Source organism: Anopheles arabiensis, chromosome 3 (genome assembly GCF_016920715.1).
Source record: "Anopheles arabiensis isolate DONGOLA chromosome 3, AaraD3, whole genome shotgun sequence".
Taxonomy (NCBI): Eukaryota; Metazoa; Arthropoda; class Insecta; order Diptera; family Culicidae; genus Anopheles; species Anopheles arabiensis.
Genome location: NC_053518.1, coordinates 85,969,324 through 86,113,502, shown reverse-complemented (window position 1 = coordinate 86,113,502; position 144,179 = coordinate 85,969,324). Strand labels below are relative to the sequence as shown.

The 144,179-nt window shown below is 42.1% G+C and overlaps 7 protein-coding genes across 18 annotated transcripts; 5 read left to right on the top strand and 2 right to left on the bottom strand.

The window, feature by feature from the left end:
- Window positions 1-27,971: 27,971 nt before the first annotated feature.
- Window positions 27,972-33,244, top strand: LOC120903742 (lipase 3-like). The gene is made up of 5 exons (XM_040313346.1): window positions 27,972-28,458; window positions 28,522-28,904; window positions 31,990-32,471; window positions 32,542-32,687; window positions 32,758-33,244. The coding sequence occupies exons 1-5, from the start codon at window positions 28,273-28,275 to the stop codon at window positions 32,908-32,910; spliced, it is 1,350 nt and encodes a 449-aa protein (XP_040169280.1). The 5' UTR covers window positions 27,972-28,272; the 3' UTR covers window positions 32,911-33,244.
- A 919-nt stretch (window positions 33,245-34,163) lies between these two features.
- Window positions 34,164-72,453, bottom strand: LOC120903739 (protein argonaute-2). Of its 9 annotated transcripts, none has more exons than XM_040313337.1 (15): window positions 72,247-72,453; window positions 71,087-71,119; window positions 70,557-70,920; window positions 57,618-57,767; window positions 47,545-47,619; window positions 45,084-45,693; window positions 44,911-45,005; window positions 44,622-44,844; window positions 42,265-42,510; window positions 42,005-42,170; window positions 41,332-41,671; window positions 41,088-41,254; window positions 40,486-41,004; window positions 40,235-40,404; window positions 34,164-39,434 (listed from the first exon to the last, which is right to left on the bottom strand). In XM_040313337.1, the coding sequence occupies exons 4-15, from the start codon at window positions 57,733-57,735 to the stop codon at window positions 39,296-39,298; spliced, it is 2,868 nt and encodes a 955-aa protein (XP_040169271.1). In that variant the 5' UTR covers window positions 57,736-57,767; window positions 70,557-70,920; window positions 71,087-71,119; window positions 72,247-72,453; the 3' UTR covers window positions 34,164-39,295. The 9 variants fall into 9 exon arrangements, with proteins under 9 accessions (XP_040169271.1, XP_040169272.1, XP_040169273.1 ...); XM_040313338.1 differs by having other exon boundaries at window positions 71,114-71,119; XM_040313339.1 differs by having other exon boundaries at window positions 70,557-70,803; window positions 71,114-71,119.
- On the top strand, window positions 56,898-58,363 carry LOC120903743. 2 transcript variants are annotated; one of them, XM_040313348.1, is made up of 3 exons: window positions 56,898-57,145; window positions 57,954-58,081; window positions 58,156-58,363. In XM_040313348.1, exons 1-3 carry the CDS (start codon window positions 57,000-57,002, stop codon window positions 58,332-58,334), a joined length of 453 nt encoding a protein of 150 aa, XP_040169282.1. In that variant the 5' UTR covers window positions 56,898-56,999; the 3' UTR covers window positions 58,335-58,363. The 2 variants fall into 2 exon arrangements, with proteins under 2 accessions (XP_040169282.1, XP_040169281.1); XM_040313347.1 differs by lacking the exon at window positions 56,898-57,145 and adding an exon at window positions 57,193-57,390.
- Window positions 58,343-58,708, top strand: LOC120903744. Its single transcript, XM_040313349.1, has one exon. The coding sequence runs from the start codon at window positions 58,370-58,372 to the stop codon at window positions 58,553-58,555; it is 186 nt and encodes a 61-aa protein (XP_040169283.1). The 5' UTR covers window positions 58,343-58,369; the 3' UTR covers window positions 58,556-58,708.
- Window positions 72,454-75,795: 3,342 nt separating the features above from the next.
- LOC120900150 (pantothenate kinase 3) lies at window positions 75,796-94,087 on the bottom strand. Of its 3 annotated transcripts, none has more exons than XM_040306776.1 (6): window positions 93,306-94,087; window positions 80,114-80,855; window positions 78,337-78,808; window positions 77,939-78,238; window positions 77,741-77,876; window positions 75,796-77,670 (listed from the first exon to the last, which is right to left on the bottom strand). In XM_040306776.1, the coding sequence occupies exons 2-6, from the start codon at window positions 80,775-80,777 to the stop codon at window positions 77,479-77,481; spliced, it is 1,764 nt and encodes a 587-aa protein (XP_040162710.1). In that variant the 5' UTR covers window positions 80,778-80,855; window positions 93,306-94,087; the 3' UTR covers window positions 75,796-77,478. The 3 variants fall into 3 exon arrangements, with proteins under 3 accessions (XP_040162710.1, XP_040162709.1, XP_040162712.1); XM_040306775.1 differs by lacking the exon at window positions 93,306-94,087 and adding an exon at window positions 89,469-90,016; XM_040306778.1 differs by lacking the exon at window positions 80,114-80,855.
- A 113-nt stretch (window positions 94,088-94,200) lies between these two features.
- LOC120900151 lies at window positions 94,201-95,709 on the top strand. The gene is made up of 4 exons (XM_040306779.1): window positions 94,201-94,640; window positions 94,714-94,837; window positions 94,913-95,486; window positions 95,550-95,709. Exons 1-4 carry the CDS (start codon window positions 94,535-94,537, stop codon window positions 95,658-95,660), a joined length of 915 nt encoding a protein of 304 aa, XP_040162713.1. The 5' UTR covers window positions 94,201-94,534; the 3' UTR covers window positions 95,661-95,709.
- A 101-nt stretch (window positions 95,710-95,810) lies between these two features.
- LOC120900152 (ribonuclease P protein subunit p29) lies at window positions 95,811-96,941 on the top strand. Its single transcript, XM_040306780.1, has 4 exons — window positions 95,811-95,936; window positions 96,004-96,316; window positions 96,400-96,545; window positions 96,621-96,941. Exons 1-4 carry the CDS (start codon window positions 95,930-95,932, stop codon window positions 96,755-96,757), a joined length of 603 nt encoding a protein of 200 aa, XP_040162714.1. The 5' UTR covers window positions 95,811-95,929; the 3' UTR covers window positions 96,758-96,941.
- Window positions 96,942-144,179: the final 47,238 nt, after the last annotated feature.

Below are 144,179 nucleotides of genomic sequence, written 5' to 3'. Positions count from 1 at the left end.
GCAGCCACCAACGGATGGGTTTCCGTCATCATTTGGTTGACATTTGGTGGTGGTGATTCGGTAAGCTAGGAGTCAGAGGGTTGAACCAACAGAAGACGCAAGCAAGGACGCAAGGGGGATGAATTTCTAATTCAAACAAATTGGTCCGTGCTTTGGGGCAACGTGCCGGTGTGTAGGATGACGGTGAAAATGAAGCGGTTTTGCTATCGCACAATCTTGAGTGCTTTCCTTCAACCGTTCGTGCGCACCGGTTACATTCCTTTCGGCTTCGTTTGATGTTGACACTGGGGCAACAATCTGAGCGCAGCCTCATTGTGCTTGAGATTTTCCATGGAAAGAGGCCAGGGAGGGACGACGAGGGAAGATAACTAAAAGAACATTTACCTCTCGGGGCTTGGGTTGGGATCGGCGGTGGTGGTGCAGATTTGCTTCTTTAATTGAATGCCTGTAAGCGGTGAAGGATGGCGTAATCGAAGAGAGCGAAACCCATCGAGTGTTGCGGATGATCAATCGTTCGGAATAAGCATTCTCTGGAACTCGTGTTACACAAAGCGATGCAATCAAACTGGTGTTGTTTAAATCAAATGTTCAAGCGGTTTTATGGCACTCAGTGTAATATAAAATTGATGGAAACTTGAAACTGAAGATTAGGATGCATTCTCACTGGCATTGGTTTTGCGCACACAAGAAATTCAAGGTTTGTTGTTTTGCAATCAGTGGGTTATGCCGATAAATGGAATATTCTTCCTGTTCTTTATACTGTAAAACAGCACTGCGGGTATTATTATAATTATTATGTAGACTTACTAGACATATTAGTGCCCTCGTGGTGTTGACACAACTGTTGTTACAAAAGGTAAACACCAACAGAGCTATTATAAGACGTAGTCAGCGAGATTTGAACATTCTTATAGAATTACGCTGCTGAATGGAAGATCCGAATGAATAAGAGCAATACAAAATCCTTGGTCGCCCTGAGCCACCTGAGGCATCCATTTGGTGAAGTCATTAGCTGGAGGATATCGATATCAAGCACCATCATTACCTACACACTAACAAGCTGTGGTAACTCGGATGATCTCGTTACTGATGAGGCTGTTATTTTGCAAAATTCAAACTGTTTGAGGAACAAATCTTCTGTATTTAAGCTTACTATCCTACTAGCAGCTACGTACAACATCCCTACGGCATCCAGTACAGCAATGCGGTACTGGCACGAGCATATCAATTTCTGAGAGCAATTTTTATTAGGCAAATTAAGCTTTTTTAACTATGCTTAGATACGTTAGGCCTGATAAAGCTATCCATAAATCATCAAACGAACAACAGCGTAAACAGCCTCTTGGCAACGTAAATCACTCTAAATTTTGCTAGCTGCATCAATAACGGAATTTTAAATATCCTTAAAATGAAGTTTAATTGTTTTTTATATTTGATATTTGTTTTGGAAATAAATAGAAATAAGGTTAACTAAAACCAATGATGTTTTTTATGCTTAAAGTCGAGCAAATCAAATACTTGCTACTAATGTCTTGCCTATTAATTTCAACATAAACTATTCAAACATGCCATATGAAACAGAAAGCTTCTTGGGTTGAAAAAGCTCATTGACAGGCGTCGTATAGCGCAGCAAAAATTTGTTGGAGGTCTCCTAACGGGAAACATCGACTGTCCATTCCTACTCCAACGACTGGACATCTATGCTCCAACGGCCTCTCTACGCCCGCGACCTCTGCTTGTGTTTTTTTTTTGTCCCAAAAAATGTCCCTCGACGTCGCACGAATTATGGCTTAGGAGACCCTATAATCTCTATGTGCTAGGCTTTTAACGAAGTCTACCAATTTTCAATTTCAAAATCTACCGATTTTGATGCGTCGTTTAAAGACAACATTTGCGCCAGGATATAGTCTATTTATGTTTGTAACCTAAGTTAAGTTTACACCTACGCAAATTCATCAGGACAATAACTATCCATTGAATAAAGATTTAATAATAATAACATACAAAATATTAAATGCAATAAGATTTAGTACATCATTATAGTTTACCTGTATTCACATTTAAAAAAAAAGCCATTTATTCTAAAAAATAGGTTTAATAGGTGTTATTAAAAGCACAAAAATAACATAATTGCGCTGTTCAATCCTGAGTAAAGTTCATTTCAAGCTAACCACCTAAGGCCAAAGCAAAAACAAAACAAAAAACACAGCCACCACAAATCAGTTAACCAGCCTCATAAATACTTTCCCCCTTTTTGCATATTTCAACCGCGACCATTAACCGCTTGCAACGCAATTTGAATATTTCTGCCTGCCGGACCCATTCCATCCCTCCTGCACAGTGCATTCATGCAAATGTGCAAACCCTTCGCCAGGACGGCATGCCGCCGTTTAATTATGCTGCAAAGTACCTGTTAACCGGACGAGGGGTAAAGAACAAAAAAAAACACCCATCCAATCTAACTGCCCCTGGGCTCTGTGGAGTCCATTCCAAGCCAGCACCAATTTTACCCCGTAAATTCCACCGTTAATAATCCTCCATTCCCGCGTGCAACACTTTATGGCTGGCGTTGGTGGAATTTGTCAGCCAAAACTGGCCTCACAATTTATGGCATCTAAAGGTTCTCATCCTTTAAAAAGCGTTGCACTTTTTTGTTGTCGTTCCCTCTCACCGCTTTTTATCCTTTCCGAACGGCCACAAATATGGGAATATTTCAACCATAATCTTGTTTTAAATTTAATGGCTTCAATGTAGAAGCTCTCACTTTCCGTGCGCACGAGCTAAAGGATTGAAAATTCCTCCCTTCACATTCAGGTTTGCACCTTGGTTCGCCTTTTTTTCCTGCTGCTATTCACTCCCTTTGACCATTACTTTCAATACGGCACAAGAATGCCGTCTGGTCAACCGAAGGCAAGCTCGTACACAACCAGCGCCCGGGACAGCAAAAAGGAAAGCTGGAATGTAGAGGAGAAAAAGAAGAAGAAGTAAATAACAACCTAAAAATAAATAACTAAAACGACCCATCACGGGTGATCATGGATGGAAAAAGATAGAAGCATTGCTTTCACTTCCCCGTCAGCCAAAGGCGTTGGATGTAAATTTGTGCAGCGAAGCTTCATAAACTTACTCGCTTCGGGGTTCTGGCGTTTTCTCCCTGTTTTGTTGTTGTTGTTGCTTTTCTTGTTTTGTTCCCGTTGGTGTTGCTTTGCTGGCAGCCTTTGTAAGTGTGAACTCGAAGCATCTCCAGTGACTGATCCGACAAATTCTCACCCGGGGAGTTCATTTTCAGCTGAGATTTTTCTCTACTCCATCTATCCTTTTTTTGTGCTGGTGTTGTGGCGTTGCACTATCTGGCTGACTTTGTGTCTTTTTTTTTTGCTTCGTGGAGCAGCGTTTGGGTTTATTACGAATAACTTCTTTTGATATGCATTTATTTTCGCTTTTGCTGTGCTCTTTTTTTCTGTACATTCTATTGAGGTAATATACTTCCTGAGCGAAGCAGTAAAGTTGTTTGGTTTTTGGTCGTTAAACAGAACACTTAATGATTATCTCCGCTTTAATGCTTGTCATTTTTAGAGCAACCTGGATATTGCTATGCTTCATGAGGTATTTCATATTTTTAAGACTTTTTATGCGTGACATAATGATTTTGGGCCTTTAAAACGGCACATAAAAACATAAAACAAACACAGAGAACACAGAGAACATGTAAAAAACAACGAAATGCTAGCTACAGTACAGTACTCGAAATTATAAAAGTAAGCAAATATATGAACTGATAATACATTATTTCGAAGTTGAACAAGGGAGACATCAGGGAACAAAACGAAATGAATGAAGCAAAGCAAATCATGGGCTAATTGAGAATATTTTTCTTCTAGACTATGTGGTTTATATGATTGACAGCTTTACCAGTTTGTAGTTGTCGTACAACAATTTCTAAATTCGTGAAAATGTAATACAGGAGACCCATGAGACACGACTGTATTTTGGATCGAAAGAAGTCCCCAAGCAAGTCCTAAGTCAAAAAAGTCATATGTGAAACACGTTTCATACATTGTTTATAAGCAGTTTTGAAGAGTTAAAATCAAGAATTTCGTGTTTTTCAATTAAATTTTCTTTAAGAATACATGATTTTAAGCTATAAAAATCGGTAACGCTTTATAAATTTGCAAATTTGGATGGATAGGAAATCTTCATAAATGTGTATTTAAAAGTTATTAGTGAGAAATTGAAATAAAATCTATCTGTTGTTTATCAACAGCGGCTCTAACCTGACAGATGCGTTGTGGCGAAGTGAGAGAGAGAGAGAGAGAGAGAGAGAGAGAGAGAGAGAGAGAGAGAGAGAGCTAGCGCAGGTGAAGTTAAAACGGGCGAAATAGCGAGAAGAGGAAAGGTTAATCACGAAAGAGCTTCGCGTACAACGGATGAACCTGTGCAAGTAAAGTGGAATGATCGCAATCGGGTTTGTGCGAGGTTTTCAAACAGGCACGAAGACGAAAATCGACCTTTGTTTATCTTTGCACCAAAAAGAAATAAGTTCAGTGATTTTTTAATACAAAGTACAAAGTTTGAACTACATTAAGACAACGGAAGTTTTGTTTGAGTGAGTGCGTATCTCAAGGGTCTCCTGTAACTCATCTTGTTTTGGTTTGAAAGTATCATTATTTTTTTTAATAAGAAATAAAAGATAAACACCACTTTAATGCATTACAACCTTGCCAACGATTTTCGATATGAAGCTTTTTAATGCAAATTCAATAAGAAAAATCAATTGCCCTTATCTTCCACAACCTCAATCGAACGAACACTCAAAAACGTTCTCATCCATCAAAAAACCATCAAAATTAAGCCGGAAGCGAGCTTTTATACTTTTTTCACAACAGCAAAAAAAAAAGCAGCAGCAGTAAAAAAAATCTGGCAATCCAAAGTCTGACCCCCACAAGACACAAAAACACTACACAATCGGTAGTGCCCGGGCATGACTTTTCGCTTCTGACCACTGGCCACGGAAATTGCACCGGGTGCGCCATCAGCCGAACAGCAAAACAATTTCCCTCCGACAACGGCACGCCGTACCCGGCAGCCTTGTTGCCGGTCGTTAGTCGTGCTTCAGTAGGATCGCCAGTTGCGCCACCACGAAGAGGATGATGCTCGATGATAGTGATTTTGTTGTTTCACTTCTTTTTTGTTGTTGTATGGTTTACTGGCCGTTTTTGTATCGCCATCATTTATCAAACTTTAATGAAAAGTCAGCGACAGGCAGTGGTTTTTTGGGGGGAGGGGCAAAGGCCGCGGAAGAGCGTGCACGATGCGGTCTAATTGTTTGGAGAGAAGGAGAGAGAAAAAAGGAAAACAATATTCCAGTCATGGTTAAATGAGTGTAGAAATTGTTTAGCTCCCTGTTTTCCTATATTAATAACATTTTTGTTTTAAATCGTTACGTTTTTGTAGCTCATCACTAAAGTGAGAGGAAAATGTTCCACATTCAATGGCATAATCAACGACTGACTCGAAAGCACACAACAATCAGTGTCACATCTTCATCAGCAGTACTTATTCGAGAAAAACAACCCACTCATAGCTAGCAAACCGTGGATACAAACACTTCCCCCTTTTTCAGTTTGCGATAAGCAACTTCAACCCGAAGCAGTCCCCGTCCATCACAGACTCCAGACTTCCTAGACCGGTGCGGAACTTATCGGATCGGGCCATAAAGTTGGTGACAGATAAGAGGTACCCACACACACACACTGGAGCCGCGAGCATCTCTTGAAGCTATCGAAAGTAACTATCGACGGTCGACGACGACGACGACGACAGCGACGGCCATCATGATGAGAGCGATGATAAACGCAAACAAAGCCGCCTTTCGTGCCGAAACAGAAAAGGCTGAAAAGGGAACCAACGAAACCGAATACCGAAAACCGATCGGCAACGCAAAACTGACAGCATACGAAAGGGAGCAGCCCTTTCCTGGTGGGGAATTTTACGCATGCGACAATCTACGCATGTGCCGTTGCTTCGGAATGTTTTTGGGGGGTAAATACGTTTCCCCTGCTTGGGTCATGGTGCCATCTGTTTTGGAATGGAAGGCAAAAACGAGGAAAAAGCTTTGCTTATCGATGTTTCGTGCTTGTTTACTTGACGCAAAGCTGGTGATACAGTGGCTTGAATATTTATAGTACAATTTTTGGATAATGCTGTACTGTAAAGGCACTCAAAAATGCCACCCTCTTGTTTTTTATCCTATTAGTATTAAAAATCTTACTTGTTTTCGAAATTCAACATTCATAATCATTTTTATCTTAAAGTATACCTGATTATCGATTTGAACGCCACTATGGAATAATTTATTTACACTTGTTTTCTATTCTCACAATTCAACTTTCAGATCGTTTTCAATGCAAAGAAATTAATACTTTATAACCGTTTCTTTTGCCCATTCTCTTTTTATCATTTCTTTTGATTTCCCTTGTTTCTATCTTTCTGTTCTTTTTCTGCTTGTGCAGTTTTTTTCTCTTGTTTTTTTCTCTTATTTCATTTCTTCTTTTCCTTCTCTTCTTCTAATTGTTAGTATCGTTTTTTACCGATATTACTATCATCATTATCTTTTATATTATTATAATCATTATCATTATTTCTATTATTATTATTATTATTATTATTATTATTATTATTATTATTATTATTATTATTATTATTATTATTATTATTATTATTATTATTATTATCACTATTATTATTATTATTATTATTATTATTATTATTATTATTATTTTTATTATTATTATTATTATTATTATTATTATTATTATTATTATTATCATTATTATTATTATTATTATTATTATTATTATTATTATTATTATTATTATTATTATTATTATTATTATTATTATTATTATTATTATTATTATTATTATTATTATTATTATTGTTATTATTATTATTATTATTATTATTATTATTACTATTATTATTATATTGATCAATCTAGGGCTGGACGTTGCGGTATTTTTCTTCACATAAATTTATTTTAACGACTAACTTAAACCTAGACGGATTGCGCGCGTCCGATCGCTGCCGTTGCCGTTCGTGGAAGAAAGTTCCCGCTGTTCGGGCGATCACCTTTCATCCGTTGCCCTCTCACGCACACCAACCAACGCGTTGATGGCCGCCAAATTATGGCACTCTAATTATGGCATTGCTTGTATTATTGCTGAACTCTCTTTCATGCAATCTCCTCCGCCGATCCTAACTCTTATGTATAAACAATATAATTATTCTTATTATTATTAATATTATTATTATTATTATTATTAATTATTAATTATTATTATTATTATTATTAAATAGTATCATCATTATTACTATTATTGTTTCTTAAATTCCTCTTATTTTTTTCCTTCTACAGCTTCTATCATATTTCTTTATCGTTATTTTAATTTTCATATTAATATCGTACTTATTATCATTATTGTTATAATAGTTACTATTCCAAAACCACTTATTTCATTCAAGGACAGCAGTTGTAGTAAGTCATTTGACTAAGTGATGATTATGAATGATGCGGACTGAGCATCAATCTATACAAAAATCGAACAAAACCTAATATGAAATTCAATCACTTTAGAATCCAGTTTAAAATAATAACTAATAAGAAAATACTAGGTATAGTAAATATTTGCGTTATATAAATCCATACAAATTTGAACAATTTTATTTATTCTTGATATTTATTTACGAGTCGAAAAACAAATTAAACAGAACAATACGACCTAAATTTCATCCCATATCAAATATCAATCGAACGTTTCATAGCAAATATTTAACGCCGGACCGGAACAAATCCCAACCGGCATGCAGGTTTTGTGTCCTGCTGCCATCAAGCTGGACGTATTTTGAAACAATACGTGATCAAATTACGCTTTTCCCCCACGCCCGGTGTAATTCATACGGGCACTTTCAACACATACCAATCGCACAGCATTCCGACGGACTCACACGGTGCGGGTGCGTTTAGAACTACGACAGCAAAATAAAAACAAAAAACGAAAAAAACGAGTCTTTTGATGGCAGCTTGCACAGCGTAGTGCGAGAGGTATGTTTGTGGTGTTGAATGAAGCTAATCAATAGCCAATTTGTTCGATCCCCATCTGGAGTTGGCTGTAGAAGTAGAGCACCTACCATGTGCTCAGTACGATCGAAGCGCCCGGTCGGTTTCAAAACATGACGGTTCATTTTTCTACCACCCAACCCCATTCACAACCTTTTAATTAATCATATTATTATCCTTCGTGTGTACTCACTCCTTCTCTGGGTGAAGTTTATTCATGCGCTTTCCAGTACGGATTTTTGGACGCACCGTCTGTTTAGCTGCGTAGTTAATTAGCAACCATTCAAGCACGACCCGCGTGTTATTCAGTTCGGTTGCTAAACTCTCTTGTTCTTAGAGGGGTGTGGGGTTACGGCACACGGATTACCCACACGAATCTTATCAAATGCAGAAAACAATCGAACCCAAACCGTTCATTGGCCGGCTTGAAGGCATGATAAGTTGAGGAAAGGTGCTCCAATCGAAGCGAAACGATTGATTAGAGCATTATCTGATGAAATGTAAATATCGAACAGATCTTTCAGCTGCTTTTTTGCCTACCTTTCCAGGCGTCTCCTTCCCGCTCGCGCAAAACTTTGGTGAGGTTCTATTTCCCCCAAAAATCCCCAAAATGAAATGATTACTTAGTCAACGAGCCCATTACGTTCAATCCCCAAACTGTTTACCTTGCACTTGAATCCGTTCCAAAACTGCAAATGGATCATTCTAACACCGTGCACGGTATCTCTTTTCTTCTTCTGTACCCCTACCCCGTCAAAATAAAAGAAGCATTCCATCGCTATCACAAACCTTCTCACGAGCTTCACCAGAAACTGTTCCATTCTCTTTCCTCAAATAACGTTTAAGTGCCCTCAGAGAAAAGCGAAAAAAGAAAAGACTAGATTTAAATTTCCATTTCAAAACGATTCTTCCGTTGAGAGGGGAATGATGCTTTACTACTGAGTAAAAACCCTTGTACCATGCAAATTTGTCCCGCCCCAAAAATCCTGACGACTGGCGCTTGGGAAAGACACATTTTAAACTCATTTTCATTATTTCATTGTGTTTAGTGCACAAAAAAATAGAGCAAAAACAGGATGTCCCGTAAGAACTTAGATTGTTATGCTGTCACGCACAGTTTTTGAAATAAAAATAGAACTAATGCAAAAAAAACTGCAAGGAAAACACACAAAAAATGCCTCCTGTAGCGAACGGGATCCGTCAACTCTTTAGTGCTTTTGTAATTATTTCATAGAGAAAACGAACGGGAAGCAAACAAAAAAGAAACAGAGGGTATAAAAAAAGAACCAAACAACGGAACCCGATACCCGATTGGGCCCCTCGAACTGACAGGCCGGCCCCATGCTCTCCGTTGGCGTTGTCATATTTTGTAACAAAATCTTGGACGAATATCTTTGCCTGGGGTTGTTTTACTTTTTCTTTGTTGCCTGTCGTCCTCTGTCTGCTCGCACGACCCAGCACGTGGAGGAGGTGTGTGTGTTTGCCCTTTTGCCTACCAGGGGCTGCATTGTAATGAAAAGGATGATCCAATTTCAATAACGAGAACCGTACGCACCGAAGTGTAACAAACGATTATGGACATTCAACATTCGGGCTGGCACCGTTGCCCAGTTGCCCCGGGAAGACTGTGGCAGCAAAACGGTGAACGAGAAGGAGCGTGGTAAACTTCAGCGTTTCGGAAACGAATCGAGAACAAAAGGCAACTCGTCGTCCTTTTGAGCTGAAGGCCAAATGGAAAAAAAGCGAGCATGAATGAATGAGACACCTAGAGAGCAAAAAAAAAAAGGCGAAGAGCGAAAACCGTCTGGCAGTCGGGTAAAGTGATTTTGCGAAAAGGGGACGCAACCCTTTTCCTCGGTACACTTGAGCCTTGTTTTACGTGTACTGATTTGTTTTGAGCTGGTTTTCCTCATTTTCTGTGGATTCATGGTTTGTTTTCGTTCTTTTCTTTCTTTTAGGGGGAGGGAGTAAGGGGGGTTAAGAAAAGTCAAAATGGATGAGAGGAAACGGTTTAGCATCGTGATGAGTATTAGGTGACGAGATAGACAGAGAATCGTGAGTATGCGAACCAAAAAGCCGATTCGAAGGGGCAATATTGTAATGCAGAACAGTAATTGTCAGGAAATGTTATAGTAACCTTTACCTTTATAGTACAGTTGTTTATTTTATCTTGATGTTACAGTTATTTATTTATTCATGTTGTCCTACGGACACAATGAGATCTGACCATTACAGTTAAAACAAATGAACAAATGTAGCCTAATCTGTCCTAATCGGGACCAAATGTATCATTTTTTAAGAACTATCAACACTCCCAAATAGCCAATATGAGCTAAGCAGTCAATATCGGCACGCTAAAGATCGCTGCTTGAATTTGCCTTTTGCAGTAGACAAACAGCATCAAAGTTCCAGATGGAACCCACTTCTAATAAGGTTCCTTATGTTTCATTGCACGGGATTATTTTTCTTTGTGTTTTATTTTCAAGCAAGGCGTTCTTCTTTGAAATAAACAACACAATTTGTTTCATTTTTGTGTATAGTTATTTGTCAACTGTCAACTTATTTGCAAAATTTACGGTAAAATCACTATTACTTCACATAACATCCCTTTCTCGAATGACTAATCTAGCTTGTTCACAAGCAACGAGACGATTGATGCCGCCAGTCTTGGACACTTTGCAATGGGCCACCTTGCACCGATGCCATGCTTTAAAGCAATGAAGTTCTACCAAGTTCGGTACACCTTCTTAACAAGCCTTCAAGTTTCATCATGAAGCATACACATCAGGCTAACCAGCTGCAAAGTTCCAAAGAGTGAGCTCCATAAAAAGCGCCATAGTTCCTTCCACAAAGTACCGTTTCATTTCTTATTCATTCACGAATTTTTCGTCAAACAGCCATAGCAGCTATAGAGATCGAGCTGGCTATTTGGGCTGTAATGAAAATCGAAGTAATAAAGTTTATCAAAAAATGTATACACCTTAACATTCGATTCATGGTCGGCGTGAATGTTCAGGATCAATAATGTTAAAATTTGGCAGATAGCATCGATTTCACCGGTTAGCAGGTTTTCTACAAATGCGCAGTGGGATACTTCTCGTTTATGTTCTAATGAGGATATTCCTAACAACAGTCATCAAGCTTGATGATCTGACATCTCACCGCCCCAAGGAAGATGCCGAAAGAGAAAATGACCTGAAACGCCTTTGCATCGATTTTTGGCAGAACTTGCTGGTCCAATTGTATTGATATCCAATCGGAAAATACTAATAAATTATGGGAACGAACCGAAAATCTATGGGATACGACCAAAAAATCATGAGAACTGACCAAAAAATCGTGGAAAACCCTGTATTTTCAACACAATTTGCAAGTCTGTACTACAATAACTGCAATTTCGCAGATTGATTAGGATTTCGTATAAGAGTTACGCTATGTTAGAATCAAGATCTTATTGTATATTCTTGTATGAAAAACATAAATAACAATCCAATCAGACGTCAACTGTTTAGTACACTTTTCATATGCATCATGGCATGCATTTCACGGAGTTTTTAGATGGCATTGGAACCATTGGCTTAGGCGATGGTTTTAATTTTTTATCAATTATCGTAATGTATTTTACCTTTTTTCTAATCAATGATGCTTAGGTTTTTCTTTTGAGTTCAGTTATTATGGAAATGCATTTGCATTTCAACGTCTTTCAATCATCAGTCCATCATAATCTACTATTATCTACACAACATACAAAGTAGCTTCCATAAAACCTTACAAAATCTGACACTCAGGCTACGGAACGATGTAACTTTTCTATTGCACTCTGTACCTTAAAAAACAACCCCAAATAAATCATCTTTTGAAGACTGCAAAATCATGTCCATCGACAAGCTCGTTCACGGGATGTTCGCGAACGGGAACAAACAAAAAATGGATTGAAATAGAAATTACGCTCCTCGTTAGCAGCGATCCTGCCAGCTCATCCCTTTCTTAACGAACTGAACCATCGCACTCATGCACTGTATCATGTACGATGCTTTTTTCCGTTTCTTCTAAAGCTCTTTTAGCTTAGCTTTTCTTTTCACAGCGAAAGCAATTCTCATACACGGTGAGTATGTTTAAGCATTTATACCATCATCCAGCAAGCAAACATCGCAAGGTGAAGCATACAGCAACGCAGAGAGAGAACGAGCCCGTCAAACATAAATTTCACTCATCGCAACGTCTTCACTACAATCTATCCTAGCCCGAAACCCCATTTTCTAAGTATTCTTCACCGATCTCTCGCTGGCGTGTGTTGAAGTGTTTCGAGGGAAACAAGAACATCTTCTTGTTCACTGCCTGCCATAGAAAGTACGCCTTCGAAAGAGGTTCTGAGTGGAAGCTACAGTTATTGAAGACGCACGAGATGGACGAAATCTTGGAGCCAGTTTTGCACTGCAAAACAGGAATGTAAACACAACGGTGCTCGCCTGCCCAGTCCCGGGCCAGTACGGGGATACAGTAAATAAATGTAAAGTGAAATAAATAATGCATGAATTGTTTATACTTCCCACAGCGGATATGCTTCACTCCCTAGGTCGACACACGAGTACGAGCAGAGCTTTGATAGGAGCACGAAAAAGAACACAAATCATAAATATACACATTTTCATCCTGCCAACTGCAAACACACACACACACACACACACACACACTCGAATGTTAGAACGCTTCTCCATCGAGGCGAATTTTAGCCCCAAAACTAGTTAAACATATTTTACAAGCTTAATAGCTTTGTGGCTGTTGAGAGAAAAGCAAAAAAATGGACCAGCTTTGAAGGTACCAGCAACCGCACAACGATCGCTATTTCATGCGCTCGCGTAACTATGACAGGCAAACCAGAATTTATTTCTTCATTACCAGCTAGTTATTTATTACATTTTCCAATATTCCCATCCTGTAGTACCTGCACCTTTGCGTAATCCTTCCGGCACAGGGGCGGCTAACGGCAAAACTGCAATTAAGGGGTAACGCAACCCCAGCTCGGTGCCATACTTCATCAGCATAGTTATTCTCTTTTTTTTTTTGTTGTTGTCTCCCTACCCACATCTCTCTGTCCCTTTCACTGCGTGCCATAAACAAACATCAACCCACTTGTCGGACGATAAATTTTCGTCGGTCGGTTGTTAATCCCATTTTTCGCACTGGTTTATGAACCGCCAAAGCACTGCTGCTGCAACGGCGCAAACACCACCATCGTTGGGGTGATGGTGGCTTTACAATTTTGATCCCGCTCAGCAAGGTCGTTTCGTTTCGGTTACTACAGTTAAATCACTTTTCAAATTTAGAGCTTTTTTCGAAGGGAGGAATCACATTCTGCGGCAAAGATGTGTTAGCGTTTTAATTAATGACACAGATACGTAAGTGCCGTCTTCTGTAGCTGCTGCTGCAGAATGGTTCGTTGTCGGGTTTTAATGATGATGTATGGATGATGAGTTTTGATGAGATAATCGCTGGTAGGATTATTATCCTTAATTTGGGACGCGTTAGGGCTTTGATGTGGCACTGAAATCATTAAAAAATAATTACTTTTTTTAAATGGTCTATTTTGTACAACAAATTAATGGCCTGTCAAGTGAGTGGATAAAAGTTTGACAAGATCAAAGAACGAATGGTTATAATGACAAGTAATGATGATAATGAATTATTGACAATTTTTACACGAAGTCATACCTTTGATCGCACCCCAAAAGGATTATGAGTCTCATGTAGAATGTTTGCAAATGTTGCTTTCAGTTGAGTTGTTGAATTTCCAGAAGAAACGAAGCGCAAATATTGCAACAATCCAGGTACGATACAACGCTTGAGTTTTATCTCTGTATATTGAATGCTTGTAGATCCCATACATCTACCATTTTAACAAAACTCATTTGACTTAGATCGCACCTAGAGTTTAGTTTTCTGCTTCTTCTTCTATTTGGTAGTCTTCACAACTAAATTAGGATTTGTTACAGGACTGCGCAACACAATATTCAGGAGTCCAATCGTGGGAATTGCTCCAAATTCCCAATTGTGGGAACGATCGAGCCTAAAATGTATGGGATACGATGAATAAATTGTGAGACGGGCCAAACAAGTCATGGGAACCTACCAATAAATCGTGGGGAACCCTGTATCTTAAGCTCATACTAATCCTTGAAATGATACCGATCCAACAGATACTGATCCCATACTAGAATTGCAACTGCAGCTGATCACGAATCCATGACACATTGACATGAAGAAATTGATTGAAGCTGAGGTCGTATTGCTTGTTGCTAGGGCTTGATACTTTGGAGTATCTGAGAAAAGAGGACCAGGTGTTATTCATAATTAAACTATCGACTGGACTCATCAATGCTCCTTACTTGTTGTCCTCGTTCCAATTTTTAGTGCCGAGCAGAGTTTTAGGAATTCGTCAAATTTCAGCTATTGGCCACCGATTCATTGCTTTTATGACGAAAAAACATTCAATTATTGCTTCAGTGTTGTCGATCTGTCCTTTAGTCTGCCTAAATGTTCTAAAGTTCTTGCGTGATTGATGGTGCTCTGCGCAAGTATAGGTGAAGGTCTAGGTTTAAGTATTATGTGTAGGCTACGGACACATACAACTATTGAAGTAAAACAATAAAATACCTAAATAAATAAATGATGGTTGTGCAACTGATATTTAACTTTTACTGATCCTCAAACTGATATTCAATTCATACAGGTCCTGAAACTGATTCCAAACCTACACCATTCATGGATCCTGATACTGGAACCAAACTGGCCTTGAAACGGATGCCGATCCCTTAGTAGTACTGCGACTTATCCTGAATCCATACTGGTCCTAGAACTAATACTGGATCCATAACAGGTCGGGATGTGATACTGTGCCCATATCGGTCCTCCCATTTTATTCCTGTTCTGAATACTTACTTTATACCGAAAACCACTGTGCTATAAAATATATAATAAAGTAAAAGAAAACTACTTTAAAAACATAATATTTACATTCTTTGTTTTATTCATAAAACTCTATAGCAACTGACAGTGGTTGGAAAAAATCGATCTTCCCAAAACCCATTCATGTGCCACTTTCTCCCTACACCAGCCTCGCAAAAAAAACCATTCAACATGCAAACGCTCATTATGAAAAATAGCTCAATCAAAAGTAAAATGCAAATAAAACTCGATGCACACGGTTCACTTGCTTCATTTCTCGCACAATAGTGCCATTGTGTGGGGGTTAAACTTTCCACCGACACACGTACAACATAAACACACATACACAAACATGAAACTCAATATGTGGAAAACCCCCGCTTTGCCCTGCTCGCCGTTCCACCATTACGGTTTAATTAAAAGCATATAACTTATCAATTAGCGTTTTACATCCGATCGAGCGCAGTTCGATTGTGTTGCTAAAGTTTTGACAATCGAGGCCAAACACACACAAACACATGTGCCTGCTGGTGCAGAGAATCACGGCATTCGTTAATACATTCTGATGCCTTTTAAACGGGGGTGACCTTTTCACTTTCCCTGTGTCCCTTTCACAACCGCACCCGTCCACAGCCAGTGCTGCAGTTTATTTGCAAAAGCTGATGCAAAAGCGATAAAAACGGCTACAGTGTAATGGTGCAATCGAAACCTTAACGCTGCACCACTGCACAGTCAGCCATCAAAGGGCGCACTGTGAGGAAGGAGAAAGGGTGGAAAAAGCCATTGTAACTTGCGCGCACACCCGCCATCACCACTGCAGCAGGTGCGCGACACAGAGCTGCAAACGGAAGCTGACACCGATGACCGATGCTGTGGGCCAGCTTGTGCATGTTCACCATTAAACTAGTAAGCGCACCAACGAGTGAAATGTTAATCGTTGAATGGGGTGCAGGTTTTTCTTTACTTTTTGTATGTTATTTTTCCCTCGCGCTGGCAAAAGCGCGAACCACCTCGTTGCCCATAAAGCTGGAGTGCCGATGCTCGGTGTCGTAAAGTCGCTGGGTAAGTACACTGGTGGGGTACGCTTTGGGGCTGAAGTTTGCTTTTCATTCGGTAATTACACTGAATAATCCATGGGTTTGTAGCTGCCTCAAAAGCATTGTGCCCCGATTAATGCATTTGAACAGTTTTAAGCACATTTTCTTTCACGTGTTTTGGCGTGTTAGTAGCTTTGCTTTTTTGTTGTGCACTTTTTTATGACGATTTATAGGGGCTTCCAGGGGTTTTCATAACTGTGGCACACTTCCTAGACTCTTTCCCATTGGAAGTGAACTTCATATGTTGGAAATTGAACTCTATCACACCCTTTTTGGACAGGCTCGTTGGAAATTCCTATTGCATTTGTCCAACAAGGGTGCTGGAGAGGCCAATTCCCATTACAATAAGTATATTTCATGTAAGAAAGTGTCAATAAAGTGTCCCACAGCTATGAGAGCTCCTGGAAAACCCTGTAAAGCAATAGAACTTTTTTTTAGGTTTCACAAGAAGTTTAAATGCAAAAGAATTGCTTTAGAAAGCATATTAAATTTAATAATCAGTTAGAAAATGTGAAATTCTAATACGATTTGCCATGCGAGAGCTTTTTTTCTTTTGTATTTTAATAACATAACATAAACGTTAGTTAATTATTTAATCGTTTAATTATTTTTACACAAAAAGGATAATAAGATATTTTTATCTTTTATTTGAAAATTGTATGTTAGAGATTGCAGATGACTCTATTTTTGTTATTTAGCCAACACGTGTTACCTCGATGGAGACGCCTGGTACCTGCGACGCACCAGGTGCCATGCAAACTAAATTAATTTCGTTCCACTTACCTTTCAACTGCATCTACAAATTAACATATACGGTGATGCTCTTAATTTCTGTCAAGTAACAACCAGATTTAGTGCGACACACACACTCACACAACCACTCGCCCACATTCAGCGCTGTAAAGCTAAATGGTTAAATTGTACGCCGTACGCACTTTACTGCGTATCGGCACATCGCGGCATTCGGCGAGCGCACGCAGAACGCGCCCGTGCAATTAATTCACGTTCCATGTTAATTCCGCGTTACCCTTTTGACACTGGGCAACATTTGACCTGCGAGAGAAGCTCCCTCCCTACCGTTCGCAAGCACCCAATTCCACTCGCCCGTCCTTCCCAAAAGCTTCCCCCCCCAAGGCGACCCATTTCCAATTTGCGGCCGATTCCGGGACAGATGTCATAATACATAAATCAACGGAGCGATTATCCGCTACATAAATACTGATTCGACTCGTACTGTAGCTCGAGCTCAAACTGCGCCAGCCACCCGGGTGTGCGTGGTGACAATGTGTGAGCAGCGTGCTGGAACTGCAACCATTTGCAACAAGCGCCAGCGTTCGCAGTTACCGGGCGTGGTGGAAGCGAAGCAAATTATGTACACCGCCTGAAACTGTGCCGTTTGTGTAGTGTGTGCTGCGCGGAAATGGAGTTTGATTGTAATTCCCGCGGCCAAAAAGCTTGCTGCTAGCGAGTGAGGAATGGGGCGCTGTAGGTCGTGTTGCTACAGGGTGTGTGGGTCGAATGGCTTGAATTAGTTGCCTTTAATTTGCTTACACAATTTTAAAATTATTTTTAAATACTCAACTCAACGCAAACCCTATTAAAATAAAAATATAAATTTCTACATCGTATAAATAGAATATTGGGTGTACTCGAACAAGATTTAATTCTACCAGTACGGACTTACCAAACAAAGGAGTAGCAAAATAAGTTAAGTATTCTTTTAGGGGCTCTATAGCATTATAAGTATTGCCTAAATATCTCAGAAAGTCCACAATTTCACCATAATCATATGAAAAAATTATATCTTTCTAGAACCTTTAGTAAAACTACATATCTTAGCAGTCAGAGAAAATATGCTTCAACCGATTAGTATCACAGAGCTTTTATAATAATCTCTCATTAATTTGCTTTCGGCTTTGCTAATAATTCGTTTAAGCTGTTTAGCTCTATCTATCTCTTTGCCATATTGTATTTTTCATTCTTTTTCTCGATTTATTGTTAATGTTTTTCTTTTGGGTCTTGTTTAATTCCATTTTTTGCTTGCTTATCTGTCTCTTTGCAAAATTATCTTCATTCTACCTTTTGTCAATCTATTGTTAACTAATTACTTTTGGTTTTTATCTGACTCCATTTTCTGCTTCTTCTTTTTTTCTTGTCTTTCTTCATCCTTTCTATTTTCTCACTTTCATTGCTTCATATTTTGTTAACAACTGTTTTCTTCATTTCTTATAGGATTCTGTTTTCTTTATTTATGTTTTCATTTATATTCTTTATCTCTGATTTCATTTCTGAAGTTTTGATTCATTATTTTTGATTTATTATTTTTGATAAGTCGTAAAGTGTTTATTGCTATTAGTTGGTACAGGTTATGTGAATTACAACAAGATGTGGAATTACTTAGGGAAAACATAGTTTTTTTTTTAATTATAATCATAGATGAGTTTTTTTTTTATCAAACCAAACAAATATCAAATAAATGCTCTTGAACAATTAATTGTACACCAACGCCCATAATAATTCCCATGCTAAGGCCCTTTTTGGAACTAATATTTACACCAGCCTCAAATTGAATAAAGTCCACAAATAAATTTGGTAACTTACTGTCCCCCTAACCTGCTTGTATCGAATATTTGTCACTTAAAGTGTATTACCAAAATGAGGTTTAACTAATTACGCTTCTATCTCCATTGTAATTGTTCCTCAAACCACGCTCAATACCATTAATGAACTACCCTGTACCTCGATTGCTATAATTATCGCGCTCCGGCGTTCTCCTCGGGGCACCTTCCATCACCAACCAGTAGTTCAATTCCACTGTGGTACATATTGCGGTACACCAGAGGAAGCCAGAAAGCGATTTTCCAAAAATCCTACCACAACACTTCATGCAGACACACACAAGTCCACCCTTCCTCTATCTATGTGTGTGGCGCTCTTTTTCTGGCCCCGTGCAAATGCACACAACACGAGCCTCCACAACACCTAACCCGATGCAACGGAGCAGGATGGGTATTAAAATCAATTATATACGATAATAAAGCGTAATTTGATTTTAATTTACATCGGGATACATACATGTATAGGGTGGCATGTCCCTCGGGGCCGTTTCGATACAGCAAATACCCTCCACCCCTCGGGAATGAATTAATTTACACTCGACTGAGTGGCTTTACCATTCGCTCTCCACGCTCCCACGGCCATATGGGGACTTTGGCAGGGGAAGAATGGGTCGTTTGTTTTTCGCCCGCCAGCAGCCTACAGCCAAATGCGAAGCCCAAATACGTGGCCCCAATAATAATATCGATGAATCGAAAGCATAACAACAGGATCAAACGCAAAATTGCGCCACAATTTCCAGCTGTTTGGTTGTGTGTTTCGCAAAACACACATACACACTGCACTTTGAAAACTAAACACACCGAAACGGGCGGGAAAAGCATCGTCAAACTTAACCCTGAAACTGTAGCACCCGCGTACAGTCCCGCTCGCATGCCCCTTCGTCAAGCACAAAGCGCATCGCAACAGCAATAAGCGCTCCGTGCGATAAGGATGGTAAACACAATTTGCATACATAAATTGGATCAAACGACCCGGTCTTTTACACTTTCGGCCCCACGCGCCATCATCGATTATTGGAGGTCGGTGGTGGTAGGTTAGTTTAAATATTTCCTGGCTCAAATTATCCTGCTTTATTGTTATGGTGGCTTCGGTGCGGAACCGGGGCGCAATCGATCGAATCCATCGATACGGTCGCCCGTCCGCTCACGGTTGGTCCCCGCAGGCTGTTGGCTTTTGCCGATGGGGATGATGTGTTTTTTGGTTTCGTTTGCGAGGAGTTAGTAGATTGGGACGAGTACGTTCTTTCATGCTGAACCGATGCGGGGATAAATTTAGTTTTCAAATAAACAGCACTTCATTAGTGCAAAAGCTCCGACCCGGTCGGATGGAGTTGTTGCGGTGCACGAATGTAATCAGTGGGATTTAGGGTAAATTGATACATCGGCGCTGGGACGTATTGCGTTGGTAGGAAGGCAATGGCTTTTCCGAAGGTGTGTAAATGGACGTTGAAGGTTGAAACAGGTTGAAAGATTTTAAATGTTTGATGAAAAGAAGTAGAATTAAAAAAATGTAATTGTAAGAAAAAGTTTTAACATATTATCATATAATTGAAATCAAATCTTTCACAAATAACATTCAAAACGGTCGAAACAAAAAAAAAACAAATTTTATTAAAATACATAAAAAAGTGTTATATAAACGAGTGAGACAACATTATTAAACTTTATTCAAAAAACGAAGTAAAACAAGAAACAAAAAATGTAGAATATTTAAGAGTTTTTTTTGCAAAAATGATAAAAAGAAAAAAAAATCAACAAACATATATAAAAATAACTAAATAATTGAAGTCTAATCTAATTAAAGATGAAAGTTTAAATCCAACAAAATAGTTTGAGAAAGCTTAAGGAAAAACATATAATATTATTAAGTACAACAATAAATAAAAGAGTTGTGGAAACAAGAAACAAAAACGACAAGAACGAACAACTAAAAACTTAACAAAAGAAAGAAAGAAAATGTAAAACAAATATAAAATGATAAAATGATGCAATAAAAGTACAAAATTCTAAATTAGGAACTACATGAATAAATAATACACCAAGTCAATAGATTTCAAATTAATAAACTTTAATAAGAGAAGATAAAATTCAGTCAAAATTTGAGAGCACATTTGCAAAAAGTAATAAAAAATAGTGCAAAAAAGTAGCACGCTGCAGCAAAACAAAGTTTATAAATTCTAATTTAAAGTTAAAATTAACCAAACTTTATTTCCGTACTGAAAAAACATTCTAAACCAACAGAACTGCTAATGGTACACTGGGAAGCACTTTAGCGCTGTCCATGAATACATTCCGCAGGAGCACTATTGCAGAAACCTCATTGCTGCGCGGCATAACATGAGTGACAACAAGAAAAAAGGGACCACAAAAGTTCAAAAACCTAGTCCGCCCGGCACAACTTCTGTGGTAAATTCAACTTAAAAACAGCACTTCTAACGACACATCGAGGACAGCACATCTACCGAGGAAGTGCGGCTCGCCGGCCAGATGGACACTGCCGTCTATCGGACCAAAAGACTTTGACGTCCCGGGAGGGCTACATAAACGAAAAAAAATCCAACTGTACTGTTACCGATTATTGAACCTCTGGCCGTACCGTACCGGAACGTTATGTCTATGCATAACAATTTCGTCAACCATTATGCTAATCAGATAAAGTTTCTCACCACCGCAAACTCCCAGACCATGTAGAATCGTTCTTGGTTTGTGGGATTTTTTTGTGTCAGCCCTCTCTGTCGGTACGGCGAGACGGCGTCCGGCGTTCTGTTGTTCTTGGTAAGTCCATTTAAGCGGCCAATCGTGCACGAACAAAGAATACGTCTCGGTGCAATAGAATTTGAAAGCTTTTATTCATTCCATTTCCATTGGTAAAGTTTGCAGTAAAAAAAAAGAATGAACGATCGCATCGATGAACAGTTGAGCATCGGTCAATGTGCATTAAGTAGATTGAGAGGGAGGCAAAATAATTACCCTAGGGAGAGAGAGTGCAGGGAGTGAGATTAAAATGCACTCTTGTGGAAAAGTTGTGATTAAAACTGTCGTTAACGGAAATGCAATGCTTTCGAGGGGCCTCTTTTGGTCGCACCACAATCATCAGAACAGATTATGGATCTTTCCATATCTACTTAAATGTAAATGCTATTTTATTGAGCTATTTCACGCAACAATCGCTTGACTAAACCACTTGTAGGCTTAGCTGTTTATTACTGATCATAGTAAATCATGTAATTGAACTAGCAATATCGGTACCATTTCTGGATTAAGCCCCCAGTGGCATGGATAATATCTTACCTGACACACCTGACAGACAAAGTGTATTATGTTTGTCAGGGCCCCTATCCATCTAAATATATACTCGATGCTTCCACCGGTGGACCACAAAACAACAACCTAGGGTCCTTATTGTTTACGTTGTATATCACAATTTTTCCATGATCCTTCCAGAAGATAATCACCTCCAGTATGCTGATTGCAGGTGTGGTCCAATGATACAGTCGTTAACTCGAACGACTCAATAACATGTTCGTCATGGGTTCAAGCTTAGAATGGATCGTCCGTCCCCCTGTAGCAAGTCTTGACTATCCGGCTGCGTGAAAATGAATTAAGTCTCGAAAGCCTGTATAGGCCGGCATGGCCGCGTAGGACGTTACGCCAAATAGAAGAAGAAGAAGATGATGCTGATTGCGAAAAAATCTTCCGGCAAATCTGACGCCCAGGCGATCACCTTTAACTTCAAGCCTCTTGGCGTGAATTTGACTGCTTGTACAAGTTGGCGCTGGTGCGTTAACTCTAGGCCTAGAGAAGTACGTAACCATAACATTCAGCGAATATTAAGACTATGTTAAGCATCTATGAAGCTTGGTAGGATTTGAATATCTCGTTGTGGAGATACAGCTTGACCATGTTGTAGCAAGGTGTAATCGAACTGGTCGCTAAAATGACACACAAGCCACGGGATCCTTTATCTTCAAAAACGTTTACTGCTCATTGATTCGTTCGGTGTTGGAGTATGCTAGTATACTGTGGTGGCGGGTTCCTCTACCCGTGGAAGAAAATCACGGGATCGCAACGAGGATTACAGGACTTGGTGCTTATTCCGCGGGGGATCACAATTAGATCTCCGCATTCAACATGCCAGACGTCATCACAGGACTTCTCGGCAGAAGCATTGACTGCCTAGTGCTCGTGTGTTACTAGCCAATGAGCAGCCACGCATGTTCTTTGTCTCGTCTCAATGTCCTGCGTCCCGAAAATTGTTGTGCACGCAGCCAGTTTGGTGTAACCGCGACTTAATGCTGTCCTGCAACTGACAGCATCCGAGATTGTGCAAGGCCGTCAAGGGCTTGGGGAGCGATCGGGCTACCGAGAAGGGCACTCGATCATAGGCTATTACCCGTCACACACACACACACAACAGTCTCGTTCACGTTTATCTTATTGTATTAGAATATAAATGTGTAATACCAAAGTTGTGTTACTATACCTTAGTTGGTATCGTCCCTATATTTCCAACAATTTTGAAACACTCATTTGTTTGCAACTTTTCTTAAAAGACAAATAATTTGATGTCGGCAATCAAAGCATCAAGTAAGATTTAACATTTAAAACGAAACCGACCTGACAAACTTCAAAGTTATTAAAAGGTGTCTGGTACTTCTTAAAAATCTTTTTAAATAAATTTGATGTTTGACAAATACAGGCTTAGGAGGAACGAAATTTTAATACAACATTTTGATAATTATTTCAGTAAGTTCGTCCAAAAAGGGAAGTTCTTGGAAGTGTAAATTCCTGTTCCAATGATAAAGAGTGTATGATTAAACCATGGTAAGATTTACAACAGTTAAATTTCCTTACTGCTTTACATACCTCAGCAATTTTACACATCCAAAAAGCTTTTGAAAACTGTCTAAACAACTTTTCCCAATTTATTTGGTACCAATTTAGATGAAAAGTAAAATTGATTACCCAAACAATCGGTAACTGTTTCAACTTCTTCGCAACCCCGGAACAGAAGCGGTTGGCTGTACAACAACAAAAAAGAGCTCGTAAACGGTTCAATCAACCTAATGAATGCCCGGCCTCTGCATGAATGTTTTTTTCTCTCTCTCTCTCTCCAATCCTATCCTATCGCTTTGCGTCGCTTTCTTTGTGTGGTGGTGGTGGTGGTGAGATAGCCCCGACTCCGGCAACCCCAAGGCAAAATGGTCACGCAGTGTTATCCAACAAGCTTGCCGCCCTTCTTTTTACAACTCGCTTGCGTTCTGTGCGCCTTTGATTTCGATGGTGGCGCTTTTGGCGATTGGGATTGAGCTGTGGCTGTGTTTTTTTTGCATTCTTATTTGAGTTTGGGATGGATTCGCACTGCCGCTTCTGTGTTCGTGTTCGTGAACTGCAACAGCAACACAGCCAATCAATCAATCAGTGTTCCTTTCATCGCATTTCTCTGGGATAAGCAAAAACAAAGTTAACACATAAAAAAACAGAGACGCATAGCCACCACTTTGGTCGCTTTGTTCTACGGTGTACGAATTGAGTGCGATTGATTTTTTGTTGTTGAGGGAGAGCTGTTTTTTTGCTATCTTTTCCTGTTGCACATTGTGCACACCCCTACGCAGTTTTTTCAGTGCTTTGAGCAATTCCAAAGTTTCTTTATGGCACTGTTTTTTTGTATGTTTTGTAGCTGTTTGTTTGAAAGTCTTCCATTTTTTCCTCATCTCTCTCTCTACTGAACTGAACTTTTATTTGCCGGGGGATCGTTCGAGTGATCATTCCTTCCAACTCCCATCAATCAAGGTCCGCGCTTTGGGAGAAGCACTCTGGACCTGTGCCAGCAGCAAGCTGGTATGCTGATCAGCCGAGATGCCTTAACGAAGCGGATGCAACTTTGGCCCGCACGGATGCACACAAAACTGCACGGATGCAGAAAATTGTTACCCTCTTTTCCTTCCTCTCCAGGGACCCCCAGGGATGGGTCAGCGTGTAGTGAAGCCCGACACACACACACTCATACAAAAAAACCATCTGCCACAAAACTACAAAGGTCGTAGAAAACTCGGTGCTCACCTTTACCGGTCAACTTTTTAGATCGTCAACTTTGCGAGAGTTCGTCGGGCTTATTTCCCTCTGGGGGATCACCTGCTTGGATGGCGAATCATGACGACAAGGTACCAGGCGGGTTGAAGAGTACTAACTCTCACACAAGCACAAACACACGGTGCGAGAAATGTTGCACAAAGAAGTGGAGTAAAAGTTTTGTAATTAAATTTAATCACGTTCGTGCGATTCGGGGTCAACTCTTTGTTTGGCTGCTGTGCGCTTTTGAGGTGGCACAAATTTATTACTATTTTCAGGCTACTTGGTGTAGCTGCACCTGGGATAGAAACTATGTTGGGTCGGTATCGGTGGCAGATTAATTGTTATTCGGTGTTGATATCGGGGTTCCGATAGTGGTTTGAGCAATTTGTTGTAAATGGATTATCAGGACGATTATGTCAATCAGCTAATTTCGTTTTAATTTTGTTAATTGATTCAAAAATATGCAATTGTATTTGATTACGAATAAAAGCATAAGTGTGTTAAGCCATTCAAACATAAAAAGAACACGAAAATATTATATTGTACAGGATATTATACTGCTAAAGCTTTTATGACACTGAAATCTTCACTCAAATTTAAAGTGCATCCGACTGCATTTAAATTGCAGGTACCGAGTGTAAGTTTTTACAATGAAAGAAGATCTGTTGAAAGTTTCACGTTACTTGAATTTATTATTCAGAAAGAACGGCTTCGGCTTCGTTACTTGAATTGAATGAATAAACAACATTTAAATACAAAAACCAAATTCACAAAACAGTTGCACAAAAGCGACATGTTTGAAATAAAATAGCATAATATTAGCAAATGAGTACTACATGATACAACATTCAACATTCATTTAAAAACAGCACATGCATGTGACCATGCTTAGCCTACAAACGATCACAAGAACGATTATTGACATAGGAATTTATTCAATACTTTTAGTATTCAGTGTTTGAGTGACCCCCTTCAGACCGCATGGGGACAAAATGCTCAACCTTATAGGTAATTTTCATTGATTGTAGTCAATGGGAAATAACTTACCAAGATACTTTTTATTGTCTTATTGTAGGTATTCTTGATGTGTTAAAGGATCTTTATTTAGAATGGTTTTTGGTTCTTTAGAATCTTCCAATAATTTGCTTCAGCTTGGATACCATGAACTTCCATCAAAATACATTGGCTTTTGGCATACGCTTTCTTCATCTTGTATTTGGCGCGTAAACGTCCTACGGGGACTTCCCGTCCTCTATACAGGATTTCGAGACTTAATCAATTACCACGCAGCTGGATAGTCAGTCCTTGCTACGGGGGTACAGTCCATTCTAGGCTTGAACGCATGTCAATAATAAAGCAACATTCCCGTAAAAATGCACAGTTTTCAAAACAAGTTTGAAGTGTTGTGCGAATAGTGGAAAAGAATGCCAGAAGACGACACGAATAATGTTGCCTAATGAGATAAACAAGTGTTCAATACACAGGTGGCGACATCTGACGTAAAAACGCTACGTACACTACTAACTATTGACGCTAGCGCCATCTACCGGTATAATACAGAGTTTACCTTGCCAATCCGGCCTCGTTAATCCCGGCTTTTCGGTAGCCGTATGTACTCTTTTAGGCCGACGTAAACCCTCTATTGGGGATTGTTAGTTATGTTCAAGGCTTGTACTCTGACCTCTCTTCAACTGTCGAATCAAATTCGCGCCTTGTGTGAAGAATGAATCGGGCATAGTAAACAAAGAAAGCGACCAAAAAGGAATTTTACTATTCCACTTACTATTATAGTTCCTAAGTTAAGATTGACCAGCCGAGCGGTTATAACTGTGTGCTTAAATGCCTAAAAAATCAAATTAATCGAAAACAAAATTCATTCTTTGTTGCAGAACAAAAACACACATCTTTAACATCACATGCAATACAAAAAAACTCTTTTATCTCAACCATTGGAACCAATTTCATCGTCTAAAGCACATGCACATTGTGCCAGGGAAATCATACTTTCATGCTCCGCTCGGCTCTAGAGCTAGTAAAACAATTCTCTCCTTCCTTCACAACGATACCAACAAAAGCAAGGCAAAAAAAACGCACACGAAAACGATTGCACTTGCAAAACTTCCCATCCTGAAAAGCTGCAACCAGCGTACACACACACAATCAGAAACTAGAAAAAAACACCCAACGAAAAAAACTCCAACACTTCAAACTGCTCGGTTCGAGCGGCAAAACGCAACTGCGACCTGCGACCATGTGGTCCCGGGGAGGGGAATGGGTTTAAAAAAGTTGGTGTGCAGCAATGTTGCAACTTTACTGCTTTTTGTTGGTAGTTTTTTTGTGTGTGTTTTCACTTGCACTGACGATGATGATGGTTCGAAATTAATGTTTCACCATGAAGCGGAAGTAGGGAACTCCCTCGAACCTTCCATTCCCAACACATCCTGGAGGATTGGAAGTGCTTGTAAACTTTTTGCCAAACATTACATCAAACATGACGTGGGACGTTTCAGAAGGAGGGATTGGTGTTTTGGGGAGGTCAACAAGTAAAGGGAGCTGGGCGAAACTTGCAGCAAATCTGCGGTGTTCTAGTGGCAACTAGGCATCCACTAAAAAGCTGCAAGTGATAGCAATTCTTCACTGACTTTTGTTCAAAACAACAACACACGTGCTTCCGACAGATGTATCCGGAGGACGGAGTAGCCAACAGACAAAGGGAAATAGGCATTAAAAGAAGAAATAAATGTAAATAATCCTTTGCAGTGCAGTAAAAACTAGGCTTTTGTAGCTTACAACTGGATTAAGCCACTGGTTAAGAGGGATGTTTTATATTCAGCATCCCTTTGAGAGTCTGTTCTCTGGAAATTAAATATTAAAATCAGTAACACGGCCTAAAACCACAGCGACTCATCCCCTCCCAAAAGCCAACCCAACGACGATTACTTATTCAGTGACCGTTTAACCCGAACACCACAACAACAAGAACAACAGCAGCAACAGCCAAGCAAGTCACCACCGACGACCGACACGACAAGTAAATCCATACATTATAATAGTCCCCAAGGTCCAATTTTAACTAAACGTTTGTACTCACCCCGTTGGCGGAGTGCTCCGGGAAGAGAGATTCACCAGCTGGGCCCTCATCAGCAGCAGCAGCAGCAGCAACACAACGACACAACGGAAATGCTAATTAAGCTGCTCACTGTTTTGGAACTAAAAAACAGATAACACACCGTCTGGTTTCAGTTGGATCAGTAAGTTCTGGAACCACAGATTGGAAGCATTCTTTCAAGCAAATAATACATCAAGCGACGTCATATTCCTCAATCCCTTCTGCGGTGCTTGTGAGAGAGGTTGATGACTCTGTCTGGCCTACTGGGTGTGATTGTTTAGTGTGTTGTGATTTGTGTGTGGGGATAGCATGCCCACCGTCAAGATGCTAGCAACGGTTGTTAGGTGGTTCCTTTTGATGCCCTTACTAGTCCAACAGTGTGTCTCTTCGAACTCCTTCAATGGGACGCACAACAAGGTGGAGCTGGATGCAACTACCACGACGCCGGCCACCGTTTGGAGAAGGCCACCGATCGAGTACGAGCGGGATCTAGTGGTAAGTGTGGCTTTACTTCCACTCCAAGATTCTCCCCCTAAACCGCACTTATCCCGCCCCAAGATCGAACTCATCGAAGGAGCTGAATATCCGATCGAGAAGCACGTCCTCACCACCACCGATGGCTACATCCTGAAGCTACATCGCATTCCCGACCCGATGCAGTACCCAGCGAGCGGGGAACGGAGCACCGACCCAAAGCTGGCGGACGACCCCGATGGTTTGCTGCGCTTCGGTCCGGCGAAAACCTTCCGCGGCACGGTACTGCTCATGCCTGGGCTTTTCTCCACGGCGGCCGACTTTGTCGTTACTGGGCCGGAAAATGGGCTGGCGTTTGTGCTGGCCGATGCTGGCTACGATGTGTGGCTGGCGAATGTGCGCGGTTCCCGGTTTTCGCGCAAAAACATCAAGCTAAGCGTAGCCGATAGTGAGTTTTGGGATTTCAGGTGAGTTTTCAATGTAATGTTGGTTGTGGTGCTGGTGGGGTAAAAGCATATATCATTCAGATGGGGTGGGGGGAAAAGGTAATCGTTAAAGCGATTTGAAAACAGCGAGCAGTTAACTGTGCGGAAAATTTGGTGTCGACACTGATATTGACCGGAAGCAACCGAAACACCCGTTCGGGTGGAGTCGGTGGACACAACAAATCATCGTGTTTAATTGCTTTCTTTCCAAGCAATTGGCCACGCAAATGGGACGCAGGTTTTCGATTGCTGTCGATACGGTGGTGTTTATCAAGATTGTTTAGATTGTCGTTGGACGTGTTCTCGAACATGGGTGTGTAAATAAGTGTGGTGTGGTTGCATTAATTTATGGAGGTTTTTGGGGTAGTTTTTCACAACAAAAGGTGGTTTAGATGGCCTACCGTGAGCAACGGTAGGTATGGTTTATTCATTCTTATTGGAAACATTTAATCTTTTAGAGCGGATCCAGATCGGCACCGAGGTTTGTCGTAGATCAAAGCGAACATAACAGATATAAATTTTTTTTAAATGTATTTTTATTATCTTGTTGTTTTAGTTGTTTTCTAAGGATTTTTTGACGATTTTCAAAAATGTTCGCCTCATTGAGCGTTTTCTCAAAAATGTATGTAATTTGTTATTGAAAAAATGCTAACACAAATCCAATAAATAATGGGAACTCCTTCATTCGAATTCAAAATCATGTGCGAAACAAGGAATAGATTTGGTGGGCAAATCCAATACAATTTGGGAAAGCAATAAAGTAACTATGGAATTACAGGCTACAGGTAAAGGCTGAAATTGTTGAGGTAAAATACACTTTTTTTAATATTTTGTAGATCTGCATTAAGGTTGGATCAAACGTAGCTCCAATACTGCTTTAGTGCCCAAACTATCCTTAATTTTGAAACGATCTTGGCTTTCACATCCTTTGACAGATTGGAAAAAAATAGGTCTTACTATTTTAATAAACGTACTTCTTTAGTTCAACAATTAAGCTGTCGAAATTGAAAAATAGAAATTAGAACAATATTTTACAATTAATTGAATCTTGTTAGCAAGAAGGGATTAAGCGAAAAAGCGAACCCACCCACTCACAAGTAAATTTGCTTCGCAATCTTTCTCCGTTTTACGAATTCTACAACTAAAACTTCTCGCTCGACACTCCAGAAATGAATACATTCGTGTGAACGCTTAGAGCCTCCACTCGTGTCATTCCGTTACTGCTTGTTTAGGGAAGATGAATACTAAGAACACATCAAATTATTCAGCGTTACAAGGGTTTTTCAAAGGGTTTTCATAGTTTTGAGACACTTCTAAGGTTTACTTCTTCTTACACTTTCTTGCCTCTGAGCTTTAAGTAATAGGAATTTTACTCTTTAGCACTATTTTTGACAATCACATTAGATATTCCTATTGTATTTGTTCAAAAACGGTGTTAAAGAGTCAATTTCCCGGAAGAAAGAGTGAACCAAGAGTCCCAATATTATGAGAACCCCTGAAAACCCCTGTATAGTGTCTGATACATTATTTATTTCATATTTTTTAGAAGCTAATACATGCATTAATGTTCTACTATTGACTCATTTTTCTAGTCATTTTTTTTCGCAGTTGTCGAACTTACCGGGTCACTGTTACAATTTCTTTACTGTTAAAACGTGCATACTGCAATTTCCCTAATCCTCGACAGTCAGGAAGTTGTCAAGAATTTCGATGCAAATTAGCACATTTCATGAGTGGTTTAATGAAATAGACAGATTCAGTTTTAAAAACTTTCGTTGTTCATTTCCATTGTATCGTTTCGGACATTATTAGGCCGTCTTTCTGAACTTACATATTTTCTTTTGCTTAGGAGATAATTTATTAAATCAGAAATTGAATTCTTCAAGCACTTTCTTAAATTTCCTGGAAAAAAGTGCACTAATGATTAGGTTGAAGCCTTAAATTCCTCCTATTTCTTAAGTAATTCCATGGTTTAACCGATCTTAGGTATGAAAATCGATAGTTAGCTAGAAAGTAGCACAGTTGATTATGGTTCGGATTTTTGTAAAAAAAAAAGTAAGAAAATTGGGGTAAGGGACTCTGCATGAAACATAACCAGTGATGCTGACTATACGCTATTTACGGGACCTTCCGCAAGTATTCTGTGGCCAGTTTGATTCAGAAATCCAAAACTGCAAATAACTTTCTTTCATTTGCAAAGCGACAGCTTAACATTTCTATCGGTGTAACAAATCCCAACCAAACTGTTTCTAAAGTGCCCTCCCCAAAACCTGCCTTGAATTAATGTGGCCCATAATTTACCAGCCCAAATTTTGCATTTCGTTCCCAAACCGAGCTATGAATATATCATTACGATAACTACAATAAGCTCCTACTAATCCCAGGGAAAGCGTTAAACATTTCTACCGCCTTCAGATGACTGTTTACGATAGCCATTCGATAAAATTCAGACGGCCCCACCATAATCGCCACCCCGAAACACACCAAGCACAGCGCGCTTGGGAGTGTAATGTAATGTAGCTCGGAATTAAAAACGGAATCCAACGGGGGGACACATTCCGACACAACCACGCTTGTACCAAAACACATTTCCCCCCGCACACGATAAAGCAGCGCTTCGTTTAAATTGGCGCCAGACAGGCGACATCGACGCGATAAAGATGTCGCCCTCCCGTCGACTCTAAAAACGACGCAACACGAAAGTCTCGTCTGCTGCCCCAAAAACCTGAAAAGCAGAGGCGGAGGATTATTGGTGGACATTTTTGCAACGTGTCGGCGGGGGCCATATTTCATACGCGCTGCTAGATAAATAGCGTTTTATATCCGCCACAAAGGATGGGATTTGGTTTCCTTTTTGTCCTGGTTTGGGCTACTATAATTTATTCTGAAGAAATTCTACAATTCTGTGGAATTATCGGTGAAGAGATTTTAAAGGTGATTAAGAACTCGGACATCTAAAGAAAGTTTGGGGTTTTAAACATCAATTTTCGAATGATAGAAAAAAGTTAGTGTAGAGTGTCTTAAAATAATGCCTTTGTCTCTCTCTCTCAATTTCACCCCTTGGAAGCTTCCACGAGATCGGCACGATCGATCTGCCCGCCATCATCGACTACATCCTGCGGGAAACGAACGCACCGAAGCTCTACTACGTCGGCCACAACCAGGGCATGACGAATCTGTTCGCGTTGCTCTCCGCCAAACCGCGCTACAACCGCAAGATCCATCACGCCATCGGTCTGGCCACGTTCGGTTACCTTGGCACCACGGACAACCGCGTCGTACGGCGGGCGGCCGAACTGACGGACAAGCTGTACTCCACCCTGAAGGCGCTCAACATCCACGAGCTAAAGCCGACGCCCGACATTGTGCGGCTGATGAGTGGGATCGTGTGCTCGAGCGACATGAACGAGCTGTGCGTGGAAATGTTGCGCGGTTTCTTCGGCTCGACGGTGGACCGATCGCGCAATCTGTTGCCGACCATGGTGGACGATCTGCTGACGAGTGTGTCAACGCGTCAGCTTATCCACATCGGGCAGCTTATGCAAACGAGTAAAGCGGGAAGTGTTGTGGGGTAGTAGAGAGCTCACATTAATGATGAGTCTTTCCTTCTATCTTTTAGAGAAATTCCAACAGTTTGACTATCGCAACTACATGCTCAACACGCAAAAGTACGGCCAAGCGAAGCCACCGGAGTACAATCTGTCGCGTGTGTTGCTTCCCGTTTCGCTGTTTCACGGCACGAAGGATTTCATCACCTCCGCAAAGGTTTACCGTTAAATGGGAGGGAAAAAGCAGCTTCCTTGCCATTCTAATACACCTTTTTTCCCTCCAACAGGATGCGCTGCGGTTGAAGGACGAGCTGCGAAATGTGAAAAACTTTCTCGAAATACCCGACCTCAACCACATCGGTTTTGTGTACTCGGATCGTCTTTACGCGCGCGTCAACAGGAAGATCATAGAAATCTTTAATCAACACTCGAAAGCTTAAGAGCAATCTACCAGAGGAACCAAAGCTTTGTCATCGTTTTGCACCAACACACGTGCTTGTGTTACAGTTAATATAATTCTTTATTGTGGCTTTTACAACTCTCCCCTTTTGTTCTCTTTCTCTCCCTCTTCCTCTCTTCCTCTCTCTCTCTTTCTAAAATACGCGCAAAACGGGGCAAAAACGGATTTGTAAGGCAACACACAATCGAGCGCCGCTCGGGGTATCGCTTTAACTGAAAAATTATAATTAACGACCCTAACGATCCACACGCTCTCGTGCTTTGTTTGTTTGAGCAATCGTGCGGGGGAGCGGGAGAGTGGGCACAATAAAGAAAGAAAGAAAAAAACCCTCGGAAAAAGGGGGAAGATAAAGAAAGATTAAACCGTCTCACTAAAATAAAAAACTAATGCATTCGAAGGTTTGCCACTCAGGTCGGCGAAGAGATGCCCGCGCGCATTACGCAAACACGATGCCAAACGCACGCGCATCTGCGCCTATCTGCCTGCCTACTGCGATTACTGCGTGCAATAAATTAAAAAGGCATCTGCGCGCGCTCTCCCATTCTCTCTTCTGTGGCGCTCATCTTCTTTAAGGTATCGGGTTTCGATATATTGGGCGAACGTTAAGGTCAATACTAACTGCTACAATAAATTGCGGTATTAAATTAATTAAATTAAATCCAAAACTAACAGAACGAACGAACAAACGGAAGGAAGAGACGCGCTTGCGCGGGACACAGACGTACGTCGTGCTGCTCTCCTCTCTTTCCGCACAAACACACACACACGCAAAGCTGCTGCTGTTACGCACGTTTGATCTTGCCCTTTGTGTCATTCGGGTCGGGTCGGTGTAGGGGGTGGGTGGGGCGCATAACGAGAGGTCAAACGGGATGAAAAAAAAGAAAATACAAAAACAACAACAAAAAACCAACCCCCACCCCTCCGCCGTATATAAAGCTAATCCTGCTCGTTTTCTTCTTTTTTTAAAGTGTTTTGCTTCTTTCCTTTCTTTTGCAATTGTAGTTGTGTGTGTGTGTGTTTGTGTCTGTGCTTTTCTTCCTTTCCGTTTTTCATTGTCTAATTTCACTTTCTTTTGTTTGTTTCTTTAATGTCTCTTCTTTTGGAATCATTTTTTTTGTTGCTGTTGTATATTAAAGTGTTTTGGTATGATCACCTCATTCAATGACGTTTCGTTTTCCTTGTGTTTGTGTTTCGTTTGCTTGTTTGTGTCTCTCTTTCTTTTTTTTCTCTACGTGACGATGTCTCTTTCTTTTTTTTTTTTGAATGTGTGCTTTGACAATTTGTTTTCTCTTACTTTCTCACATGTTTAATGTATGTTTTGTGTTCCTTCCTTCTTCTTTCCCTTTACACTTTAAAGTTTATGCTTTGCTTTGTTTCGTCTTACTTGCTAGTTTTTTTGTTTTTTTACTTCTTGTTTAGCTTTATCTTGCCACTTAAACACATGTCTCTCTGTTTTTTTCATTATTTTAGTTGCTTTTGTTATCTAAAATACAATTTTGCCTGTTAATGGATCATTGTTTTCATACTTTAATGTTCGATTTTTGCAAAGGTGTTTGCTTCTTCTTCACTTCCTCTTTCCTCTCCGTTTTTCTTCTTCTTTTTGACTACCTTAATATGTTATAAATCCCTTGTATAAGTTGAATATAGTTATTTGTTTCTTTTCACTTGTCTTGCGGTTCTTTTTCCACTTTCTTTGTTTTGTTTGTTTTTTTTTCTTTTAAAAGAAAACATGTCGCGTACGTTTTTTTTTTTGTGTGTTTGGTCACTGTGTTGTGTGTTGGTTGCATTGCGTGTTATGTGCTATCATCACTCACCGTTACGTACTCTTTTTCATTCATTTTAGCCCAATTGTTAAACAAAACGCTGCTTTTCACATTCAAATTTGCTAAAAAGTTGTTTCCACTCTTTTGTTCTGTGTGGGGGTGTGTTTGTGTGCTTTTCTTCTTTTTGGTCATTCACTCTCACTCTTTATTCTTTTTGTTTTCGCTTATGTTTTGTGATTTGGATCATTAGACAGAGAGATTAGAATTGACCATCGGTCGGTTAAAGTTTATGATTCAAAATGAAGGGGAGATTTTAAACTTCTCGTGCCTTCCATCATGAAGATGAAATGTTACGGGACTGCTCATGTGCTGGCCGCACGTTTTGTGCTCAAGCGCAGTTCGAAATTACAGCTAAAAACATATTTAGCAACTCGTCCCTGTGTCAGCCCTTGCAAAAGGCCTTGCAAAATCAAAATCTCCTAACCGCTTGTGGTGTATTTGTCAGTGTTTTATTGGGTTTGTTTTTTTGTTGGAGAAACCTTTCTCAGTTGCGGTAGAGTTTTTTTTCGTCTGTTTGCTTTATAAATTAGAAACAAACAAAACGGAAAACACAGTTCTAATCTATTGATGGAGTCCTTCTAACCGTTCGATATCACCCCTCTCTCTCTCTCCCTGCAATACGCGAACGATATGATGATGGGGGTAATGTTTCAAGCCATGTAATGTCCTCTCGTCTCTCGTGAAGTGTGCGTCCAAAACACACGTCCGCCGCCGCGAGCGATCGCGTTTTGAGAAAAATTAGCAATTTGGTGACCGCCATTTAAGATTTAATCATTTACAATTAATGTATGTATAATATACCTTTTTTTCATATTATTTGTTACGATCCTTACAATCTAATTCCCGGTCTGAAGTTTCAGCTTACTGGTGGCACATGGACCGCCGTACTAATATATGTATATGTATGTGTCTCGCTTGTGTGTTTTTTTGTTTGTTTGTTATAACTCTATGTTTCGACGAATGCGTGCTGCTGCTGCTGCTTTTATCGAGATGCTGCTGACCTAAATACTTCCGTCTAGTCATTTTGCCCGCACGCAATTCATCTGATGATCATGCTTCTTATTGCGATATTCACGCGATGTCCAACTCTACTTCACATTAGAATCATTCCTCTCTTGCTTATACGCGAAATGGGTGATGCTGCTATGAATCAGTAACTGAATTTTACCCACGAACTGCTGTGTGTGTGCGTGAACTGGTTTGGTTGGTGGCTTTGCGTTGGTGTGTTAAATAAAAAAAAGGAAGCCCCAGTCCACACAGTTCGGTACCGAAACAAACACTCCACAATTTTAAAATCCATCATGCTCATTATCTGTTTTGTTTTCCATTCACGCTACTAGACTCTTTCTCCTTGTTTGTCAACATTAAATCCTACCCCACTTTAGAGATGCTTTCCGAGTGAAGCGAGCAAAATATATAAGTGTACGTACATATAGAGCTAATATATAAAGACCGCACACTAGCACGGACTGATGTTGCCTGCTGCTAATGTGTATGAAGGAAGGGAGCTACAAATGTATGTTTAAACACGCTAGTGCGCAGGAGGTTCGAGCGAGCGAGTAAAGCTTACTTCCCATTTTTTGCCAGGTTAGTTCCCATCCTCATCATCATACGTTTACTGAAACCTTCGTGCGAATCGACAATACAATCTGATGCTACTACTGCACAGGCAAAACTAAACAAATGCGTAATGGGGGGCGGGTGTGGCTTTTAAAAGGGCACTGGCGCCTGGGTATTGGATCCGATCTGATTATTGTTGCGTGGTTGTTTTCTTAGTGAGCATTCTATCCGCTCTGGGTGGGTTGTTCATTCGGGCTCAATGGTAAGATTCGGTTGTTTTTGGGAAAGGGGCGAAGTGAGGGGGTTTTGTGTATCGTTCGCGTGCTGCAAGCGCTTTGCACCTCTTATAAGTATCATACGATTAAGTGTAGCAGCCGAATTTGCAAACTACAGCTGCGCACCATCCTCCACACATACACACACCATCACATACATGCATACGGAACAGAACACATCTTGAACCTGGCTCGCTGCTGTCCCTAACAAACCCTAAATTGTGTAGCTGTCGCCGTTCCTTTGTCCGTTCTTTTCTTACTCCCGCCCGTGACATACATACAGTTTTGACACATTTTGCATTGATAAAAGCCTCCATACATTGAGAGGGGTTTGATTGGATTTGACTACAAATTCATCTACATAACCACGTTTTGTGTGGGGGGCTCTCTATAGCTTAGTGTTGTGTTGATCAGAGTTTGTAAAAAGAATTGTGTTTACATTGTGTTAAATATTTTACACCTTTCCGGTAGTGCTACCCCTCCCCCACGAAACCACTGCGGGGGGTCTGATGAAGCATTATTCATGTTTTTTTTTCATGCTGAGTTCCCTCTTATCGTCTTACGTCTTAAGAATCTATGATTTGACCATTCGTTAGTGACCGTACCGAAGAGCTTTAGTTTTTTTCCGCTTAAGTTTGGATGATGATGTTTCGTTGGCGCATTCAAAGGGGGGGGGTCCCCTTTCCCCCCTGCATATTCGATGCTCTTTCCCGCGGCAGACGAGATTTTGTTTTCCTTACACTTATTTACAACAAGTTGAAGAATTGATTGTGTTTGGGTGTATTGAGTGTTATTAAACTGTCTGTCTAAATCCCGGCACTCGTGTTGAGGTGCATGTTTCGCATGAGACAACAACCAAAAACCACACCACACAACACATCGAGAGCTTTTGCTCGCTACGCTTTAGATCAAATCTATTCAAAATGGCGCTTAGTAAGCACACGAAACGAGCAAACCTTTTTGACTATTTTTACAGCGCTGGCGTGTGTGTGTGCTGAGAGCGGAGGAAGCTTACTGGTAAGTAGTAGTAGTAGTAGTAGTAGTACTGAGAGCTTGTGCTAGTGTATAAAAGCGCGTGTATCTACTAATAACTCTAGAGGCGAAATGATTCATCAACCCCTTGGGCTGGGCTCATGGAGGCGGTGGTAGAGACTGTTCTGTTCCAAACGCCGAAGGGGCGGGAGATCTCGTAGAGGAAACTTAAACCACCAGCAGCGTGTTATTGCCGAACGGATGGCGTTGTAGTTGCAAATTGGTTTGCATTTGAGCAGTGGGAAATTATCATTTAATGAATTATACATGGAAAGCTTGCTTCTCTTCCACATATACTGCTAACAAAAGAAAGAAAGAAACCTTATTCACCTACATCTCCTCCATCTCTCTTTCTGTACTCATTCTACACTAATGCTGTCATAATATATTGGATATTTGCTTCCAGTAAATTTAACCAATAGTAAAAAAAGCAGCTTATTTGACGAACTCAAAACTTAACTCGTTTTGATCCCTCCACCCGAGCATTTCGGGGGTTCAGAGCCGCCGAAGCCGCACAACGAGCAAATTCATAATTGGTAGCCGTGTGACAGTCGATGTTAAGACGTAAAAAAAATCCCTTGTATTTTCACAATTGTACTAAACTATTATCGACTAAATACAACGTGTTTCACATCATTTGTCTCACTGATGATGGTGGTCGCCTTCCCCCACCGCGCGTTCTTGCGGTGTTGAACGTGATTGGGGCACTGATTGTACCGTAAAGTGTATGTGTGTGTGTTTTTGTGTATCAACAAGAGTCTATTGATAGTGTGTTGTTTGTATTGGTTGTTGCACGATGTCAAAGAAAAGGAAACGTAAAAACGTAAAGCTCACTGCAAACCCAACTGAATCTGGGGTTTGTTTCCTACGTACATAAACACACGCAAACACCAACAACATCATCATCAGCATCTGCTACTGGTAAGAGCTCGTAAGGAAGCGAATCGTGTTACAAACTAAAGGTTTGCATATACGCTATGAAATAATATAAGGACACGTTAAACATTTAAAAACACACGATAACATGCAACGATCTGTTGCAAAAGACGAGACTGTTCTCTCTACTCTACTACACCTCTCTTGCGCTTTGCTAGAACACACTTATCTCGCTGGGTAGTGGTGATGCAATGAGGTGATAACTGCACGATTGCACAATCCGTTACCCTACACTCCCCCCTACACATTACAGTATCTCGTGCGATTGCTTCCGCTCAATATTGGTACTGCAGAGCATTGCAAACTACGCGCCCGCATGGTGTTCGGGGGGGTTTTGCGCATAAAAGCTTGCCAACATCATCCGAAATCATCATCCGGGGTACAAAATTAAAGCATCAGTGGGTTTTGCATTACACCTGACAAACGGGTGAGAGATCTCGATAGCATAGTGATTGATTGAATTTGATTTACGATTAAAACCGCTTCGGTTGCTGCTGTTGCTGCCGATGTTGATTGTTGATGATGCTGCTGCTGGATCATCACCACCAACAGAGCAAGCTGGCGCCGTTCGATTCGGTACTCCTTTTTTGTTTTTTTTTTAGTGACTTCTGGATGCATATCCTCCTTCCTCTTCTTCTCCTCTGCACACTGCAGCAGCAGCTCGGACGGCGACGACGGCCAAACTGAAACTGCGTGTGTACGTGTGCGTGTGTCGTCCGATGAAGCCTTTGCCCAGCATTTAGGCAAAGTACATAACCTTTTTGGTGTCGGCGTGCACGGTAATGGCGCGGGCCATCGCGCCCGGCGTTCTGTCCTCGGAGCAACCGCTCTGGTGCGATCCTTCGCCCGAATCGTGCTCCTTCTCGACCAAGTGGTACCTGTGGGCAGAATTTAATGGATTAACAAACCGGTCCATCCAAAGCGAAGTAGTTAAATCTAGATTAGTGGTGGGAGCTCGAAATCGGATTCCGATTCCCAGTTCAGAATCAATTCCGGAGCCGATTCCGATGCTGTAACCGATTCTGATTCTGGAGCCGATTCAGGAGCCGATTTGGGAGTTGGCTCCGGAGCCGATTCCAAATTCATCTCCAGGATTAGAATCTGCTCTGGAATCAAAATCGGTCCCAGATACGGAATCGGCCTGGAAATCACAGTTTGCTCCGGTAACGGACTTAGGATGAACTCCATCAAAGGAATTAGCTCCGGAATGAGAATTAATTGTTGAATTGAAATAAGAAGTTTTAGAAGCGAAAGCTGTCCGGGAATCTCCATGAGAATGGATCGTTTACAAATATTTTTTTGCGGTTATCAATACTTAACATCATTGGACCCAAATGCCTATTCTTATGGAGATGCCGAAACCGACTCCGTTTCGAAGCTAATTCTGATTTTGGAGTCAATTCCGATAGCAGAAAAGATTCTGATTCCGAATCCGATTCCGGAACCGATTCTGATTCCGAATCCGATTCCGGAACCGATTCCGATTCCGAATCCGATTCCGGAACCGATTCCGAATCCGATTCCGGCACCGATTCCGGAACCAATTCCGGAGCCGATTCCGTAAACAAATCCAGAGCCGATTCCAGAAAACTTCGGAGCTAGCCGGAATCGAATCTGACGAAATCTTCATTTTTCCAATCACTAATCTAGACACTGGTGTGTGTGTGTGGCGTCTTACCTCGCCCTAAATGCGACCAAATGTGCGTAGTAGGCAGGAGCTGGAATGGAAACGGATCGGGTACACCGGACGTACGTGTGGCACAGCTGATACGTTAGGCACTGCAGCTCGTCCGACTCGAAGTGATTGTCGTCCCAGAGCACGTGGTAGTGGGACGGGCGACTCGTACCCTGCAGCGATGCATACAAAAATTGCAACATAAATCATACTTATCTGCACGTAAACGACAAAACATTCAAAGCAACACCTACCTGAATGCCCTGGTGGCTGCACAGGTAGAAGTCAAACTCGGTCGGATGCGTAATGCCCACGTCCACGGTCGTGCCGGCTGGAATGTTGCCCGATTTGCCGCTCTGCTCCTTCTTGTCCGCGCAGAACAGCCGCGTGTGGTGCCGCTTCTGCACCACGATGAACGTGATGCCCGGCTTGTAGTCGGCCTCCAGCTTGATGCACGCCTCGCGGATCGCCGTCAGCTCGTGCTGCAGCACGTGCGGGAACTGGCCCTCGGACACACCGTCCCGGTAGAGGATGATGCGGTGCGGCTTGAACCCGCCGGTCGATTTGTAGAACATGATCAGCAGCTCGCGCACCATGCTGCTCAGCTCCTGGATGATCTCCTGCCGGTGCTGCTGGACGCGCACCGTCGCCGCGTACCGGGACGGATGCGCATCCATCGAGCCGACGACGGCCGCAATCGACGGTTTCTTGTTGTCGCCGGCCGGCGGGTGCGTCACGTCAGCGCCGAGGAAGATGACCGGCTCGTCGAATACCTGTATTTAGGGGTGGTGATGTAAAGGAGAAAAGTATAAAAACGTTTCTTTACACAGTTTCCCGACGGGTTAGAATTACGCACCTTTGGTCTGATCGATGGCACCAGAATCGAGTTGATTCCACCAAGCTTCACGTTGATCTTCAGGCAGAGATTGGACAGCGTTTGGGGCGACGTTTTGTTCACGTTCTTCGCCTGCACACACTGCGTCGCCATGCCGAGCACCGTGTCGCCGACGCGCTTTACTTCCGCTGTAACACACAAAATAATACGCAAAATTGCATTAAGAAACAATGAAACGCTCCTTTTACTCCTGCTCACAACCTACCGTAGACGGGCGTTTTGCCGGGCAGCACCACCACGACGAGCTGCAGGTGGCTGAACGTGCTCTTCAGATATCTAAACATCGGCTCCACCTGGTCCGGCCCGGTCGCGTACTTGCAGAAGCACGGCTGCCCGATGATCGGCATGCCCGCGTCGTTCGAAATCTTCTGCAGCTGCTGGGTAAAGTTGCGCAGCGCGTCCTCCCGCACGGTGCGCTGGGGCGCGAAGCAGGCGATCGCCCACACGCGTATCTCGACGCCGGTAAAAAATTGTTTGCCTCGCATATCCCAAACCCCTTGGTTTGGTAATGCTAAGCTCACCTTGTTCTGTGGACCGGAGAGTAACTTTTTCACTTATTTTAATATGCCTATTACGGGGTGCGGGCCAGGGCCGAATGGCCACTGTCGAGGCGCGCGCGATCAGGGCCAGTGTTTGGTTGTGCGTGCGTGTGTGTATGTGTGTATGCTAACTGTTTCGTTATGCGGGCTCGGTGCGCTTGCTTGCTTCGACCTGGGAAAACCGTCCGGGGTAGAGGAATCGGTTCCACCAATCGTAGCAAACGGCAAACACTGCTGCCCATCCACCCATCAACACGACGACACAAAACACGTGTCCTCGGCGTTCGCTCGATCTTGGAGAGGGGGCATTGCGTGCCACACCACTCATGGATAACTTACTTGTCCGCTCATGCTGGAAACACGCCCACCGTACTGTAGCTTCGGCGGGGGCAGCACACGGCCCCGCACCTCCATCATGTTGTTCGAGATGGTCAGACCGAACTCCTGCACGTACGCGTCGTTGTTGAAATCGGCTCGCCGCACCAGATTGTTGATTTCTCGCTCCCTGTAATGCAAAGGAATACAAAAGAATGAGCAAGTGAGATCCCTTAACCGGCACGCACGTGACGGACGGAGCAAAGCCCACCACTTCCACTTACCGATCGGGTGCCGAACGGGCAGTCGCTTTGATCATGGTCGATGTTTGCATGTCGGTCAGCTTCTTGATGCAGCGCTGGCCGGCCACGATGTTGCACACCTCCAGCGGCAGGTAGGTGTGTTTGTGCTCCTGGCCCACCTGCAGGCAGGGCAGGTGCGGATAGCGCAGCTTCATCTTGTACTTGTCGAGGAAGTATTTCGCCACCGTACACTCGACCGTTTGGCCGTTCTCTAGCTGCAACGGGAAGCTGTGCGAAAAACGGGAAGAGTGTGATAAAATTTGTGCATTTTTTGCACATTCTATTTATAGCTCTATTTGTTCTTTTTCTTATAGGTATATCCAAGCATGGGCATTGGACCGGTCTGGTGATACAGTCGTCAACTCGTACGACTTAGCAACATGCCCGTCATGGGTTCAAGCCCCGAATGGAAAGTGCCCCCATACATATAGGACTGAGTATCCTGCTATGGTAATGATTAAATCACTCAAAGCGCCGAGCTCTCCAGTAGTGCTTACAAGCAAAGGCCTTGTGACCGACAACGGTTTATTGAGCCCAAAGAAGAAGAAGAAAAGATATCCAAGCATATAGTTGGCAAGAGTAAACGAGTAGTTGCAAGGATTTAAATCGTTTACAGTTTAATTTAATTAATAGTTTTTAGGACTCTTTAGAGATTTAATTCACACGCTCATCGGAATCTGTATGGAATCACTACTCACTTGCTTTATAATTCAATTCATTTTGAAGGAGTCTTTGTATCATTTTAGGCATAGTTATCCAGAGTTATAAATCCCATTTTCAATCTTTTACCTATTCCTAATTGTTTGTTCCAGTTCCAAATCTGTACATGGAAACTGAGATAATGTGATAGTTCTTAAAAAACTGAGATATGAGATAGCTTTTGCTTAATCTTAGTAATCTTACCAAGATTGATTTTTCTAGTTGTTGAGATTTGAAGTTTCTGTTGATGATCAATACTCCTTTAACATAAGCTATTTTCACTGTATGCATCTTAGTTTCTTTTCTATTAGGTTAGAAGTCTTTATTATTTGACCCCGACTAAATATATAACAAACTCTTTTCGGTAAATTTCTTCAGTGTAGAAGAGTGGCTATAGGGATTGGAATCGGTAACTCATTCTTTTGAGCTGCACCGACTAACGACTCATTCCAGTCTGACACGAATCAAAACCTAACTCTCTTCACTTCACTGTTCGTGACTCTAGCGCGAGCAACCCGCCATTATGGGTGTTTGGATTTGAATTTATCATACATTTTGTTTAGGAGAATTTGCTGCTTGGGTCATATTTTGACAGCTCAATGAGGGATACAGTTCCGATCCGCACGGAATGATCGATTCCGCTGTGACGCTCATCACTACCATTTTTTTGTAAGGAGAAGAAAGACGCTTCGTGAACTCGAGAAAAGTACTCGACGTACTTGTGCGCAACACTTAAAACACCACGGATTTGTTCAGCCATATTTTCATTAACTTCACTAAAACTTTAAACACTAAAACACAACGTAGGACTAAAATAAAACTAGCAAACGTAATCAAACCCGTATAAACAATGGGATTATATTCCCTGAATCGTTGTTGAGTGTTTTGGTGAATAATGGTCATAATCATGAAGTGAATCATATAAAATATAAAAGGGAACAGGGAAATTATTGAGATTAACTTTAAGTCCTGAGTGTATCCCACATTTACTTTCAGAATTCTAAATCCTACACTCATCTCTTAGTGTTGGGTTTCATGAATCTTTCGTTGAGATTCACTTATATGAATCTTCTGCGATGAGTGATTTGAATCTCAAATCGAAACTCCAAAGATTCATAAAATTCCGAAAATTCATGAATCTCTAAAGTTTCATGCATCTCCAATGTGTCATGAATCTCGAAAGATTCATGTATCTTAGAAGTGTTATGGATCCCTAGAGATTCGTGAATCTTTCGAGATATATGAATCTTTTCAGATTCAGATTCAGGAGATAGGATTTTTCGAGATTCGTGAATCTTTCCAACCGAGAATCAGATTCAATCAATCATTTCAAAGATTCATTGAGATTCTTTCATCTGAATCAAATTTGCCCAACATCTCTATTCCCAAGTTGTTTTAGCTCCATAATCCCGTATGCCAGTAATCCCTGTACTCAGTTTTGATGAATATCCGTCCCATTTATAATCATCCATTACCGATTTCCTTTCTTTTTGTCCCTGTCCTATTCGTTGCCTTGCTTCCAATTTGAGCTATGGAACTGCTAATTGTGCACTCTAGTACCTTTAAACCACTCACAGATTACACATCCTAAAACGTATAGCAAATGAAACATCTCCCACTTTATGCCCGTTCAAACTTACGATTGCATTTGTGCGGGTCGTCGCGTCACATTGCAGACGCGATACTTGCGCCGCATCGTACCGCAGTGGGTGATTTCGATCTTGAGCCCCTTGATTTCCTTGGTGAACTTGACGCGCTGCGAATCGGTCAGCGGTTTGCGCTGCTCGTTGATGTCTCTGATGTCCAGCACCTCGCACATGAACTCAATCACCGGCTGCGCCTTGTAGAACGCGGTAGCCGATACTGCAAAGCGAAGAATAAAAGTAGTTATTTGTTTTCCACTTCGTCAGCAGAAAAGCCGTTCCTTACCGTCAATATTAAGCATCATCTTCCACTGTGAGGGTCTGACACTCTGGTGGAAACCGAACCACACCTCACGACCACCGCCCAGAGGATGATAGTACCTGCAAAAAAAGACGTTACAGAGACAGAGATGGTTACATCGGTCAGAAAGAAACCACTCGCGACGCCTTTCCACTTACCCATCCGGCGAGCTGAAGAAGCTGCGTCCAACCGGTGTGTAGGTCATGCTGGGCAGATGGCGCATCACCACATCCAGCGCCAGTATCGCATCGTACGGTATCTGGCGGGTGCGGCCCTCGAGCGCCTCCTCCAGGTTGAACAGGGACACCTGCGCGACCCACTTGATCGTGACGCGGAACACCCGATCCTTGCCCTCGCCCGGCAGCGTTACCTCCAGCTCGACGCGATCGTTCCCGATCGGGAGCAGATCGCGCGTGTACAGATTGTTGCGCCCATCGAACACGGGCTTCAGCGCGCCGAACATCTTGCTGTACGCGTGTACCATCGTTTCGATGATTTCGCGATTCACCTTGCGCGGGCACTTGTCCGGCTGGATGTTAATGTCGTAGTGGTGCACGAACCCGCGCGGCATCGTGATCTGGAAGTGGTTGGCCCGCAGCACGATCGGGCGGCCCTCCCGGCCCAGGTTGGGCCGGCGCGGGCATGTGAAGACCGGTAGATCCGGCGGTGCCGGCGGTGTGGCCGGCACGACACCGAGTGCCTGCGCACCCTGCGTACCCGTCGTCGTCGCCACCGTGGTCGGGTTGACCGTCGCCCCAGCTGGAGGTGCTGCAGGAACGTCGAATCCAATCCAGTCGCAGGGTTTGTCAGGGGGTTTAAAAGGGGAATTTAAATTTTACACAAAATTCCACAACCGATCCAAGTCGATCGTTGAACATTGTATAAATAGATTTGAATTTCAGCATGATTTTAATCGGATCGAAACACAAACCAAAGATTGTAAACAGTTGATAGTTGTGTTGTTGTTCGATGAGGGGAATGAAAAGAAGGGAAAAATAAACGAGAAAATAGGCATTAACATGAGTGCTGCAGAGGGTGAGCATACGAAAATGATGTTGTTTTGTCCCTGCAGAGAACAAGCGAAGAGTATCAGACTCCACACCTGCTTGGTACATCATTGCACACACACACGCACACACACATTTCGTGTGCAAAACCGACGTGGACCATGTGGTGGGCAAACAAAAACGTGGGAGCGAAAGTGCTGCGCTCCCATTCTTAATTGCTGTCGGGACACCTACAGTGAAACACGCTACCCTACGCAGAGCTACAAAACGAACCCTATTACAGAGCCCTAGCATTGTCATTATAACCTGAAACTATTTACACAGAGAGAACACATTAATACACATTCTGGCTGTGTTACTAAATACGCTTTTGGTGTTATGTTTTCATGTACATTTTGCTGTCCAAATCGTATGCTAAGCTCCAATGAATATTTTCTTTTAAATTTCGATTAAAGTTTAGTAATTTCAACATAACCTCCTAGGCTGTAACAAGCGCGGTTTGAGCGTGTCTGTTGTGTGTGGAGGGAGTAAAATGAACTGAACATAAATTGAGCCCAAAATAAAAGCAATTTAAAACAAAGATAATAATGTAATGAACGCATCGATGAGCAAATGCAAATGGAAGCAATCGCAGCATTTGCCTTTTTCTCTAGTTTTATGTATTTTTTGTTCTATTTATTTGGATTATGTAAGTTACGTTCGTTTGATTACTTTTGATAGTTTGCTCGAATGATGTGTATTAAAGCAGTTAGTCACAGATGAATAATTTACAAAAAAGTTAGAGATTACCACAAGGCGCTGACTCTTATTTACACAACTGCTTTAGTATAAATATTCGTTAACATTAATATTAAATGTAAAGCAAACATCATCAACAACATCCACAAATATTTAAAGCATAACTCATTAGCGCCATGGAGCTATCATTAAAGTAGAATAAAATAGTTTTATAATATCATATGATAATCTTAAGGAGTGAATGAAATATAACATTACAATTAAAATTGAATTTAAAATCACTTTTCTTTACTCTTCTTGGTCTCAGAGTCGATGAATACCATTTTAAACAAAAAATGCTTAAACAAAATAGCAAAGTAAAACAACAAAAAATAGAACAATTCAACAAAGTTACCAAATAATAAAATGGTAAACATTGAAAAGAAATAAATACACACAAAAACCAATACATGTTTGTGAGCAAAACATCCTGCTTTGAATTGTTCGAACAATTAACACATCACACCAAAACCAAAGATTCGAAATGTTGTTGTGTTCTTTTCGAAGCAATCTTCCTTTCCATTCTTTCTTCATAAGGCACATTGCGGTGTTGTTGTTTTTTCTTTGTTTTTGCAAATTTTGATGTTGTAAATTTTGGATTTTTCGAATGCAAATACATATTCATAAATTACGGCATCGCGCTCATCATCCTAAGTGCTCTCCTTCTTCAATGTTTTCAATTGCATCTGGGTGGTTTGTTAAATTTTCCTGTTCGTTGCGTTTTCTTCCTTTTATTCTTTGCTTCTTCTGTATTGTTTATATGTGATGATGATAATTTATGAATAGGTAGTATTCGAAAATGTATCGAAACAAGAAGATAAAGCAGGTAGTTTACGTGAGAGTGTATCGAAGCTGGTCTGCGACTGAGACGGACTTGGAGGCCTTGGCGGCGAAGAAGTCCATGGTGATTCTAAAAATAAAGAGAAGAAAAAAAAGAGAACGAAAACGATATTTTCTTTGCGCATTTTTGTTTTTTGAGGGGGTGGGGGGTGGTTTTGGGAGCAGTGGGGGGAGTGGTGGTTTTGTTTTTTTTTTTGGTAGACAAAACCGGAAACAAAAAAAAGAACATTTTATATTTGAGAGTGTAGAAAAATAAAGAAAAATGTATAAATCAAGGAAGCAAACCGATAACTTAAAGAAAAGGATTGGTTAAGAAGAGAGAAAGTAACTCTCCATCAAAACTAATCATCTTAAGATAAGAAAAATAGAAACATAGTTGAACAAAAAGGGGAAAATTCTAGCTACAAAAAAAAACGCACGCAGAGAATGCTACAAATGATTCCGAATCCGTTGTTCCGCACTGCCGTTCTACCTGGAAAAAGCCTGTCGTTTAAAGAAATATAGTCGTACGCAAGGGCTAAACTACAAATACAAAATCAAAGAGCGAAGTTTTATCTTCCCCCCAACGTCACAGCCGGTGAGTCAGAAACGGATAGGGATTATTCATCCAGCCACTAATTGCATCGAGTGCAGTTGTTCTGGACTGCACCTTCCACCATTTCCGAGATTCGCATGAGTCATACAGGCGACATTGCAGCAAAAGGCACAGCGGCACAGATCTAGTACGTAGGTGCTTGTTTGGTAAGTGGTGTTAGAAAGTTAGCGAAATGAAGTATGAAACAGACATCGACAAAGCGCATATTTTGCATAACAAAAGCTGAGATTGAATAAAATAATCGCCTGTGAAGGATGGGGGAGTGCAGAACTTCGTTTTAAGTGTCATTTATTGAATTAGAAGAAAAAGTGATCGCGTCCACCTTTCCCTCCTTGGCAACACGAACACACACACACGCACACATTCTGCATCGTCATGCACGGCCAGCGACATGCGACAAAACACAGCGCCTCCTAAGATTAGATTTATTTACATATATGTGCACACATACCAGAGAATGGGAGTAACATCAACACACATACACCAATCAGAGTTGATCTAACGGACAAATTGAGAAAAAGTGCGACACCTCAACGACGGTGGAAGGAAATGTGGGACAAAACGAGGTTCTCTGTGTGTGGAGGACGACGACACGTGGAGCAACAGATGAGAAGACGCCCCCCACGCACGCTTTCTGTTGACCTTCGCTGATGATCGCGATGATGATGTTGCCCTCCCGCATTTCCCTACATAGCATTGCGTTGTGACGAAGTTCTCATTGAGATAGAAGCTCTTCAAAATTCCTCAAAATTATTTGTTGTTTTAGTCTCAAAAGAAATATTCCATTCCAGATGCTAACGACGAAGCCCTTGTGTTCAAATAGCGAAAGGAATGCCCAACCAAAGAGCTGAACGTGTTGCTATACCCTTCTCCGTTAGCTGCTACAGCATGACATTCCACAACAGCCAGCATAAACACTCACAGATTCCTAATCTTCGAGAGAAGCAACAGCAAGTGAGCGCGAGCACACCGCTGGCAGATGTCGATGACCCACAAAACTCTACACCGTCCGTGCGTTGAATGTTTGAACATAATACGCACACACACACAAAACCATTCCACTAGGGAAAAGTAAAACAGCGAGAGAGAGAGAGAGAAAGAGAGAGAAAATCGCTAGAAACGCAAAACATGTGCATGATGAAAACAAAGAGCCATTTCTACCTCTCTATTGGCTATTGGCGGAAAGTGTGAGCGCTGTGGAAGAAATAAAACATCGCCTACTGCCAGAAAACATCGCACTTTGGGGGGGGGGGGTTTTGGGGACTGATATTTTGGGAGAACGGGGAAGCAGCGTAGGCAACAATCGCCGGACATGTTTTTTTGGTTGTTGCGTTTGTATTTGCGGAATTAAATCAAGCCTCCCTACTCTGCCTCTGGAGAAGTTGACTTCTGTTGCGGGGGGAACTGGAGAGAGGTGGGGGGGAACTAAAAATTAGGTTACAACGCACGACCATGGGGACCAACGCAGGGGCGTAATTTTAAAAGATGGTCACCATGCACACATTAGAAATCGACGCAAAAGAAGACATACGTGTGTGTGTGTGTGTGTCTGTCTGTGTTTGGTAAACAAAAGGTCTGAGGGTTGTGCTTTTTCACTTCCTCTTTGACTCCCACCCTCTTAAGCATGAATGTTCGAGGAATCGATCAGAAATGTGTTTAACTTCTTCACGTGTTTTTTGATGATGATACAGTTTTACAACACTCCGTAAGCGTCGCTTTACCATATGGAACCATAATGGAACCAATGCCTTCGCTCGGCTAGTATTGGAAATTCAAGTTTTCATTCAATTCTTTGGTTCAATTCACCATATTGGTTTTTAACACAAATATTACTTCGACAGAGATCGACTTGGCTGTTGACTTGACAAACATCACGAACTACAACAAGCCAGACCACAATTTACATCCTTTGACATTCATTACTCCATTTTCAGCCACATCCAGACACTCCAACAACATCGAAGGGCACACCCCAAACTGGGAGCCAAGCCCCTGTTGACTATGAGTGAAACTGGCCATCTTTCCTTTTGTTTTTGTGCTCGTTTTTTGTATCCAAAGCGTACCTTTTTGGCATCCAAGCGTGTTGCAGCGTTTGCAATTCAAGCGTGATAAGGCGAGACCAGAGGGGAGAAAGTGATAAATACAACATTCGAGAGAAATTCATAACAGATCGGAGCCCCAGGCCCCTAGCCAAACCCAAGCTGAGGTGGTCAAAATGCTAGCTTGAGATAGCCCGGGACGTTCGGTTTGATAGTACTAGAAGTTACATATATTCTGAGCCATGGAGGCGTTGTCAAATCTATCCAAAACCTCTTGATTACTTTCAAGAGAGGTGGAGTTAGAATGTCTTTGCACACACACTCGAGGTGTACGAAAGTTACGTCCTCGCCTCGGAGCGGAGTTGGTTTGAATGACGGACTCCTCCAATCGGTCTTCTCACCTCAAATTGCGCCTACTAAGTGCTTAATGTGCTTGTGGATATCCTTACAACACTTGAACGTGGTGGGACGTCCATTTCCGTTGTCTCTCCACACATAAATGTCCCAAAATCATTCTAAGCACCTACTTTCACACACGATTAAGAAGTTTTCGTGCGATATGAACAATTCAAAACAAGTCTTGGACGACCTCAAAAATGGATTCATCTTTTCGTAAGTCATCCCCTACTTACATCTGGATTTGTTTTAGTGGGACCGAAGTGAGGTGCGACGACCCTCAAAACTACAAAACCAATCGATTGGTGATGATTAGTTTCGATCTTTTTTCTGTTTTCTTGTTTGGTATCATCCATCTTCTTCTTCTTTGGCTCAACAACCGATGTCGGTCAAGGCCTGCCTGTACCCACTTGCGGGCTTTGGCTTTCAGTGACTAATTGATTTCCCCCCATAGCAGGATAGTCAGTCCTACGTATGGCGGCGCGGTGGTCTATTTGGGGATTGAACCCATGACGGGCATGTTGTTAAGTCGTACGAGTTGACGACTGTACTACGAGACCGGTATCATCCATATCTCATCTAAATCTGCACCATTTCACCCGCTCAGGTCAAGGGATATTCTACGAATACCACAGCTTCCATCTGGTCGATCAGACCCTATGAACCATATGACTGCGAAGTACAATGCATTTCGTGACTTAAAAAAATATCTTCAAAGCGGTTCAAAGATTGACTCTGGCTCATACCACGGGCGATCTAATGCTGCTGCATTACTATTACTACTGTAACAGTAGCTGCTACAGTGGGATGTTACAACTGTATCCAGTAAACCCTCTATTAGACATCTGCGCCCGTTGAAGTAAATATCAAACAATAATAATAATTCTGGCTAAGTATTTACCACAAAACCAATTGTAATTAGCCACAGACCTAGTTCAACACTTTATAAAGGCTGAAGTTATGATGAGTCCAGCGTATTGGATCGATCATCCCAGATCGAAAACGGATTTAAATGTCACATTTCATCTGCATAACTGACGATGGTCTCATGGTAAAGTCGTCAACTCGAATGACTTAATAACATGGGTACATCATGGGTGTTCAAGTCTAGAATGGACCGTCCAGCCGTAGCAAGGATCATCCGGGGGCTGTGCCTGGTAATGAATTAAGTCTCGAAAGGCTTATACTAGAAGGCTGAAGAGTATGATATGCCAATTATCCTTCTGATTAACGACCACGTGGCACAGAGCATTCCGAATACCTTTAAGATATTATCTTTAAGTAATGTAGGAATGCAATCGTAGCACAGCAATTCGAAAATCGTGCTTCCAACGGCTTCAAAGAGGTATGACACAGAGAATGCAATGCAAATTGTCGAAAACGAATGTCTCTTGTAATAGATCTTTAACAAAAAGTATGAAGTTCTAAAAGCAGCAATGATCATTCTGGCCTCGAAATGTGTTTTGTATCTTCATCTGGCGCAGATGCAACCGGAAATTTTAGCCACATGCCCTGCGTGACAGTAGTCCTAGCCTTCGTTACAGGTCCTAGTTGTTTACGTATTAAAAGATGACACAGTCTAGCCGCTTATTACCCACATATTCGATCTAATTTAATAAACGATTATTGTCACGTGGGTTTTTTTTCTGGCGTGGCCACGTTTGTACACAAAATGGGATTTTGACGTGGCCGGCGAATACAATTGTTCTAAGAAAGCACTCGCTCCTATTACCGTTATGATGTAATTAAAATAAGATATTGCTGTGAATTGATAAAATCCAAGCTCAACATAATTGCATCATACATTTCATCATAATGATCAACACAAGCGATCTGCCTTGTTTTCCTATGCATTATGGCATAATATCAATCATGATAATTATTTGAATTTTATGTTGTGTAAAAGTTAAAACCACCCCAGCATGCCGAGTGGCCCAGCATATCCGGCGAATTGAGACCACCCGCTGGGTTGTTGACATTTGTGCAAAGCAAATTTCGCAACAGCACAAATGTACACACACACACAGGAACAGTCCCATCTTCTATCTTCTAACGCCATCCCTTTCCTCCTCTCAAAAACTGTCCATTTTCACCTTCCAGCTCCTCGCTAATCAAATCAACAGAAAACCGTCGTTTGGGACAAAAGGGAAGGGAAAAAGCCCCAACCCCCACCCTCCCCCACTCCTTTTTCCAAGTCCGTTCCAGCGAGTGACAAGACACGAGACAAAACGCGGAATGGGGCTGCAACATAAAGAAAAACACCAAATTCTATGCTAGAGTTTGTGGCCTTTGTGTCAAAGCGGCGCCATCATCAGAATGTGTGTAAATTGATGACGAGAGTTGTGTGTGTTTGTGTCTGCGTCGGTGTTGGTGCACATTGGCGATGTTTTGGCGATGTGTTGGCGCTCTTCTTTTGGGAGGGTTTTTTTTTGCTCCTTTTTCTCTTTCGCTCACGCACTGTTTCGTTTGGCGACTATCTCTCTCTTTCTTCCTCTCTCAGCAGCCATTGACACACAGCTAGACACGCACACACACGCCAAACAGCGCACAAACAACACCTTCTCAATACGCAAGTGGTTACACCACACACACACACTACTACACACACATTGCGCTACATCTTTGACCACCGTAACACCGAGCAGAGGGGCGCCATTCCGGGGCGTTCTTCCCTTCTCATCTTTCACACCGCACACACCGATGTCAACCGATCGCTGGACCGCTGGGCCCTATCAACAACATTCACACACACATTGCTTCCTCCGTGAACAAAAGGGCAGGTGGTGTGTGCCCATACAACAGAAGGCCCAGAAACGGGACGATTGCTCTATTCAATTACATTATGCTGTCACATAAAAAAAATCATGCTGTCACGGTGACACGCAACCCCTCGGTATGTGTGTAACTGTGCGGGGGGGAGAGGGTTTTTTTTCTTCACTCTCATATTGCCTCTGATTAGTAGTACGCAACTCGCACACACACACGCACACGCACATCGTCATGAGTTTTCAAAACACACAAACACACGCATACACACATTCGCACTCAACAGCCACTTGCGCACAACAGTGCGAGACAGGGTTTTCTTCACGGGGTTTGTAAGCACCACACACACACACACACACAAGCGCATGTAAATACACAGTGGCAACACGCACACTACGACAGCACGCTTCTCTAATCTTGTCTAATGTGTGAAAAAATGGCACCTCGAGTGAAATTTGCCCCGACTTTTTGGGACATTCTTAAGGACAACACATGAAACAATTTTGATTTGTTTTTTGTTAATTAACTTCCTGTTTTTTTTAGTTTTTTGCACACCACTAACACCACGATGCTATTTCCCGTTGTGAGTGGAAACGGCGAATACGAAGATGGGAGCATAAGGGAAAGGGAAGGGGAGGGACAGAAAGAATCTTCCACACCACCTGAAGCGAACCATCACCATCGAGACACACTACGGCCACACCAACACACCACTACTGCACACACACACACACTTATTCCCGTCGCCCTATACAAGGGGTTAAACTGCTGCTGCTGCTGCCTTTGGTGTAATGATGAATCGATGACGATCAATGCTGATTGCATTGTGGCTTGTGTGTCTCGTGCATTTTTTTTTTTTGGTCGCCCCTTTTCCTTCCCGGTTGGTTCATCATCGCCCGCCCGACCGAGGGAAGGCGCATTTTTACTTACGTTGGCCTACTGGATACATTGTTGTGAATGTATGTGCTGGCTGCTCGTTGCTACGCTGCTGGTGCTACTGCTGCTTCTGCTTCTGCTCCTACGCCTGCTGCTGCTGCTGCTGCTCCGGTGGGTCCGGCCGTCTTTTGCGGGACAACCTTGTTTCACACACTCGATTGCGGCCACGGCACACCACACACTGGGGTGTCTTTCCTCTTTTTTCCCGTTTGATCTTGCTCCACGCACACAGGCACACACACACACACACACACCCTGACACACTGTGTGTCGCCCTTAATGTTTCCCTTCTGCTCCACCCGACCCGAGATGGTCCACACACTGTGGCTCTGTGTTCTCTCTCCCACCACACCCCCCTCGCTGACGGGGTACCCGAGACACGCGCTTTGTAGGGCCCACTTTCCCGTACGACCACCGACGCGAACCGCACCGAAACCCGCGCCACAAACACCGGATGCAGGAGTGGTTTAAGCTTTTCACACAGTTTCACTGCCGCCCGTTCGCCAACAGCGCGCGTTTCGCTCGGAAATTCGAAGAAGAAAAAGAGTGATGCATCCGCCACAACTTTTGCTCGTTCCGCACACAAAACACACACACACACAGGCGCGCGCGCACGCACGCTCGTACACAGAGCGTAAGTTTTCAACCCGCTCGGACGGTAAACGCGCGCGTGGCGACGAAAAGGCCTTCAAAGATGGGCGAAAGGCTTTTCGAACACAGGCGGTTGTGGGGTGATGTTCCAGTTATAATTCCGGTTTTTTTGTAATTCAATTTGGTTGTGTTTAGTTTTTGTGTGGTTTTAATAACAGAGGATTTTTAAGGAGTTTAGATAAAATCTTTGGACAAGTTATTTTACAATGAATGTCATCGTATATCGAACACGGCGAGCACGAAGGCTGTGTTCTAATTGCTATGGAGTATGACCAACCAGACACGACACATCAGACAAGCTTCATACACATGATACACATTTACTTTCTACAAGAAATCGTGGGGCAATCGTCCAGATAAAAATGAACAAAATCTTATTTAAAAAAAACACAAAAAAGCATAAATTATTCAATATATTAGTGCTATGACGAAAAAAATCTTTCTTACACAGCTTTGTTTTTTTTCTTGTTTTGAAAATTAGTTTTTGCACTCAAACGTATACTTTCTCGTTGAACAGACTATTGAACGGTCGCCTAGAAGCAGTGTAAGGGAGTGTTGCAACAGAATAAGGGGAGTTTGTCAAGCATATTGTGGAGCTGTTATTTGACTGTGAGTGCCGCTGTAAACACCCTGAACATTTTCGTAAATTTCCCCTAGAATTTTCGCGTATGTCAAATCTCGTGATTTCCAGCCAAAATTCCACTAGTTTTGGTGGAATTTTGCACGTAGGAGGTGGTTTTAGCCATTTATTTAGTTATTTGATTTGATTCTGACTGAATTTACCAGTTTTCAACCTTTTAAATTTGTTTTTAACGTTCGATCGAAAGGCAAAGTATTTGACATTTGAAAATTGATGTGTCAAATCAGTACAATGAGCAAGGTGGAATGTATAATAGGTGTGGTTATAGCGCTTTTGGCGATCCCCCCCCTGGGCTCCGATTTTGACAGATGGTTTTCCGCTTGTATATGTATTGATGGATTGTTTACGTTTTGCATGGTCAATATTTGGTGGAGATCAATTTGGGTGAATACAGGGTTTTCAATGATATTATTGACATGTTCAGCGAGTTGTTGATTCGTTCGGGCATATAATTGACACTTTCAGCGAGATATTGAATTGTTCGGAAGCAGGCGTTGACATGTTCAGCGATTCTGTAGAGCTGTCATTTGTTTTGTTTACACACTGTGCCGCAGGGTTCAATTTTTCATCCTTAAAAGTCCTAAAAGTAGCTAATAATCATTTCCCAAGCTGTTTAATTCATGAATTAGTTAAAACAAACATATTTTTACGAAAACCGTTTGTTTACCTTCTGATGAGAATGATCCAAGCTGCAGTCCAAGGGGTACGAAAGTGACAGCTCTATAGTATCGCCGAACTTGTCAACGCCTGCTTCCGAACAATTCAATATCTCGCTGAAAGTGTCAATTATATGCCCGAACGAATCAACAACTCGCTGAACACGTCAATAATATCATTGAAAACCCTGTATTTTAGTTTATTAGAACACAGTCCGTGATTTAAAATGGAAATTTTCCTTCGAGAACTTGAAGCGTTCGCCAAAAGCGGAAAACTAACTGTCAGTTTTCTTCGTCGATTCTTCTTCCATCTAGCTGTCAAAACGGGCTTATAACTTGACCTGTTATCTTTACGGTCCTTGACAATGAGTTAAAAAATGGCAAATTTAGAAAGATGCGTAACTCCGAATACGCGTATGAGAAGATCCGCGTATCTTCGCGACTATTTTTATTTGAACTCTTTTCTTAAAATAAATTTTCTGTATCTAAATGACCACCACAATAAATTTAGTATTTTTGATTTATTTTAATTTTATAAAACAAGAAAAAACCTATGCAACATTCGTCCGTGACGCACCATTTGTCTCATGCGACAAATCGCTAGAGCACTGCCTAACCCAAGTTCGAACATCATTTTCGAACACGAGTCCGAGCTCCAAAACGTCAACCCTTGCACAACGAGAATTGTTATGAAACTTGCCGCACACGCAGTCGGCAAACAACAACCATTTCTGTAGGGAGTGCAACAATTAAACTTCCTCCAGCGTAACGATGTCCATCAAGGTCGGTGGAGCATTCCGGCGGTCGGGTGGCATCGTATCGGCCATCGGCAAGCAGCTGAAACTGGTCAATCTGAAGGGTGTGCAGCGCATTACGGCCACCTTCGACCCGTTCGACGAGAGTGCCGTTCCAACGAGGTAAGAGCCGTAACCAGTGATCCAGCTGCCCATCCCGCCCCGCCAGTTCCATCCTACGACTCGCAAACGCGCCCCAAATGCAAAATGGCCCGCTCCCGGAAAGTGGCCAATGCGCACGCGTCTGTCACAGGGCGAGAGAAACGCGAAACGCCGTCGTCGGTGGGTGATGTGTATTTTGAGAACGAACAGCTAAGGCAGAGGAACGCAGTACGACCGAGGCACCGAGTTTTCCATATAATTTTAGGGTACGGTTTTGAGGCTGATTAAAGTTTGAAAAACCCCCGATTAGAAGTGAGCAGCTGCAGCATTACACAATGTAAGGAAGGGTGAAGGAATCGCAATCGGAACAGCAGAACGGGCGCAACAGTAGGTTCGGACAAATGTAGCCATTCTCAGGCGAAGAGATAGGACGACGGGAAGGTATTTAGTAGGCCACGGCCGGAGGGAATAGGAAGGAAGGACGGCAGCTTACCATTGAATGATTTGCCCATTATTACTCCGTTCAGTTGAATGTGTGTGGCCATATCCGAGTAGGACAGTGGGTGCAGCTGCTGCGTTGTTCCGGGAGTCAGTTCCCGTTCGGTGGACATTGCCGCCTCCTCGCCTCAATCGTGCGCCGTGTCTGTAAAGGCAGAGGGAGAAGAAAAAAAAAAACAAGCACGTGTGTGAGAGAAAGAGCATTAGCGGCAGGGTTTTGCAGCTTGTGAGAGCGAATCCAGAACGTTCGAGAAGAATGCGCGACCAGAATGATGTTGACGAACAAAAACATTTAATTAAACTGAATTCATTTCCACATTACTTTTTGCAGAGAATTTGTGCACCATCTTTCCGCCCCGAAGATATCGCAGACCAATCCAACCTGCCTGCTCAAGACAGAGGTCGTGTGCGATCGAAGGCCCCCATCCATCGTCTTCCAGCTAATACCATCGGTGCAGGGTAATTGTTAAGCGTACTGTTCCACCCTTTCAAAACAATCCTAATGCTCCCTTTTCCTCTACTACCATCCCTAGCTGAAGCAAAGCTGAAAAAGATTGAGCTGAGCAGCGCCAACCTGTCCACGCTCGAGCTGCTCAAGCTCTGCAACAAGCACGTGAGCGCACTGGCGCCGAAGGAAATCGCCACCAGCGTGGTCAAGACCAAGTCGGAAAAGAAGGCAGGCGGAGCGGGTGGTGGTGGCAAACGGCGCTAAAAAAAAAGGACGTCAGCAAACCAGCTCATCAAACCATGCCGCACAAGAAGCTGAAGGGCGGCCACATGGCGATCATCGAGAACTGGTACCACCAGATACCGGCCTTTACCGACGTGTTTACCGAGGAGAGCTTCTACATGTTTGCCGTCTGCTTCGTGCTGGCCACCATTGCCGTCGTGTTGGTGCTGTCCCGGTTTATCACGCTGAAGCCGGTCGATTAGTCGATTGTTTGCTAAGGTTTTTTTTAATGAAGACATAAGGTGTAAGGTGATGACTGAAGAGGCGGAGCGGCGGAAGCAAGAAACGATGTAAGTAGAGATAGTAGCAATGATAAAGGCACCCGGTTCGAAAGAGCTGGAAAATAATGGACCGAACGAGCGCTCGAATGCCTGTTTTTAAAAAAGGGGTGTAGATTTCTTTGAGAAATTGTCCAAACAAGGGTTTTGTAGAGTTTTCTACTTTTTTAACATTCGTTTTTGCTTTTTTTTGTTTAAATTTCCCTTTGTTTTGCTTAGTATTTCTCTTTTAAATAATTTAGTTTAATTAAATAATCCCGTTTTCCACTTTGCACCTTTCAAAACTCCAATTTTTCTTCTAATATTTAATGGAATGGCATCAGCAATAGTCCCCCCAACTCTCGTGCGCTATCTTATCATATTTGTTATCTTTTTTTTGTACCAAAAAAAGACAGTAAGAGAATGTAAAAAAGCAGCAACAGTAATTCACAAGGGCCATAATAGCTTTACCTGTAACGGTGCAACCCTCCCATCCACTGCTGATGGTGGTGGGCGATATCGATTTGCTGGTTAAACGGTTCATATTTTATGTGACGGGAAATTAGTAGGCGGAAATCCTTTTTTTGCACAATTTTTAAACACACATACACACACACTCAGAGGGAGAAAATGTTGTTTTTTCCACAATTGCGTTTTTGCTTAAGCACCTCGATTAAAAGACTTTACTCAATTTTAGAGACTGTTGAAGGAAGTTGTAATTGTAATTTTTCACGACACACAGGTGCAAATTGCACCACACACACAGCCACACACAACAAGCTGCACCAAATCACTAAACTGTGGTCCTTTTTCACACCTTTCCATCGCCTCCGTTTTAACTGCGCCGGGACCCGGGGTTCCACCAACAACTATGGCCAACACTTTACTGCCCGTTTTTCCGGTTAGATAAGGGAAAACTCACACACACTCTCGCTGGTCAGAAGAAAAAGGGAGCCCAAACACTTTCTTGGGACGTTTTCATTCACTGTGTGAAAATTCATCCTCCCACCACTAACCCACCACTAACCCGGGGTCCGTGCTGGTGCTGCTGCTGGGACCCAGGGCGGCTGGGACCGTGTTTTGGGACCGAAGCGAATACCCGCACTGTTGTTGTGTGTATCTGCCTTATTAGTGGGACCAAATTTTAACGCATACACACACACACACACACACATGGACGTACCTTTTCCGGCAATAGCACGGGAAGCAATAACAATAACAAAACTCCCCCCACAACGAGAGATACACATATACACACACACAGCCCGTGTTGTATGTTTGGGAAATGGCGTCTCAAGTTCAATGTCAAGCCAAACACACTTACATGCGCCGACTCGGTCGCTCTGTGGGTGAAGGAGGGAGAGTGGAGGAAAAAGTGGGGGGGGGCTTTATGTTCGCTCATTTCTTCTCAGAGCGAACGGTGTGTTTTGACCAGCGAGTGAAGCATCCCCCCTTTATCACCCTTTCTAGGGTTCTAGGGGTGCTTTGCCTTTCCAGCCTGGAGAAGAGGAGCAGAAAGAGTTGCTCCTCTTCTAACGGTTGAGAGCGAGAGTGAGAGAATTTTTTAACTGTCCAGTGCCCACTCAGCAACGTAGAGGGAAAGGAACGGGCTGATCATTAGGGAAACGAAGTGTTAGACGAGAGAGAACAAAACAGAGATTTTTGTGTGTGTGCCTATTGCCTTTTGGGGTGGTTAGAGCGTTGGGGAAGAGTGTGGTGGGGTTGCACTATAGGGTAAATGAGAGATTCTGAATTTATCAAATCAAAGAAATAATTTAAAAAAAGTATAACAGTTATTTTGGGGTCTTATTAGTAGTTCAGGCCATTTCCCCTACAATCCGAGAGATGGCGCCACTGTATTCCATGATCAGTAATAGTACACTTCAATCCAAAAGTTTAAATACCAAATACTGCAGTAAATTTAACAAAATTTACCAGTTTTGCCATCCAAAAGCTGAAAACATACTAGGTCGACCTTTACCCTATTCAACGATCTTCTTGTGTCTTGTTGTTACTCATTGTAGAACTTCCTAAATTTATACTAAAATCAAATGCATTTGCATACTTTCTTCTAAATAAATATTAATTTTATTTCTCAATTGGTAACTAAAATTCGTAAAAATTACTTTCAGAGCATTTTTATGTTTTGAAAATTAAAACGAAACATCAAAAGAATTTTCCAACCCAAATTGGATGTCGGCAAGTGTAATACGTTTTTGATAATAAGAAGATACTTCCAAAGGAATACAACCCGTCCCCGCTAATCGTCTTAGGTTTTATAAATTTATGTAATATTTTGTATCTAAATAGTTTCAGCGAATTTTCATGGTATTTATTATACCCAGAATTTCGTGTTAGCTGTTCATCTTTCAAAATGAGCACTTCAGTCGTTAGCTACTGTTCACTAAATTATTGACTGTGCAGTGCGAAATAACTAATTTTAGCATAATTCTTCTACATAGTTTCCTTGTCTGAACAAAAAGCTTGTTTTATAGGCAAAAAATAATGAAAAGTAGACAAACATTTGAAGCAAAAGTCGGTGATTGATTTATTTGTTTTTAATTTCAAACTATTTGATAATAATATTTAAAAAGTTGTTAGGGTTGTTGATTCTTTAAACCTCGGCTAATCGACATTGCAGTAGCGTCTGCAGAGTTTAGTGTCTTAGGACCAGCTTTTCCATTAATATGGTAGAGGTCGCCAGCGTATGATCTAGGTCCTATTCCGAAGTAGAGGAGTATTTAATATTGGGTACTGTATTGTGATGTTGTTAATAGCATTCTCCAGTGAAGGAGTAGTTCAACTCTCATTTATGACCACCAGCTGTAGCCCACCGTGCACAAAACGGCGAGAACGAAATGGATGTTTTACGTTCCCATGACGTCATAGCGATACGTTGACCGCTTCCAGCAAAGCACCGTTGGGAGGGAGGAATGTAACATGGTTAAAATATTGTACCCGAGGTTATAAATTTAAAATTTCCTCACTTTATAATTTATTGTGCCCGTTTTTACTCAAATTCACAGTTCATTGGTTCAAATTTTCCATTTCAATAATTGAACCCCTGCTGAGAGAAGGCTCTACATTCTCTCACCCCAAAACTACATCGTTACGTGCGGAGAAGAGAGTATGTGTGTGAGAAATTGCAACTGCATTCTCTTTCTCCCCCTCTCTCTCTCTCTCTCTCTCTCTCTCTCTCTCTCTCTCTCTCTCTCTCTTTGCCACGCATCAAATGCATCAAAAGAGCAGAAATGCATTTTCACCTCCCTCTCCCCCCGGAGGAGAACCAGGGCATACAGAAATCGAATCCATTTGCTGTGCTGTGCTGGAAGCACCGGGCAATGCAAGTTACAGCGGGAGCGCAGTGCAACAACGATGAAGTCATGCCCCCAGGGCAGGCTCTCACTACTTCCACATCCACTTCCTGCTGCTGATGTCGATGTATTTTTCTGCAACGCAATAAAATTTACACCACACCAACCGCCATTAAACACTGCCATCATTACGGACGAACACCACGAACAGTTGTGCTGTACCGGCCGGCATGTCTCGTTGGAATGGCGCGGTGGTGGATGGGTAGAATTTAGACTAATAGGAGACATGTGTTGAATTAATCGATAGGGAAAGTGTGGTTCATTAATAGCTTTCATCTAATTTCTTGATTATCAACACTCTTAATTGTAGATTGGCCGGTGTATGTGTGATTTGAAGGTCATATTTTCTAATCGGTCCTGGTCGTGAGTTTATGCAGACATGCTCCGTTCAACATGGGCAACATTACATTACATCCAGAACCCTCCATCAATTGCATCGGAAAATCTAGAACAATCGTTCCTTGTACCCCTTGTCTGCCAGATGAAATCGAAATGCACTTGCGCTTGTGATGTTAAAACATAGAGACAGAGACAGAGAGAGAACCAGAGAGAAGGAGAAGCATAAGACGACGTCGAATCAAAACAAACTTTTTATTTCAATGCCATGTTTGCACGTCGGAGTTTGCCTTTGCGCTGCAGAGATATATTTCCAGCACCGTTTTCCCCAAGTTTTCTCATTGCCCAGTACTTCGTGTTTCGTATTATGGGAGAACTTCGAGAGAGTGTCTACCTTTCCGGCGACGCCGTTTTCTTTAAACGCGCGTAATGTGGGTTACGACGCAGGGCGCGAGAGAGTCAGCGCAAAAAGTTTCATGTTTTTTGTTTGTATTTTTATAAAAACGTGTTCGATAGCATTGAAAGGCGAGATTTGCTTGATATATGTTCGCCAGCCAGAGAAGAATGAGAGAAACAGGGGCCAGTGGTTGTTAAGTGATGCGAGGAATTAAAGTAACTTTAAAACCCGGGTGGGGCATTGATAAAATGGCAATAGGAGATGCTATATGAAATGCCTTTTTACTGCTTTAATATACTTTTAGACCACTCTGTCACTTCTTCGGAGACTTGCCAGCAGATGGCGCTACGATCTTTAAAGCGGTAGTACTTGATCAATCGTATCCAGGTGGCTAATCAATCGTATCCAGGTCAGAATTCATCTGATTCAGATGCTTAAAACTCGGGTTGAACTGTATGCGAGTAACTCAAGTCATCTACTTCACTTCAGTATTTCCCATAACATGAAGTGTTCGTTCCCGATGAAAAAAAAAAGATTTTAACACCGTCAAGGTATCAGTACTTGTAGCAATACAACTTTCAGTTGTTGAAGAAGAATACTGGTGGTCTTCCGAGGACGAAGACATCAAGATGATTTTTAACACGTACAAAACATACCTTTGGAGGTTACCTTCGGCAGTAATAGCAGGTTTGGGGTATAGATACTTCGAGGCTTGAAATGCATGCTTCTTCTCCTGGTTGACCTTTACTGAAGGACGTTACATCCGGTATTGTATTTATTGTGGTGCGAACAATCAATCCTTATATAAATGATACGGCCAACCAGGCCGTCCTTATGAGAAATAAAAAAAAATCAATCCTTATAGATTATTTTGGGAATTTATGTGACAATACACTACGAACCAAATCATTCAACCAATTGTGACAGTTTTAGAGAAGCTCTGAATATACTAAAGCATTTGTTGAATTCAACATGACCACCATATGTGAAACCTTCTTGAATATCGTTTAGACTAGAGTTAGCTTTTGAACAGAATTCGTTCAATTCAACATATCTACTGCAAAAGGCAAACGTTTACATTTGACTAAGGTGCTAAACTTAGTGAGCAAGCATTCTATAACTGGGGTTTTTTCCCTGCATAGATGATACAAATTCCAAAACAAAACATTAAAAACCACCGACGTGTGTTGGCATGGCTCAAGGACGCGCAAAATAAATTAACAAGACTTATCTCATGTTGCCTCTATTTCATAAGCACCACACTTTGCCCAACAACGTTTCTTCAGTTCTGTAGTTTTCTCTATCTCAAAACCAACCTCAAGTTCTTCGGGTCGTCTTTCGTGCGAAGTAATCCTTTAACCTTTCCACCTTCACTTTTCCTCCAGCCAACCACCCAACAACCTGTGTCTGTGTCCCCCCCCATGGGGCTCCCCCTTGAAACATCCTTGGAAGAAAATGCGGACATTTCAGTGTGTCCTCGTTATCGCTCACACTTCTAGAGATGTGATCCATGATTCTCTCTCGCTCTCTCACTATGTCCTTTGCTCTTTGGCGCACATTTCACGACCGAGTGTGCCATAAACCATAATTTTACCACCGTGAGTAGGTGAAAGTGATAGCATTGCCCTTGGACGAAATGCGAGCTAGACCATTTGCCATTTTCCACACGCCAGCTGTAACAGTGGGAGGAAGCGAGACAGAAAAAAGAGAATGTCTGATGTGGAGTAGAGCAAGAAAGAAGAAAAGGTAAACATTTCCCGGACTTGCGTGTGGGCGAGACTTTTCTCAAAGAACTTGCGTCGTTTGCATTGTTCGGAGGTGGTGGAATTGCTCTTTAATGCCAGAGGACAGCCATTCTCCGAAAATAAAACAGCAACATGAATAATTTAGTGGCAAGATGCGGAGGCCCTAAAGTGTTATTACTTTATGATTTTAATGTTTTTATTTGAAGCGGTTTTAATGAAGCGGTTTCGTGTAGCTACAGACATTCAGACAAATTATGTGTTACAGGGAGGAAACTAAAGAAACTATCACTGCTTTCGATCACTTAAAGATATCCGCTACAACACATAATCTTTACACAAAAACGCGTAAAGAATGTAATTTCCTCCAAAAAAGACGCACAGATTTGCGCGTGGAACTGTTTGCCGCATCCGGTGAAAGGGACACAACACCTGGACGCGGGGCGTGTATGCCAATACCTTTCGATCGGTAGACAGGGCAGGCACTTCATTTACACCAAAACGGTCGCAGCATCCGGTCACAGCAAATCATGGCCAGATACGAGCCCGATCGCGCCTGCCTGATCATTCGTGTTGAGCAAACCGTTTGGTGGTGATGGCTGAAGTGAAACAGTTTGAGGGCCTTTACCTTTCATATCCCGTCCTGTGTTGTGTGTCTTTACGTGGTCGCCTTCTCTCCTTCTTGATTTGGCTCAATCTCCAGCCGAAGCCCCCAATACGCATTGGCCGAGCGAACAGGCCCGGAACGTATCGGTTTCAGTTGCCAATTTTGAGCTGCTTCCTCCCGTTCCGAACTGTGTCATGATCATGCACACGACTGGATTGACACAGCATCAACCACAGTGGGTGACGAAATAAGTCACCTCTTGTGTGCACTATTTATGATCTCTTGAGGATGATTGTGGATTGTGTGTAATTTAATGAAAACGTGAATGTCTTTTCTGTTTGACATTTTATCATTAAGCGATTAAAATGAGCTGTTAAATTTTTTTCTCCAAAAGTTGTATTATTCATACTAATGAGAATACAGGTTTTTTTAAATTATATTCTAAGGTGCACATCATTTCACACCAACTATACGTTGATTTTCAACAGCTGCCATTTGACATTTTATTCACAATTAAATTTCACTTCTTACACATGATTTTCAACACACCCTGAAGAACTGTCACACTGAATCCAGCATGAAGCGTGACGAAAATCATATAGAAGAATTAAAATTTTATTGGAATGCAAATATAACACGTGACAGCTGTTGAAAAACATCTTGCAAGTGGTGAATACAGGGTTCTCCATGTCACTTTCGAATGTAAACATTTTTTTCCTCCGCGTGCAATCAGTTATTCCACATCATTCTGATCTATCAATTTCATCATAATATTTTTAAATTCTTGAGTATTTATAATTTTCGGCTTCAAATCACGGCGAAAAAACGATGACAGTAACCTGTTGAAGTGTTGAAAATCATGCTGAAAGCATTAAAATGTATTCTGATGGATATTAAATAACTGAAACTAACTTGGAAACCCCTTTAATGCTGTTGCACATTGGAGATTGGCTTGGAAACCCCTGTAAGATTACATAAAATATCGCAAATTGTAAAATGAATATACAGTGTTTTCCAAATCATTTTCCTATGTGCATCCAAGATGTTTTTCAACAGCTGTAAAATGGTTTAATTTGTCTTAAAATGAAATTTCAGTTTCCAAACATGATTTTCAACACATCACAGATAGCTGTCAAACTCAATCCAGCTTGAGACGTGTTGAAAATCATGCTGTAGAAATTAAAAATTATGATGTTGGAAATGAAATATCAGATTGGTGTGGATTAACATCTTGCACGCGGGTAAACAACAACGTTTACATTCGAAGCTGACTTAGAAACCCCTGTAAATATCCCAAACAAGTAAATTAAAGTTAATTAAGCGTGAAACTTAAACAGAAAAATAATTCAAAAATAATTGGGCTTCATTATTTATATTCAGTTTACTGTAACGTTTTGACGTACGTGTTGAATCATATCAATTGCCGGCTATTCTGAAATTATCGATATGTTTTCCACACTTTACTTTCGTGTGGTAACTGATGAATTAGTCTTACTTCTTACTTTTTTAACATTTTGATTATCAAAACTAGTAATTGCAAACTTTTCTACGTACTAATACTTAATATTTCAATTGTTTTAATGTTGTTGACAAAATTTGCAGCATATTGTAGATGCATGGTGTGAAGAGCTGAGAAAAAAGAGAAGACCCCAGACCAGACTGCCGGCCAATTCATTACGTACGGTGGGCCCCACCATCCCAACGATGATGACCGTGTCGCGTTGGTGCGTTGGTGCTGTTCGATTTGAAGACGTGAGCGAGAAGTTCCAAGGAGAAGGAAGGATGGCGAAGGAAGCGCTCGGTCATCAATGTGCCGGGTTTCGTGTCTTTGCGGGGTGTGTGTGTATGTGGTTGAGTTTTTTTGTTTCTATTTTGGGGAGGATGTAAACTGGTTATGCTTTTTCGGTTGTTCGTTGTTGTTAATGGTTCTTGTGGCTTGCCTGTGGTTACTACCACCGTTCGGACGCCGGTGTCTGTGTGCGTCTGGTAGAGGCCTTTCCACACGTAGTGGCCCCATTGGAGCCCGATGGTGTTTTTTGTGTGGTTTCGGTTTCGGTCACACCTACATACAACATTGACGAGAGAACGAGAGAGCGAGAGATAGAGAAGGCAGCCAGCCCGAGGCCATACACGAAAGAGCCTCGGCCATCATCACATGCCCGGCGTTGGTCAATTTCGGTTCGATCGTGTTCCATTTGCAAAGCCTGAACCGAATTATTGTGCACCAGCGAAATATCTGGGAATGATGGGGTGTTCCACCACCGCCGACACCACCACGGACGGAGCCGTCAAATATGCTGACCTATGGTGGTTATTTTTTCATTCATTCCTTGTCTTGCCCGTTGTTGTCTCGGTATGCGCCGGTATGTGTGTGTATGTGTGCATAAAATCGCGGAACGCAGTTTTGCGTCTCCTTGCTTTTGCCTGTCCCTTGTGTGCCTGTCTTGTCTTATTTTCGGGTGTTCTTTTTTCTTTGCCATTTTCGTCACGAAAAGAAACCGGGCCAGCAAAAGAAAAAAATAGGGGGCACCCGCACGCACACGCACACGTTTTTAGTGCAAGCGCACAAACACAAGCCGTTATCTCATCTGTCTGCGCTGCTGGTGGGGTGGGTTGACGCGAACCGGCAACAAATTGTGGGGGGAATCTTTTGGCCAGCCCGAACATGATCGTACATGATCATGCTGCTGCTGCTGCTGGCCAAGAAGGGAACAAAACGTAAGCGGTGTTCCGCACCGTGGGGATAAAGGAAGAAGAAATCCTGCTCCATCGATCGATTGGAGATCGTCGATCGAAGACGTTTCACTGTACGTCTCCTTGTCTGTGTGTGTGTATTTATGTACACTAAAAGCCTCGTAATTTGGAGATACCCATTCCTTAGGCCTCTTTTAACTTTCCAACACCAAGCATTATGCTGCTCTCTGTATGCCATGATGCACCTTCCATCTGTCCTTCTTGGTGGCTATTTTTAAGCACACTCGCAACCTCCATCCCAAAAAAGGGGTCATTATTAAACAGGAGCTATAATTAAAGAGGGAGGGATACGTTTCCCTGCTTTGGCAAATAAATGCGCTCCAGCATCCATAACGCTTGCGATTTTTGTTCCTTGCCTTTTTACTTTCATAGCTCGTCAGGGACAGAGAGTTGGACAGGAGTTGGCGAATATGATTTCCTATTGTTTGTTAAAATAAATTATTCAACTATTTTGGAACACATGACTTACCACAAACATTTCATGTTATGCACTAGAACTATACTATAAATTAGTGTAGTGCGCCATCTGTGATGATTTTGTGGAAGTACACCAACGTGGTGTTTTGAACTGCCGAATATCCGAGCAAAGTGGATACAATTAATGCTGCTTCTATACATTTCAGTGTAATTGTTTCGATTCAAAGACGAACATTACTAGAGTCTTTATGGTGTAATTATAACGCCAAGGTTGTGCCTCATCATTAATGAACGCCATAGTTCAGGAATATTTGTAGAAACGCCATTAAATATCTTCAATTTTAATATGATACAACTTTGACCTTGAAATAACAGAACTGTTAAGAACGTTTTTTTCTGTTTCTAGGTCTTATAAGGGTCTAATCACAAAGCTGCGCTCTAGGATCTAGTGTTCGGTAAATCTGATTCAGAATCTCGGTTGAAATGATGCATGAATCTCTAAAGATTCGATACAAGATTCGAATCACTCATCCCTGAAGCTTCATATGAATGCACTCCAACGAAAGATTCATAAAACCTAACACTACTAGGCTCACCAACAAAGCTTTTTACAAAGCTACATGAGATATGAGGTATAACATTTAGGTTATGAATAGTCTTTGAAAGACTTTTGACGTCGCATCAAAATAAAAAAGTGGCCAGACATCATTAATTACTCTGCACATTGCAATCAAACGAACAACTGAGCGTCAAAGTTCGTTTTACGGCAAGCTTTGGCGGCAACATTAAGCAAAGGATGCAGGTTACTAACAGTTAGTAGCAGTTTTAGTTATAGTTGGACCTCATTTCTATCAGGAAATGAGAACAACTTTCTGACCAGTGTTGTTTCAAATCAAGTTTTTGATCGTGGTCTCTGTCATTATTCTAGAATTAGCATCGCAGATGCTAGATAAGTTCACCATTCTATATTATGGTCGATAAATTCACCATTATCTTGACAAATCTTGCTCAAATCAAATCAAATATATCTTGCTTTGCAGCTTAGAAATACAAAAACAAAACAATTTGTTAGTGTTTGCTGGATATTACAATCTAATCTTTGTAGAATTGGATTCTAGGAATGAAGTTTATTGACAAAATGGCGGTTTTATGGCGGGACTTTTATTTCAATGGGACTATTCAAAAGCATATGGTACATTCAGGATCATAAGAAAACGTCATTTTAATGGAACAATTGTGCTACCAATAATAACAATAGTTCACAATCCACCCTTGGCCTATGAGTGAGTTAAAAAGGCCAATGATAATTCACTCCAAACCCCAATAAAACCCTATGACATCTTTTAATTGTCCTGCCCAAAATTGCTAGCTTAAATATGTCACAGCTTCATGTATTTAAACCTTCGGCCAGATGCCAGCAGCAGTAGCATCCGTCAGAGCTGCTGCTGTGTGTCTAAGAGCTTGAAGGTTCTCCCAAGAATAAGGGTGGTCGGTGGTGGGGGAGGGTTGACTGTCTTCTCCAGCCATACCCATGGAACAAGGTCGTGGAAATGGGCCACCAAGGTCGGACTCTGTGTGCGCCAGACCACCCACCCACCCACAGTATGTGTGCCTCCTCTGTGGACGAACATTTACGTGCGAGAGAATGCGACGATGCAGAGCAGCGAGAGAAACCTGAACCAAAGTTTCAGGTCACAGACAAAACATCAGGAAAGGCAGCGCAAGAACAAGTCTGCTTTTTCCTCAGGATGGAATGAAATTAAAAGTTTAGTGTTTTTCACTTTTCTTGTCCGCTATTTTGTTACTATTTTGATGGTGGAAAACCTTTTTCCGTGTTATCGAAACACACAATTTCAAATCATCATCGGTATTTACGTTTTTGTCGTCGTTTTTTGTGTGGCCAACTTTCGATAACGGCAAACCCCTCACAGACCCGATAACTGATAAGCGTCATAAGTGAGGCAGTTTAGGCACAGGCACAAGACGATAACAGCATTTGAACATTGTGCAGTTTCTCTTTGTTCGAGTGTAGTTTATAAAAGTTTTATTGTTTGTATTTTAGAGTGAATTTTTAAAGGAAATATTACGTTGTTCTTATGAATGCAAAGTAACATAAATTCGGAAAAAATAATCCACAAAGAAATATTTATACTATTGTCAATAACAATAAAAGAAGAATGCAATTTTAGTCGAATATTTGGTCATTTTTATGAAACGATTTTCCTTAATTAAACCTTGTTTTAGCATAATCTCTTCTGAAGGTCATAATAACCAGACAGGACACTTGCTAGACAACCCAAATTATACTTCTCCCACTTACCTGTGGCACGATGGCAGCGAACAGAACGATTGTTGGCCTTGCGCTGGTGCTCACTTTGATAAAAACTTTTCACAAAACTCACGACACACAGACACACGCACTGCACAATTCGTTGAAATATTAAATTGATAAAGAAAGGATTTTGTTGTTGTTGTTGTGGTTTGCACTTTCCTTTAAATCGCTCACGTCACAAGTATTTCACTAATTTTCACACCTTCATCAAGGGGGAGCTTCTTGCACTGTAAAACTTGACGCGATTATTTAACACAAAATGAACACACCACACGCGGGCAAAAATATCACTCATTACACATTTTTAGTGTAGTAAAAATCAAAGAAGAAAAAAAAACACGCACAAATGAAACTTTGCAGAAAAAAGAAACCTGATTAGGATTATCGAACGATTGCACACTCTTATCGCCGGCCGTTTTGTGTGGTAATTTTTGCACGATAAACACACTTTCACGGCACACGAACTCACACACACATACACACAATCATGTGAGAATATTTCACACACACACACTTACACTGAACAATCAAACAAACCAACACACCTGTACCTGTGGGGAGGTATCAAGAGAAAAATGCATTCTTATAGGAAAACAGAACGATTCAGCAACGGTTTAAATATTGAACATTCCTCAATCGCTTCACGGGTGCAACTAATTAATAGCTTCGTGTGCGTTTGTGTGTGTGTGTGTTTGTTGGCTTGGATGGATACGTAATTGTTGCACTTTTCCCACACACAACAGCCTCGCTTTGGTTCGGTTTGTGCGGTGTGTTGTTCCATTGCTATGGCGGTATGATAAGAATTTTCTTAAATTTTCTTCCCGTTCTTTTTCACCGTTTTGGAGGCAATGAAATGAACAAAATCCGGTTCAATGAGAGTGCAATTTACCGTGGCAGAAAGAAGCCATTTCAATTTTGATCAGCAAAAACCATGTTTAACGAAATTCATTGTAATCAACACAAGATAACGAACTGCTCCCATTGACTTTAAATGCTTTTATCTGGTGTCCCAGGTGTCTTTCGCTCTTCTCTGATCGTTTCTTGATACCAGAAAACATCACACACCAAACTTCACTCTCTAAATCTAGCCGATCCATCGAATTCTCTCGGCCTCAACCTCAACCAAGAGCCGCGTGGTGGACGTGGAACCGATGGGGAATCGCCACAACACATATATTCACCATGGGGGCAACAAACTGAAAGAACCTTCACGCGTTTGGGGATCGAGACGTCGTCGTCTTCATGCGCCCCGGCACACCAAACTGCACACAAATGCATCCCAAAGCGCAACGTGCATGCGAAAGATGTGCGAAAAGATGTGCACGCGTAATACAAAAGGAAAAACGCAGCAAGCAACGAGCGACGGACGAGCACATATGCAAAACGAAAGTACCAACACACACAAAAAGGTCGCACAAGATCCCGCGAAACACAACACACACACAAATAGAGAGGGGGGAAAGAACGCGAACTGCACCAGCAGCATGCCGGTACGATATGGGAGGAGGCTGACGGGACGGGTTACAGCTCCTCATTCCTCTCTTTTGCTCGTTCAAATTCAACCCCAACAATGCAACAACACCGATGGGGTGATCATAAAGGAGGGGGGGGGGATCTGACTCGCGCGGGAAATGGCCTTCGGGGCACAAAAACAATCGACAACGGAGGCGATACATACACACTCTACCAACGTTGCGCTGGATGCAGTTTGGCGTACGTGCGAAAACGCAACGCGCCGCGCCGCTCGCCGACTGATGACGCAGTTGGTGCACGAATCCGAGAAACGGTCACAAAAATATCCCACCCCAAAGCGCGCCCGCAACACAGCACCACACTAAGCAGCACACACGCGTACCGGCGACGGCAACCGAACAACGGCGAATGATGAGCGGCGATATCTCCCGGTCCTGGTCCGGGGGCATGACGTTCGGGCCGTGGTTGTTGATTCGCGCTCACGCCGCTCCACCCGTGAGACGAGACGATTCTGCACGAGCCCTTCCTCTTCCCTTCCCGCGCCCCCAACAAGCGGAGCGGTGCTTTAAGTGAGAGAGTTCGAGCCATTCTCTCTCTCTCCCTCTCTGAGTTGGGCTCACCAACCCTCCCCCAAAACCGGCAAGACGCAATGCAACATAAAAAAAAGAAAAACAACCCCTCCGCGATGTTCCACCAACCACCCACCTAACAACCCTCTCATTCTCTCTCTCTGTGTTCTCTTCTTTCGCGCACCCCATTTTCGCACCGGAGGGTTTTTTTTTTGGTGCTTGTTGCTTTTATGTTGCTTTTCGTGATCACGGTTGTTGCCGTTGTTGTTGTTGTGGGGTTTGATTGCTTGAATGCTGCGCGCGGTTGTTGCTGGATGCTTCCTCATCACAATGGGAAAATGCAACAAGTACTGCAGATGATTTGAGTTGACCGTTGGCTTCTGCTGGCAGTGGCTGAAAATAGCAACGAGAGTTATGTTACGCATTTTATTACATTGACGCTGTGTGACTGAAAGAGGGTGGTGGGGGGATGAAAGAGAAAGTTCAGTTGAAAATGTTTAAGTTAGGGGTTTTTGTGTGTGTATGTGAAGGCATTGTGGAAGTGGAGAAAGAATAATTGTATCTAAATTTATGCAATTTATGACTTTACTGGGTCATTTTGAATGTTTAATTACATATTTTCTTTCTTTCTACTTCTATTGCCAATATTTTTAGTACTTACAAATCACTCTACTCTATTAGTATCATCATATTGCATACCTTTAAGTCAAGAGCATACTGTTTCCAGTGATTTCGCCTGACGGTATACTCAGAGCGCCTGAAGGTATGCAAACTAAGGTATTTGCCTGATGTTATGCAACGTTATTAAATAAGCTTTTTAAGCATTTTTTTTAGTAAAGGAATTAAAAACTACAGATACAAAATGGTCAATAAAAAACGGTTCCTAACCGCATTTGAGCCTACAATCGGGTGGGTGAAACAATTTCGATTACAGGCGGTCCCCGAGATACACGGTACCTCTCATACGCGGATTCGGAGATACGCGGTTTTCTAAATTTGACAATTCTTTGAGCAAATTGAACTGATTTGACACATCAATTGCAAATTGCCAAATAATTTCCGTTTTGATCGAATGTTAAAAACTATTTCAAAAGGTTTATAACAGTTATATTCAGTCAGAATCATATTAAATAATTCATAAAGTGACCAAAACCACCCCCTACTTACAAAATTACACGAAAATTTGTGATATTTTAGCTGAAAATCACGAGATTCGACTTACGCGGAAATTCGAGATACGCGGTATTTTGCGGCCGTTTTCGGTCCCCATTAACCGTGTATCTCGGGGACCGCCTGTACAAGGTTTTCTTGGTGCATTGCTGTGAGACACTTCATTGACTCTTTCATACGTGAAATGAACTTCATGTAATAGGAATTGGACTCTATGATAATAGGATGATAACAGGATCAGGCACCCTTGTTGGACAAATCCAATAGGAATTTCCAAGGAGCCTGTTCAAAAAGCGTGTCCTAGAGTCCAATTTCCAACTTGTGAAGTTCACTTCCATTAGGAAATGTCCGACAACTATGAGAAGTCCTGGAAACCCTTATAAGGGTTTATCCATTGATTACGTTACACTGGTGCGGCCCGTGCTAGGAAAGGGAGGATAACCGGGGCTCCACAAGTCGCAGGCTAGCGTTCCTCTCCGTTTGTTTTTGTGTGGAAAATTTGACAGTACGGTACGCTACACGAGCCCGTTAGGTGTGGAGAGCATTTATCATATGCCAATGTAATTTATCGCTTATTTATCGCAACAATAAACAAACAATATTTGACGGTACGGCTGATTTTCTATTATGACCTTTGACTCGAGATACGGTAATTCTTGGACGACTTCAAAAGTGTGTTCACCTATCCGTACGTTCTCTTAATATATACTTTTGCTGTGCAGTAAACGACCTCCAAAAACATGATAAAATCCAACTATGAACCTAAAATTGGGAAATTCTATAACTTTTTAATCTGTTTAAATTAAAAGCTTGAAGAGCTGGACAGCTGGAAGATTTGGAACCATACAAAAAATAGGATATCGTAATTAATGGATGACCCCTGTCAAGCCTCTTTTTGGGTCATCGGCAACGGTACGGATAGTGTTATAGCTCCATAGAGTATGATTTTATTCGTATTCGAATTTAATAGTTTGTGCTTATTCTTACAAAATCTGCAAGGAAAAATCGCGCACGACGATGAGATGAAATTATTTCCCAAATTATAACCCATCAATTTTACAACCATGCTTCCTACAATTTCCCCTAAATTGAATACAATTCAATACAATTTCAGTCTAAATTCCTACGATGAAAGCAACAAGAACGTCCATCATATGTATGCCTATGAAGATCTCACATGAAACCTGGAAGAAAATAGTACTATCAGATATTAATAAGATTAACTTACCTGTCATACTCTCTTTCTATTCTTTTGGTGTACATATGAAATTCTTCTTACTTACTTACTTATCCGGCGCTACAACCGCTTTGCGGTCTTGGCCTGCCTCAGTCCGTTATCCCGGCCTTAATGGCGGACGCCTCCACGCCATCTTGCCACCTCCGATTGGGCCTATCACGCCTCCTTTGTCCTTGTGGACGGCCTAAAAAGACTTTACGGGCTGGGTCGTCCGTTTCCATGCGTACAACATGACCAGCCCACCGGAGCCTGGCGAGCTTTATACGCTGTACGACAGTGAGGTCGCCGTACATCTCGTATAGCTCGTCATTATAGCGGCTCCTCCATTGTCCTTCCACACATACGGGGCCAAGTATCCTTCTGAGCATCTTCCTCTCGAACGCGGCTAGGAGGGTTTCGTCAGATTTGGACAGTGTCCATGTCTCAGAGGCGTATGTGAGCACTGGTACTATATAGGTACTATATAGTCCCAGCTTCGTCCGTCGCGACAGGTTCTTTGAGGTGAACTGCTTTTTCAGGCTGTAGAATGACCGGTTGGCAGTCAGCATCCTTGCGCGCAACTCAGCTTCCATACTGTTGTCGTTGCTGAAATTCGTCATAACTGTATAATTCCGCTGATTATAACAGTGATTTTTGCTCACTGAATTTGCAAATTTGTCCTGCATTGATTGCATCTTCTTATCAAATCTTCACAACAACCTAAAACTAAAACAAAAATCATAATGAACATTTCGGCACTGTTTTGTGCAAAGCAATCAAATCATCAAACGAACCAAAGTCTTCTTGTGTGCGCTGTATATATGTATATATTCCATTTGGTTTTTATTAACTGTATAAAGCAATAGTGGAAAATTGTTTAGCAGTGATCGAACGTGATCAAAGCTGTCTTTTGCTTTTCTATGTTTAAAGTGATTTCAACATCCCGTTGCCTCCGTCACGCATGTCCCCCTTTTCTTGTTGTCACCTGCATGCCGTACTTTTAATCCATTCCGCTTGTGCTTAAACGCGCGCTAAACCTTTTGCCTCTATCGGCTTCTATCTCTCTCTCTCTACCGCTGTACCACTGTTAACACCATTTTGCTAGTGTTTTTCACTCCATTCATTCCTTCGGTTCGGCATGGGCGGATGATGCTGCAACATTTGAGGCGCGCGTGTTAGGCGTATGAAGAGATTGAGCTGCCCACCGCAATGCGCAACTTCCTTCCTTTTTTTGATACGTTCGTTTTTTTTGTTGTATTTGTAAGATTGAGTGTTTGGGTGTAAAAATTAGCAGAGCTAGTGATTGGCCATTGGATTGAATTTCGATTTTCGGTTTTAAAACACTTCACCTCGCACTTCTCGCGCAGTCTGAGGAGGCAGGATCAAATAAAATCCCTACATTTTTGCGTCGCTTTCGGGTTTAACCGTCTTCGGTTTTTTCATATGAACCAGAATGGGATACACGGTCGAGTTTTGAACTCAAAAAAAGACAGTTGCCAATCGTTTGCCCTCAACGCGCTTGCTTCTTACTAACAATCTAAAATAAAATTAATAATAATAACCATAAAACTAATAATAATTAATAACATTTACCCATTACTACCCCTACCGATCTGCCGAACACGCGATGATCTCGCGCGATCACTGCAAATGAGCACCAGCTATTCCCCCACCAACGCCGCTCATTTTCTCTTTCTCTCTCTCTCTCTCTCTCTCTGTCTCTCGTTTTATAGCCCACAGCGACTTAACATTGTCTTAAACTTACACTTAGCTTCCTCAACCCGGTGCAAAGTGTCGCTGCCTTACGCGCCTACTACCTTAGCTCGTACTTATCCTGGTTCCGTTGTTTTGTGTGTGTGTGTGTGTGTTTGCCACGTGCTGCTGCCTGCCTGCAGTAAAGAGCTTCCGCCTGTGCGCTCCCTGTGTCTAATGAATCTCACTCGTTGTAAATATGTTGAATAAGTTTCGTCGAAAGATCGTCATGGGCCGCGCGCCTTGCCTATCAATGTGCCGGACCCAGCGGGGATACGGGGACATGATTTGGCAAAGTTAAATTACGTTACGCTATGATTGGACTGACGGCAAAAGGGGCTGATTGTTTGCGGGTTTTTTTTGCTCATCGCCTCACTAATTTTCGCATGAGTGAATGTGTTTTTCCTTGTTTTCTGTTGGCTACTCCGCTTTTAGGTCACACCTAGAACCTTACGGGAGAGCGAGTGAGCTGATTTTGCCTAATCTTTTTGCAGGTTAGGATGATGAAAATGAATCGATTCAGAAGCTTCAAAAGCTATCACTCAATTGTGTAGAAGATCTCTCTCGCGCTCTCTCTCTCTCTCTCTTTTTACAAGAACTAGATCAAAACGAACAAGCTAATTTAGCGCGTAGTAAAACAAACACGAGAGAAAGGCATCTCCGCCGGCGCCTATTGCCCTGTTCTCTCGCGTCTTCCCATCACTGTTTCGTTACCTTCCTATCTACTAGTCTAAGTAAGTAAATCACCGACTTGTGCGTGCAGCTCACCGTTGAACTGCAAAAGGCACCCGACTGCACCGAAGTAGCCCTCGTGCTCGAGGAACAGCGCTTTGAGCGTTCCCTTCGACCAGTAGTCCATCGCGTACGCGAGCAGCTTCATCGATATTGGGTTCACGCGCAGAAAGTTGCCCACAAACACCACCTGGAAATGGAACAGCATTGCAGTTAATATGCAAAAGAAGCCTTTTTTTATTCGCTTAGTCACACCCTACCTTCTCGATCTTCTCATTGCTCGCGCACATGCGCGCGATCGAACCAATGTTGTTGGTGATCGTCACAAGGATGGCGTGGGCTAGATCTTCCTTGCTAACGCTTTGCCGCCTTTCCTGTAGATGCATCTGTCCGAAGCTGCAACGGAAACACGGGGAGTGTTTTAATACGTTCCCAAACGCACGAGCGATTGCACTTACCTTGACGCGACCAGCTCGCCGGGCAGCCCGAACCGCTCGTAGTCGCCACCGTAAATGTCTTTCACTAGCTTGTCCACCTTCTTATGATCGCCCTTCGTCGCTAACTGTATTGCTTCCTCGAACGTTTCACAGCCGGTGAGCAGACAGCACAGGCCCAGGAATGTACCGCCGCCGAGGCTCGTGCCGGAGATGCGCTTGTAGTTGTCCGGGCCGCGCACCGCCAGCACCGAGACGCCCGACCCGACGTTCACCAGTATAAACGGGTACGGTTGGCTAAAGTCGAACTTTTTCTTCGTACTACTGCAAGAAGGACAAATGAAAGCAAAGAAAAAAACAGACACAAAGGTTAATATGCTACTGCTTTCCATCAAACAAAACAAAAAAGAATCCTCGCTTACCTAATTTCGTTGGCATTCTCCCAAAAGTAGCATTCACATTTGTTGTGCGTTTCCGTGAAGAGGATGCCCTTGATCAGCGCATCCAGCTCGTCGAACTTGGCCAGCTTCATGTTGACGTGCTGCCGGAAGTCTTCCTCGAACTTGAACGCGCCGCCACCGGTCGCGCAGACGGTCGTCACCAGCTGGGCCATGCCCTTCGATTTGGCGAGCTTCAGGAAGCTGAGCATCTCCGACGTTGGGAAGCGGATGAAGTGGAGCGAGCCGCGCCGGCCGCGTATCACCACGTCGTCCATCTGCAGGTGGCTGTCCCGGTGGCCGGTCTTGCCGTAGGCCGAGTTTTTCGTCAGGTAACGCCGAATGTTGCGCAGGATGCGTGCCTCCTGATCCAGCTCGCCCGGCGTGATGTCCTTCGGCTCGAAGTACACCAGCTTCGTGAGGGTGCCGCCAATGTCCATGCCGAACCAGGGCATCGCTGTTGGAGGATGAAGTAGAAGAAGAAGAAGAAGAAGAAGAAGAAGAAGAAGAAATACGACATGTTATTAGTAAAACAATTGAAACAAATGGACGAGATAACGGTGCAAACTGAAGCAAACGGAATAATCAAACGATCGATCATCAACGACTACCCAAACATTTTTGTAGGGATTTTGGACCTCATCACACACATACACACAGAGCTTATCGCTGACCCAGGCAACATGCCTTCACGCCTCAATCGCGCTCGGTGTTAAGGTCATTTTTGAGGTTCGATCGCATTCAACTCGAAGTGCCTGAGCTGATCAACTCGTCCAGCTGACCTCTGAGCGCATGCTACCGCGATCACGTGCTCGTGCTGGTGATCCTCGTTCGCGCTGCTTGCCGTAGACTCGCAGACCCGCAGAGCCGACGAAATCCGATCGATTTGAATCGGTTGATTAGATTATCGAAACGGCCAGTGAAAACGCTATAGCCTATAGCGCACGCGGCTAGCAAACGTAACCTGTTATCAGCAAGTTGCCGAAGAAAGGTCCAAACTTCAAACTCCATAAACTGCTCAACTCGCTGGCCCGGAGGGCTCCACACGCTCTCTAAAGTCATTATCAAGGACTCCGGGCTGCATATGCATGCATCGTACGCTTATCAGCAGCGACTAGGCGGCGTGAGCTAGGCGCGCACACACGATACACCAGCATCGAGAACCGGACAGCGCCTTTGAAACATCCGGAACACGGAGAACCGGTTTTGATTCACGTGTGTGTCATTGGAAGTGTGTCTCGGAGCACACGAGGCGAGGATCTGTTAAATCTGTGATCTTGTGTGAAAGAATCCGGTGGCGGCGGTGGGGTTATGCACGCGAATAACGCTTTGACGGAAGATGTTGGAGGGAAAAAGAAAGTGCTACAGCTGGAACGTGGCAGAGTTTGTTGATAGTTTGCAGAGCAGCAAGATGCCGAATGATTGATTTATGATTGATTGTTGGCATGTCGGAATGGTAAAAAAGGGAGAAAGTTTATGTCTGTTGGTGTCTTTTTTCAAAATACTTTACATTGTAATGGAAAGCAAGCCGATCGGTAGTGCACAATAAACAAAGAAGTTGAAAAGCGCAACTTTAAGAATATGAAAGTCCAACTTAGGAAGCATGAAGAAGCAATAAGAGGATGGAATAATACAGATCTTAAGAAATAAGCAACAACACGAACGAAACTATGCAAAAAAACAACCAAAAGATGGATGCAAAACTCTCATCCAGATGAGTAAAGTAGAATAGAAAAAAATGCAATTATGAAACGATGCTTACACACTGGCCCCTCAATGGAATGTTCCGACGATTCTGACCGGCTTTCGTCGGTCCACCGCGTGTCGGTGTTGGCTTTGTTGTTGCTGCTGCTGCTGCTGCGGTTGCTTTTGCTGCTCCGTGCGCTGGGTCGGGCCCCTTTCGCTTCCGCCGTTGCCGACTTGCGGGCGGTTCGTCGCTTGATGCGACGTTGTTTGCGCTGTTGCTGGCTTCCACCACTGTTCGCCGACGACAGGCTGGACAGTATGGAGGTAATGGACCCGGCCGAGGAATGTGACGAGTTGGCGGTGGCGGTACGCTGCAGATCCCGACCCGTGCGGCGCCGGGACTGTTGCGGTGAGGGTGCTGCCGCCGCCGTCCGACGGCGATGTTGCTGCACCGGGGAGGAGGACACTTTGGGGCTGGTCGTGGGGCTGCTGCTACCACTGGCGCCGCTTTCGGTGGACGACATTTTGCGCCGGTACGATGGTTTGCGCACGAGCGGACGGTGATAGTGGGAGGCGACCGAGTGGGTCGCGTACTGATGATGATGATGATGCCGGTGCGTGCCGTTGGGCGTGACGTGGACGCTCGGCACGACAGTACCGTACAGGATCCAGCGCGATATGGCACTAGAGAGCTGCGGGCCGAGCGGCGGCTGACTGCTGCTGCTGTCCAGCGCGTCCATGCGTGTGTGCGTCCATTGCTCGAGGGCTCGCTCCTGGCGCAGCCGGATGCCCCGCTCGATGTACGCGTTCAGCGCCACCTGTCGGTTTTGGGGTTTGGGTTAAAAGTGTTACTCGCGGGATGGATGGAAGAAGAGGGGAAGAAGATGAAACCAATCAACATTGTCTGACCGTGCGTCGGTGTGAGTAGTTTCGATGTGTTTCTTTCCGCTTCGAACAGCTAGCAGTAGCAGCAGTTACTAATACGCAAACTCTTATCGTTTACTAAGCCACATGTGGCTAGTGGCGCCCTCTTGCGCATCAATCTATTGCCTAAACCTCATTCTGCACGATTCTACAACATTCGCGATTCGATGTAGCAACCGAAATCAAGCTGTGAGCTTACAGTAGGTGTTGTTGCTACCTCTAACCGTTGCTGTGGATCAACTAAAACAACGCCAGGCGTAATCAATGAATCACTGCGCACTCGTAACACACCAAAAACCTCCCCCCTCTGGCGGTCCACTTTTATCTCGGCCTTGGTCATGCTGTTGCGCCTTTTGCATTGTGCAAAGGGTTGTTTTTTTGGTTTGCGTTTATCAACGCTATCGCAATGTTCTGATTACTTTTAACCCTAATTACGACTCCCGCACAAAAAAGGAGCAATGATTGGTGATGGATCTTATCATCAAAAAAAGGCTGATTTGCAAAAAAAAAGATCCCTATTGGCACGCGGGTCAGTGTAGTAACGACGATAATGTGATAGAGACACACACAGACACACATAAAGGCGTCCCAAGAGCGTCCAATCCCAGACGGGTCAATGGACAATCTGTTCCGCGTCCACACGAGTTGCGTCATTTGCAAACGAATTATTTAGCAATTAGCGTGATGTTTCATCAAACAACATAACACTCTCTCACCAGAGATGATGATGATGATGGTCATGGTGTAGTGCAAAAAAGGTGGGCCATATTGAGACCATAAAAAACCCTCCTTCCCGCATATGATCACTTTGGGACTGGTGAAGAAGCCTTCGGGGTTTTTTTGTGTTTACGAAATCAATTGACATGACCAGGCATTTGGTCAAGGTTGGGAAAGCACTGGTTTGCACAGGTGTGTATAGGTAGTGGGTGGCTTTATGGGGAGGGGGGGATACTCTTTGGTTAAAGAAGGCTATAATAACAAAAGCAGACACAATTATTGACCATTTTGATATTTTTATCGCGATGCGTTACTGTTGTTCGGGTCGGGCGTAAAAGGTAACAGTGCTAAGTGCATCGAAAACACATTGATGTGCACACGCTGCAGCCTCGTTTGCTCTTGCAGCGTGTAGTGTGTTTTTGCTTCAGAAAATACTTTCAGAAATAGGAGCGTTTCATGATTTTTCAGTAAGAAATTGATATTTGCCAATTGAAATGATGTCATCGCTACACACAAAGCAATGTACCAAACTATGTGCTTAGAGGTTTTATCGATTATTTCAACCTGTAAAAGTATAAACAATTCCATGATTCATTTTATGATCATTCAGGTACGATCATGATGTATGATTAAACTCCTTCAGAACACTATAGAACACTCCTTCAGAAGAAGAACACACATATTTTGAAAGATTAAAAGAGTTTGAAACCATATAAATCTCCCAAATTTCTGGAAGGAATCGGTAGGAGATGTATGTATCTTCAAAAAATGAAACATTCGTGGATCTTCAAGGATTAACAAAATTAGCAAATCTTACCCATACCCGCTAATAAGAAGGCAATGGGTGTAAACTGTCGCATTCCATCTCAATTCATTTATAACGAGATCTTCAAGATCGTCTTCAAAAATATGTTATGTCCACCAAAACAATTCCAGGTACAGCTTAACTATCGAGTTTTGGAGGAGATTATCAACCAGTAGTAGATTGTTACGTTGTTTTGTACTTTGATTTATTGCTTATTTCAGACATTTCCTTCCTTTTTTGTAGTGATAGATTATATAACGATCACTTAGGATTACTAAAGATCTTCTGAGATTCATCCGTCCCTAGCGATTCCTCTTGGACGTCCCATGAATATCAACATCTGAGATTTAGATTTATTGTTTCGCTGTAAAGATTCATCCGGATTTCTTGAAACAATATCAGAGTTTTCTATCGCTAATACTATATATTCCATTTCATTGCTTACACATTTTGTGTATAAATAAGGACTAAGTTTCTTCCTTAAAACACAAAAGAAACACTTGTGACCTCAACACAGAAACAAAGATAGTCAGTGATCATATGCCGCAATCTTCTCCTTTTCGTATTTATCATGCAAAAAAACATCCTGAACTCCGTCAAAACATTATGACGCACTACCCCGCCATCAGCCCACGGCTTGTTTGAGGAGTTTCTCATGAAACAACAGGCACGGCAGACGTTGTTTTATCACTACTAAACGACAGCCACGAGCCTCATAATTCCGGGTAGAAGTGGTTGGTTGCCTTTTTTGCGTGTGCTTTGCTACGTCGTACCGATTTGTTTACCAATTTTGTGCGATCAAAGAGCTATCTCGTCTCGAGCATGGGGGGAGTGTTAATATTATCCATAGCCCGGCGGCATCGATGAGACAAGGGCCCGCGGGAAAAATGGCTGCTGGCGAAAAAATGACGCAAATGGACAACCCTCCCGCAGCAAATGGACAGGGGAGGTGGATTTTTTGTGTGTGTTTTGTGTTTGTCTGTTACAAGCGTCAGAGCGCAGGGAATAATTACCGATGGAAAGATACGCGAGGAGAACGCCGTGTACAGGAAGTGGCCATTCTCTTCACCGAGAGGCCGCGATCATTTCCGTGTAAGCTACCACCTGCTGCAGCAAAAAAACACACACACAATGTCCGCCCTGCAAACGGCTTTTTTGCAAATGTGTGATTTTAAGCTTACACAACAACAATGCCCCTAAAGGTTCTACCAGAAATTGAGTAGAACTCAGCATGGCTTTGCTAGGCGACTTGCAACAAACGCTTGCGGTTGAGTTGGGCAAGCTAAACGACAAAAAGGGACGTGCACTTCTACCCCTTTATTTTACATTGTGCGAGGTCAACCACTGTGTGGACAAATGGAAATCAGTTGCGAGTTCAAGTCGCGATGCCCGCGCGCTTTCATTGACGGTGTGCTTCAGTAAAACACGGCTGCCAGGGAGCGATGGCAACACCTTGCCAAGCAGCTCATCATCAATATTCTGAGATGGGGGTTGGACGGCTTAACTTTCTCACCTCTTGTCGCAAGACTCGCGTATAAAGGAGGTCACAGGCTTACGTATTTTGCGTGTGCCGTCTTGTTGTGCCCGTGTGTGAATGTGGCGATGTTTTACATTTTATCAACTTATCGGTACAGTGCATTAAAAACTTAAAACTTAAAATAAAACTTTCCAGAATGTTTAAGTTACAACATCACATCGATTACAGCACACTGTTTGGTTAGTAAACTGAGGACCTAACTCTTGGAGTGTGATCAGTTCTTCAATGAATCATATTATTCTGATGTTTTTTTTTTCTTTATTTTTATAGAGACTTTGAGCCGATTAGCATCATTCGGCTCTTATTAGTCTGATGTCGTTTGACTCTTACAATATTTTTTCTTCAAAAGATCTTCAACAAACTGTATTATGAAAGGATTTCCAATGAAACATTGCGGAAATATTAAATTTAAATACTATCAGGACGGACGGAACCAGAGGACGCAAGATACAAACAAAACTCTTTTATCAGACATAGTTTACATTCCAAACTTTTTGTAAAATCAAGTCCAACGTCCGTTTCTAAATCTGTTTTCAAACAAAGATGCTCAAAAGCGATTTTAATCTTAATCTCGTAAGAGCATACCAATGGAGTCTTACAAGCTGTATGACTAGCATGCTTGCATGTAGTGGATATAGTAGTGGCTCCGGACGATCTAATCCACTATTTAATCCTGGATAACTTAACACTTCCAGCACACGAACGATTCTATAATAGCTTAAGTCAATAAATCAATTGTAGCTGATAGGGTCGTAAGTAGTATTATGACATTATTCCATCAAGAATCAAGGAAAGTATGCCAAGTGTCTCAGATGAAGTGAGAAACCATATAGGTACCTCTTCCGGGGAGTCTGTTATACTAAAATTAATGCCATCCTTAATGATCTTTTGTTCCAATTTCAAGTCTTGGAACTCAACTGATAGCAAAATGTGAATTTTTCAAAAAAAAACTTAATCATACATAACTCATCAAGCAAATGATGCTAAGGAAATGAACATGAAAGACCGCACCACTGCTAAAAATACACTCTGATTCCGACAACCTTTGGACGTCTTGTGGTTGTACTCACTATTCCAAATTAATAGTCAGCCGTTCTAAAATCCCATTCCCTGTTCATCTACATTCCAATCAAAACAATAGTACGTACACCAAACACATTAATATTGGTCCCTCTAATAATCCAACAAAACCATCTCCTCTTAGATTGAAGCCTGTACATGACATGCCCGGTAATTATAGAACACAAACTTTCTCTCTCTTCCACTTCCAATCGCAGATGGAACTTTCCAGTTCAACCAGTATGTCTGTCTGTCTTCATGGCGGTTGACCCCCTCCGCGACTTGGCCCCGCATCAAAAACAATCAGGGTCACGCAAGAAAATGAAATTAAACCACTACCACAACATCACCACCAACCACCCGTGGGTTTCGCTAATCATTGGCAAACGGTTGGCGCTGAGTGTCGGTCTCGGGCGGCAAGCCTTCACCGCGGGCCCCTTAAAAAAAGCCCTCCCAACCCCACCAAAGCCAGCATTGTCCGGCAAAAGACAAGAAGCAAACAAAACCGATGGTGGCGCGACTTAACCCCCACACACACGCGCGGGCACACATATACTCGCAGAGACATGCACTGATGATAACCTTCGCCGAAGAGAGTCACACATCAGAGCCGGCACACCACCGTCGTTGTGGCCCGCGGGTGTGTTCGTTTTTTCGCGTCTGGATTCGATGCGATGGAATCGGGCATGAATTGGCAAATCGTTACGGAGCGTCGCCGGGAGCCGATATGAACGAGAAACGCCGCAAAAGTGTGTGTGTGTGGCGCGGGGTTTGTTGTTTTTATGAGCAAACATGAAGTAAAAAGCTTCCAACAAACTCTCTTGCAACCGACCAACTGACCAGCCAAAGCGTCTATCAATCGCAAGTGGTGTTTGCCGTGTAGCTTCTAGGCTTTTTTATTGCAGTAAATCTTACCAATCAGCCTCTTTCATCGACAGTGTTTTGTCCAGTGCGCAAGTTAAGGCACCGACAAGGTAGTGAAGTTACTGTTGTGCTGTGCTTTGTCGCTTTGTCAAGGCTAGGTGTATAAGGGGCATAATGGACATGGTAAGAATTGAACAGCGGCTGAGACTTTTCTTCGTTTATTAAAACGGAAAGACGCAAAGGATTTTAAACAAAAGTTTTGAAAAAAAGCTTTTATTTCCAAACATCTATGTTATCAATTATAAGTATAACATAATGCTCAAACACGCATTGAACTTTTAAAATATGAATTTGATAAAGAGCTGTTAACGTTCTTTATCCTTTGTGCCAAACGTTGATACCTTTTGGGTAAAGTAGACACCACCAAACATGAAATGTCAGAACAACGGTGAAATTTGAACTATCACCATAAAAATCAATTACTATTGACGGTGTTAAAATTGTTTACCTTACGTATCATTTGTGTCATATTTTCTATTTTATTATTCTTAAATGTAGATTTCTTAATCTCTGCACATTGATGGGGACTTTCACAATACTAGCCATGATGTAAGCAAGAAAGCTGTAATTTGGGCTGTGTTTCCAATTTCTCTGTTTGAAAAGAGTTATAAATACATTTTGAAACATCGATGACAGTATATTTGCTTGTTTGGCATATGGTTTTGTATGGAGTGTTGGCATAATTTCAGCCGCATACTGTCAAACTCCAGACAAAATAAAAAACAACTGGCTAGCATCGTGCAATCCTCTAATATCAGATTGCTGAATAAGGATCTTTGATAAATTACAAACATTTAATACAAAATACCTACAAAATCGTTGTAAATACTGGAATGTAGAACTTGAGTGCGTTTTACCGGTGTAACATTGTCGGTAGTGTGGCCACTTTGCCCCCTAATACCCGCAAAACATAAAAAATGTTGTTAGAGGCAACAAAACACCTTCCAAGACGTAGTAGTAGAGCATATACACAGCCCCCTTGAACAACCGCCCTGTGGGGGGTCGCCACCACAGGTTCTACTTGACCGTTGTCCGATAAATGTGTTTTGCCGAAGCGCCAAACTACCTCGTCGTAATTGATGTTTGTGAGGTACACATGCACACACACACACAAGCAAGAAAGCTGCAATCTTATTGCGTATCTTAATCTTATCTCCCCCGGTGGAGTGGAGAGATTGCGGTGGCGCTGGCTTATATTTGGAAGACGAGAAGTCATCCTTCCTACAGTACGAAGGTACGCGTCGGAATGAATTATTGGTTTGGGAAGGTCAAACAAAGGTTGCGAACTTTGACCCGCTATAGCCATTAACTTACGTTAAAACAATAATCTTGAAATGATGTCTAATTCCAAAGAGCTTAAGACATTCTAGACATTCTAGACATCAATAAACCAAAGCGATGTTCTCCAATACAGATTTCCAAAAGGAGGATCATTATTTTGAATTCTTGAATGATCCCCAGATGGATCGTTGTGGACGTTGTTTACAGGTTTCGCTAAGAATAGCTCTTTCGTTCTTTACTCCCTTCAAGAACAAGAACTCGTATCCAGCAGCCGGTCGGGGGCAAGGCAAACATCTGCCAGAATCCGGTTTTGAGGCATTCGATTTATCAACCGGCTAGACTAGAAAATAACAACAAATCTCTCCCAAAGCCGCAACCTTCCTCCAAACCACCCTGGATATGAGAATGGGTGCCTACGACACGGAACTATGGTTGAGCGAACCGTGTTCGAGATCATACGATCATCGCATCCTGTTCCTGCCGCAACTCGCGATAAGCCTTCTGCTAGCTTGGTTGCACGAAGACGGCGTTTCACGATCACGCACATTTAAAAGCAAAAAAATGCACTTCAAAGTTAAGTCTCATGTGCACCGGCGCACCCTCCAAGGCCCGCTGCTGGGCAAGTGGTGAGAGAACTAGAGTAATGAACTGAACTTTGCACCGGTCTCATGACACGCGACATTGACGGTGCGTGTGTGTGTGTGTTTGTGCGCGTGTCATGGCTCCCACCCCGTCCATTTCCATCCATCACAATCACGGACCGAAAAGGTCACACCGACACACTTCCGGTTTTCGGCCGTTGTTACGACGACTTTTGTTGCAGACTTCATTTCACCGTGTGTCCACCAATCTCGGATAAGCGAACTGTCCCCGATCCCCACCCCTATCTCTGTATCAATTCGTTCGCTGATGACGATTTTTGCGCGCTGACCTACAAAACTCCTGAGGAGACCCTCTGTGTGTGGCTTAAGCGGCTATAACGTCACGCCGAAGGTGTGTCTCAGGAATGTGCCGGCACGATCGCCAAAGGTCTCCTCTCTTACTTATCGTACCACCACCACGGGCTTGTCACCAGTTGTTACTTCACCACTACACAGCGGGGCGTTTGGAACATTCGCGTGCAGTTTAACACGCTCCAGTTCGTTCGTTGTTGCTGTCTGTGTGTGTTTGGATTGCCGCACGGCCTTTGAACAGCGAAAGTGCAACATACCGCACTATTCCCCAGGTACGTGTCGTGTCTTGTGTCTTTGGATGATCGCAGCTTGACCGCACGAAGAGAAAACACCCGTCGTGGAAGGTTCGTCGGTGAGAGAATGACTTTAAAGTGAAGTGGGCATCATCATTACCCGAAGAAAGGTAAGACGCATAACAACAAGGAAGCGAAGTCGGGCGACCACCCGAAAGATCCCACACTCTCGCAAAAGAGACAGACACACGGGCCCGCAATTGCTGAGCATTCCGCACGCACGCCCGGGCACACTCTAATGCGGCGTTCGTGGTGGCGCTAAAACCACCACTCCTTCCCCCATATACCAAGACAGGCAGCAGTTGTGCGTTGTGGTTGCAGAAAAAGTACCGCCAAAATCGGTTACACAATAGTTTGCTGTGCTGATGTGCGGTGGTGGTCGAAGCGAACCGTACGCCACGCAACAACACCGAGTTCCACCTGAGAGGAGATTCCATGGGTATATGCGCTCCTCCTCTCCGTAGTGGTAGAGTACCTTTGCCGTGATCTTCAAACCATGGCGTGATCGGCAAGCGTGGCCGAGAGTGTTAACAGACACAACCAGCTATGCCTGCTGTCCACCACTCCCCCCTGAAGATTATTTAAACATGAAGTTGGGGGCAGAGGCGTCGGGGTAGCAACACGCCAGTTTCGCGATCTCTACCCCATGTGAGTGATGATCGCACGGCAACTTCGCCAAGTGTCCACACACATTTTTCGCAACCCTGCACATTAGATACTGCTTCTGCTTCAATCGTGTCGTTGTGGTTTGGAGAGATGAGGTCTATCCTCGCGCGTTGGTAATAGAACATCCGATTGGCAGGCCACGTTTCCTACGATACTACTGCAGCTGCTGCTGCTGCTGCTGTTATCACGAACGAAACACACACGACACATCGTACGGCAGGGCATGCATGGTCGGGAGCTCTTCTCAATTGAACTGCTTGATTGACACCTACGGTGAAACTGTGAGAAATTCCTGCCGCACCGCACGAAACAGTACTCAGCTGCTGCTGCCGCCGTCACTACCGAGACTTCCCGCTTTTTTTGCGAAGCGGACAGAGGATGACCTCGGAAGGAACAGGAACAGACACACACACAAGCACACACTAACGGTTTCTGTCGGCGACGACTTCTTTCTCTCACCAAACTCAAACACGGGGTTGTTAGAACCGCGAATTTCACCAAACTTTGCGCGCTTGTTGTATCATTCGCCGGACGACTTTACCACTTGCCAGAAATCAAAAACCGCACAAACACGTCACAGGAGCAGCTCGTTGATGCGAACGTGGAGTGGCGCGTGATCATCCGATCTCTATCGCCTGATACACCCCTTCACCAGCAGCACACGGCGTTGCATAGGGCGCTAGTTTCGCGGACCGTTTTTCAAAAACAGCGTTTGACCGACGTTATGTGCTGGGTGCACGCGTCAAGAGCGTCGTGTGGGAGAACCGCGACCGTCCAGTGGTTAATAGACACTGAGACACGCCGCTCGGCTCTGCGCTGGTTCGTACGAGCGGGATTCTCTTCTTTCCACCGCGGCGCTCTTTCGAGCGCTGCGCTGCGCTGAGCGCGCTGAGACTTGTGGAGAAGAGTGTACAGCGCCGATTGGCGCGCTAAGCGGCTTGTACACTAAGCGGACGCAAAGTGGTTCATTCCCATGCCGACCGTTCATCCATCGCGGTGGCGGTGCGAATGCACTTCGGTGCGTGACTTTTATTCCCAGTGGTAACGCTTCGTGGAAAATAGTAACACAAATGTTGTTGAGAAACGCTTCGATTTTTGTAATTAATGTGGGCAAAATGCTTTCTATTTTAATTACTATAATATTTTCAACCGCTGCCGCTAAATTTTTGCGTTAAGTCATTAATTTTAGGACACGTTATCATAATTTTTTGTCTCTAAGGCATAGATTTTTAACTGAATTTTTAATAAAATTTTTTTAATTTAAGTCAAAATTTGAAATTAAATTTTTTTTAATAAAAAGTATTAAAAAATAACGCTTATAGGCCCTATTACATTACCCGTATAATTCCAGAATTCATCTTTCGTTGACCCGATTTGATAGAAAAATCTGCCTCGCTAATGTAATAACACCCTCGAAATTACGAAACGGAATTTTATGTGAAATTCATCTTTCTATTTAAAATGATATTTCTTTGCCGAAGGAGTTATTTTTATAAAGACACTTGCATATCTGGTTTATGTGTATCTTTCCAAAAAAAAAAAACAGTTTTACTTTTTGATCGTGAAATTCTTCGTTTTGAAAGATTCGACATTGGTCTAGACCAGGGGTCTCTAAACTTTTCAGCTCGAGGGCCGCATTGCTTCAAAAATAACTATGTTGAGGTCCATTTGACGCTACCTTTAAATGATGAGTGAACGTTTAAGTCTCGTTTTTACAACAAAATACTAACGATACTTGTACAGTTTCGTGATACTAAAGCTTGATTTTTGTCTACGAAAAGTAAAAAATACATTTTTATTTGAATAAGTCATAATAACGTAATATTTATATTAACTCTGGCAAAGTCATCGTGGGCCGCATTATAAGCTCTTGAGGGCCGCATGCGGCCCGCGGGCCGTAGTTTGGAGACCCCTGGTCTAGACCAGTGGTCGGCAGTCTTTGAATACATGAACGTTTAGAGCCATATGCGGCACGCAAGAAGTACTTTGTCGATCGCTGGTCTAGACCAATTCATTTTTCCTGACAAGAAAACGGAGTGTGACGTAGCAGTTCGATTCTAAATGCCCCAATGTGATAGGGCCTTATTACGTCAATTTTGTAAAATTAATGTAAAGAACTTTTCTTAGTAAAGAGCTAAAGGCATAAACAACGAGAATTGACTAAATCGTAATTACAGACATAGACATTTGGAATGAATCATACTTTCTGCTAGAATAAATATTCAAGCTTAACAGGCACAAATAGATGCATTAGAATCAACCATTAATGGGCACTGACAAACAATGGTGATTGAGAGCTTAAATTCAGTATTACACTAATTCTCGCTGATTCGACATTGACTTATACACAAGCTTCTTATATTAAATGTAAAAATATTACCTTTTATACAGAAAAATAGTTTAATTTGCCAATCGTGTAGTGTTGTTCATATATTTCAATAAGCTATATGTTTACTGAAAAAAATATTCTCGCAGGAATGTGATTACCGATTAATGCTGAAAATATCATAATACAGCTTGTTGTGAAATAGTTGTACTCAAATACCCTAATGTAGTTTTTCACTTCCACACTACCTCGGCTTAATCTAGAGTATATGCGCCTTAACAACTTAACATTATGCTCATCGTAATTGTTTTCTAAGAGGCTACTGGAGCTGATTGGTCCCCTAAAGATCTTTGCAGATACATGAACAAAATGTTCCATCAGACAATTTCGTTAATATAACCTTCTAGACGCCATATGACACAAATACTCTTGATCAGGTTGCTCATCCCTGGCAGAGTGAAGCGCCTGAATAGAGCTGCTCAAAGTATTTGCTCAGGGGCGAGTAATGATCGGCACTTATTATCTCGCCGAAACAATGCTCATTCATTCGTGCTAGCCAGCCAAGAAACATTCCACTCTTTTTCAAAAACAAAAACATTTCCATCGACAGCCGGTTTGCTGATAAACGGTTTCATATACCTTAAACCTGTATTTTGCGCTTAATGAACTTTTGCATGTAATAAACAATAGGTATAATAAATTAGTGAACATATTTGACGTTGATAATCTGTTACTTTATCATCCAGCAAAGGCACATTTTATTGCGCTCGAGGGTTCATGCCCCGTCCTGTGCAAAGAGTGATCTAAACTCATTAAATCATCACAAATTAATAAGCTCACACCTTAGATTGACGACCCGATAAAGTGCGATAAAGTAGCACAACAATGGGGGGAGAGCAAAGCATATGACGAATGCATTAAGCAAAGATTGAAAGATGATAATTATTCTCTAATGTGCTCGTGCCCTTCCACCACCACACGGGTGCAAGCTGCACAGAGCTCTCTGGCCGCGCGGCCATTACTTTTCGCTCGCTTTTTGCACTAAACAATGAAGCTTCCCGCGCCCACGAAGTTGGCAAACACCCGCGAGAGCACGCCCCGGGAGGGTGTGCGTATCGTTCTGTGCAGGCCAAGCAAGATAACCAACCTGGTGATAACAACAAAACACTGTGGGGATGGCTTAAGAGAAGGGAAACCAGCAGCTTCCTCTCGTTCCGCTGAGGGGAGTAGGCAAGAGTGGTGTACGGGACACTTACTTCATAAGTGGATGTAATTTATGATTTTAGCTTATCAGCGAGGCCGGGGAAACGAAGGAAACTGGAACGAGAGCGGACTTATATTTCGCATCATTCCAGTACATTCGCTGCCCGTAATCTGTGCAATAGCTGGTTCGCAATACAGCCACACGAATTGTGCTATCCACAATCGGTTGGCTGCTTTCTGAGCCGAGTGGGTTGGCTCGAGCCTAGGATTTTTGCCACGTGCCAATAACGCGGTTCGAGGGAAGCGAGGGAAGCATTTGCAAAAGACAGATCATCAATTATTCTTTCCGCCCTTCCCGCCGTAGCGTCGTCGGTGTCTGTCGTGCTTTTCGTTATTTGCCCGCTGCAACGGCGGGTCGGCATTGTCAGTCGCAGTGGAAAAAAGCAATTAACACGACCGGCTGACCCCAATATTCTGTGCAAATGCCCGCTCTGTGCACACGACCGATCATCAAAAGGTTGGCATGAAACAAGAAACGAAGGAAAATGAATCCAATTGCAAAGAGCGGACTTTCACTTACCTTTGCGTATTACGGACGAGCTTCCTGCCGACTCACTGCTGGCCATGGCTGATGAGTGTCCAATACTGTCCTTTGGGCGGATGTGTTCTAGGTCACAGCGCGATCGGCAACAATTGGCTCGGGATTTTTTTTGGGGACGGTTTTGCAAATCAAATAATGCCCACGCACATTATCCACTGCAGGTCGGTCTCCGGACGGTCTATTGTGCAAAATACTTTCCGTTGCGTGATTGGATTGAGAATAGCTTAGGCTTCTCGCTACTTTAAATCTGCTCCATCCGCCGCTCCGGATTACGTTTTGTTTCAAGCGAGGCTAATCGAGAGTCCGCAGCAACGGTGTCTGCTTTCTTGCCACTGATTGCCACACCACTTTACCGCCAGACACATTAAGCAGTACGGTACACAGGTAAACAAACCCTCTGCTGCAACCGTGTCCAACGTATCACAAGACTGGCGAGCGACTGGGAGAAAGTTTCACCGTGTGCCGTGTGATGTGCGCCTGTTGGCCGTGCCGTGGACGCCACGATGGGGGGATTTTGCTCCCTGCTTGTTTTTTTTCCTCCAGTCATAAAACGGGTAATTTTCTTCGTTCTGCCACCGTGTTCACCGCGCGCGACTGCAGCACTCTTGATGACTGGCTGTCCACCTCTCCCCGGCCGGGAAAGTGGTCGGTAGCAGCGGCTACGGGCTGACGGTTTTGTGTCCGCGCCACTCTCTAGGCTGGCCCACTGAACCGAAAATTCGTCTCGCTGGAACGAACAGTTCTTCAGTCTTCTTCACCTCTTGTTCGCAACACGTAACACATTTTCTAAAATGCACAGGGTTTAGAACTGTTTAGCCGTGTTTCTGTATGTATTTTGCAACAGCAGCAATGATTGTTGTGACAGGCTGGCTGTCACGCTGTGTCTATGCTGGTGGGTTGAACGGTTGAAGCCGCGTTATCACAGGGTGGTTGGAAGATAATCAAATTAAATCAAATTTTGTGGTTTATTCGTGAATTTTAATGTCAATAATAATTATTCGAAGCAATTTTAATGATTTTTGAAACTAATAAATGGAATATAAATATTAGAAAGATAATAAAGTCTTCAAACAACATGGAGCAACCGGTTTAGAACCGTTTCGAGGCATGTTTGAACCGGTTGAGGAACGGAAATTCAACAAAGCGGTTTCATCCCTCGGCACGGTACACTTTGCTGTTGTTGTTTTGCACTTGCTACACGCATCAGGATGGCAGAAAACGAAAATGCTTGCAAGCAAATGGATATTGCTGTACAGCGCCACCGGAAGATGTTGCATTACGTGACCAAGAAGTGTGTTCCCCTGCTCGAGAGCAGTAAGTATGAAAAGGGAAAACCCACTTTATTGTAACTTCCCTGCAAGCTGCCATTCTTTTGCCTGTCCCGTAGAGCTGAAAGAGGCGGACGAGAAGTCGTCGGAATGGAAGGAACGAGCACTGAAAGCGGAAGGAAAGGTGGCACTACTCGAGCGGCAACTGGAGGAAAAGGCTGCCCAGTCACAACACTACAAAAAGTTCGCTTTCCCTCCGATAGAACCTTTAACAAGTCGTGCTGCCATTATCAACCGATTGCTTCCGTTCCGTTGCAGATTTTACGAGGGGCAGTACCAGGTGATGATGAAGATCGGCACCGTGATGGGTGAGATCGTGTGGAAATCGTTCAAAAGCCACTCGAACGTGAAGGTGTTGGTGCAGGCACAAGACTCGATGCTGAAGTACTGTGCCCTAGCGAAGGGCATCATCGATTCGTTTCTGCTGGCCTACGGTACCAGCCTGCCGCCGCTCCATTCGCTCGAGCACGTGTTCGTCGTATCGCTGCTCGGGTCGATCACGAACTTGGCCGCGTTCGTGGAAGGGCGTGCGTTCCTCGCCCAGCAGGAGCTGGTGGTGGAGTTGCTGAAGCGGATGGTGCTCGATCAGGACCGCTGGAGCTATCCGCACTTTCGCTTCATCAAGCGCATGGTGCTCACGTTCGCGTACAACATGTCGCTCGAGGATCCGGTCGCGTTCGTTATGCTGGGCGAGGAGAGGCTCGTCAACAGTGTGCTGCGCTGCCTGAGCTTGCACGATCCGACCGATGTGGTGGCAGCGGCGGTGGCCATCATCTATCGCTTGCTGAGCGTAACGGTGGAGGCAGGAATACCGTCATCGCTGTCGGAGAAGGTAGGAACGTCGTAAAACTATTTAGTGAGAAGTTTTATGCTTAAGCTTCGTTTTGAATTCCAGATCCCGTGGGCCATGATCAAAACGATGAAGGATTCAACGGACGAGCAGCTGGGAGAGATTGCGACCAGCCTGCTCGGCGTGATGGAAGTATCGGTAGGCAAAGGATTTTAGATCAATGAATGAAAATCCTGTTTTGTACTGAAATAAATCATAGAATGAAGTAGAATTGTCGTATTAAAAAACTAACATCACAATTACGGTTTGAATCGCGTAGTTTTAACTGAACGTGTCCGTTGATACTGGTTGCATTTTTTGTGTGTGCGTGACAGCTGTACTGGCTATTTGCTTACAGCGGTACAACCGGTACCAACCGGCGAAACGTCAAACTTTGTAAACAAACCATCCCAAAACAAACTAGACCGTCCGCACGTGCGTCCACGATGGCTGGTAAAGCGCTGTAAAATCGTCGTTTATTGCGTGTAAATGCTAACAGAACCTTTCCCTCCACCTTTAGATCCTTCCTCGTTCCTGGCAAAGCTGGTCGCTCCACGCTACCGGCATGAAATACTGGAGATTGCCAACAGCAGTGTGGACCTTGGGGACAAGCACGTCATCCTGAAGAAGAACAAAGCGAACGCGGGGAAGCTTACGCAAAAGAAACTTTCGCGCAGGGAAATCAAAGAGCTTGGCCTGTACACCTTACCGCACGATACGATTACGTACCGAGATGGGTTGAAGCTACACCGGATGTGGCTCGGCTATTACGATACCTTCTTCCCGCCGGGAGAATGTCCGGATGTGACCGAGGCGAGATACAACACGATTGTGTATGTACCGGAATGGGGGAATGTTTTTAGTGCTATAAGGGCATATTCATCAGTGTTTCCTTTTTCTCTCTGTCTCTCTGTAGAGCAAGCTTACTGAAGGCGGATTATCATGGAGCCAAAATTCACATCGTTCGATCGAAACAGCCCAGCGTGGTCGGCATGAAGGGCATCGTGGTACTGGACACGAAAGGAACCTTCAAGATGATTTCGAAAGACAACAAACTGCGAAGTGAGTAGTAACCCGTTCAAATAGCTGATGGTGTCTCGTATTCTGTTTTCTCTAATTCGCTTTTTGCTCTTTTAGCAATCCCGAAAAATGATTCCCAGTTCGAGGTGTTCCTACAAGATAAGGTGATAACGATTTTCGGTAAACATCTCAACGCGCGGCCCGCCGAACGGTCGGTGAAAAAGATGAAAACATTCGCCTTTCCCGATCTGTAGAGGGAAGTGGAGTTAGGTTTAGAAAGCGGAAGCCATTGTGTGATACAAATTAACGTTCAATCGAATGTGTGCACTAATATGCATCATCAGCTGGTACAATGAATATAGAAATGAAAAGATTGTTAAATAAAACCATGATTATGGAGAAGCTTCGACATGCTGCCAAGTACGACAAGTACGGAAATCGATTACGGAAATTAAACTTTAATTAACCACAGGTGAGTGGAAAAAACTGTACAAACAACCTGAAAACTATTAATTATCATATCATTTAGAAATAATCGTTTAAAATCACTAAATTTCATCTAATTGCTGTTGGATTTCTATCCTGAAATTCCTGTTGGATTCTGTTGGTCTCGGATCAGTTAAAGGTAGCTTTCGCTAGAGTCCAGCAGATGACGCACTGGTTACGTTATTTTTGAATTTTGCTGTGCAAAAGCGGTTGGACGTTTGGTTTGAATTAAAATTTTATTTAAATGCGTATTATCATTTCCAATTTTAGCTTAATTTGTTCAATTTTGATTATTCAATTGTGTTTGTTATAAACAAAATTAACTCAAGCGCATATGAATAATTATATCTTTTTTTTTTACTTTCTTCTCCCAAATTGTCATACTCGTCAGTACAATTTGATCATTTTTCTTGTTCGTTTTTGATAGAACTTGATTTTCTGAAAATAATTTTAATGTTTATCATTCTCTGGTACATAATTAAATTGATTTTAAGTGAAGTTTGCATATTGTTACTTTTCATGATAATGAGAAGCTATCGTTATGATACAAATAATTAATATAATTTCTAAAATGAATCTAATTCATTTGTATTTTTTATATTAATTCCAACTACTCGGATATATATCCAAAAACGAACATCCGAAAAAGAGACACATTTAATCTGAATAACAACATAATAAATACCAAACACATGGATCAATCGTACCAAAACAAAAACCTATATCTGACATTGCGAAAACTACGCATTTCCTTTGTGGCATTTAAACACATCATTGCTACGTTCTTGCCAAGCTGAATGTGGAACGGTAGTCTCCCCTATGATGTGTCACCATTCTCCTCGCACCCGCAACGCATCGCTCACCATCCAGACGCACACCCAGCTAATGGTCATCTTCTGTGCCGCTTTAGCAAAGACCACCCAGGTACGATGGTGCACGCTCCGAGATCAACGGTCCCTCCCGGAGACAGCGGCAGCAAGGCGGCTCAGGTAATGGCGCCGGCTCCGTATGATTCGATTGTGAATCCATTTTCCACGAAACGAAACAGCCCGCCGCATCGCATCGCTATCGTGTGTTCGATCGGCCACACGGGTCGGTGTACGGTGGTTCCGCGCCCGGGCGACGAAATTGAGTTATGCTTGGGCATTAAAATTTTATCCTTCATCTTCCGTTTAGAAAATTGAAAAGGGGATTTGCCACTTTGAAGTAGTGAGCAATTTGCTCGCACCACACACACACACACTGGCGCGGGAGTGGTGGTGTGAGGCTTTTAGTGGTACTTCCGAGTGGGCACGAGCGAGTGCTCGATGGCTCGACGGGAAGTCATCATCGCCCCGGACACACGTATAAATCCCAGGTATCGCAATCAAACGGTGCCAGGATGTGCCATCGATTAGGAAAGCAGCCAAACAGCAGCGTAGTGTCACCCGTGTCCCTGTCCCTGGAGTCCTGGATGGGTCTGACACATCGTTCTGCCCGTCATGCCCCTTTCCGAGCATGTCGGGAATGGCTGTGTCTCGTGTCCTTTTGCTTGTCGCCATTTCCTCCAGGGCTATTTACCGTACCAAGGTTTTGGACACACACACACACACAGAGGGACCATCGTACACGTCGGTGGATAATGTAAAGCCGTTATTATTATTTTGGATCATCCCTTTGAAGGCTGGCACCCCCCGTTTTGAACGACTACTTCAAAGGGAGAAAACATTGTATCCTCGGCAAAGGACTAGAGCTTCGGTTTTGAGGATGCGTTGATGAAGTGAATGCGTTCAGCACGTTCCCGTTTGGTTGCTTTTTACCACTGCAAAGGGACCTCGGATGGCCAGTCTTGGGCGAGTGACACTTTAGCCGTTTTTTTGTTATTGTAGGGGACTTTTGAAGCATTGGCTTTGGAGAAGAAGAGTCACAGATCCGGGGTTTTCAGTTCAGGCTTGTCCAAATCCAATCACACCGTCGGCGCAGCTCCGATTCGAGGATCAGCAGCAGATGGAGATTATTAATTCCTCATTAAGCGTCCGCATCTTTGGAAATGCTTTCCTCGGGAGCAATTAGCAGGGTAAAACGGGGCAGGTACGTTTGTAAGATGATATGCCGCCGCTGCTGCTGCTGCTGCTGCTGCTGCTGCTAGGAAAGTATATTAATACACAACGCGCCGCACTTACCCAGAAGGATTGATAGGAACAGGGATTTTAACCAGGGAGGGAGTAAAAAGGATTTGACATTAATATGCTGCTGCAAGGCGGGGAAATGAAGTTTGAAATCGTACAGGAGGAATCGCAAATTGAGCTGCAATTAATTTTTAATAATTATTCAGTTCGGAAAAGTCGTTTAAATTTGTATAAAACATAGCGTGGGTTAATACATATTTGATTATGCTTTTTATATTGTTTGAAGATAATTTGCTATCTTAAAATGGTATTTGCAAATGTTCATGTTAACGAAACCTTTAAAAACCACATTTATTTTATTAATAATTCAAAAATTCGAAGAAGGCGCCAATAAAGCTTGGATTGAAGTTTCATTCGTTTCATTCGATTTCATGAAAATGGTCGTTTTAAATGGATTTTTATGAGCATTAATCAATAAATTTGAATGCTTTCGAACATGTTATTCTTGTGTTTGGGGGATGGTTTTTTTGCAACAATACATACACTTGCTACAAATTTGGTTTGGATGCTTTTGGTGCATTTGTCTTCATTGGCTAAGAAACCAACCTTTCAACTAGTTGCCGTCGGCTGCGTTGCCGGTAGTGTTTTGAATGCGCACTATTTTTTAAATTTATTTTTCAAATTGAAATTGAGGCCTTGGTATGTTCGAGAACAGAGATTATTTTGTGTACTGCACGGTTAACCTGTAACAGTCTTATTAATAAATAGCTTCCCTAAACCGGAGCCGACTCGATGGTTGAATGGTAAGGGTGCCGGCGCGAACAAGGTAGAATGTGGTTCGATTCCCGTCACGGAACGTCACGGATGACAAAAATTAGAACATTTAGACGTTTAAAATGACAAATCAAGATAAAGAAAGATATACATATTGTTTTATGAATTCGCAATTAAAACTTAAAACGGCAATCGCTTAATTATTTACTTAAATAACACTAGGGAGAAAGACAGTGCTTCAATATGTTCACAAAATGTTCACATTGTGGTGGTAATAAACATCATAGGAGTGCGATGCTTTTTATGTTTTTGTAATGACTACGCACAAGTGCTTAGGCAACAATGTAAAAAAACCAGAAACTATGAGCTCTTGTAAAATAATTACCACACAAAGCAAAGGAATGTCAGAAAGGACAAAAGCGAAGGCTCCAAATCGGACTTAAAATAAGTTTAATTGTTGTGGTTTTAGATGAGTTGGGATTGATGCTATTTTTAAAACAGGTTATCATCGGTTAATGATGATGAACCCCTACATTAGACGATACAGGTCAAGCCAACAAGCCACAAGCCAACCGTAAAGTTGTGTTTTGGTGTTTTTTTTTGGATAAACATTAATGCTTAAAGTTTCACGACTTGCCGAGAGTCGTCAAAAAGGTTATAAAAGGATTAGCACTTTTTATTGCTGAACAGTATGCTTTAAATATGTGAGAAATCGTTAAGGTTGGATACGCTATAAGTCCCACTAATTTAAGCATTTTTAATGAGAATTTTATTGCATGGTTCTACATTACATTTGAGGACATTATTGTGAGAGCTTTCTACAATGAAAATGGTCTATTTTTGTGAGTTAAGTTATAATAAATTGCACGCAGCTTGTTTCCCCATAAAAGGAAAGATGAATCTATTGTCAGGAATTTTCACCCTCATATGTATTTTAGCTAAAAAAAAGGAAAATATGCTGACGATAAACAACCATCCAGCCAAAACCTCCATCAAAAGCTACCTTCAGTCGCTCTATTGCGGCAAGCTAGGCCGCCACCTAAAAAAAGCGAAAAAAAGAAAACTCCAAACTGTCACGGAAGGATGCGCCCGTAAATTGAATAGCACTCCTGGAATCCGTGAACTCAACCGTGTGCCAGAGTACACGATACGGGACACAGAGTGGAAGTCCATTTTTTTTTGGTATCGCACCATAAACCACCCCCCCCCCCCTCGCAGCCCACCAACTCCCAGCCTGTGCGAAGGATGTGCTTGGCGCGTGTGTATTGGTGTCGGTTGTGTCACCATGGCAACACACTCAACGTGTCAAGCGCTCGGGTGTTCGGTTTGGGCGATGCTGCCTCTGCCGCTGCTGCTGCCATGTTTGCTTAGTTTGTTGGTAGTATCTCTCGTTGCCTGCATGCTTCCTGCGGGATTTACTCTGCGGGTATATAGGCGCCATCTAGCGGTGGGTGCGGTGCGGCCGGCTCGACACCGACACAGCGACGCAGCAGCAGCAGCAGCAAAAAAAGGAAAGTGTACTTTCGGCTTATTCGCGGCAAAGGTGACTGCGATGGCGCCGCGTCGCATTTATTTATCTGGTAAATATTTTAGCACAGCACAACCGTCAAGCGGGCGCGACGAAACGCAAAAGAGCAGCAGTAAATGTTACGCGAGACCGTTACGCAATAGCAGAGTCTCGAGCAAGTTTGACAAAACTGTTATTGGAGGTGTGCGCGTTGCTTTTGCTGGCTGGTGGTAACAGTCCAAGGATAAGATTTATTGATAGCATAAAATTACGATAAAGCCTTATTAGGAATAATTTAAACAGAATTTTCCGATAAAGTTTATTGTCAAAACATAAATTTCCATTAAAAAAACATAAAAATATGTAAAGTTTAATTAGATTCATATCTGAACATACTGCGGAATCAATCTCTGTATGCGGAATGGACGATTTTGGCTACAATTGATCACTTCATAACAAAATACAAAAGAAACTTAGAAATATAACATGATAGAATAATTAATCTTAATTTTAAGTTTCTTGTTGGTTTTTGGCTCGGTTTTGTGATCCAGTTTGGGTTTTTGATTCTTGATAATGAATGTTTACTTAATCTGCATTCTAAGATTTCAGAAATATTGGTTTATTGTGTCTCTCTTTTAATTAAACTTTTCATATGAAGAGTTATTCTTCAATAAATAACTATTTACTATTAAATAACAATCGAACCATTAATTAATTAATAATTAATTGATTAATTGATAATTGATTTAAAATGTATTTTATTTGTAGATTTATGAGTTTATTACTTTAATTTGCCTTTAAATGCTGTATGTGTAATTGCATTGCTTTATAATATATAATTTCAGTGCAGTTTTAACTATCTGTTTTCGACTGCTCATAACAACTCTCATTCCTTTAATTAGCTTTCATATTAGAATTTAATAGCTCTAGTATGAATTTATCGTTCTGTTTCCGTTTGATTGTACTATTTATTTGTCAATTCATTCATTTCTATACTTGTTCTGTTCTGTTTACTGTTCTTTGCTTAATTTCCTTGTTTATATCATTTTGTATGAAATTTTATCGTCTTTTTATTATTTCTTATAAATGTTATAGTTACCAGTGTTTTTCTGTTGAATTTCTTATGCTATTAAAGCACTCAAAATATAGCATTTGATTAAATTTTTGGTTCAATTATATTTTATCATTTACCGCATTACTACATAATCATTTCTCATTTATTTATGTGCATGTTAGTTGAATTGAAAATTTAAAATATATTTGCATTTCTAGTTGTTTTTACTGCAATTCAAAATAACTGCCAAACTATCCAGCTTCCTTTGCCTGATAAGCTTTATAAAGGTTTCTTTTCCATAAAAATGACACCAACAGTTCCATTATTTTGTTTTTTACTGTCCATGTCTTATTCTACCCACTAACGCTCTCTATTCTTTAGCACTGGCATTTTCCCGTTTTTTTGTGTGTGTGTGTGTGTATGTCTCTCGCTTTACTCGCTCTCTAACAGTTCAATTCCGCATACCGCTTGATGTACTTTGTGCTTGCCAACCGAACCGTACGGCAGCACGGGCGCCGAGCCCTGAATGTCCTTTTTTTCATCTTTTCCTCAGCTCTAGCTCGGTGTGCACACTCACACATTTTTCTTCTTTTCCCTTCTCGCTCTCTCTCTCTCTCTATCTCTCTCTCTTGACGGTAACACGCTTTGCTTCCGTTTGTTGTCGATTTTGCACCCCTCGCACGCAGTATCCGGTTTCACCCTGCACGCGAAGCAGCCTCTAATCCGACCGAGGGAAATGGAGGAAAGGGTCGAAATGGTGAAATACACACACACACATAGAGAGAGAGACAGTGTCGTGCAGGCGCGATACGCAGCACGGTTGAGAAGGCAGAAAGTTTGGTGTCCTTCCGGCCAAAAAAGGGAGATTGGGTGGGAAGCGAAGCGTTGTCGCTCGTTGGTTGGTCGGTTTGTTTGACTTGGGCCGGTGTCGGTGTATGTGTGTGTGTGTGTGTGTGTGTGTGTACAGGGAAGTCGCACCCTTCCCGTTCTTCTGCTTCCACTTCTTTCCACGTTCGTTCTCTGCTTGCGGGTATGGCGGTATAACGGGTGGCGGCGTTGTGTCACCCTCAAGGCAACGCCATTATGTTTATGTTTGCCTCCGCGCGCGCGCTTCTCATCCCCGTTTGCCCCTGCCCTGCCCTCCCCATTGAGTTTCGAGATTGACCTGCGCTTTCCCGGCCTTCTTCTCGTGGCAGTTGATGATGATTGCTCCTTTTCCCCCGTTTTGCTTGCACAACAGCACACTCACATCTTCTCCAGATCTTTCTCTCTCTCTCGCTCTTTCTATCTCTTTCTCATCAGCTCTATCTTTTCTAAACGGGAATCCCCCCTCGCAGCACAGAAGAACCTTTCGTTTGAATGTTCCTAAAGGTAAAGCGTTCCATATACACACACATACAAAAAAAAAGCAAAACCGTAATGGAAGCGAAACAAGGTGATGTATATAAGCACACCAAGCAGATGCACACTTACATCCTTATCACACATACACCGTGTCCCATCAGGGATGGGGTGGAAGCGGCAAGGACATGTCGTGTCGGCAAATACATTTGCGTCATCTTCACCAAAGAGCAGGCGGATGGATGGATGGTGACAACGTTTGGGGACACGGGCAGCGAGAAGGGCGAAGAGATGGGACACATCAGCTTATTTGTCACATCAGCTTCTGGCATGCTCGGTATGCTTGCCTCCCGGTACCTTTCTTGGAGATTGGAGATTGGAATCGAAATTGAAATCAATGACACTTTCATGGAGCGTCCTTTGGCTGTGGGTTTTCTTTGTGCGTGTTGTTGTTGTTGTGCGACGTTGTATAATGTCAGCCTGTCGCTTGGTATCTCACGACTACACTGTCTTGTGTCTTATGTACCATGTATCGCCCAAGCGGAAACAAGCACACATGTGGAGTTGTCCTTTCGCCATTCGAGCATCCGGTTATTATGCCAACAGAAGCAAAGCGGGTTGTTTGTACGAAAGACACGAGCACAGACATGATGGGGGAAGGGGGGGGGATAGAGCGCTCGAACTCGTCCTTAGGTCTTTGTCTTTTATTACTCGTGTCCATCCATCCAAGTTACAGCGCCCCTTCTTTCCCTCTTTAAAATTGGGCCTTCGAATCCCAAACGAGGCGTTAGCTTTTACACACGTGAACGTACACACACACACACTTTGGCAACCGAAAATTAGATTTCCAACCCCAAGGGACAACGCTCTTCAAACACAAAATGGCACACATTATCAACAGCACCCGGACCCCAAGGGGGTTGGGTACAGCAAATTTTTGGGGTGACAATGTTTGTTTCTCTCCGCGATGCACATAAAAGCAGCACAACTTTACTCACACGTACACACTTTATGGTCCCATGAGCTAACGTGTGTGTATGTGTTTGTGTTTAAAAGCTTTCCATTTTGTTCAATTAATCCGATGGTGTGTCCCTCGGCATGCTTCAAAGCGGTGTCGGGTTCCTTTCATCTGCACCCGGCGCTCTGTTCCATCCAACGTCCCTTAATTTTCTGCTGTGCGAAAGGGAGAAAGCATCGCTAGTAATTTTGGGGGCATACTCGGGCGAGGGCGCGGACTCTGGACAGGGACAGTGCACAACGACCCGCGGGCGGGATTGGGGCGGGTGAAAACCTATTTGATGGAGGCGCCTGGTGATGGAAGTAATAAAAGTAGGATTAACTCCGCCACACCACAACGGGCCCCGTCCGATCTTCTCTCAATTTACTGCCTTACGGGAGGGGGACGGGGGAGGGGGCACTGGAGGACAACCGGATAAAGTTGCGAAAAGCTGCTCCATAAGCCCGTCACCCACACATATGCTAATGCTTTGCTGATTACACACAATATGATGCTGTTAGCGTGCATCATCTCGCCGTTCGTTGCCATGGTAGCTGTTATGCTTATCCTTACACAAAAAAAGCTTCCTTCACACACACACACACACACACACACACACACACACATCGTGCATAATTACGAGAAAGTTCGTTGGTGGGTTTGAGGCGTCCTTCGCCCTGCTCCACTGAGAGCACGGGGCAAGGCAGGGGTGTTTGGGAGGCAAACACTCTCTCTCTCTCTCTGTTTGGCCACGGCAAACCGCACGGTGTGCTTTACGGTGTTGGATTTACACTTGGCAAAGTGTTCGGCGAAGGATTGGAGTTTTTTTCCCGTGGCGGGGGGCGAAAAGGGGTTTATGATGGGGGGAGGTAGGGTGGAAAAGTTTTCCTCCCTCTGTACTTTGGACGGTCGATTAGTACTTGGACTTGGGCGAGCGTTTTGCGTTTTGGGATGTGTATGTTCGTGTGTGTATGTAATTATTAATTTCTTCAAACATGTTTTTTTTTCTTACAATAAATTAGGGCAAAATTTCGTGAAACACTTAAGGAGATAAAATGTATTTCTTAGCTTCTGGAAATTATTCTTGGAATTTTTTAGGCATTTGCTTCTTTCAGGATGATTTAATCACGTTTTTTTGAATGAGCTCAATTGTCGCTTCCATCGTTTTTAAAACAAATTATATAAACGGAATTTTGAATAAATATTTAAAGGGAAAGTTTATGTTCTAAGGGAAATCTAATCTGTTTTAGAATATTACAAAATAATACTAAATATATATCGGACATGAAAAATAACCATACAAGTAAAGAGCTTATCAATGTTTTTGCCGGTTTAAAAAAATGCTTTAGCTAATGATTATGAAAAATGGAGTGGAAGTGCAACGAACTAAAATGATGGAAGGACAAATGAATTCTTTAGGTGTGGAAATAATCTTTTACAGAATTATTTCAAAGAATTTCACCGATGCGATGGTTTAATGGTTTTAATGGTAATCAGGGGAAGTAAAACACTTTAAAACAATGACTGAAAATTTTGATCATTTTCGAGAATGTTTTATGTGTCTTAATTTATCCTCATAATCCGTGTCTAAGATTTCTTAGCGCGTAATATTTATAGTCCTTTCCAAGATACATATTAACGTTTGCATAAAAAATGTATTTTTTACGGACGGCTATACACCAAAACACTAACACAGATAATTCCTTTTCATAAACATCCTTTGAAATGTAATTATTTAAGCTAACGTGCAAAAAATTATTGTACGACCTTGCCAGATGCCTGCCGGAAGTTACCCGGAATATTCGCCATGACGGACGAATCGTTCGAATTTATCTATTCATACTCTGTTTTCGTGACAAAATTGTTGCAGTAGAGCTTTTTTGCATCTTATTGGTGGATGGGACACAGCTGGCGGATGTTAAACCGCTTGGCATACTACGGTGTCGTATCAAAATTCAGCCGAAATTCACCTCAAAGGGTCGAATCGAGTGGTGGCCTCATTGCTTGTCGCTGCGAAGCCAGTGGACGCTTTGAAGTTCTGTGGAGTTCTGCTTGTTGATGTGTTTGTTCATGTTCCGCAGGTACTATTTTACTGTTTGGCCGGTTCCATCGACCTGCCAAGGCCAAGCTAACGCATCAATAAAGTCACACAGGTCCCTCGATCTTCATTTTCAGCTTTCATTGGAACCACAATCCACTCAGGGTCGTACCAGACTTTCTTTCGATGCTCTGATTATTGTCCAATAGTACAAATATGTTGTAGATGTCGGAACAGGCTTATACGACGTCCACAAACTGCCACACAGAGTCCATTTTAGATACTACGGGGTGCCGATCTTTGATCGCGCACGGTCTTGAACTAAAACGCACGCTCCTGGTATTAAAATGCCGTCGGCAATCATATGCGCAATACACTTCGCAGTCGAAGTCAAACGACCATCATATCATAACGAAAAACTCGTGGATTATAATCATCATTCTATTCGGTGGCGTATTTTTAGGCAAAAAAGGAACAAATGCTTCAGAAATCTCTTATTAATGATTTTTCCATTTTATAATTGTAATTATTAAAATGCTATAGGGTAAATGTACCAATAGTGGTGCAATTTGTAGTGGTACCAACGTGTTTTAATAGATTTAAAGTGTCAGGAAGGACAATTTATGAATATTTTAACACATAACAATTGGAATATGTTTTATCATCGCAATCACAACCATTTTTACCCTGAAATACATCAAATTTACGAAAAAATACATATTTTTGTGACTGCTTCGTTGTACCTATAATGGTGGTATGGTTCCTATAATCGTCGTATTGTGTTCCTATAGTGGTGGTAAACAAAGATGCATCAAAAACGGTGTATAATATCAATGAAACTTAGTTTCGAAGCTGTTTCATTGGTTTGGATTTGGATTGGTTTCTTCCGTAATTTGATCGTAAAAAAAATGTATAAATTTGATCGATGAAACTATTGACTAAAGTACTGCATCACACTTGTCGTCAACCTACACACGGAAGAGTGTGCTTGATTTGAAGTAAATTTTTCATTCAGCCATATAAGCGAATTTTGGCCTGTTTTCGGTAAATTACCTACATAAAACTCATTTCTGTTGCTTCTTTTAGTGAAAACAGTACGACATGTCAAAAATATCCCCGAAAAAAATCTACAACGACCCGTTTTTATTGATTTTACAACTATAACCACTATAGGAACATGCCTGTTTTGTGTACCTATAATGGCACTATGGTGAAAAACACTTAAAAATGCATAAATATGGTCAAAAGGCAAATAATTTTAGTAAAACAATAACATTTCATAACAGTTATGTTTCAAAACTAGTAATTGCGTGGTTATGTGGTCATTTAGAACGTTAACAGAAAAATGAGTTTCGTTATGAAATCCTAAGGATTTTGGAAAAATGTTGACACATTTCACAAAATAGTGGATTTTTCGGTCACTAAGTAACAGAATGGCCCCATTAAACTTTTAAATCTATTGCAAAAGGCTAAAGAACATTGCACACTAACGTAAATAACTCAATTACATGTAATTTGCCGTATGAAGCGCATTTTAGCGCAATACCACCACTATTGGTACTACCACCACTATAGGTACATTTACCCTATATTTAATTTAATCCCCATTTATTCTTAAAATAACAAACACACATTGCGCTCCTTTGCAACAGCATTAGCGAGGACAAAAAAAAAAGAAACACACCCAAAAGGGTACATCACGCAAAAGGATACAAACCCAATACACATGGGATAAGCAGCAGGATAAAGAGACCTCCCTGATGAGCCGCTCCCGGCTAATGTAATCCCATTTCGAGCTCGAGCATGGACCGCTCGCTCGGCGCTACCTTTGAACCCCGGTGCCCGGTGAACGATGTACGGGCCGATCCGATCAAATTGACCATGTTTTCTTAAAACCGACGACAGAAAGGGATTTAGGTGACATTATCTGTCGCAGAGACAGAACCAGGCACCAAAACCTTGCAAAAGGAGAAAGCAACAAAAGCAACACACAAAAACACAGAGATCGATTAAACATAAACGACAACGAGCACAATGCACAAAACGTTCCCGTCCCTGACGTTAGTTGCAGAAGATTGCATGACATTCGGCAATGTCATCGGCCGTTCAATTGAGCATGAGCACCTTGATTGCTTCGGGTGCATGTGCGAGTGGGATCTTTAACAGAAAAAGGAAAAGTAAAGCTTAAGAAGTCGATACTCGAAGTACTTAAAGTGTATTGTTCACTGCAGAAGATTGTATTGTTGTAAAGGAGAAGAAAAAAAACAAACACACTTTAAGGCACTTGAAGCAAGCGAAGAACAAAACAGCAGCAAAAGGATGCAAAGAACAAACAAGCGACATCAACGCGCACCGAACAAATCGTTTGCAAATGCAAACAGTAAACTCGCAGCATAAAGGACACGGGAGCTAACCAGTTAAGGACGATTGAGCTGCACCCAGTGTTGAGAGGATGCGTGAAGGATCAGTGTACGTGATCAGGAAAGAAGAGAGAGAGTGCAAGAGAGAGAGAGACTAAAGCACAGCAACACAACTCAAGCTAGAATTGTAAAGCCGTAGGATTAAGGCCTTTGCCTCCACCGGTTCCTCCTGAAACGGCATCCCTTTTTTCATCTCGAAAATCTGGTATTGCTTACAGGCAGGCCGACTTGCTTGGATGAACGATCGGTTTAATTTTCACAAACAAAACAGAAAAAAGGATACGCAAAGAGACGAAACACGTACACGTACATCAATATATGTCTCGAGGGCGTCAATTCTTGTTTCGGTAGGAGGGTTTTTTTGTTGCATTTTTTCGTCCCACCGCTTCTTCTTCTTCTTCTTCTTCGCGCTCCAAAGGGCTGAAGGCGCACACCCCTTCTGCCGACCATCTGGGCGCTGCTAATGAGTGTACGGGTGTGTGTGTGTGCAGTCAGTGGCAAATGTAATCGCTTCTGGCGCTTTCGGCGGTTTCGGCTCCGGCTGCTCGATAATCCTCGACGTTCGAGGCTCACTCTGTTTACTTTGTGCCATTTGTGCCTGAACCTACTTGCATGGCCGTAGTTACATGCTTTTGGCGTATTTCCTTTTTTTTTTTAATGTGTGTGTGTTGTTATGTTTGTTTCACAACAACTTTGTGCTGGGCCGTTGTGCTCGCACATGTACACTCCTTCTGGGTTGATTTAACTGTTTTTTTTTGTGTTTTTTTATTACAACTCTCTCTTTCTCCTTCTCACATACATACACGAGCGTACACTACAGATGGTTGGTAATTGTTCGATGGTGCATAGGGCTTGGGTGCAGCTCGGGTTGAGACATCAAACGTTTGAGACACACACACACAGCAGAAGCTGTGCCGATCGCTTTGCCGGCAGGCATTGTGGTGTGGATGCATTAATTGCATCAACCCACGTCCCTCGTTACCTTTCCACCACTGCTTTTACTCCCAGCATACTCGTTTCGATTGGCATTGTTTTTTTTGGCCAGCTTTCCGGCTTAATGCACTCCCTTTCGCAAGCCGTTTGGGGAGTTGGATGGCGGTAGTGTAATTAAGTAATCAGTTTGTGGCTCTACTAGTACGTGTGGTGGGTAGTTCTGTTTTTTTCTCCTTTTCAAACGAAAGGCAATTTTGGGTCTGTGCAGTTGTGTAAAATGCGACAAATAATTGGAAAAGAGTTGAGCTATTTTGCAACTTTTTCGGTGTTGCATTTTTGATGCTGCTAATTGATTAATTGTGAGAAAGTGAGTATCGTTGGTGAGAAAAATCGATTTATTTGATGGTGTAATTTTACATTTTGAGAGCTGTTTTGCGTTCGTAAAAGTTGTGTTTTTAATTTCATCTCTTTATTGGCTTCTTGATGGAGAGAAAGTCTCTCAAACTCATGCACATTGACAGGCCAACGAGAAAGTTAAAATATTTAACAGGGTATTGTTGCGAATCGACATAATACTCATTCATTTATTTATTTATTGTATGTAAATCTGATGTTCTGGTTTTGTTCTAAAATTTTTGGTTTGTTTTTGTCATGAAAATCCTCAAACTTGTTTCATCTTTCTGAACATTGTGCCATTCATGAAATTAACTATTGCTAACAGAGCTTTTGGGGCGGTCCCGTGATATAGTCGTCAACTTGCACAACTAATCAACATGCCCGGCGTGCGTTCAAGCCTAGAATGGACCGTCCCTCCCGTAGCAACGACCATGGAGAACAAGTCTCGATAGCTTTTATAGAGGTCGGCGGGGCATATCCGTGTAGGACGTTACGGCAAATAAAAGAAGTAAAAGAGCTTTACAAATGTCGCCAGTAAGATTTTTGCCTCTTTTGGTATCTATTTTTGTCAGTGTATTTTTGACAGTACAACATGTCTGGTATGGGTTCAAGTCCCGAATAACTATCCTGTTATGTATGGGTAATCAATGAGTCACTGAAAGCCAAGCCCACTAGTAGTGGTACAGGTAGGTCTTGACCGACAACGGTTGTTTTATGTCCAAGAAGAAGAATAAGAAGAAGAATAGTACAGTAGAATCTGTACCTTGTTTTTGTATTATTAAGTTTAAAAGACGTCCAAAACTACAAAATTATTTGTATTATACTTGTAATATCTTGTAAGAAATCTGGATGCTGCGTGGCGTTCGTGATGATTATTTATTAGATTATTGATATTTGCAATGATTCCAAATAGTAGAAGTAGAATAGTGTAAGCAGCAATCAGATGAGCTGGTTTTGTTTTATTAAACTTTGACACGTTTTTAAACAGGTATTTTAGTCAGGGCAGCAATCAAAGGCTTCTTTTGGTCCTGCTTTAAATGCTCTTCTGTCTCCTGAAATCTAGAGAACTGAAGTTTGAAGTCGTTTCTTGCGTTTGAGTTCGTTGCTTGGTACAAGCGTAATGTTTTGAGTCTAGATGCAATCGTCTGCTGACGCGCGAGCTGCGTGCTTTGCGATGCCTGACTTGCATCTACTCGGTATTTGGCGCCAAGCTTCACAACAGAAGTATCGACTGTCCTGTGCTGCTTCTGTTGATTCACCTGTACGTGCTTGCTAAGACCTTTCGTCTGCGATCATTATTGGCTACTGGTATCCCCATGATTTGTACGTGCCGACTACTTTTGTTGGCCCTAGATGAGCCTAGAATCAAAACGACAGAATGACAATGTAATGTGAAGCAATATTGAGGGAGACTATGAGTCCCTTCACAAATATACGTTAAACATTAAACTTTCTCGCTTCAAAAATATGTCATTTAGATTCAATTTTTGCTAGTAAACTCTTCATGTAAAAAAAACATCATGAACTCGATCACCATACTCGAGGATTCGTAAGCTAAATTTTTCTTCATTTCTGCATTAAAACTGCATTCATAGTTTTCTGAAATGGGTCTCATTTTTTATAGCAACATTTGAAACAATCGATTAAATATGAGTATGTCGATTAGTTTGATATTTTTCTGTTTGAAGCTAAAGAAAAAAGGCTTATTATTGTTCTTTTCAGGAATAAAAATTTCTCTGCAACGCCCTCCTTTCAATCGTATTCTACCAACAACGAACTCAATTGCCAGCGTTCGATTTCATACATCCAAACACTTGGTAAACTCACAGAATAGAAAAAACACACACACACACACACTCACATAACCCTCGCAAGCGAATGAACGGTTTTTTTTATATTTTTGTGTACACTTCCGGCCGCCGGTGCTGGAGCGATCGCTTTAATAACATAATTAAGTAGTTCTCCATCACTTGCCGAGGATACGTCAATCATACGCCGACATTTCATTTTTCATAATAAAAAAAACCAGCTGAACAAGCATCGGGCACCGTTTAACCGAGAGCTCGTGTGATTCGAGATGAATCCCCCGCTGTACGGCCTTCCCCTTGCCGCTTTTTTGTGCACCGAACCAAGGGAATATACATTTCATTATGCTCGGGCATTTCATATTTTCGCGCCCCGAACCGCCAGACCGGACGCGCTATGGAAGGTACACCCGAGTCCGCCAGGGCATTGGAATAAAGCAGCAAAGGCGTATCATGGAACGGAAAAAAAATATCCATCGTTGAACATTCAATTGTACCGGTAACGGGCGATTGAACTATGCCGGCGCAGCCTGGCAGCCGAGAGGGCCCAGTGGTGCAACTGGCCACTCGAACGCAAACAGCCTACCAACACCACTGGCCACTCACCTTCCCTCTGCACGGTGCCAGTGCCCTGTTGGTGGAAACCCTCTTGGCGCGGCCCTTTGTGAAATGATACGATTAATCCCGACGATCCTTTTGCGTTCGTTTTGTTCGCTGTACTTGCGCGTAGGCTTGATTTGCGCGCAATGCACGTGGTAGTGAGTGCGCGCTTGCAAAAGGTGCCAAGTGGTTCGTGCCAAAAACGGACGAAGCGTAAAGCGGGAACAAAAGGGACGCACTCATACACCGTGTGAGAAGGGATTTTCTTTTTTGTTTTCTGGCCCTATTTCTTTCCACTCCACTCCTGTTTAGACGGAGTGCGTGTGTGTTTCGGTCAACCGATTGTCCAAGATATGATGTTAAGAAATGGATGGTATGCGGAGTGAAAAAAAAACCTGTAATAGGATACGTTTCTGTGTGCGCTAATCTTTTCTTGTACATCTTTATGGATGTGTTACTTTTTTCATTTCGGCATGCAGATAGGAGGAGCAAATGATCGAACGTTCAGGAGCGATCGCTTTCATGCGTGCTGATGGTGATCTTCTCAACCGTAGCGCTGGATAGAAGATGGAAGAGATTAGGAGATTTTTGGAACATAAAGTTACAGAAGTTGAAGGTTTTGTGTGAGGCTCTTATCTAAAATGGATTGCGTTTTATTTCGCTTTTGTAGGTGAAACCATCAGGTAGGGACATGCTTTTAGCATGTCTTCAGATTGTGTGAAGTGTTTAACACACTAATCGTTTGAGCTTGAAGTGCATTCATTAATGCACTAAACTATAAAGCTTCAACTTGTTTTCCTATTTTTCTCGTTTATGCTGCATTGATACGTTCTTGTTCGCTGTAACAGATTGTAACAGAACCCAACAATTAGCGGATTAAATTGTCACTTGTACTTTGTAGTAGATCAACTATATTTACTCTTCTACTAAACTTTTACTAGCTATTGGGAAAAAAACTGAAAAGATGAAGAAAATAATTTTGTTTATTTTTGAAAAGAAAGATTAAATACCTTAGGACAGTGCTCTCCAACCTTTTTAGGATCGCGGACCACCTAGCTTTGCGTATGTATTTTCTGCGGCCCACATATAATGACGTTATGATTCAAATTACGTTATTAGTTTTAAACTTTCAGCTGATCGCCATCATGCACTAAAATCTATTAAACATGTGTCTGACCTCTAGTAGACCCTGATGGCTGGAATTCTTAGCAGTTACGAAGCAGTTCTGTACATCTGGTCTAGACAAAACCAAAGAAATTCGGGTTTAATTCTGTGCGGAATTGGAAGCAATGTTTTTTACTTTGTTTTAAATTCAGGGCAGCCGAAGTAGATTGTGACTAATTGCAAAACATATAATAAAAGCTTCACATCAATAATTACAATAACAAAGATGTAGTGATAATACTAAATCAATGATATTTGAAGATAGATGCAACAAATGCCTAAATGTCCTTACGGGGAAGATCAATGGTTGTCAATAAGACCGTCGTCCTGTTAGTAAGTTAGTTAGGAGTCTGACACATAGAGTTGATCAGACCAAACCTTAAAATAAGTTGAAAAAAAACGTAGTGTGTGTGTGTGAAAGTGAAGATTATTGATAAAATTTTGAGGCTGTCCGGAATTTGAATCAAAACGTCCGAAATATGAAAGATGAAGTCGAAACTTTACGGAATATGAATCAAAATATCGTTGCAGTTTTATGAGTTTTTGCTACGTTTCGTATCAAATTATTAGAAATCTTTCTTTTTTTTTGAATTGGGAAGGATTGTTTCAGTAAACTGAGTTATAAAGAGGTGTTTCCGATTAAATTTGAGTCAGTGAGAACATGTTCCTTGCCAAAAAAGGGTGATTCGAAGCAATACGGTATGGTTAATTCTTATTCTAGACATGTCAGTTGAACAATCAATCTTAATTTTACAATATGTGTTGTAATAAGAGATATCTAGCTAGAAGAGATATCTTTAATTCATAAAATAAGCACATGCTGAGTAAAATTTGCTTTGGCTAATTCGAACAAATTTACGTGCAGTGATTATTTTGTTGAGATGATAATAATGCTAGATAAGGTAATGTGTATCTGTGGCAGAGTGTTCCAGTAAGGAGTTTCAGGAGGAGAAAGATGAACGACGAGCTCCTCATACAACTTCTTGCTTGATACTTCAGAAAGGCTTACATTCGTATGATCGCTTAGGACCTCCACTCGTCTTAATCAGCCGCAACTGTCTAAGGTTGCGGTTTGGCACATGAAAAGTTACTTTCTAATCACAACAATTTAAACTGGCCATGGAGTGGCCAAAGCGTTCCAAAAATTACTAAGAAGGATTAACATTTCGATATTGAATAAAGCTTGTCTCTTTTAGTAGTTTAGTGCTTATGCTTTGAGTAAAAGAATGAAATATACTAAAATTAGTAAACACTTTTTTCAACTTTTCTTCTTCTGTCTTCTTAAATCTTGCAGGTAAAGCTAAACCGAAAAAACATAACAAAAACCAGCATCACAATAGAAAAACTGCACCACTTCCTTAAGAAGTACCTTCCTATCCACAAATCCCGTGCCCTAAGGTGAACTCGTTTGTTCCGGTTCCAGTGCCATCGATTGACCTCCCGGGGGCAGGGGCGAATAAAAATGCCCCACTCGAGCGGGGTTGCGGTTGTTTCGATGATCTCAAGGTGTATTACTTTTTCTTCGCTTACTTTGCTTCTTCCATTCTTATCACTTTTGCTCCCTACATGGACGGCCACTCCATAATCTATCCATCCATTGCGGTGCAGTGCTTGACGACGTTCGTTAGTGCGGTCACCATCGTGGCGAAATCCACAGCGGGCTCCAACGATACGGGATGGACGTTCTTTATCCTGCTCGTTAGTAGTTGCTTTGGCCAGGTAAAGAAGAAGCTTTCGAGAGGTTCATTAAAGGTGGGCGGGTAAGCTTGAGAAGCTTGGGCAGGATGGATTTGCAGTGAAGGGCACTACAAACAAAAGGAGATAGAAAATTTTATGTTTAATTGAAAATATTATGGAAAATATTTATATTTTAGAACAAATAAAAAATGGGAAAAACGCAACCATCCTTTTCCAAACGCACCACAAGGAGGAGTATGTCGAGAGGGAACCATCTTGACAACCGACCCCTTGTGATGCTTTTATGAAGATTTTTTTTCACCAGCACCCCACTGTGTGCCTTTCCACCATATTTACACTCTCTTGAGCACACACATACGCAGGCAATTCATTTTTTTGTACTTCTCTCCAATAGAACAGCCTACTCCCCTTTTGTTGACGTCAGAGTCGGCTAGGACGTGATGGAAAACCCACCCAACCCTCACACACACACATCAATCACAGCCGGCGAAGCCTACGCAAGGCAGGGAAGTTGCTGGCGCAACAACGGCGTTTGCGGATTATTTGCGCCAGTAAAGCGCACGGAGACGGATTTCCTCGGCTTCCTCTCCCCGGGAGTGGAAACCGGCAATTGCGACCGGCAGCGAAGGAAAGCCCACAAAATGGATGACGGAAAATTAATCATACATTTCAATTGTTTACTGTACACTTGAGGCTTTATAAAATGTCACCTACTGTGAACAATGAGTGTTTCTCCGCTTTCCATTGTGTGTTTTTTCCCTACGCAAATGGGCGCCGTTGCGATTCGTGCCTCATTGATTGCTTCATTTCCTTTTATTTCTTATTTTCCTCCTCTTTTTTTGTATTTCGTCTGCCTCTTGTCACTCAAATGCAGGGTAGAGTGGTCGCCGTTGTTGGGAAATGTCCCAGACCGGCCCGAGTTTGATGAAGTTGAAGTACCAGGGCGTTAAGGATGGCTTGAACAAAAAAGAGGGCCATTTCTTTCTCTCTCTCTCTCTCTCTCTCTCTCTCTCTCTCTCTCTCACACACACACACATACACACACACACACACACACACACACACACACACACACACACACACACACAAATTTCAAGCCGTCGCCGTTCCCCGCCGAAGTGGGTGACTGTGGTGTGGCAATATCTGGCTGTCCTTACCATGGGTCGAACAAGGGCATTCGACTTTTTTTTTGTTTGAAATAAATATGGCGGATATTTGCAATTTTGGTACACACAATGTGACGCGAGAGGGTGACGGTTTCTTTCCCTTTTACTTTTTTTTTGGGTATGCGCATTTTGTCCCTCCAACTCGCTCGCAGCACAAAATGACAAAAGTAGCATCGAAAAATGGAAAACTCTTCATGCTAATATTACACTCTTTGCGGGGTGAAAGGACCGGGTGGAACGATGTCTTGAGCTACGAAATTACGCTGCTTGAAGTGGTATTGGCATCGTTTTGTCAACAGGACAATATACAAAAAAAAGAAACCTTAGTTTGCTCCAAAAATCTCCAATCACGTATGGAAGAAAGGAGGCAAAACCGTTGTTGATCCGAGCTCTGGAGCCTTTCTATGCGGTACCGAAAGCAAACATGCAATGTGATGAGCATGGTTGAGCGAATTGCATTGAACGACCTTCATGCGCATTGGAAGCGGGAAGCAGGCGGGCATTCGAAAGTCGATTTGAATTAAGTCGATTGCCGAAGAGTTTGCCGAAACGGATCGAGATAATGCGTGTTTGTGGGTACACACGTACCAGCCAGTGACAAATGCGGTGAATATTACCCGCCGTACTCCATGCCACTTATCCCGATGCAGAACGCAATTTTGAACCTATCCGGGTGAGGTTCGATTGTGTGCTAAAGGATTGGAGCTTGTAGTGGAGTTGCCGATGGAAATCCTTAACCTTTTCCTCAAGCACATGTACGTCACTCTCGCTCGCTCTCTCGCTTCGTACGCTTGATAAGGATTGGGTAAATAAAATCAATCCTCCAACAGACTGCAAATGCTGCGCCGCAAATTCCCGAGCCAAGTATCCGTTCTTGAGAATGGAGCAAACGGAGTAGCACAGCAAAGAAAATAATCTCAATAAATACTGAGCCAGGGAAATGGATCTGAATTCTTAGTGGCAGAGCGTTGCGATATTGTGTACGAATGTTTTATTGCACGATGTTGACATTTTAGCTTTCAGCATACGGTAAGGTTACGATTATTGGATGCAGTCTTTGTGTTTGGATGTGTGTGAGAGTTGACGGTTGTAACAAAATTGTAAAATGAGCAAATTTGGGGTTGTGTTGCGTTTGAGCTTGGGTTACACGCTCAATGACAGAGGATTGTACCAAAATTTATGTAAAAAAGCCGTACATCATCTTCCTTACAAGTCTGTTGTTGTTTGAAGATGTTTAAAGAGGTTTTGTGCCTCTTAGGGACTCTTTCTCCTGTAATAAGTTGTTTGGGTAACTTAAGACCTTCCAACCACTGGTGCATCAAACTGAACTGATCAGTCAAATCTGCCCCGTCATGTCGTGTCAGAATGTTTTAAAGTATTCGAATTTACAATATATACAAATATATAACATAATATTTGATTATGTTCAGTTTACACGGTTCCTTTAGCTTATTGCATTTGTTGTATTCTGTTAGTAAATGTCGGACTGAGCTGTGTGTGCTGAAGTATTTCCAGAGTGCCTGTAGTTCCTTTAAAATCATATGACTGTACGTCAGTTTAGTATGAACAAGACGCAGCCTTGATATTATCTGTTGGTTTCATTTGTTAGCGACATCTGGCCATTGTGGTTAATTTAATGGAACGTAATTTCTTTAATTATATTTTCAATTATATTTGTTATATTGTATTTTTTTCTGCCTAGAACCAAGAGCGTTCTATGTCCTTCTTGTATTTGTTCTAGTGATGGGTAAAGTTGGCAAAAATCCAGAGTCGCCTCCGAAAGCTGGGTCTACCATCCATTATTCGGAGTTGTTCGTTGTCGTTCGGAGTCGTCCGGAGATATCCAGAGTCGTTTGGAGTCGTTTGCCTCGTTTGCCGTTTGTCGTCCGGAGTTTTTGGGAATCGGAGTCATCCGGTGTTGTCCGATGTCGTTCAGAGTCGTCGGGAGTAGTAAGTAGTCGCCCCAAGTCATTCGGAGACCGATTACGGACGACTCCGGACGACTTCGAAGAGCTTCGGACGACTTCGTACAACTCCGGACGACTCTGGACGACTCCGGGCGGCTCCAGACGGCTCCGGGGGACTCCAACTCCAAGCGGATCTAGAGGGTCCATTTTGCCAGTGCCGATCGGACTAACAATGGTCGGAGTCAGATCGGTGTCGTGGGTGCGCTCTTAAGGTTTGTTTTTCTTTTTGCAGAAAAAAGACCAACACCTAAATTTACTATTTTACAGATTTAAACGATTATATTGACTTTAATCAAAATCAATCATGCTTAAGATTCATATTCTTAAGATACTTCTGATTATCCTGATGATGAATATCTGATTGTAAAGGTTAAGAAATTGGTATCGAAGTAGATACAGCAAATGGAGTAGAATTTTAATGCTCTTTCGTTTATTTTTTTGATACGAGCTGTGCTTAAAAGCAGTATGCAAAATTATTTTTTTATTTTAAGTTGAAGGATGACTGAATAAATATTACCAGTAGATTATCTACAATTTTGAGTTAGCAGTAGACAAGTTTCGTTATATATGAGACGTGTTGTGTTAGTCATTCGATTTGTTCATTTTGTTCTTGGTACATGGACGACCATTGTGATCTGCATATATCTCCGCTACTTGTTAACTTCAATCATGGCTTACCACATTACCTACGCTAAGTATAGCTGCCAAATTTGGATATAATATTATTTCGGAATAACTATTTATGTAACTCAGAAAGATGATAAGGAGCTACGAGGCAATTGAAGATGATTGGAGAAGATGAAATGATTCAGATTTGGGCAAGTTTGTGGCAGACGTAGATATGGTATACAGTAGAGGCTCTACCGCATAGTCATAATATTGTTGTTTTTATGATTATAAAGTTTGTCGACCTCCTAACCATCCAGTTTCATAGCTTTCTCATACAACTGAGTAAAAAATCCGTTCAATATTTCGTCGTGCAATTGTTCAAAAAATTGTTATTTTTCCATTTACTATTTGATGATGTTATTCACCCAGCCATTTATAGTTTATTTCAATCAAATGTGAATATTGCAATATCGAGCTGAAGGAAGAAGTAAACATGTTGTTTTCACGTATGCGCTTAATAAAATGAAATCCACAACCTTCATCCTTACCATCGCAACCACCGTCATCGTGCAGTATGAAAGATGCATTTTTGGAATAACATTGGAAATGCTAATTTGCAAACTGTTGGACATGGTTGGTTCTATGCACCGTCCCGGAAGGAAAAGAGTCTTCCCCAACCACCACACCCCCCCCCCCACTGTGGTGTACGAAATTTGTAATTATAAATTCATCGATTCGATAATTTTGCCCAATGCAAAATGCAACCGTTGAAGACTGCACACCGTACGCTGCGTACGCGCTGTTTCGACGCTTACCGTGGTTGGGATGATAGTTAGATTTCATTTCTCATGCTGGTTCATACAGGCTGGCTTGTGTGTCGCCATGTTGGCTTGTTGCGCTTTTTTCGTTTGCTATTGCTTGGGAGTAACTTTTCAAATCGATTGAAGCCGCCCATTCCGTCACATCCCTGGAACGGAAGCGTACACGGGTAAAGCACCCACTCACCAACCTCCTTGCCCGAAGCAAGCGATCGATTGGGTCGAGATTAATTTAAGAGATAAATTTTCAATTTCAATCTCATGCATATTTGCATTCGAGGCTTTGTGGTTTTGGCCTTTCAGTCGCCTGGCCTGGAAGCCGTGGTCTCGTGGATGGATTTGGCGTAGTATGTGTATGTTGTATGGGATCCGGGGTTGACAAAAACGAGCTTGCATCGCATCATCGTAATCGAAAATCGGCTCACTTAACAAATATTATTTGGATGCTGCCCTTTTTTGGGGGGGGGGGGGGCGACCGTAGATGGCTTTCGATTACCGATTACGATACGGGTCGAAGGGGGAAGCCTATGGTGTCTGTGTGTCAGTCCATGCGTTTCTATTTTCCCTTGCACTCTGCATAAGGTATGAGGCACCATCGGAAGGATTCGTTTGCCGGGGCCGGTGGCTGTTGCATGTTATTCATAGCTAATAATGTGATGCAAAAATTGAAATTTTGAAAGCCGTACGGTAGTCGTACAGGCGATGGGTCATTTTTTGCGTGATGCATTTGTTGTTTTGCTTGCAGAATAGCAGAGCAATTGTAATTTGTTCTGTAAGCTGTAACGTAGCCACGCGGAAAGTTGAACCATTTTTTAATTTGAATTCTTTAGATGTTGAGACACAGTACGCAATTTCATACGCTGTCCACATTGATTATTAAAAAGGAAAAAAAGCATATTATAGGATTTTTTCTACAAAAATAATTCTATGATTAATTTGCTTCAAAATCAATGAGTGTGGTACTGGAAAAAGCACGGCAAAGAGTGCAAATCCACTTCACTCTCCAAACAAATATGAATTTGTTAAGCATCGGTTGCAATATGCACATTTTATTTGGGTTTTGTTGGATTAATTCGTATTGTTCAAATGATTTATTCCCGTAAACCTAGCTTCCGATCACTTCGATATCTATGTTAGAGTTGAAGTCTTCGTCAAAATCTTTCAAAAAATTCTACAGCACTGTCGGAGTTTCAGGAAGCAAGATAACCCTATAGAGAGAAAAGTGATATCTTTAAAGTAAACACCAATTTTTAAGCAGTTTTACTTGTTTCTTCAGGTCTTGTGTTAGATATCTCTTTTTACACTTACCATGCAATATTTTATCACAAATTTGAGGAATAGTAACTACTTTAAGATAGAAAACGTTTGAAGTTTGATCCTTACTTTTGTGGCTCCATTTACCTCGAACATAACACTCTTCAAACACAACGGAAGCACTCTTAAATTATCAGCTTTTATAGTTAACGAAATAGTTTTTAGAAAATTACTTTCCAACAAATGGAATATTTTGCGTATGAAAGCTCATAATGGATTAATCACGTTCTATGGAATTCATATGAAATGCTAATACGTATGTCATAACCATCGAAATGTCAACATCACCAAATGGACCAACCTGGTAGCGGTTGGCTGACAGCGGCTGTCAACAGGGGGAACGGGAAAAAAGTGCGCCACTGGAGCAGCGTCGGGAGAAGCGTACAAACGGAAAAGACACAGAAGTACAAATATACGAGTGAATTACAACAAATTGGCGACGAGGATGGGATAAGCGCGGCCTGTCGCATTTGCTGTCCGAGATGCTGTAACCAATGAAATCAATAAGTTAGTTGAGGAAAACGTTCTAGAGAAAGTGGATCATTCTGAATGGGCTACACCTATTGTGCCAGTAAAAAAATCAGGGGGTAATGTAAGATTATGTGGTGACTATAAAATCACGGTTAATCCAAACCTATTAGTAGACGAGCACCCACTACCGACAGTTGAGGAATTGTTCACAAATATTGCAGGCGGGGAAAAATTTTCTAAATTAGACCTTTCCCAAGCCTATCTGCAATTGGAGGTAAGCCCCGATTGTCGGGATATTTTAACATTAGCAACCCACAAAGGATTGTACCGCCCTACCAGACTAATGTACGGGGTGGCATCGGCACCAGCAATATTTCAGAGGTTAATCGAACAGATTCTACAGGACATTCCAGGAGTAACTGCTTTTATTGATGATATTAGAATTACAGGGCCAAACGATGAAATCCATTTAAAAAGATTAGAAGAAGTACTAAAAAGATTACGAAAGTACAATCTAAAAGTAAACAAAGCTAAATGCGAGTTTTTCGCAGATCAAATAGAATATTGTGGATACCTAGTTGATAAACATGGCATACACAAACTACATACAAAAATTAAGGCCATACAGGACATGCCGGCTCCGAAATCCGTAGATGAATTAAGATCTTTTCTAGGTTTGGTAAATTATTACGGACGGTTCTTCCCAAATTTAAGTACTGTAAACTATCCTTTAAACAATCTTCTAAAAGATGGAATACCATACGTTTGGGACGAGCATTGCCAAAAGGCATTCGCTCAGGTAAAAAGGGAAATGCAAACGGAGAGAGTACTGGTACACTATGATCCTAACCTTCCTCTCATATTAGCTACAGATGCCTCACCCTACGGGGTAGGTGCCGTCCTTAGCCATAAATTTGCCGATGGAACCGAAAGGCCATTACAATACGCATCGCAAACTTTAAACAAAACTCAACAGCGATATTCTCAGATCGACAAAGAAGCCTACGCAATCATTTTCGGAGTGCATAAATTTCACCAATATTTATATGGACGGAAATTTACTCTGGTAACGGACAACAAACCCTTATCACAGATATTTTCAGAATCCAAAGGATTACCAACGATGTCGGCAATGCGAATGCAGCACTATGCAGCTTTTTTACAAGGGTTTGATTATAACATTCGTCACCGGAAATCTGTAAACCACTGTAACGCCGATGCATTGTCAAGGTTGCCTTTACCGTCAGAGGATTCTGATAGAAGAATAGAGGATTCCGATTTAGTTGAGATCAACGTAATCGAAACATTGCCTTTAACAGTTCCTGAATTGGCAAAAGCCACAGCTGTAGACCCAAATGTTGAAGAACTACTGCGTGCCCTCAGAACGGGTAAAATAATTTTACCGAAACACTGTTTTGGTATTGATCAAAATGAATTCGATTTACAAAGTGATTGTATTATGCGGGGGAGTAGAGTTTACATTCCGCCTTCATTAAGAGAAAAGGTATTACAGGAGCTTCACTCTTCTCATTTTGGGATCTCTAGAATCAAATCTTTGGCAAGAAGTTATTGTTGGTGGCCCAACATAGACAAAGAAATTGAAAATATTGTAAATAACTGCCAACCCTGTCAAGAGACAAGAGCAAACCCACCAAAAGTACCGATACATTGCTGGGAGAAAGCAGAAGGGCCTTTTCAGAGGGTGCATGTGGATTATGCTGGTCCTTTCATGGGAAGCTACTTTTTTATTTTAGTGGATGCTTTCTCTAAATGGCCTGAGGTCCGTGTCGTCAACAACATGACTACCGAAACCACAATAAATGCCTGCAGGGAAATATTCAGTACATTCGGAATTCCTATGGTTTTGGTTAGCGACAATGGCACTCAATTTTCGTCAACGGAATTTACCAGGTTTTTAAAGCTAAACGGGGTGATTCATAAATTTAGTGCACCTTACCATCCAGCGACAAATGGACAGGCCGAGCGTTTTATTCAAACACTAAAATCAAAGCTGAAGGCAGTAAAGTGTAATCGTACAGAAATTCCAGAAGTGTTGAGCAATATTCTATTGTCTTACAGAAAAATAATTCATCCTAGCACTGGTTTTTCGCCCTCTTTGTTAGTATTTGGAAGGCAAATACGCAGCCGTATTGACATAATGATTCCAACTTCAAACTCGAACAATAGAGAAATCATAAAAACTAAAGATTTTGAAATAGGACAAAGAGTAGCTGCAAGGGAGTACATTAAAAATAACAAATGGGAATTCGGAAAAGTAACAGCAAGATTAGGTAAACTGCATTATGAAATAGAGTTAGATGATGGACGAACTTGGAGACGTCACATCGATCAAATGCGCGCTGTGGGTATTAGTATGCAAAAACCCATAAATAGGAACACTTCTTGGCAAGGCAGAGAGACTACTTCGCATAATTTGGAATCAGAAACTAATACCATCCCGAAAAATAGCAGTACACCAGAACTAATGACAGATTGTGGATCTAGGTCAATAGTACAAGCGCAACCATCCAACCCTCCACCAATGAGTTTTCCATCAGAGGCTCCATGTTCAGCGGAAATACCACCGGAAGCAAAACTGCGGCGATCAGCAAGGAGTATCAAAACACCACAAAGGCTACTACTGTAAATAACTATTTCGGAGGGAAGAGCTGTCATAACCATCGAAATGTCAACATCACCAAATGGACCAACCTGGTAGCGGTTGGCTGACAGCGGCTGTCAACAGGGGGAACGGGAAAAAAGTGCGCCACTGGAGCAGCGTCGGGAGAAGCGTACAAACGGAAAAGACACAGAAGTACAAATATACGAGTGAATTACAACAACGTACAATGTTTTAGAAATGGGAAGTTTTCACAAATATTCTCATACGTTTGTATGAAAGAAAATGCATTTTTAGAAAAGAAATGGTTCATTAAATTAGTTCATAATACTGCAGTCTTCATAATCTTTAGCAAGAGCTATGCGGACGTACAGCTCTGTCTATTATTGTGAAAAAAAAAATTCCGTACATTTCATTTTTTCCCAAATCTTCGAATAATGATTTTCAGTAACATTAATTTTATATAGCAACAGCACTTGTATTACTTTTGTAATAGTGTGAAATGTCCATCAATGAGGTAATGATAAACGATGTAATTATGAAAAAATACAGATATAAGAAAAAACGGAAGAAAACAAAGTTTATTAAATTTTATGAATAAATTAATAAACAGTACAAATATTTTCAGCCTCTTAATGCATACACCACATTACGTTGAAGAGAGTAAATTACTAAAATTTACACCCTAAACCATATATGCTCGCATTGAAAAAGAAACGAAAACTGCAAGCCAGACAGAGCGTAATCGAGATAAATACCATAAATTCATCTACCGCAACACATTCGACCCTTGCTACCGATCGGTAAAGTGCTCTAATTGAATAAATTCTTTAAAAAAAATTCCATCCATTGCAAAAATATCGAATCACTTTGCAGTTGCAGTCGTATCGAGAGAACATGGGAGCGTACGATGATGAGCATAATTTAAAATTCCCGTTTCTACATTCCCGTGCCTGTAAAACTAGTCCCACAGACCACCGCACCCCGTTGCACCTTCGTTGCTCCTCTGATCGGTTATCACTTTTCCCAAACACAGATTTCCTAACAATTTACCATTTGCCTGTGTGGCGCTGCGTCTTTTTGTGTCTGTGTGAGCATCCAGCGATGAATGTACGTTTACATACCACGTTCAAACTTTCTGTACCGATCTTCAACTCGCATCGATGCGTTACACCCGATACCCGAACCCGAAACGCTGCAGCATCGCTGAGCCTTGCCCTGCTCTTCTTTACAACCCGTGGCCGGCTGGAAACTCGGCGGCGAAACAGTGCTCGTAGTTTCACCGTGTACGCAATGCTTGCGCGAACTGAAGCGTTACAACGTTTACCTTTACGCGTGGAACAATGATGATGGAAGGACGAGCCCGGTGCCGAAGCTTCCGAAGCCGTTGGGCCGAGTGTTGTGTTTTTTCTAGCTGATGACCTGAAAATAATGCTAAACGAACACACAAAAAACTCTCAATACCCTTCACAGACCCTTCTCTGAGTCTAATGGATAGTTGCGCCTAGAGAATATGGCGTGAAATATGGAACGTAAAGGGATTACAAAGGATTCTCGCTTCTGGCCGCGTTTAGGGATGCGTACACCGGGTGCGTCCCTTTGTGCGATAGATAAACACCATCGCATCGTATGCATTGAGCGATGGCGCAGCAGTTTTTGGGACTTCTGTTTGCAAATGCCAATCGACGCTCGCTCCTGGGTGCATTTTGATAAGCTTCCTTCTTTTTTTTATTTTGGTTCACTAAAGCCGCTTTAGAAATAATGTTTGAAAGGTCTGAACAAAGGGTTACGCAACGCAGGTAAATAAATAGATAAATAGAGCCGCGTACGTGGGTAGTTAGAGACTGCTGTGTTGGTGTTTGGTTATAAATTCATCCCAACACACATTCATTTAAATACCGCACTTTTATGTACAAACACAAACACATCTTTTTAAATACACTTTATCTCCTATTTTCAACTCATTTTACAAACACTTCATAACAATCACAATTCTTAACGATTAATATTTAATAAATTACTTGGGAACACACACTTGGCAGCACGGTTTTTGATTGCTAAACGGCACACTCGCACTCGCCTCATCCTCCATCGCTATTTCAACACATCCCAGGCCTGTCCGATGATGCACGCCGACATGTAATCGAGAAACGGTTCCAGCAGCAACCGATTCCTTAACTCCTGATCAGCAACACCCACCACCAGCTGATCGCGCAGTGCATCCTCCAGAAAGGAGTTGAAATCGCAGCTCAGTGCCGCCGTGCGCAGCTTCACGATGTACTGCCCGATGGGTTCGTCACGCTGCTGGAACAGATTGCGAAACTTGTACCGCTCCACTACCACATTGACGACCGGCTCGAGGTGTCCGCGCAGCAGATGGGCCAGCCGATCGTACGCTAACGATTTGGGGCTCTTCGGCGAGCACAGCTTGCTGGCCAGCTCGTACAGTGTCGCACCGCCGACCAGTAGCAGGTGGGCCGTTTTTTTATCGTCACCAATGCCGTTCAGCTCAAAGTACGCGTCCAGCCGGGCCAGGTAGTTGTTGATGCTGTCGCCGAGGCTATACGGTTCGAGATTGCCCAGGATTGGTTTGGCCATTGTTTGGAGCAAAAGGGGTTTTTTTATGGACCAAACTTGCTTGTGCTGCTTATTGATTGCGCTTGTTTTGTGATTAATCATCCCGTGACAGTTTGTAATGACGGCATCATTATGGCTTAGGTTTATATCTCTTGTTTTAGTGTTTTATTTGTGTTAGATATATCTAGGATTGTTCGAGGGTTATTTAGACATTAGACATAGTTTTATATTTTCGTTGATACAAGCTATAGAAAAACAAGCTATTGATACTACATTTATGACAAAAACGATGCACGCAGTCGTAGAGCAATTATTTAATTCTATATATTGTTTTAATGATGATAAAAACATTTAAAAAATATTGAATATCAATTAAATTTTGCATGCTTTTTTCATCATTGTTGCAGCTTAATTTTATGACAATTGAAAATGAACCATTTTCTTTAAGATTCTTATTATTTGAGTTTTTAGCTAATGGCTTAAATGCAGCAATTTCAAAGAATTAAATCCTACTTTGTGCTGACGGCATTCACATTTACAGTGTCATTTGTAGCTTTGGGAAGTGTGCAAGGTTGCAAAACTAATTGTATGATTTTTTTCATTGGTTCAGCGTTATTAAGTTTCAATCGAAAAAAGACTCTAGGACGGAGCTGTCACGTGTGCTATTGGTTGTTGAACTTTAATGCCAGTTTAAAGTCATACTCTGTGGCTGATTAAGAGATGAAACGGTACTTGGTGGAACCATGAAGCTTTTTAACAAGCACACGGTACTCTTTGGAACTTTGCGGCTGATTAGCACTATGTGTAGGGTTTATGATAGAACTTTAAGGCTTGTTAAGAATGTGTACCGAACTTGGTGGAACTTTATAGCTTTTTAATGCATGACATCGGTACAAGGTGGCTCTTGTCAAAGTTTCAAAGACAGACGCCGTCAATCACCTCATTGCTGTTTTCAGTTTTTCTACTTGATCTATTCTATGTTCAAGTTTAACTGGGTTATTTGGACTACATTCACTGATCTGATGGTCTAATAATATAAAATAGAACTAGGTAATGTTTACCAGGCAGGCAATTACAAAATTAGTATTAAAAGTAAAGCAAACTACCAGGGCCGGTTCGCTCTATTAGTGTTACAACCACTTAACAGCTGCCTAGACGCACAAGCTACATTTAATGCACCTCATTTATTAAATAATTTATACCTACAGTATGTGATAGTCAATGTCGTACGCTTGACAATGTTGTATGTGTTTGAAGCTAAAACGTCAGCTGTTACAAAGTTGTTCAAGACATAATTTTACGCAACAAATTAGTTTATCAAGGGATGTACATTATGAGTTAAACTAAAATTTAAATAACTTTGTAATAATTTAAATACTCATCGTTATCAACACATTTTTTTAGTTTCATCTTCTTCATATTTTTTTTTGAATTCCTATCCGTTGTTTGGATACATTGCATAACTAGAAGGTAACGGAAAACACCGATAACGGTGTATGATGATGGATGGACATGCTAAAACAGACAAACATTATTAATAATATCAACGGATAGCTTTGAGTGAACCGAGACTACCCGGTATAAGATAATTGAATGAAGAAGTAGATTGTAGTTTTAAATTAATCGATCGATTTAAAGATGCGAATGAGGACAATCGGCCCCAAGTGTGTTTAATAAAAATAAAAAGATGGATAGTATGATAATAAGTAAAAAAGTCCATGAAGTTGAAAATCTCTTCAATTCACTAATGGCCGGAATTGACTTAAATGTGTTGTATATACTTCTGAGCGTGCATTTAGTGCTAATAAATCCTCTCCTGTGTATTTATAGCACCAACTCTACCCATGCACAGAAGCGGCTTAAGCAGTACTCAAACTAAGCAGCCACGTGGGACCCGAGAATGAGCCCACTCCTCGCTCACAAGAAAAGTTGCTTCGAAATCTTTCTCTGGTTTAGAACTCCTTATACAACTTTTCGCTCAACACTTCAGAAAGCTCTACGTGTTCGTGTGACCACTTAGGGACTCTACTCGTGTTAATCCGCCCTGGGCGCAATGCTTCCACTACGGCAATGTTATGAGCAATACGTTTGGTCAAGTCTTTTAAAACCAATCTCAAATGTATGCATCCCATGCCTCTAACTATCATCTAATTGTCATCTTAATTATCGATTGGAAAGCAAACAGAAAACATAACTCAATAAATAGCGATTCGCGTGGCAAGGTCGTTTGCACAAAACAGAAGCAGAGAAGCGATGGCTTGAGTTGAATGAGTTGATGAGATTTGAGTTTACCGTATAAATAGATGCCAAGTGATAAATAAAAAATACAATCGTAAGGTTTCACTATTCAATTATGAGTTGAAAATTCTGATAATGAATGTTTTACAGCCTCAACATAAATGCTAAATCAAAGCAGATATTCCGTATTTTAAAATAGTACAAAGAACATATTACATAAAATTTTAAGTATAATAATAAATAGAAAACCCCATTTCCATTAGGTTGAAATAAGAAAATAAAATGGTTGCCTTGAAAGGGATAGCAAAAAAAACTCCTCCTTGCTCCTCTCTCGTAACTGCGACGAAGTTCACCCTCAATAGTACAGCAACAGCCCTTGCCAAAATGCTCACCATCAGCATCAGCCATACCCTTTTCCGGATTCAAATTGCCGTTGCTACTCCTGCCGCCGTTTGCTGCGCCAAGATTAGAACCGAAAATATTCACATAATTAAATGCGCCCATGCTTGGCTTCGCACCGAAACCCACCCATTCTTCGCGAGGGGTTGCAGATTGGAAGGCGTAACAGCCCGAGAAAGGAAGGTAAGGTAAGTGTTTTCTACGGACACGTTTTCCCGTGGCGCAACATCGAATTCATCACAACATTTTGATCGTAATCTGGCTGTTGAAAAGGCGGCAGGCGGCTTCGTTTCATTTGCGTTTTCACTTGCGCACTCTCACTCTCTCGCTCCCGAGGGAAGTGGAATCAATTACATCCTTACGTTCATCCCCTGCAATCCACCCCAGTCGGCTGGAAACTCCGGATGACTTTCCTGGCCGGTGTCGTTCGCATGGTTGATTATTAGCCGGCTTGATTTCAATAAATCGGAGGCCAAGTAACGGTGGGGGACTCTTGCTCTTGTTCACTCACTTACTCGCTCGCTGCTTTGCAGCACTGTGGAAAATGTTTGTAATTGCAAGGTTCGGGGGCGTCTATGCCCCATTTGCCAGTGACGCCTTTCACGTTTCCGGGCAGCAGGAGCCGAGCGGCTGGAGCGGTTACAGGCGGAAATGCCTCTTCTTTTGCCAGTCGTCGCCTTCTGTTCGAAGATTGCGCTCGAAAGGGTTGTCGAATTTGTGTCGAAAGGAACGGCCCTGCTACGCCGCGGCAGACTGCGCGCGGTGGGAAAGGAGGAGGTTTCCCCCCGTTCTTCTCTTCGCCTGATTACTGCAGTGTTTTCCAGTGGCGTTAGCGTCGGCGCTCGAGAACTTGGCATGCCAATTAAAAATATTTTCCCGCTTGGCCCGCTACCCGAAACTGTACGATACGGCCCGTTTCCCTGCCCGGCGGAAGGAGGCTTTTTAATTTTGAAAAGGCCGACGTTGGCTTTTGACGCCAAAACTGTTCGTTGTTCCGTTGGCATAGAACGGATCCTGCTTGCCTTGCTTCCGTGTGTTTTCTTTTTGCACCCATCGTCGCGCGGGATACGTTATCCTTCGGTGTGTTTGTGAGTTCATTCAAAATCGTCCAAGGGCACACTACCCGATATCGATTGTGGGCGATGAAGCAAGTGCTTCAGCATAAGAGTTTTGCTGCAATTTTCACGCGAAAACTGTTGAACAACGTTGAATGAGTTGGCCTAATAACGCAGAGAAAGAAGTGCTGGCAGTAAAAAAAGCAAACATGATAAAGGGATACAGAGCCTTGGTGCAATTTACTAAAAAGTACAAGATGTAATAAGTAAACAATATTACAAAAAATGCCAATCAACAGCATAACATGATTAAATTGAAGATTAAGACCTAAAAATTAAGACAACAAAACCAATATAGTTAAAGTAAATAGAGAAGTGGAACATGAACGGTGGAAAAATTAAATTATGTTCAACTTAAGTGAATACAAACAAAACGAACATGTAAAATGTCATCACAAAGATCCAGAAGATTCGTTATCAATGCAGGAAAAGAAGATTTGGAAGTAAAAATGTACTATAAATCAGAAGTACTAGTGAAGAGGAATAACAAAAAGAGTGATAAAAACACATTTTCAGAAAAAAAACAAATAAATACTGAAAAAATTAAAAAGCAAACAATATAAAAATTAAAACAAATTAAAGTATAGATAATTTTGTAGATAACTAAGAAGATAACAATAAAAGTAGATAAAGAAAAAGTTAAAAAATTGTCCTTGTTATTCATGCTTTGTTTGTGATTACATATCACAATGAATTATGAAAGTGTACCAAAGTAAGAACCCCTTTTATAAACAACCCAAGCATATTTGTATACTTTTTGTCGATTCTTTTTTGCTGTTTTTGTACGATTTTATCTTGTATAACTTTTTGTTGAAACCAGTAAATGTTTTTCCCAAATTTCGATTCAATTTTCTATTCCTTAGTTTCGATATTTTTCCTTCTATTTCTATTCAATTTTCTATTCAACCATTTAGATTCGTTTCTTTTTATCACTTCCGGCTGTCGGATTTATGTAGTACTGTTATTATTTTTAAAGTTCCTTTTTATAATGTTACAGTTTTCATACTTTTCTCAAACCAAATCATTATCATATCATTCGATGGTATTAGTTTATCACTTTCTATTACAACTATTTAAGCTTTTAGTCGTGCAATATTCAACACTTTAAAGACAGAGGCTATTACACAAATAGAAACCAGTCGCTCGTGTGCAAAAAGAGTTGCAGTGTGCGGCTCTTCTTGCCCGTTAATCACATGATGGGAGTTTGTTGTTTTGTAATTTTCACCGAATGGTGAGCAAATCGCACTTTCCCTCACGGTTGAAAAGGCCACCATCGGCCGAAAGGGGCATCCCGGGGCTTGCTCTCGGGTTTTTGTGACATCTATCCGAGCATTATATACATTCCATGGGTGGTTTTTACTAAAAAACTTCCTGTGCAAAAAAAAGCGAACCCACAACATCGAGCAGAAGTGCAAAACTGTTGGACTGGTTGTGCTTTTTGCTTTTGCTTTCAGTGAACGCGTTTCACAATTTTCACCCCTTTTCTCATCATCGCATACCTATCCCAACCCCATCTGGGCGGGGTGTGGGGCTACATTTTTGTCTCTTAAAATGAATGGAAAGTTTAGCTGGGATGGGAGGAAGCAGTGGGTAGGGGAAAAAAACTCGCCCCGTACACGGTCGGATGACAGATGAAAAATTGAAAAATGGTGGAAGCCAAAGGATGTCGTCTGCAGCTCACGGATGCCTGCGCCATATCACCACTGACTGGACCCCTCTCACCACTTCCCGCTCCTGTGTTATGGCCCTCTTCAGTGCGGTGTTTAATTTATTCTCCGGTACGCTTGTTCAAATGCCGGAGGGTTAGAAAATTGTCAACCTTACTGTCAACTTGCTCCTGCGTTTTCTCGTGTTTTTTTGTTTGGGTGAGCGTGTGTTGTGTCGCTCGCCGCCATTCCGCTCGCTCACACAGGCGCGCGCGCGCGCTCCGTACAACCGATGCAGCAATGTTGTAGCTCGCTCACGCACACTCAACCGGAAAGCAGTAGTTTTCCACGAGCGTGTACGGGGTGTTTTTCCCCACCGTTTGCGGTGTCGTTGCTGTTGCGTTTTGTCATCATCTCGTCGCCCGTTGTCGTTGACGCTGACAGCCCACAGCGTCGACTCCATTTTGTATTTTCACGTTCCTTCCCTGTGTGTGCATGTGCTTCCTCTGCTGTTGCCCATATTTGTCGCAAGTTAGTCCTCGCCGACAGCACAGCCATGTTGGCGTCGGGTGGTGTTTGGATTGCCTTGGAACGGTTGGGGTGGGATTTGTTTTTTTTTTCTGCTTTCTTTTGCGTACCTCTATTCATTTGGAGATGGTCTGCGCCCCCACTGTGCGCCCTGTGTGGTATGTTTCGCGCACGTCAGGGCGGTCGCGCATTATCCTGTCGCAATGTCACGATGGGTGGAATGGGGCATGGCGTTGTTTGTTTGTCGCTTGTAAAAAGACAGTATTTTTTGGTCTAGCTTTGTTTTGTGCGCCATCGTGATGAAGCCTGGAATGAAATTCACACTCGGTAGCGAAAGCAAGGGAAGTATACTTTTTGTGCATCGATACATGCAAACGTGGTATCGTGGAGGTGGGAGTTTACTAGAATTAGACATTTTTTAATTAAAACCAGAGCATTTCCATTGGGTGGTAGTTTTGAAATACAATTTCAGATATTCAGTAATTTGCGAGAGAGCGTAAAGTCTATTTACACGCATAGACGGGATATTATTACTACAATTGTTTGTATAAATAAAATAACCTTACATTATATTTGGATAAAAAACTGATTAAAAATAAAGCAATGTAATAAGCCATCTTACAAAATGTCACTTGAACAGTTTCAGTAAGTACTTTCTTGAATATTAGACGTTACATCTCTTACTAATAAACTATGCGCCACATTGCTTCGAACAACGGACATTTAAGGCATTTCTGGCATGTAATATTTTCTTATTAATTCAAATTTTATCACATTTAATTTAAACTTAACAGAAGAAAACCTTTTAAATTTGTGAGAAAAAAAAGATTTCCAATAATCTTGTGTTTACTCCAAAAATTGCAAAAAATCATAAAGTTGTCACGTTTTTTTGATTCGTATTATGTACAGTTTCGAGCTCATGTTTCAAATTACGGACAGCCTCAAAATTTTCACAATAATCATCAAATTATCGAAACACTCATACAACACCATTTTAGTTTTTAACTTGTTTTAAGTTCCAAACATTCTGAGTAAAGGAGTCCCCTAGAGCGACAGAACGATGGTCCTAAAAACAAAGGGGTTTGGGTGCTGTTTTTCTCCTGAACTCGTAGATGCATAGGATCGATGAAGTGCTGCGTGAATTGACAGTCTATCCCGTATAACCATCAAGGCATTTGTCAAATACATCTTCTAATTCCGGGCAGCATTGTGAAAACAGAAAAAAGATATGTATTTTTGTGAAGATTCGATCACAGTATGATTAAACACACTTGTTTTCATGTTGATAACTGCGTCTACAATGGATTCCGATGCATTTAAATCTGGACCAGGCAAATAGGAATTATCCAAGAAATTATACTATAGTTGATTTAAAGCAAAACTGCTAAGAATGCCTCCAGCGATGGGCTGATCAACAGAAAAGATTTACCTATCGTGACAGCAGGCTCTATTAAGGTTCAGACATATTTTTATTTTATTCTAGTACATCATGGCAATCATGTAAAATTAATAAGTGACATGACCATGGACCAGATACGAGGAAGTTCAATAAAAATATGTTGAATATCCGGAGTTTAAAGCTGTCTGTTATTTGAATCGCTAAGGTACTAAATTATGTATTCGACTTACAACTACTTAGACTTAGGCCTTGAGGTCCCAAATACAATCGTATGTCATGGGTCTTCTGTGTTTTGGCTGCATTCATCAATTGTTTGCTTTAAGTTTTAATGGTTTATGTGGTGACTTTTTACTGTGGTGACTGTGAAAAATGCGGTTTATGTGGTGACTTTCATTTCATACATAATTTGGAATAAAAAGTTGTAAACGTCATGACATCTTGAAGAACGGGGTTGCACATTAATTAACAAGAACACATCTTAGTGTGTGTTTATATTTTTTGTGTTATTGGTTTTGGTTGTTTTTATGTGTAATTTATTGATTTTTGTCTTATTTGATGCTTAAAATATTTCCATTTCTCATAACATTTTTCGTTTTTTTAGGATATATTTCTTGAATATCACATTGAGTGGTCTATTTATTCAAATCTTTTGTTTATTTTAGACTAAAAACTTCATGGTCTATAAACCAATGTAGAGTTATTAAACATTTTAATAAGTTCATTATGTTTTCCACAGCCTATTCATTAGAATGTAGTTTTCGTGTGTTTTACAACAACTTTAGTTTGTTTCACAAACACTTTTGAATTTTTTCTACCGTTTTTCGTTATATTCACATATCTTTTTTCTTACATGTTTGAAAAGCAGCGCATCAAAAGTTTAAAACTCATTTGCAAGCCCTGAAACTCATGTTGAAAACATAGCATCAAATAATACAGCATCCATTTTGTTCGCCCACCGTATACCGGTTAGAGCGTTCATCACCATTGTAATAGAAAGGTAGGAGGGTATGCAAAACCCTCCTTACATTGGTTGAAGCACCCAGCTTCAGCACGCGGCACAGACGCGACATCTTGAAGCACCAGACGGGAGCGCTCCAGGGAGTCACTTGAGGTATTTCATTACCAATCCTTAGACATGTTCCCCGGGCGGGTGGCGGCCCAGCAAAATCACCTTGAATGGGAAACTCATCCATCAAGCACACTCAACCAGCACACTCGTGCCGTCCAAGGGTTGCAGGTATTTGTTGTTTATCAGTACCGTAAATATTACCGCCATTTTATCAACTGTGCAACTGGGTGTTACCAGGACCGGCGGTGTTTGACTCTTCCGGTCGGTGACGTTCGAAGTATGGTCGTTGTAAGAAATTGTCATCTGCACTGCGGTCGGAAGGTAATTCATCAAGCGAACGCACATTTTAATTCCACCTTCCAGCAAGACCATTGTTTGGCGGGCAGACCCCATTTGTGACCAAGTCTCCTTCGGTGGAGGACTCTTTGCCATTGCTTTACGCATGACAACACCACATCACATCGCAACACCGCTACTCCAGACAGACGGAGTGGTAGCGCGCTCAATGAGCTTGCTCGAGCAGTTGAGACTTCGAAGCGATACCTTCCTCCCCCTCTGGCCTTGGGGTAAAAGTAATGTGCCCTATTGTTTTACGTTTCAAGCGCTGGGGAGCTGGTTTTACGCGTCAGGGAGTAGTAGGCTAGCTCATTTGTATCGCTGCCTGCTGTGGCTAATGATGATTAGTAATGTGCGCAAGGAGCTGTTCAGCTAATGAGGTAGGGTTGCAAGATGCACGTTGCCTTGCCTTGGTTAGGACCTTACCTTTCTTTAACACACTCTTCACAGGCCGATTTTTTTTGTCGCTGCAATTGAATGGGAGAGCAAAACAGGAAAAAATGGTAGTCATGAAAAAGTGTTCTCCTTCAGCTCGTTTTTTGCTGTTCTGCTTTATGTCGAAAGTGGTTACATGCATGGAAAATCCAATCTCATCGAGCAAAGTGCAATTGCAGTGCAGTCGGATGCAGTCATGCATACACATCGTCGTCATCGGCGTGGTTCATCTTACCGTAATTGCACATTTCCACCAGCAGTGGAAATTTCCCCTGCTGCTGCTGCAGCTTCCTCTCCGCCTATTACATCGGTGACACATTAGGCGGGCATTGTCGAACCTCTTAGTGGCTGGTTTCGCTTCCCTTTAGATGGGTGCAGTGTACGCCCGGGAAGCGTGGCTTCATCTTAATTTGCAAAGCACCTGCATCTGCAATTATTGCGATGAGTGCAAACGCTCGAGCGAGCTTGTTTGTGCGAGAGAGAATTTGCAAAACAGTCAACCAACCGAGCGCAAATGTAGCGTGTGGGCGAAATACGAATGCGAGCATAGGTTAGGCTTTCCTTTGTTCTTTCCCTGGCATCCTCTTCCGGTTGATGGGCGTTGCACATTAGTTTTTTTCGTTTTATTGTTTGTTTTTGATGCTTAATGTTTGTTGAGTTTTTTGTTGTTGCCTAGGGCATTTCTACATTTATGCACAAAGTCTTATGAGGGTGCACTTTAGTGAATTGCGTTTTGCGAATGTGACATTGCGTGCCGTAGAGAACGCGTTTCCGTGCTTGTAAGTTGACAGGTTTAGTGGTTTTAGTCGTATATTCTTCTGGCTTTATTTGAGCCTTTTAGTTTTTTTTAAACAATCATTGCGAAGACCTCTCTTAATATTGTAAAAATGACGTGACTCTCCAACATTTAAGTAAAGTCATTAAAGATTATTTTGTTTAGTTATTTAATATGATTTATATTTCATCGATGCAACAGCAGTTCATAGAATATTCATTCATAGATAATAATTGTATACTATAGTCAATAAGCACTATTGCTGTAACCCAACGTGGCCGAGCAATTAATAAAATAAAAATAAATAAATAAATAAATAAATAGAACAAAATAGCAGTGTAAAAGTTCACATCATGGTGCTATTTGTATTAGAGATGGCGTCATTGAGCAAGAAGGAATCTGTGAGTTGAATCCAAGAAGTGTAAGTTTGGATTCGACTCAATACACAGAGTTTATGCAATTCTTTTATATTATCTACACTGATCAGGAAGTTAAGCCGAATTTGGATTTAGAGAGATTTGGAGAGAGAGAGAGAGAGAGAGAGAGCTTGAATCTTGAATTTACATATATCAACTATATATTGGCTGTAACACGTGATCATCAATCGATCGCAAAAAATTGAATTACGCGAATGTCTCCGGAATGCATTATTCGCGTAACTCGGGGAAAAACTTTATTCACAAAATTTTTAAAAATAGGAAAAATACTCTTCTATTTGCAAATCTTTTTGCAGCTAAATGTCTGCAATTGATAGCTATCGCAACCTTCTAGTTGGTCAAAGTCGAAACAATTTGTTTCTTGTTGTGCTGTCTGACACGGCTTGAAATGAGACATGATGGTAATTACCATCGTTAATAAAAATATGATTATGTTTAAAGAACCCTAGGTAAGGTAAAGTAATTTTGGCACAACACAAAGCGTTCCATGTAACATCTAAAAAGCCAGAAATTTTTTTCTGCTAGTAGGAATGATCCGAAAACACGTACAAATGAAGCTACACTGCTTAACAGGATAATCGTTAACAGGCAACCACTGTCACTAGACCGTACTCTTCGTTCAAAGAGTTGCTCGGCCATTTACCTTCGCTGCAAATAATCACCTTACCAGCTAGCGTCCATCGTCGACTAATCTTAATTAAATTTACGTACGGATTACTTTCGCTCTCTCCCACACGCCGGACTCGTATCGAATCGGGCTCGCTGAGCCGCGCTTTTCTTTTCATTGGTGTTTTTCTTTTTTTATCATTTCCGTGTTGCCCGTACACCCTAGGTGTAGCGATAGTTAAAGACCCTGTAGATAGATCAGGGCCTGTATTCTGGCGGATCGATTCTGTGGCATGGTTTCTGTGCGTCCCTTCTACTTTTTTATTATTATCATTCTGCCCACTTGAAAGGGATTTTCCCGCACGACGAACGCCGGCATTGGTCGGGCATTGCAAAAGGGAGCAGCAAAAAAAAAAAACAAAATCGTCGCTAGGCTGGCAAACCAAGGGTAAAACACCCCACAGCATCCCGTGCCGAAATTCGTTTGCCATGCGAAGGGAGACTGGCCGCACAGCACAGCAGGGATTCGGATGGGAGGGAGTGTTTTCGACGGCGCTGGTTTCGATTGCGATTTGCCCTCCCGAGGGCTTTGCGCTGTTTCCATCCCTCCTTTTCACCGCAGGATGGAACCAAGCGGGATAGAAAGAGAAGCAGAAACAGAGAAAGAAAGGGAGATAGACGCCAGCACGGTACGGCGATGTGGCAGATGTGAAAATAATCACCATCGGTACGCAACGCCACCACCGGCGAGATGAAGCTGTCGCGTGTTCCTGGCATTCAATTTGCAGCACCTTCTGTGTGACACGTTCACACAACTACCATCGCAACAACCGGAGGCAATATGGCAATCTGGGTAGGGTCGTACACGGATCGGTGTTTGGAGGAATAGAAAATACGCCCGAAGGACATACGCATCCCGGCTTTTGCGCTATCTCGAGTGGACACGCATACAACACCCCCGACTCTTCCAGGCCTGGCCGACCGACCGACCGACCAACATCTCCTCCCCCGGGGGTAAGTATTGATTTCGACCCCGAGCCGTAGCGTGTGTGTGTGCGTCTGTGTTTGCGCGTGCGGGTCGAGCGAGACGCAGAAGGTGCCCAGGAAAATCCCTTACTAATGGGAAATAAATAAATTGTACAACTTATTTCGCATCCGAGTCGCCCCCAGGGAGCGAGGTGATGAGCGCGGTCATGGACGACACGGACACGGACCAAAATAGAGCGACGGGGAGGCAACCTGGAGGCAACCGACGACAACAAGCTGCGCCATCTTCGCAGGGAAGGGAATTTGATGTTGTGCTGGCTAGATGAGTCGGTGTCCGCCACACAAAGAGCGCCACGGTGCACCTGCAGGGGAAGAAATTAATTTTCGGTACATTATTAATACGCTCGGTTGTCTGTAATGCCATCGTTTCTCTCCCCCCTCCGGTTCGGGTGACTGTGTTGTAATAATAGACCACAACCATTGCGCAAAATGTCCGTTTGATAGCCCATTTTTGTTTTTGGGATTGGAGCGAAAGCATCATGCACGGTTGTGCTGAAGAATTTCTGTTTGTATTTTAAGTTGTTTATTTTTACTCTAATTTTCGTGTTTAAATTTGGAAAATTTTATGTAGAGGCTACAACAGTTTTACAACAGAGGAACAGCAGTATAAATAAACACCGATTGTGAAAGAGAATACACTAAGAAGAAATAGTATAAAAATTTATATTTATTTTTTAAAGCATCTCAAATATTGCAGTATTTTTTCGATGAGTTATCTAATTTTAATTTGCAATTTGTAGAACATAAAAACAACCAAAAGATAAAAAAAAATATTTGACCTCACGTTGTAGTGACGTTTCACCACTGTGCTTGGAAGCTTACGCTATTCACCGCTAGAGGACGCCCTCGCCTACACGCTGCAGGCGCTGATGACTGACCAAGTTTTGCTTTAAAAAAATGCAAAATAAGGAAAACTATTTACGCAAATTTGCGTTTAATGTAAAATGAACATGTTTTCTTCACTGGACTCTACAATAATATATGTTATTGGTATTTATTAATGTTATTGGTTTTCACTAAAACATTTATCCTTTATACCGAAAGATCGTAATTCGTAGAGATTCCCTTTGACTAGAAGAAGTTTTGGGAAGTTTGAGGCCTTACAAGGCTTACAATGCTTTTTGATGATAATGCAACAGATTCTTGGTAGTATCACAGCTTGCTACTAAATTTCACTGCAGGGTTTGAGTTTCGTTGTTGAGATGTGGTTCTTAGTGGCTTCTACGAACTCTGGGGACTAGCAAGTTCAAACTTTTCCATAGCCTTTTACAGGGTACGAATCTTAGAAATTTCAGGTATAGATTTCACTTGCGAGAGATTCAAATATTGATTGTTAATGGCTGCAGGTAACAGAACTACGTTATTTTGAAGTTGCCTGGGGTATTGGAAGGACGTCATGTGGCAATCAATCTAGCAACAGTAAATAAACTGCCAATTAAATTCAATTAATAAAGAAGATTGTTTTTTAGCTTTGGGAAGTAAAGATAAAGGCAAATGAATGCATTATCTTAAATAAATAGGGAAATGAGGTCTCTATAAAAAATATAAAAATATTTAAAATGGCTATACAGGTGACCAAAGCTTTCTTGAAAAAATAAAAAGATTCTTATTTCGTTAAATGATCATAAATGGTTCTGTAAATCACGGACCGTTGGCAGGGGCGTGTTTTGTGCAATCTGTTCTCCAATATCATGCTACGCTTTTCGGTGCTGAGAAAATCAAAACGAAACCATTGCGATACCGTCATTTCATTAACAATGCTTTCGGCGTTTGACCGACAGCCAAGAGCCTTTGCACCATATCAATGGCCTTTGATCGACACGTGCCACGCGGGGTGTAGCGACCGTGGGTAATAGGTATGGCTTTTGGGGTAATTTATTTCATCCGGTCCTGTCCGTCCTGTACCGTTCGTTTCTTTGGAAATGTCTTCGTTTTTGTATAAAGCACAACAGGTGGAGGTTTAAGAGCTTGGCTTGTAAGTGATTTTGGGATGGTGTGTTGCTTGAACTTTGAATAAAAACTCTATTTTTGTAGGCATCAATGACAAGATTTTATTAAATCAAGCAGATCTCTTTCAGAACTCATACTTTCAGAGCAGTACAGAGGCAATCTATGAGCATGAATCATTAAAAAAGCACATCAAACCCACGACTATCCAGGCAAATCTAGTATTCAAACCCATCCGCCTAAGCTACGGGCGATAAGCGCATTTAAACAGCGCCACAACATCAATTCCCACAGTCGAACATGTGCCAGTGGGCAGACTGGTGCGTTTGTTCATTTTTCACTTTCATTCAACCTCAGTTATCCAACGGCATTTTGGCACCGCAGAGACATGACATGACAACGATAACTACTGCTACTACTACACAAAAAGAGGATAAATAAAACACATACAGCATGTTAACGCGCGGTGCGTGGTGTATGATAATGATCGAGCATAAATTCTTCACACCTCGTCGGCATACTGATACCTGGCTGCCCGTGGCCCGTTGGGTGAGAGGGCTTGATGACGGATTCCCAACTTGTGCGGTTGTGTCGCACCTGGCGCAGCGTTGTTGTGTCATTGTGCGTTGAGAGCAGCCGAACGGGGAAAAAAGGTTAAACTGAAGCGTCATATTTTCGGGTGACAAACTAGCCTAAACGAAAAGTGCATCGGATGTGTTTGTGTATAGGTGCATGTTATTTGTTATGCTGTGCACACGCTTCGATATGCAACCAGCACTGGCAGGGCACTTTTTCGATATGATTTAGGGCCCCACAGGGTCCCAATATTGAATCTAGCCGAGATGGCGAGATGGAAAAAGGAAACACAAAAGCCATGTGTGTTTGGCCCGTGTGTCCGAACGCTCAGCCGAAATCGGTTGAGCAGGTTTATGCTTTCGGGCACGGGAAAAGATTGACCAAATAAAACAGGCAGTACGTGCCAGCGCTCGAAGGTGTAAGTTTATAGCCCTTTAAGCAAACGCGCAGTAGCACGGTGGATTACATACTAATTGCTGCTTTCACGGGCAATGTTCGCTGGGTTTGGTTGTGGTTCGATGTCAAAAGTTGGAGTGTAAAAGACGTAAGCGATTGTAGGGATTTGAAGCAAATATTAACTCGATGGTGAAATTACGTGAAGCTGGTGATCGTTCAGAAATAGTAAAAAGGCTATAACAAATATTCATAATAATGTATTCCAAAATCACCTCTTATTTTTTGTATAAACAGATATAATTTGTAGTTACAACCAGAACCGTCTGAAGCTACCATGAGGGATATCGTGGTAATATGGTCTTACTATGATAGTCATTAAAACATATTTTCAAAATATTCTAATTTAACAAAAAATCAACATTGGCTGACCAACTTTCTCAACGATCAACATCGATCATTCAGAGCACATGCTCTATGTAGATCCTGTTAACTATGTGAGAACCTTTTAGGGCTGGTCTTGTGATAGGCGCAGGACTAACAATACTAAACACTAAATACTAAACATCTCTGGTTATCAATCCCTGTCTGCTGCTTCCCATCCATTACCGGCACCCAAGCTCCGACCGAAACACCGACTAGAGTCAATGAGCTCGCTATGCTCCTCTGTGGCTACTGCTGAACTGAGTGTCACTGTCGAGTAGCTTCTTAATGGAGCTCTAGTCATTGTACCCTGCCGGCATTAAGCAAGATGTCTAGAGCAGATGCATCCTCTACTCCGATGTTCCAAGACTCTTGTCCATAGAGGACTAGCAGGTGAATCAGCGTGTGGTATATCGCACATTTCGTGTGGGCTCGAAGTCTTCTGGATCCTAGAGTGGTTCCAGTTTTAAATGCTAATTTTATTAGAAGCTACAACCGTTCCAAGGTAGCAGACTTGCTCTACCACCTCAAAGTAGTCGGTAATACGCTGCTTCTCAGTTACAAGCCGCTGGTGGATTTCTCACAAGCAGGTATTTTGTCTTCTTTGCATTGATAATCAATTGCAACTTCTTTTTTTGGTCATCGTTTGATCGTTTTGATATCAAAAGCATTTGCGATCCCAGTGAATTGGAGAAATTACTACAATGTCGTATCATGTTGTTGTCTGGCCCACTTTGTGATCTGCCTTGTATGTTAGTTTTTTAAGGAGATGTCAATGAGCAGATTGAAGAGTCCATCACCTTGCCATAAGACTCCTGTCGAAATATGATTGATTCAAAGGATTCCGCCAGTGTGTTTCATACTCTCACTTCACACTTTATTCCGCCACGATATAAAAGTAACGCCACGATATGGTAATGCATGCATTAACGTCCTTTGATGTTTACTTTAGAGATAAGTCATTTTGTCACATAAAAAATACACATATTAAAATCAAGCCGGTGTAAAAGTCCATGTGACTCTCCATGTCCTTCCTTCTTAAATTTTAATTCAATATCTTTAGTAGCACAATTTTCATCTAATTTGTGCTTGAATACAAATTTTGAACTCAATAATAAATCATAACGTTTCGTCTTAATCTTTGGGCAATATCCTTCATGGTATGCAAAACAAAGAATTTCCCCTATTATCTCTTTCTTTATCCTTTATCCTGGCCATGCCAGTATCTGCACCATATAACGCATCGCACGCTTACAGACTTGCACAGCAAAATCGATACTACTTTCAAAGACCGTACCATAATTTAAACACATTATATACTGTCCCCGCGCGATGTGTTGCGCGATGGATGCGCCGACCGTGCATTTTCCCGCACGCATGCGACGACGGATACCGTTCGCAATCGCTCGCAACTAATTGCAAATTTATGACATGGTCGTCGTTA

Bases quoted from the DNA above. Each gene is read 5' to 3' on its own strand.
- LOC120903744 (XM_040313349.1), top strand. From the start codon at position 58,370: ATGCCGCACAAGAAGCTGAAGGGCGGCCACATGGCGATCATCGAGAAC.
- LOC120903742 (XM_040313346.1), top strand. From the start codon at position 28,273: ATGCCCACCGTCAAGATGCTAGCAACGGTTGTTAGGTGGTTCCTTTTG. The intron at 32,472-32,541 runs GTAAAGCGGGAA...TCTATCTTTTAG, and splicing joins CGGGCAGCTTATGCAAACGA to AGAAATTCCAACAGTTTGAC. The intron at 32,688-32,757 runs GTTTACCGTTAA...TCCCTCCAACAG, and splicing joins ATTTCATCACCTCCGCAAAG to GATGCGCTGCGGTTGAAGGA.
- LOC120903743 (XM_040313347.1), top strand. From the start codon at position 57,230: ATGGCCCGCTCCCGGAAAGTGGCCAATGCGCACGCGTCTGTCACAGGG. The intron at 57,391-57,953 runs GTACGGTTTTGA...TACTTTTTGCAG, and splicing joins GTTTTCCATATAATTTTAGG to AGAATTTGTGCACCATCTTT. The intron at 58,082-58,155 runs GTAATTGTTAAG...TACCATCCCTAG, and splicing joins GCTAATACCATCGGTGCAGG to CTGAAGCAAAGCTGAAAAAG.
- LOC120900150 (XM_040306776.1), bottom strand. From the start codon at position 80,777: ATGGACGCGCTGGACAGCAGCAGCAGTCAGCCGCCGCTCGGCCCGCAG. The intron at 78,809-80,113 runs GTAAGCATCGTT...ATCCTCCAACAG, and splicing joins TTCCATTGAGGGGCCAGTGT to CGATGCCCTGGTTCGGCATG. The intron at 77,877-77,938 runs GTAAGTGCAATC...TTTCCGTTGCAG, and splicing joins GGCGAGCTGGTCGCGTCAAG to CTTCGGACAGATGCATCTAC.
- LOC120903739 (XM_040313337.1), bottom strand. From the start codon at position 57,735: ATGTCCACCGAACGGGAACTGACTCCCGGAACAACGCAGCAGCTGCAC. The intron at 41,672-42,004 runs GTAAGTTATCCA...TAAGTGAAAAAG, and splicing joins TTTCCAGCATGAGCGGACAA to TTACTCTCCGGTCCACAGAA. The intron at 41,005-41,087 runs GTGCGTAATTCT...CCCTAAATACAG, and splicing joins TGCCATCGATCAGACCAAAG to GTATTCGACGAGCCGGTCAT.
- LOC120900151 (XM_040306779.1), top strand. From the start codon at position 94,535: ATGGCAGAAAACGAAAATGCTTGCAAGCAAATGGATATTGCTGTACAG. The intron at 94,641-94,713 runs GTAAGTATGAAA...CCTGTCCCGTAG, and splicing joins TGTTCCCCTGCTCGAGAGCA to AGCTGAAAGAGGCGGACGAG. The intron at 95,487-95,549 runs GTAGGAACGTCG...TTTGAATTCCAG, and splicing joins CGTCATCGCTGTCGGAGAAG to ATCCCGTGGGCCATGATCAA.
- LOC120900152 (XM_040306780.1), top strand. The intron at 96,317-96,399 runs GTATGTACCGGA...GTCTCTCTGTAG, and splicing joins GCGAGATACAACACGATTGT to AGCAAGCTTACTGAAGGCGG. The intron at 96,546-96,620 runs GTGAGTAGTAAC...TTGCTCTTTTAG, and splicing joins GAAAGACAACAAACTGCGAA to CAATCCCGAAAAATGATTCC.